General features: G+C 48.3%; 3 protein-coding genes across 3 annotated transcripts; 2 read left to right on the plus strand and 1 right to left on the minus strand.

Moving 5' to 3' along the window:
• Positions 1–17,416: 17,416 nt before the first annotated feature.
• Positions 17,417–43,492, plus strand: LOC141174183 (transmembrane protein 178B-like). Its single transcript, XM_073658957.1, has 4 exons — positions 17,417–17,947; positions 39,064–39,177; positions 39,902–40,039; positions 42,384–43,492. Exons 1-4 carry the CDS (start codon positions 17,533–17,535, stop codon positions 42,626–42,628), a joined length of 912 nt encoding a protein of 303 aa, XP_073515058.1. The 5' UTR covers positions 17,417–17,532; the 3' UTR covers positions 42,629–43,492.
• Positions 43,493–57,361: 13,869 nt separating this feature from the next.
• Positions 57,362–68,402, minus strand: PSMC3 (proteasome 26S subunit, ATPase 3). The gene is made up of 12 exons (XM_073659557.1): positions 68,215–68,402; positions 67,337–67,420; positions 66,733–66,858; positions 66,548–66,652; positions 64,169–64,231; positions 58,972–59,109; positions 58,748–58,891; positions 58,520–58,668; positions 58,248–58,344; positions 57,943–58,088; positions 57,727–57,808; positions 57,362–57,566 (listed from the first exon to the last, which is right to left on the minus strand). Exons 1-12 carry the CDS (start codon positions 68,239–68,241, stop codon positions 57,456–57,458), a joined length of 1,272 nt encoding a protein of 423 aa, XP_073515658.1. The 5' UTR covers positions 68,242–68,402; the 3' UTR covers positions 57,362–57,455.
• Positions 68,403–74,232: 5,830 nt separating this feature from the next.
• On the plus strand, positions 74,233–92,363 carry LOC141174624 (embryonic protein UVS.2-like). The gene is made up of 11 exons (XM_073659558.1): positions 74,233–74,286; positions 74,380–74,520; positions 74,596–74,713; positions 82,527–82,705; positions 83,568–83,649; positions 84,141–84,268; positions 85,274–85,383; positions 85,481–85,700; positions 86,292–86,410; positions 87,220–87,427; positions 92,317–92,363. The coding sequence occupies exons 2-11, from the start codon at positions 74,394–74,396 to the stop codon at positions 92,352–92,354; spliced, it is 1,329 nt and encodes a 442-aa protein (XP_073515659.1). The 5' UTR covers positions 74,233–74,286; positions 74,380–74,393; the 3' UTR covers positions 92,355–92,363.
• The last annotated feature ends 51,816 nt before the right edge of the window (positions 92,364–144,179 follow it).

Consider the following 144,179-nt stretch of genomic DNA (forward strand, 5'->3'; position numbering starts at 1 on the left):
TGGGTGGTAATAGTATAGTGGTCATGGTAGGGCGGTATTATTGGGTGGTAATAGTATAGTGGTCATGGTAGGGCGGTATTATTGGGTGTAATAGTATAGTGGTCATGGTATGGCGGTATTATTGGGTGGTAATAGCATATTGGTCATGGTAGGGCGGTATTATTGGGTGGTAATAGTATAGTGGTCATGGTAGGGCGGTATTATTGGGTGTAATAGTATAGTGGTCATGGTATGGCGGTATTATTGGGTGGTAATAGTATAGTGGTCATGGTAGGGCGGTATTATTGGGTGTAATAGTATATTGGTCATGGTGGGGTGGTATTATTGGGTGTAATAGTATATTGGTCATGGTGGGGTGGTATTATTGGGTGTAATAGTATAGTGGTCATGGTATGGCGGTATTATTGGGTGTAATAGTATAGTGGTCATGGTAGGGCGGTATTATTGGGTGTAATAGTATAGTGGTCATGGTATGGCGGTATTATTGGGTGTAATAGTATATTGGTCATGGTGGGGTGGTATTATTGGGTGTAATAGTATAGTGGTCATGGGATGGCGGTATTATTGGGTGTAATAGTATAGTGGTCATGGTAGGGCGGTATTATTGGGTGTAATAGTATAGTGGTCATGGTAGGGCGGTATTATTGGGTGTAATAGTATAGTGGTCATGGCAGGGCGGTATTATTGGGTGTAATAGTATAGTGGTCATGGTAGGGCGGTATTATTGGGTGTAATAGTATAGTGGTCATGGTAGGGCGGTATTATTGGGTGTAATAGCATATTGGTCATTGTGGGGCGGTATTATTGGGTGTAATAGTATAGTGGTCATGGTAGGGTGGTATTATTGGGTGTAATAGTATAGTGGTCATGGTATGGCGGTATTATTGGGTGTAATAGTATAGTGGTCATGGTAGGGCGGTATTATTGGGTGTAATAGTATAGTGGTCATGGTATGGCGGTATTATTGGGTGTAATAGTATATTGGTCATGGTGGGGTGGTATTATTGGGTGTAATAGTATAGTGGTCATGGTAGGGCGGTATTATTGGGTGTAATAGCATATTGGTCATGGTAGGGCGGTATTATTGGGTGTAATAGTATAGTGGTCATGGTAGGGCGGTATTATTGGGTGTAATAGTATAGTGGTCATGGTAGGGCGGTATTATTGGGTGTAATAGTATATTGGTCATGGTAGGGCGGTATTATTGGGTGGTAATAGTATAATGGTCATGGTAGGGCGGTATTATTGGGTGTAATAGTATAGTGGTCATGGTATGGCGGTATTATTGGGTGGTAATAGTATAGTGGTCATGGTATGGCGGTATTATTGGGTGTAATAGTATAGTGGTCATGGTAGGGCGGTATTATTGGGTGTAATAGTATAGTGGTCATGGTAGGGCGGTATTATTGGGTGTAATAGTATAGTGGTCATGGTAGGGCGGTATTATTGGGTGTAATAGCATATTGGTCATTGTGGGGCGGTATTATTGGGTGTAATAGTATAGTGGTCATGGTAGGGCGGTATTGTTCAGTATAATAGTATAGTGGTAATGGTAGGGTGGTATTATTGGGTGTAATAGTATACTGGTCATGGTAGGGCGGTATTATTGGGTGTAATAGCATATTGGTCATGGTAGGACGGTATTATTGGGTGTAATAGTATAGTGGTTATGGTATGGCGGTATTATTGGGTGTAACAGTATAGTGGTCATGGTAGGGCGGTATTATTGGGTGTAATAGCATATTGGTCATGCTAGGGCGGTATTATTGGGTGTAATAGCATATTGGTCATTGTGGGGCGGTATTATTGGGTGTAATAGTATAGTGGTCATGGTAGGGCGGTATTGTTGAGTATAATAGTATAGTGGTAATGGTAGGGTGGTATTGTTGGGTGGTAATATTATAGTGGTCATGGTGGGGCGGTATTGTTGGATGAAATAGTATAGTGGTCATGGTATGGCGGTATTATTGGGTGTAATAGTATAGTGGTCATGGTAGGGCGGTATTGTTGAGTATAATAGTATAGTGGTCATGGTAGGGCGGTATTGTTGGGTGGTAATATTATAGTGGTCATGGTAGGGCGGTATTGTTGGGTGGTAATATTATAGTGGTCATGGTAGGGTGCAATTGTTGAGTATAATAGTATAGTGGTCATGGTAGGATGATATTATTGGGCCTCATATAATGCTATCCGTGGTAATGTTGGTCTTGATAAACTCCATTTTGGTCAGTAACAGTATGGAGGTTACATTTAATGACTGTATTTGTAGTAAAATTATGAGTTACTCTAGTAGCCATGGTATGGCGGTATTATTTAGGCCTTGTATACAGGTTTCAGTATCGGTATGGAAGGAATAGTTAGTCATTGTATGGAGTTACTATGTAGTGGTCATGGTGTGGGGGAATTACTTGGGCCTTGTATAGCGGTATCATTGGTAGTATTAGTTTTGTATAGTGCTTTATGTTCAGTAACAGTATGGCGGTGATTCGCTATCACTGTAAGGTGATAATATTTAGTCCCGTCATAGTGGAAATATTCAATAACTATATATTTGTGTACAGAATATGGCAGTATTATTTGTGGACATCATATAGCACAATTATTTATGTGCGGTATATGTTTATATATGATGTATACACAGCTGTATACAGGAAGGGATTCTTGTTTGGGAGGGGGGCAGCTCCACGCCTCCGTAACACACAAAGCACCATACAATGGCGGTAGGGGTAGAGTCGGGCTCCCATAGATGTCTATGGATCCATATTACGGCTCAGCCCTACATGGCGGTTGTACTACGCTGTAGCAGGCTCGTATCAAGGCATGGTGCCGCAGTCCGCTGCGTGAAGATAACGGAAGACACGGCGCATCCTCTCCTAAAGCGACATGTTATATCGCGGTGACCTGGGCCTACATAATGGACTGAGGACCCGCGTCCATCTCAGGCGGCATTATGGCATGAAATCGGTAATGAGCGCGGTACTGGGCCTAATCTAGTACGCTGGAATCCATTACACCGCCGCCTCGGTCCTGGCTCTTTACATTATGATCCACATAATGATATTTTCTATGCAAAAAGCGAGTGCGTAATTATTAATCCGGCGACACAAAGGGACGACGACGTCCCGAATTCCTCCATTCACGAAGCAGCCCGCGGCGTCCTTATCCCTTCATCGCTTTATATTCCTCTATCTCAGGCTCAGTTTCCACAGCGACCAAAGCAACCTGAATATCTGGCACGAAAAGAGAAAAATGAGAAAAACATAAATAAACCCGCAGGTCGGTGCCCGCTGCCGCCCCCTGATTCGGGTAATACATGGCGCACGCTGGACCCTCCGTCTTTCTCGGCCCCTTTGTGTCATGTACGCCGTGTGTGCCAGCATTACGTCACCCGTAACTTGGCACAGAAAGCCGTCATCTCCGCAGACGCTCGCACCGCACGCCCGGCCGGGCAGGGACTGAAGTGGTTAAATAAAGGGAACCTCCGAATAGACTGGAGGCCTGTCACAACGTGACAATCCATAGACACAACACCCAGAGCACATCTCCATGACTGACAGGCAGCTGAAAAACACCGCCATGCGCTGTCATTGTGTCACCAACCGGCTCCCCTCCCCCACGTTCCTGGGCTCAGTTATGGGGACAGATGGCACTCTCGCATCTCCTCCGCCTCTATGTGGGGACTAATGCACCGCATGATGGGGGTGGTGGTGGGACGGATGCAGACTGACCCCCTCCCCCAGACATTTTCCTGTTTAATCATAAATCTGAATTATTTTTTGGGGAGGGGAGGAGAAAACAGGAAAGAAAAGAACGTGTGAATTGTGAGCAAAAGCGCAGGCACTACAGGGTTAATATAGGTCTGTATAGCCACCATAGATCAGGGGAGGCCGGGACATGTATACATATACACATATATATATATATATATATATATATATATACAAACACACACACATCAGTACTGTCCGGCCCACAGGCATATATATATATATATATATATATATATATATATATATATATATATATATATATATGCCTGTGGGCCGGACAGTACTGATGTGTGTGTGTGTGTGTGTATATATATATATATATATATATATATATATATATATAGACACTGTATATATATATATATAGCACACGGACTGTATACAGCCATATGCATGGTCGTATAACTCATCTGTCAGGTGTTATGTCAGTAAATATTTACTATAGATGAGATTTATTTATAAATATTATATTTGTTATTATTATATCTATATATATAATGGGCGAATACAGCGACGAGCCTCCCCCAGTACAGTATATATGTATATACAGTATACATATATAGTGTGTGCCTGTATCACTCTGTAATCACATATACAGCGTATAAAGGATAATATACAGTATATATATATATATATATATATATATATATATATATATATAATATATACACTGGATAGAGATTATATATATATATATATATATATATATATATATATATATATATATAATCTCCAATGTATACACAGAACAGTATATACAACATTTCATACAGGTGTGGGGAAAAAAAAAGTAAAATGATTTTCGGATGGGTAAATATTTGGTTACTTGCATTTTTCTCACTTTTTACGCCGCGGTTTTTCTCTCTTTTTGGTGTCAGACTTTAAATTAAGTCGCTTTACTTTTAATACTTCCTAGAATTTGGCTTTGATAAAACTTTATTAATAATACAGTCATATGTGGATTACATGCGATTTTCTACCCCTTAGGCTACGTTCACACAGTGAGTTTTTGGTGCATTTTTTTATGCTGTGTGTTTTTGCTGCTTCTTTTTTTACACAGCACAAACTGAGCTGCGGTGCAGGTTTCAAATCCGCAACTTGTCAAATTTCTCTTGCGGGTGCTGAGTTTTCTGTGCAGAATTTTTCCATAGACTTGCATTAGGTGTGGAAATTCCACAGGTAAAAAACGCACGTGTGTTTTTAGTGCGTTTCTGTGACAAAAGCGTATGTAGTCCGGAATTAAGTATGTCAATAAAGTTTTGTCAAAGCCAAATACCAGGAATTATAAAAAAAAAAAAAAAAAAAGGAACTTTATTTAAAGCATGAAACACCAAAAAGAGGCAAAAACTGCAGCGCAAAAATCACGATAGAAATATATGTACAAAAACGCAAGTCGCCGAATATTAATAATAGGCGCAGAAATGGTCCAGAAATTCTGCAGCGTCAAAAACTCACCAAAAGGTCATCGTGGGAACAAAGCCTTAGCTAAATTAGATTACTTGCGTTTTTAGAGCGTTTTTTTAGTGCGTTTTTTAGTGCGTTTTTTAGTGCATTTTTTACCTGCATATCTAATGGAAAAAATCTGCACATAAAACTCAGCGTACCAGCAACAGAAATTGACATCTTGTAGATTTACGTCACGCACCGCAGCTCAGTTTATGCTGCGTAAAAAAAAAAACAACGCCCAGTTTCCACGAGAGCTCTGTAAACCCAACCACTTTGCTGTGCGCACGTTATTTGGTGCAGAAATTTCTGCATCATTTCTGCATCTCTTGGCAGGAAAAACACAGTGTATAATACGTGCATTTTTGCTGTGTTTTTTACTGCAGAGTTTTTGGTGCAGATTTTTCCCCACTCATTTAGGCCATATTCACACGTTGCGTTTTTGCAGCGTTTTTTTTTTTATGCAAATTTTCAGCTGTGTTTTACAGCATCAGCAAAGTGTCTGATGAAGTTGAATCGGGTGATTTTTTTCATTCACTAAACTTTATCAGCATGCACAAGAGACAAATGTACATGACGAAAACGCACCAAAAACTCATCAAAACCTGCTTTTTTGACGTTGCTTCTTTACTGCCAAGAGAGCAGGTTTTACCAGCCGAAAAAAAAAAAAATCAGCAAAAACGCAACGTGTGAACATAGCCTTATGGGTGAAATATACAGCAAAAACGCTGAAAAAAATTCACGCTGTAGATTTAAATCTGCACCAAATCTGCAAGTCACAAATTAGCAAAGTGTGAACGAGACCTCAGGATTCTCATTCACTTGGCATCAGGAAACCATTCAGGTTTTGTGATAAATCTGCAACGTGTGCACAGGCCCTAAGACGTTGTGTATTTACGCACAGTGAAAATCTGCAGCCTCAAAACTTCACCAAAAACTCATTGTGGGAACTTTATTATTTCTGTCTCTCTATATACCGGTATATATAGTGTATCCACATAGTGCAGTACACACAGTATATAGATATAATATATTCATGTGTCAGGGCTGTGAGTTGTACACAGCACACTATACATAAATGAGTACACCCCCCGACAGATTTGTCAGAAAACCTATAGCTTCCCCTCAGAATCCACATTCTCCTTGGGAGACAATACTCCTGAAAACCATTGATTGCAAGCAAGATTTGTTATTTTGCACCAAAAATAGTAATTTTCCTAACAAATTAACCCCATAGTGACCTGACCATTTTTTTTTAAATCTGACCCATGTCACTTTATGTAGTAATAATTCAGCAACGCTTCAACATATTTGATTTTGAGACAGTTTTTTTGTGACACACGATACTTTATAAAAACGGCAAATTTAGGTTGATAAGTTTTGCGTTTGTTTATAAAAAAAATCTCATTTAATCCCAATATTCAGACCACACAAAACCATTAATGAATAACACTTCTCTCGTGTCGGCTTTACATCAGAGCCATTTGTAAAGTGTTCTTTTATTTTGTTGGCATTTTAGAAGGTTTTAAAAATGTAGCAGTCATTTCTCATTTTTTTTTCAAGGAAATTTACAAAACTTATTTTTATAGGGACCTGTTCAGTTTTGAAGTGACTTTGGAGGTCCTATATGTTGGAAACCACCCAAAAGTCATACCATATTAAAAACTGCACCCCTCAACGTATATAAAATTGCTTTCGGGTGGTTCATTAACCCTTCTGGTTCTTTTCAGGAAGTAATGGAAAGTGGCGTGACAAGAAGGAAAAAAGTTTATTTTTACCACCTAAATTTTGATAACTTCTGTACAGGTCGCTATAGCCGGAAGACTCTACATCAGGACCACACAATCAAGATCTCAGGGTGCCGATGAGGTTAAAGAGGAAGACCCCACACTCTGTTAACTATTTAGATTCTGTAGTCACTATTGACGGCAGAATCTAATGGGTTAAACATCCATGGTCGGTGCCAACACTGAGCTATAATGTACAGGTGACAGTTACAGGATTGTCACCTGTCGGGGAACGCTAGTCTCTTATATGGCAGCTCAGTAAAAAGACGTCTATTGGTCACTAAGGGGATAATTCAAGAAGATGTTGCAAAAATGAGTACACCCCAAGGAAAGTCTAAGGCTGCGTGCCCACTATGCGTTTTTCAAGCGTTTTTGCCTCTGAATTTCCGCAGTGAAAACGCTTAAAAAACGCTTGGTAATATGTGCCCCATGGTCCCCAATGATAATCTGCAGGTGCTGTGCACATGCTGCGGAAATTTCCGCTGCGGATTATCATTGCGGAAAAATACGCAGCATGTCCATTAATTTTGCGGACACGCAGCGTAATCGCCGCCATTGACTTGCATTGAAACGCTTAATATCCGCATCACTACATCTGCACACACGGATATGAAGCGATTCAATGTGCGGATGGTACACGAGTCTGGAGAAGAGGAGACTCATCCAGACCCGGGTACCATAGAAACTGTAAAAAAAAAAGAAAAAAAGAATTTAAAATAAAAAATGAGTGATGCGTCCGGTGTGTTGGGCGGCTCGCGATGGTCTAAAAGGACCTGCCATGACGTCATTTAGTCACATGACCGCTGACGCCGGCAATCGTGTGACCTGTCACATGACTAAATGACATCATGAAAGGTCCTTTCACGCCACCGCGAGCCGTACAAGAGACCGGACGCAGAGGAGAAAAGACCGGGGGCCATCGGAAGGTGAGAATAATCTTAATATTTTATTTTTTTACCACTTTCATTCTTTTTTTTAACTATTACTTGGTCACACTATATATGCCGGTTGCTGTTTGCATGGATTTATATAGTGTGACCAAGTTGTCAAGCACTTTCCAAGTGATGCTAAAATCTCTTGTCAACCCACATGCGGAAATGCAAGTGAAGAACGCTTCACATCCGCTTGTCCCTGGCAGGAAAAACGCATGGACAATCCGCATGTACAATCCGCATGCACAATCCACATGTACAATCCACAGGTACAATCCGCAGGTACAATCCACATGTACAATCCGCATGCACAATCCGCATGTACAATCCACATGTACAATCCACATGTACAATCCGCATGTACAATCCGCATGTACAATCCGCATGTACAATCCACATGTACAATCCGCATGTACAATCCACATGTACAATCCACATGCACAATCCGCATGTACAATCCGCATGCACAATCCACATGTACAATCCGCATGTACAATCCACATGCACAATCCGCATGTACAATCCACATGCACAATCCACATGTACAATCCGCATGTACAATCCGCATGTACAATCCGCATGCACAATCCGCATGTACAATCCGCATGTACAATCCGCATGTACAATCCACATGCACAATCCACATGTACAATCCGCATGTACAATCCGCATGTACAATCCGCATGTACAATCCGCATGCACAATCCGCATGTACAATCCACATGTACAATCCACATGTACAATCCGCAGGTACAATCCGCATGTACAATCCGCATGTACAATCCGCATGCACAATTCACATGTACAATCCGCATGTACAATCCGCATGTACAATAAGCATGTACAATCCGCATGCACAATCCGCATGTACAATCCACAGGTACAATCCGCAGGTACAATCCGCATGTACAATCCGCATGTACAATCCGCATGTACAATCCGCATGCACAATCCGCATGTACAATCCACATGCACAATCCACATGCACAATCCGCATGTACAATCCACATGCACAATTCACATGTACAATCCGCATGTACAATCCGCATGTACAATCCGCATGCACAATCCGCATGTACAATCCACATGTACAATCCACATGTACAATCCGCATGTACAATCCACATGTACAATCCGCATGTCCCTAGCAGGAAAACACATGTACAATCCGCATGTACAATCCGCATGTACAATCCGCATGCACAATCCGCATGTACAATCCACATGTACAATCCACATGTACAATCCGCATGTACAATCCGCATGTACAATCCACATGTACAATCCGCATGTACAATCCACATGTACAATCCACATGCACAATCCGCATGTACAATCCGCATGCACAATCCACATGTACAATCCGCATGTACAATCCGCATGTACAATCCACATGTACAATCCGCATGTACAATCCGCATGTACAATCCGCATGCACAATCCGCATGTACAATCCACATGTACAATCCACATGTACAATCCACATGTACAATCCGCAGGTACAATCCGCATGTACAATCCGCATGTACAATCCACATGCACAATTCACATGTACAATCCGCATGTACAATCCGCATGTACAATAAGCATGTACAATCCGCATGCACAATCCGCATGTACAATCCACAGGTACAATCCGCATGTACAATACGCATGTACAATCCGCATGTACAATCCGCATGCACAATCCGCATGTACAATCCACATGCACAATCCACATGCACAATCCGCATGTACAATCCACATGCACAATTCACATGTACAATCCGCATGTACAATCCACATGCACAATCCGCATGTACAATCCACATGTACAATCCACATGTACAATCCGCATGTACAATCCACATGTACAATCCGCATGTCCCTAGCAGGAAAACACATGTACAATCCGCATGTACAATCCGCATGTACAATCCGCATGTACAGTCCGCATGTACAATCCACATGTACAATCCGCATGCACAATCCGCATGCACAATCCGCATGTACAGTCCGCATGTACAATCGGCATGTACAGTCCACATGTACAATCCGCATGCACAATCCGCATGTACAGTCCGCATGTACAATCCGCATGCACAATCCGCATGCACAATCCGCATGTACAATCTACATGTACAATCCGCATGTACAATCCGCATGCACAATCCGCATGCACAATCCGCATGTACAATCTACATGTACAATCCGCATGTACAATCCGCATGTACAATCCGCAGCATTTCTGCATTGTGGGCACTTAGCCTTAGAAACAAAAGCTAAAGTTTAGTCTTCAAAACTCTAAGAAACAAGAATTCACCTTACAAATACTGATGTAAAATACTGACCAAATACTGAACGTGTGAACGTGGCCTATCAGTCACATACTGGAGCAAAAGTGATAGAAAATGTAAGAAAGATGGAAGTGCAGCAATTCAGAGACATCCAACTATGGAGGTTTATACTGAACACTGAATGATGTATCCATGTGTCGGGGTGCAGGTGTATACGGCTCGGATGCATGCGGTATCCAGGGTTCGGGGCTGCAGGTGTACACGGCTCGGTGTATGCGGTATCCAGGGTTCGGGGCTGCAGGTGTACATGGCTCGGTGTATGCGGTATCCATGGTTCGGGGTGCAGGTGTACACGGCTCGGTGTATGCGGTATCCAGGGTTCGGGGTGCAGGTGTACACTGATCGGTGTATGCGGTATCCAGGGTTCGGGGCTGCAGGTGTACACGGCTCGGTGTATGCGGTATCCAGGGTTCGGGGCTGCAGGTGTACACGGCTCGGTGTACGCGTTATCCATGGTTCGGGGCTGCAGGTGTACACGGCTCGGTGTATGCGGTATCCAGGGTTCGGGGCTGCAGGTGTACACGGCTCGGTGTATGCGGTATCCAGGGTTCGGGGCTGCAGGTGTACACGGCTCGGTGTATGCGGTATCCATGTGTCGGGGCTGCAGGTGTACACGGCTCGGTGTATGCGGTATACAGGGTTCGGGGCTGCAGGTGTATACGGCTCGGTGTACGCGGTATCCAGGGTTCGGGGCTGCAGGTGTACACGGCTCGGTGTACGCGTTATCCAGGGTTCGGGGCTGCAGGTGTACACGGCTCAGTGTATGCGGTATCCAGGGTTCGGGGCTGCAGGTGTACACGGCTCGGTGTATGCGGTATACAGGGTTCGGGGCTGCAGGTGTATACGGCTCGGTGTACGCGGTATCCAGGGTTCGGGGCTGCAGGTGTACACGGCTCGGTGTATGCGGTATCCAGGGTTCGGGGCTGCAGGTGTACACGGCTCAGTGTATGCGGTATCCAGGGTTCGGGGCTGCAGGTGTACACGGCTCGGTGTATGCGGTATCCAGGGTTCGGGGCTGCAGGTGTACACGGCTTGGTGTATGCGGTATCCAGGGTTCGAGGCTGCAGGTGTACACGGCTCGGTGTATGCGGTATCCAGGGTTCGGGCTGCAGGTGTACACGGGTCGGTGTATGCGATATCCAGGGTTCGGGGTGCAGGTGTACACGGGTCGGTGTGTGCGGTATCCAGGGTTCGGGGCTGCAGGTGTACACGGCTCGGTGTATGCGGTATCCAGGGTTCGGGGCTGCAGGTGTACACGGCTCGGTGTATGCGGTATCCAGGGTTCGGGGCTGCAGGTGTACACGGCTCGGTGTATGCGGTATCCAGGGTTCGGGGCTGCAGGTGTATACAGCTCGGTGTATGCGATATCCAGGGTTCGGGGTGCAGGTGTACACGGGTCGGTGTGTGCGGTATCCAGGGTTCGGGGCTGCAGGTGTACACGGCTCGGTGTATGCGGTATCCAGGGTTCAGGGCTGCAGGTGTACATGGCTCGGTGTATGCGGTATCCATGTGTCGGGGTGCAGGTGTACACTGATCGGTGTATGCGGTATCCAGGGTTCGGAGCTGCAGGTGTACACGGGTCGGTGTATGCGGTATCCATGGTTCGGGGCTGCAGGTGTACACGGCTCGGTGTATGCGGTATCCAGGGTTCGGGTCTGTAGCTGTACACGGCTCGGTGTATGCGGTATCCAGGGTTCGGGGCTGCAGGTGTATATGGCTCGGTGTATGCGGTATCCAGGGTTCAGGGTGCAGGTGTATACGGCTCGGTGTATGCGGTATCCAGGGTTCGTGGCTGCAGGTGTATATGGCTCGGTGTATGCGGTATCCAGGGTTCGGGGCTGCAGGTGTACACGGCTCGGTGTATGCGGTATCCAGGGTTCGGGGCTGCAGGTGTATACGGCTCGGTGTATGCGGTATCCAGGGTTCGGGGCTGCAGGTGTACACGGCTCGGTGTATGCGGTATCCATGTGTCGGGGTGCAGGTGTACACTGCTCGGTGTATGCGGTATCCAGGGTTCGGGGCTGCAGGTGTATACGGCTCGGTGTATGCGGTATCCAGGGTTCGGGGCTGCAGGTGTACACGGCTCGGTGTATGCGGTATCCATGGTTCGGGGCTGCAGGTGTAAACAGCTCGGTGTATGCGGTATCCAGGGTTCGGGGCTGCAGGTGTACACGGCTCGGTGTATACGGTATCCAGGGTTCGGGGCTGCAGGTGTACACGGCTCGGTGTATGCGGTATCCATGGCTCGGGGCTGCAGGTGTACACGGCTCGGTGTATGCGGTATCCAGGGTTGGGGCTGCAGGTGTACACAGGTCGGTGTATGCGGTATCCAGGGTTCGGGGCTGCAGGTGTACACGGCTCGGTGTATGCGGTATCCAGGGTTCGGGGCTGCAGGTGTATACGGCTCGGTGTATGCGGTATCCAGGGTTCGGGGCTGCAGGTGTACACGGCTCGGTGTATGCGGTATCCATGGTTCGGGGTGCAGGTGTACACTGCTCGGTGTATGCGGTAGCCAGGGTTCGGGGCTGCAGGTGTATACGGCTCGGTGTATGCGGTATCCTGGGTTCGGGGCTGCAGGTGTACACGGCTCGGTGTATGCGGTATCCATGTGTCGGGGTGCAGGTGTACACTGCTCGGTGTATGCGGCATCCAGGGTTCGGGGCTGCAGGTGTACACGGGTCGGTGTATGTGGTATCCATGGTTCGGGGCTGCAGGTGTACACGGCTCGGTGTATGCGGTATCCAGGGTTCGGGGCTGCAGGTGTACACGGCTCGGTGTATGCGGTATCCAGGGTTCGGGGTGCAGGTGTATACGGCTCGGTGTATGCAGTATCCATGGTTCGGGGTGCAGGTGTACACGGCTCGGTGTATGCGGTATCCAGGGTTCGGGGTGCAGGTGTATTCGGCTCGGTGTATGCGGTATCCAGGGTTCGGGGTGCAGGTGTATTCGGCTCGGTGTATGCGGTATCCAGGGTTCGGGGTGCAGGTGTATACGGCTCGGTGTATACGGTATCCAGGGTTCGGGGTGCAGGTGTATTCGGCTCGGTGTATGCGCTATCCAGGGTTCGGGGTGCAGATGTACATGGTTCGGGGTGCAGGTGTTCACGGCTCAGTGTATGCGGTATCCAGGGTTCGGGGCTGCAGGTGTACACGGCTCGGTGTATGCGGTATCCATGGTTCGGGGTGCAGGTGTACACTGCTCGGTGTATGCGGCATCCAGGGTTCGGGGCTGCAGGTGTACACGGCTCGGTGTATGCGGTATCCTGGGTTCGGGGCTGCAGGTGTACACGGCTCGGTGTATGCGGTATCCAGGGTTCGGGGCTGCAGGTGTACACGGCTCGGTGTATGCGGTATCCATGTGTCGGGGGTGCAGGTGTACATGGCTCGGTGTATGCGGTATCCATGGTTCGGGGCTGCAGGTGTACACGGCTCGGTGTACGCGGTATCCATGGTTCGGGGTGCAGGTGTGCACGGCTCGGTGTACGCGGTATCCATGGTTCGGGGCTGCAGGTGTACATGGCGCGGTGTATGCGGTATCCATGGTTCGGGTTGCAGGTGTTCACGGCTCGGTGTATGCGGTATCCATGGTTCGGGGTGCAGGTGTATACGGCTCGGTGTATGCGGTATCCAGGGTTCGGGGCTGCAGGTGTACACGGCTCGGTGTATGCGGTATCCAGGGTTCGGGCTGCAGGTGTACACGGCTCGGTGTATGCGGTATCCAGGGTTCGGGGCTGCAGGTGTATAAGGCCCGGTGTATGCGGTATCCAGGGATCGGGGCTGCAGGTGTACACGGCTCGGTGTATGCGGTATCCATGGTTCGGGGTGCAGGTGTACACTGCTCGGTGTATGCGGTATGCAGGGATCGGGGCTGCAGGTGTACACGGCTCGGTGTATGCGGTATCCATGGTTCGGGGTGCAGGTGTACACAGCTCGGTGTATGCGGTATGCAGGGTTCGGGGCTGCAGGTGTACACAGCTCGGTGTATGCGGTATCCAGGGTTCGGGGCTGCAGGTGTACACGGCTCGGTGTATGCTGTACCCATGGTTCGGGGCTGCAGGTGTACACGGCTCGGTGTATGCGGTATCCATGGTTCGGGGTGCAGGTGTACACGGCTCGGTGTATGCGGTATCCAGGGTTCGGGGCTGCAGGTGTACACGGCTCGGTGTATGCGGTATCCAGGGTTCGGGGCTGCAGGTGTACACGGCTCGGTGTATGCGGTATCCAGGGTTCGGGGCTGCAGGTGTACACGGTTCGGTGTATGCGGTATCCAGGGTTCGGGGCTGCAGGTGTACACGGCTCGGTGTATGCGGTATCCATGTGTCGGGGTGCAGGTGTACACTGCTCGGGTGTATGCGGCATCCAGGGTTCGGGGCTGCAGGTGTACACGGGTCGGTGTATGCGGTATCCATGGTTCGGGGCTGCAGGTGTACACGGCTCGGTGTATGCGGTATCCAGGGTTCGGGGCTGCAGGTGTACACGGCTCGGTGTATGCTGTATCCAGGGTTCGGGGCTGCAGGTGTATATGGCTCGGTGTATGCGATATCCAGGGTTCGGGGTGCAGGTGTATACGGCTCGGTGTATGCGGTATCCAGGGTTCGGGGCTGCAGGTGTACACGGCTCGGTGTATACGGTATCCAGGGTTCGGGGCTGCAGGTGTACACGGCTCGGTGTATGCGGTATCCAGGGTTCGGGGCTGCAGGTGTACACGGCTCGGTGTATGCGTTATCCATAGTTCGGAGTGCAGGTGTACACGGCTCGGTGTATGCGGTATCCATGGTTCGGGGTGCAGGTGTACACAGCTCGGTGTATGCGGTATCCAGGGTTCGGGGTGCAGAGGTACACGGTTGGGGGTGCAGGTGTACACGGCTCGGTGTATGCGGTATCCAGGGTTCGGGCTGCAGGTGTACACGGCTCGGTGTATGCAGTATCCATGGTTCGGGGTGCAGGTGTACACAGCTCGGTGTATGCGGTATCCAGGGTTCGGGGTGCAGAGGTACACGGTTCGGGGTGCAGGTGTACACGGCTCGGTGTATGCGGTATCCAGGGTTCGGGCTGCAGGTGTACACGGCTCGGTGTATGCGGTATCCAGGGTTCGGGCTGCAGGTGTATACGGCTCGGTGTATGCGGTATCCAGGGTTCGGGGCTGCAGGTGTACACGGCTCGGTGTATGCGGTATCCAGGGTTCGGGCTGCAGGTGTACACGGCTCGGTGTGCGGTATCCAGGGTTCGGGGCTGCAGGTGTATAAGGCTCGGTGTATGCGGTATCCAGGGATCGGGGCTGCAGGTGTACACGGCTCGGTGTATGCGGTATCCATGGTTCGGGGTGCAGGTGTACACTGCTCGGTGTATGCGGTATCCAGGGTTCGGGCTGCAGGTGTACACGGCTCGGTGTATGCGGTATCCATGGTTCGGGGTGCAGGTGTACACAGCTCGGTGTATGCGGTATGCAGGGTTCGGGGCTGCAGGTGTACACAGCTCGGTGTATGCGGTATCCAGGGTTCGGGGCTGCAGGTGTACACGGCTCGGTGTATACGGTATCCAGGGTTCGGGGCTGCAGGTGTACACGGCTCGGTGTATGCGGTATCCATGGCTCGGGGCTGCAGGTGTATACGGCTCGGTGTATGCTGTACCCATGGTTCGGGGCTGCAGGTGTACACGGCTCGGTGTATGCGGTATCCATGGTTCGGGGCTGCAGGTGTACACGGCTCGGTGTATACGGTATCCAGGGTTCGGGGCTGCAGGTGTACACAGCTCGGTGTATGCGGTATCCAGGGTTCGGGGCTGCAGGTGTACACGGCTCGGTGTATGCTGTACCCATGGTTCGGGGCTGCAGGTGTACACGGCTCGGTGTATGCGGTATCCATGGTTCGGGGTGCAGGTGTACACGGCTCGGTGTATGCGGTATCCATGGTTCGGGGTGCAGGTGTACACGGCTCGGTGTATGCGGTATCCATGGTTCGGGGTGCAGGTGTACACGGCTCGGTGTATGCGGTATCCAGGGTGCGGGGCTGCAGGTGTACACGGCTCGGTGTATGCGGTATCCAGGGTTCGGGGCTGCAGGTGTACACGGCTCGGTGTATGCGGTATCCAGGGTTCGGGGCTGCAGGTGTACACGGCTCGGTGTATGCGGTATCCATGGTTCGGGGCTGCAGGTGTACACGGCTCGGTGTATGCGGTATCCAGGGTTCGGGGCTGCAGGTGTACACGGCTCGGTGTATGCGGTATCCAGGGTTCGGGGCTGCAGGTGTATATGGCTCGGTGTATGCGGTATCCAGGGTTTGGGGCTGCAGGTGTACACGGCTCGGTGTATGCGGTATCCAGGGTTCGGGGCTGCAGGTGTACACGGCTCGGTGTATGCGGTATCCAGGGTGCGGGGCTGCAGGTGTACACGGCTCGGTGTATGCGGTATCCAGGGTTCGGGGCTGCAGGTGTACACGACTCGGTGTATGCGGTATCCAGGGTGCGGGGCTGCAGGTGTACACGGCTCGGTGTATGCGGTATCCAGGGTTCGGGGCTGCAGGTGTACACGGCTCGGTGTATGCGGTATCCAGGGTTCGGGGCTGCAGGTGTACACGGCTCGGTGTATGCGGTATCCAGGGTTCGGGGCTGCAGGTGTACACGGCTCGGTGTATGCGGTATCCAGGGTTCGGGGCTGCAGGTGTACACGGCTCGGTGTATGCGGTATCCAGGGTTCGGGGCTGCAGGTGTACACGGCTCGGTGTATGCGGTATCCAGTGTTCGGGGCTGCAGGTGTACACGGCTCGGTGTATGCGGTATCCAGGGTTCGGGGCTGCAGGTGTATATGGCTCGGTGTATGCGGTATCCAGGGTTCGGGGCTGCAGGTGTACACGGCTCGGTGTATGCGGTATCCAGTGTTCGGGGCTGCAGGTGTACACGGCTCGGTGTATGCGGTATCCAGTGTTCGGGGCTGCAGGTGTACACGGCTCGGTGTATGCGGTATCCAGGGTTCGGGGCTGCAGGTGTACACGGCTCGGTGTATGCGGTATCCAGGGTTCGGGGCTGCAGGTGTACACGGCTCGGTGTATGCGGTATCCAGGGTTCGGGGCTGCAGGTGTACACGGCTAGGTGTATGCGGTATCCAGGGTTCGGGGCTGCAGGTGTACACGGCTCGGTGTATGCGGTATCCAGTGTTCGGGGCTGCTGGCTCCTCCCCGGCCTCCTCTCTCTCCCTCCACTCTCGGAGCAGTGTCGGTGGCGGGGCTGATGCTGGGGCCGGTGCCCGGGGTGTGATCCCCGGTGTCGCTATGAGGCTGCTGGCCGGTGCCGGGCTGTGTCTCGCCCTGGCCGCTCTGGCTCTTCTGGCCGTGGCTCTGTGCACCGATCACTGGTACGAGACCGACGCCCGGAGACACCGGGACCGCTGCAGGAAACCGGGGGGAAAGCGGAACGACCCGGGCTACATGTACACCCCCGGGCAGCAGCTGCCGCTGCGGGGAGGCGGACAGTCCCGGAGCCGGGGAGAGCTGCTGCAGAGGGGGCTGCGGGTCATCTCCAGAGCGGGGGAGCCGGGGCCGAGCAGCCGGGAGGTGGCCGCTCCCCGACACTACCTGGCCGGGGACTCGCACTGCACCCGCCGCTTCAACTCCACCGTGTCCGGGCTGTGGAGGAAATGTCACCGGGAGGGGTTCGACAAGGACACGGAGGAGCTGATCCTGAAAGGTAGGGAGCGTCATTACCGGGACCCCCTGTATTATGACCGGGAGCATCAGTCGCTGGGACCCCCCTGTATTATGACCGGGAGCATCAGTCGCTGGGACCCCCCTGTATTATGACCGGGAGCATCAGTCGCTGGGACCCCCCTGTATTATGACCGGGAGCATCAGTCGCTGGGACCCCCCTGTATTATGACCGGGAGCATCAGTCGCTGGGACCCCCCTGTATTATGACCGGGAGCATCAGTCGCTGGGACCCCCCTGTATTATGACCGGGAGCATCAGTCGCTGGGACCCCCCTGTATTATGACCGGGAGCATCAGTCGCTGGGACCCCCCTGTATTATGACCGGGAGCATCAGTCGCTGGGACCCCCCTGTATTATGACCGGGAGCATCAGTCGCTGGGACCCCCCTGTATTATGACCGGGAGCATCAGTCGCTGGGACCCCCCTGTATTATGATCGGGAGCATCAGTCGCTGTGACCCCCTTGTATTATCACTGGGACCCCCTGTATTATGACCGGGAGCATCAGTCGCTGGGACCCCCCTGTATTATGACCGGGAGCATCAGTCGCTGGGACCCCCCTGTATTATGACCGGGAGCATCAGTCGCTGGGACCCCCCTGTATTATGACCGGGAGCATCAGTCGCTGGGACCCCCCTGTATTATGACCGGGAGCATCAGTCGCTGGGACCCCCCTGTATTATGACCGGGAGCATCAGTCGCTGGGACCCCCCTGTATTATGACCGGGAGCATCAGTCGCTGGGACCCCCCTGTATTATGACCGGGAGCATCAGTCGCTGGGACCCCCCTGTATTATGACCGGGAGCATCAGTCGCTGGGACCCCCCTGTATTATCACTGGGACCCCCCTGTATTATGACCGGGAGCATCAGTCGCTGGGTCCTCCCTGTATTATGACCGGGAGCATCAGTCGCCGGGACCCCCCTGTATTATGACCGGGAGCATCAGTCGCTGGGACCCCCTGTATTATGACCGGGAGCATCAGTCGCTGGGACCCCCCTGTATTATGACCGGGAGCATCAGTCGCTGGGACCCCCCTGTATTATGACCGGGAGCATCAGTCGCTGGGACCCCCCTGTATTATGACCGGGAGCATCAGTCGCTGGGACCCCCCTGTATTATGATCGGGAGAATCAGTCGCTGGGACCCCCCTGTATTATGATCGGGAGCATCAGTCGCTGGGACCCCCCTGTATTATCACTGGGACCCCCTGTATTATGACCGGGAGCATCAGTCGCTGGGACCCCCCTGTATTATGATCGGGAGCATCAGTTGCCGGGACCCCCCTGTATTATCACCGGGACCCCCCTGTATTATGACCGGGAGCATCAGTCGCTGGGTCCTCCCTGTATTATGACCGGGAGCATCAGTCGCTGGGACCCCCCTGTATTATCACCAGGACCCCCTGTATTATGACCGGGAGCATCAGTCGCTGGGACCTCCCTGTATTATGACCGGGAGCATCAGTCGCTGGGACCCCCCTGTATTATCACCAGGACCCCCTGTATTATGACCGGGAGCATCAGTCGCTGGGACCTCCCTGTATTATCACCGGGAGCATCTGTCGCTGGGACCCCCCTGTATTATCACCAGGACCCCCTGTATTATGACCGGGAGCATCAGTCGCTGGGACCCCCCCTGTATTATGACCGGGAGCATCAGTCACTGGGACCCCCCTGTATTATCACCGGGACCTCCTGTATTATTACTGGGAGCATCAGTCGCTGGGACCCCCCTGTATTATCACCGGGACCCCCTTGTATTATTACTGGGAGCATCAGTCGCTGGGACCCCCCTGTATTATCACCGGGACCCCCTTGTATTATTACCGGGAGCGTCAGTCACCGGGACCCCCCTTCTGTCATTACCGGTAGCGTCAATTTCCGGAAACCCCCTCTATTCTTAATGGCGCCACCCCAGTGTCATCACTGGGACCCCCCTCTATTATTATTGGAGCATCAAATATCTAGACCCCCCTGTGTTATTATTGAGATCCCCCACCCCCCTGTAGTAATTATAGGGACCCCTTCTGTCATTACAGAAACCCCTCAATTACCGGGACCCCCTCTATTATTACAAGGTGTGTTCATTACTGGAAGCGTCATATATCGGAGGACCCCTCTCTATCATTACCGGGGTCTACATGACAATAGTCGGGGGCTTCTTGTAATCTATCCCCCCCACACTCCCCATTTCACCTGATGATCGCAGTCATCCATGCAGGGTCAGAGGATGATGGGTGGCCCCTCCTACACTTATGACCTGAGCAAAGGGGTCCTGGGATAGGACCCTCACCTAGTGCTGTGAACCAAGGGGTCCTGGTGTGCTGAGGGGACCCTGCCAGTGCGGAGCCCCCGGAACATGTGGTCGTCATGTCATTGAAGTTAGTGGTGTTTGTGCTGCACCAAAGTGCCGGGGTCAGAGGGTCCAGATGTCGCCCCTGGTGCCGGGATCAGAGGGTCCAGATGTCGCCCCTGGTGGCGGGATCAGAGGGTCCAGATGTCTCCCGGTGTCGGGACCCCTCTGATATCCAGATGATAGGACCCTTTATTCACCGTATGAAGGGGCCCCTCTGATTGGAGTAACCCCTTTAATGACCATATTGGGGCCCTTTTATTGACTAAGACCCCTGTGGTGAGTGCACTGTGGGACCCCTTTATGTGCTGTATGTCAAGGCTGGGGGTCCATGTGGTCGGGGTCCTTTTATATTATCCAGGCCGCCAGGACCCCTCACTTTGCCAAGAGCTCCACAATCCACAGTGACCCCCCCCCGGCTGTTACCTGGAGTTTACTGAATCCCACTGACCCCTTATTCAGAGCTGAAGTACCCGGACCCCCCATGTTCAGAGCCCACCTCCACGTCTACATCCCATTTGGTGCCGGGCAGCCCCCAGAGATCCAGGTAATAATACACCTTTAGGACCAGTGACTTTCCCGGTGTCTCATCTCCGACCTCCTGCGTGGGCGCTAATATAAATGCACGGCCCCTCTGCTCGTAATATCAATGTCTACGAAGGGGGTCTGCTGTGTCTGTGTACAGGGGGAGGCGTTGACTGTAGAGGGCCATAAATGAGGATTTAATGGGCAGGGAGACGGATGGACGACTTTATACCCTACAGCCTCGTAATAAGATGCTGGAGATTATAGATCGTAGCCGGGGGCCACCAGGGGCGACGTCGGGACAGCCAGTATAATGATGGTAGAACTACAATACCCAGCACAGCCTGATGGTACACTGACTGTCATGGCATGCTGGGAGTATAAGTTCCCCAAGTACAGGAGAGTAGATTGACATACAGTGCCTTGAAAGTCTTCACACCCTGTGAACTTTTCCACATTGTTTCATGTTACACCCACAAATTTACATGTATTTTATTGGGATTTTATGAGACACCAACACTAAGTAACAAGTATTTGTGACTTGTAAAGGAAATTATACAGGGTTTTCTAATTGTTGTAAAAATATAAATCTGATAATTGTGCCGTGCGTTTGTATGCAGCCCCCGGAGTCTGAAGACCCCACATAAAATCCTGAGTGGCCAATCACCCCCAGAAGTCACATCATTAGTACATTGCGTCCACCGGGGTGTGATTTCTTCTCAGTATAACTACAACTGTTCTGTGAAGGCCTCAGAGGTTTGTGGGAGAACATTAGGGATCAAACGGAATCATGAAAACCAAGGAGCTCACCAGAAAGGTCAGGGATAAAGTTGAAAACCAAGGAGCCCACCAAGACAGGTCAGGGATAAAGCTGAAAACCAAGGAGCCCACCAAGACAGGTCAGGGATAAAGCTGAAAACCAAGGAGCCCACCAAGACAGGTCAGGGATAAAGCTGAAAACCAAGGAGCCCACCAGACAGGTCAGGGATAAAGCTGAAAACCAAGGAACCCACCAGACAGGTCAGGGATAAAGCTGAAAACCAAGGAGATCACCAGACAGGTCAGGGATAAAGCTGAAAACCAAGGAGATCACCAGACAGGTCAGGGATAAAGCTGAAAACCAAGGAGATCACCAGACAGGTCAGGGATAAAGCTGAAAACCAAGGAGCTCACCAGACAGGTCAGGGATAAAGCTGAAAACCAAGGAGCCCACCAAGACAGGTCAGGGATAAAGCTGAAAACCAAGGAGCCCACCAGACAGGTCAGGGATAAAGCTGAAAACCAAGGAGCCCACCAGACAGGTCAGGGATAAAGCTGAAAACCAAGGAGATCACCAGACAGGTCAGCGATAAAGCTGAAAACCAAGGAGCTCACCAGACAGGTCAGGGATAAAGCTGAAAACAAAGGAGCTCACCAGACAGGTCATGGATAAATCTGAAAACCAAGGAGCCCACCAGACAGGTCAGGGATAAAGCTGAAAACCAAGGAGCCCACCAGACAGGTCAGTGATAAAGTTATGGAGAAGAGTAAAGCAGGGTTAGGTTATTTAAAAAAAAAAAACAAGCTCTGAACATCTCACAGAGCACTGTGCAATCCATCATCCAAAAATGGAAGGAGAATGGCACAACTGCAAACCTACCAAGACATGACCATCCACCCATGACATCCCAAGCAAGGAGAGCACTAATGAGAGAACCTGCCAAGAGGCCCATGGTCACTCGGGGCGGTCTGTCCACGGGACAATTAGTCGTATTCTCTACATATCTGGCCTTTATGGAAGGGTGGCAAGTAGAAAGACATTTGTGACAGCCATAAAAATTCCCATGTTAAGGACACAGCGAGCATGTGGAAGAAGGGGCTCTGCTCAGATGAGACCAAAGGAAATCTTTTTGGCCTAAATGTAAAATGCTATGTGTGGTGGAAAACTAACACTGCACATCACCCTGAAAACACCATCCCCACCGTCACACATAGTGGTAGCATCCTGCTGTGGGGAGGCTTTTCTCCAGCAGCGGCAGGGAAGCAGGTCAGAGGTGATGGGAAGATGGATGGAGCTAAATACCGGGCAGTCCTGGAGGAAAACCTGTTAGAGGCTGCAGGAGACTTGAGACCGGGGCGTAGGTTCACCTTCCAGAAGGACAACGACCCTCAACATCCTGCCAGAGCTACAATGGAGGATTTAGATCAGAACATATTCCTGTGTGTGAACGGCGCAGTCACAGTCCAGACCCAAATCCCAGAGAATCTGTGACAAGACATGAAAATTACTGATCACAGATGTCTCCGTCCAATCACTGAGCGAGAGCGAGTGTGCAAAGAAGGGGCAAAATGTCACCTCTAGATGTGCAAAGCTGTAGAGACAGCCCCCAAAAGACTGCAGCGAAAGGTGGGAGAGACAGCCCCCAAAAGACTGCAGCAGAGAAAGGTGGGAGAGACAGACCCCAAAAGACTGCAGCAGGGAAAGGTGGGAGAGACAGACCCCAAAAGACTGCAGCAGGGAAAGGTGGGAGAGACAGACCCCAAAAGACTGCAGCAGGGAAAGGTGGGAGAGACAGACCCCAAAAGACTGCAGCAGGGAAAGGTGGGAGAGACAGCCCCCAAAAGACTGCAGCGAAAGGTGGGAGAGACAGCCCCCAAAAGACTGCAGCAGAGAAAGGTGGGAGAGACAGACCCCAAAAGACTGCAGCAGGGAAAGGTGGGAGAGACAGACCCCAAAAGACTGCAGCAGAGAAAGGTGGGAGAGACAGACCCCAAAAGACTGCAGCAGAGAAAGGTGGGAGAGACAGACCCCAAAAGACTGCAGCAGAGAAAGGTGGGAGAGACAGACCCCAAAAGACTGCAGCAGAGAAAGGTGGGAGAGACAGACCCCAAAAGACTGCAGCAGAGAAAGGTGGAGAGACATACCCCAAAAGACTGCAGCAGAGAAAGGTGGGAGAGACATACCCCAAAAGACTGCAGCAGAGAAAGGTGGGAGAGACAGACCCCAAAAGACTGCAGCAGAGAAAGGTGGGAGAGACAGACCCCAAAAGACTGCAGCAGAGAAAGGTGGGAGAGACAGACCCCAAAAGACTGCAGCAGAGAAAGGTGGGAGAGACAGACCCCAAAAGACTGCAGCAGAGAAAGGTGGGAGAGACAGACCCCAAAAGACTGCAGCAGAGAAAGGTGGGAGAGACAGACCCCAAAAGACTGCAGCAGAGAAAGGTGGGAGAGACAGACCCCAAAAGACTGCAGCAGAGAAAGGTGGGAGAGACAGACCCCAAAAGACTGCAGCAGAGAAAGGTGGGAGAGACAGACCCCAAAAGACTGCAGCAGAGAAAGGTGGGAGAGACAGACCCCAAAAGACTGCAGCAGAGAAAGGTGGGAGAGACAGACCCCAAAAGACTGCAGCAGAGAAAGGTGGGAGAGACAGACCCCAAAAGACTGCAGCAGAGAAAGGTGGGAGAGACAGACCCCAAAAGACTGCAGCAGAGAAAGGTGGTCTTACAAAGTACTGACTCAGGGGGCTGAAGACTAATGAACCCACAATTGTCCTATTTATATTTGTAGTGTACTTGGTTACCTCGTATCATTTCCTTTACTTGTTACTTTGTATCACAGAAAATCCCAATATTGCACATCTACATTTGTGGGTGTAATGTGAAAAAATGTGGAAAAGTCCACAGGGTATCAAGACTTCTTCAAAGCACTGTATGTATTACAAATATACACCCGATCTATCACCCGCATCCTGGATATTGTAAGACCCTCCAAATATCAATGAGAAAACGGTGCGGCCAGCGATCACGCTGAGGAGGTCTCACCCACCAATATCACTGATCACACAGCGGCTTGCACTGCAGCGCGCGGGATCGGTGATTGCACTGCAGCGCGCGGGATCGGTGATTGCACCGCAGCGCTCGGGATCGTTGATTGCACCGCAGCGCGCGGGATCGGTGATTGCACCGCAGCGCTCGGGATCGTTGATTGCAGCGCGCACAGCACTCGGGATCGGTGATTGCACCGCAGCGCTCGGGATCAGTGAGCAAAGTGCTGGCAGGAAGCCTGGAGTGTAGGCCATGAGGCTCTGGCTGAATGGCAACGCTGCAGCTAATGATTGATAACACCCCTCTTTGCGTTTTGGGGGTCGCGCTCCCTGGCCGCTATAGACCGCCACAATGTACCGTGACTGCGGTTTGGTTGTAACATCACAAAGTGTATGAATTTTCCGGGGGGGCCATCACGTGACCTCAGTCGCCCCGAGTCTGAATCCTACAATCTCTGATTGCGGCAAATTTTGTCACTTTTTCTGCCAGATTGTGAGTAATATTGGTGGGATGTGATGTAAAGGGGACCTCCAGAAATATCAAGATAAAGGATAAAGGGGACCTCAAGAAATATCAGGATAAAGGGGACCTCCAGAAATATCAGGATAAAGGATAAAGGGGACCTCCAGAAATATCAGGATAAAGGGGACCTCCAGAAATCTCAGGATAAAGGATAAAGGGGACCTCAAGAAATATCAGGATAAAGGGGACCTCCAGAAATATCAGGATAAAGGATAAAGGGGACCTCCAGAAATATCAGGATAAAGGGGGCCTCCAGAAATATCAGGATAAAGGATAAAGGGGGCCTCCAGAAATGTCAGGATAAAGGGGACCTCCAGAAATATCAGGATAAAGGATAAAGGGGACCTCCAGAAATATCAGAATAAAGGGGGCCTCCAGAAATATCAGGATAAAGGATAAAGGGGACCTCCAGAAATATCAGGATAAAGGGGGCCTCCAGAAATATCAGGATAAAGGATAAAGGGGGCCTCCAGAAATGTCAGGATAAAGGGGACCTCCAGAAATATCAGGATAAAGGATAAAGGGGACCTCCAGAAATATCAGAATAAAGGGGGCCTCCAGAAATATCAGGATAAAGGATAAAGGGGGCCTCCAGAAATCTGTAGGCTAAAACTTATCACCAAAGTGTGCTGCATTATCTTAGAGATACTACACTTTATAATAACTCTGTTCTGTAGGTGAAGCTCCTGCACAGCAGCGCTGCGTGGCTGCAGACTAGAGCCAAGTAGGATGGAGCTGTAATAGGGCTGCCATAGTGATCTATGGGACCCTCACTGCCGTACTGTGGACCCCTGGGACTCCGCCGTTACATCCTCCATGCACATGTGGCTCGTCTTGCTCTAGGTCAGTGTTTCCCAAACCCCATCCTCGCGGCCCCCCACAGGTCATGTTTTCAGAATCTCCTTAGTATTACACAGGTGATTGAAGTATTATCAGGAATTCTCTCACCTGTGCAATACTAAGGAGGTCCTGAAAACATGACCTGTGGGGGGCCGTGAGGATGGGGTTTGGGAAACACTGCTCTAGGTGTTCGACTGGAGATGGCCGCACCCAGTACCCATCTCTGCCCACAGAGCGGCACTTTATACTAACTGCACCCGTAGATTATACCTCAATATGGGCAGCATGGTGGCTCAGTGGTTAGCACTGTACTATATATAGGGCAGCACGGTGGCTCAGTGGTTAGCACTGTACTATGTATAGGGCATCACGTGGCTCAGTGGTTAGCACTGTACTATATATAGGGCAGCACGGTGGCTCAGTGGTTAGCTCTGTACTATATAAAGGGCAGCACGGTGGCTCAGTGGTTAGCTCTGTACTATATAAAGGGCAGCACGGTGGCTCAGTGGTTAGCACTGTACTATATATAGGGCAGCACGGTGGCTCAGTGGTTAGCACTGTACTATATATAGGGAAGCACGGTGGCTCAGTGGTTAGCACTGTCCTATATATAGGGCAGCACGGTGGCTCAGTGGTTAGCACTGTCCTATATATAGGGCAGCACGGTGGCTCAGTAGTTAGCACTGTACTATATATAGGGCAGCACGGTGGCTCAGTGGTTAGCACTGTACTATATATAGGGCAGCATGGTGGCTCAGTGGTTAGCACTGTACTATATATAGGGCAGCACGGTGGCTCAGTGGTTAGCACTGTACTATATATAGTGCAACATGGTGGCTCAGTGGTTAGCACTATTATACATACATATAATATATATACATATAATATATATATATATATATATATATTAGTACAGCACGGTGGCTCAGTGGTTAGCACTGTTGCTTTGCAGCGCTGGGGGCCTGGGTTCAAATACCACCAAGGACAACATCTGCCAGGAGTCTGTATGTTCTCCCCATATTTCGTGGGTTTCCTCTCACACACCAAAGACTGATTGGGAATGTAGATTGTGAGCCCCAATAGGGACAGCGATGTCTGTAAAGCGCTGCGGAATATGATGGCGCTGTATAAAGTGAATAAAATAAGTAAATAAAAAATATAATGCCGCACAAAGAGTTAAAAGTTTAAGTCAGAATATATACTGTATGTCTGGTTTGTGGTAAAACTACAACTCCCAGCATGCTCTGACAGCCTTGCGCTGTATAAATGTGTATAGTATATTTCTGTTCTACAGCTGCTGCAGAACCTCGATTTCCAGAGTAATGATGGCAGACTGTGGCTGTGTGTGATATAGATATATATATATATATACAGTACAGACCAAAAGTTTGGACACACCTTCTCATTTAAAGATTTTTCTGTATTTTCATGACTATGAAAATTGTACATTCACACTGAAGGCATCAAAACTATGAATTACCACATGTGGAATTATATACTTAACAAAAAGGTGTGAAACCACTGAAAATATGTCTTATATTCTAGGTTCTTCACAGTAGCCACCTTTTGCTTTGATGACTGCTTTGCACACTCTTGGCATTCTCTTGATGAGCTTCAAGAGGTAGTCACCGGAAATGGTCTTCCAACAATCTTGAAGGAGTTCCCAGAGATGCTTAGCACTTGTTGGCCCTTTTGCCTTCACTCTGCGGTCCAGCTCACCCCAAACCATCTCGATTGGGTTCAGGTCTGGTGACTGTGGAGGCCAGGTCATCTGGCGTAGCCCCCCATCACTCTCCTTCTTGGTCTAATAGCCCTTACACAGCCTGGAGGTGTTTGGGGTCATTGTCCTGTTGAAAAATAAATGATGGTCCAACTAAACGCAAACCGGATGGAATAGCATGCCGCTGCAAGATGCTGTGGTAGCCATGCTGGTTCAGTATGCCTTCAATTTTGAATAAATCCCCAACAGTGTCACCAGCAAAGCCCCCCCACACCATCACACCTCCTCCTCCATGCTTCACGGTGGGAGCCAGGCATGTAGAGTCCATCCGTTCACCTTTTCTGCGTCGCACAAAGACACGGTGGTTGGAACCAAAGATCTCAAATTTGGACTCATCAGACCAAAGCACAGATTTCCACTGGTCTAATGTCCATTCCTTGTGTTCTTTAGCCCAAACAAGTCTCTTCTGCTTGTTGCCTGTCCTTAGCAGTGGTTTCCTAGCAGCTATTTTACCATGAAGGCCTGCTGCACAAAGTCTCCTCTTAACAGTTGTTGTAGAGATGTGTCTGCTGCTAGAACTCTGTGTGGCATTGACCTGGTCTCTAATCTGAGCTGCTGTTAACCTGCGATTTCTGAGGCTGGTGACTCGGATAAACTTATCCTCAGAAGCAGAGGTGACTCTTGGTCTTCCTTTCCTGGGGCGGTCCTCATGTGAGCCAGTTTCTTTGTAGCGCTTGATGGTTTTTACAACTGCACTTGGGGACACTTTCAAAGTTTGCCCAATTTTTCGCACTGACTGACTTTCATTTCTTAAAGTAATGATGGCCACTCGTTTTTCTTTACTTAGCTGCTTTTTTCTTGCCATAATACAAATTCTAACAGTCTATTTAGTAGGACTATCAGCTGTGTATCCACCAGACTTCTGCACAACACAACTGATGGCCCCAACCCCATTTATAAAGCAAGAAATCCCACTTATTAAACCTGACAGGGCACACCTGTGAAGTGAAAACCATTTCCGGTGACTACCTCTTGAAGCTCATCAAGAGAATGCCAAGAGTGTGCAAAGCAGTCATCAAAGCAAAAGGTGGCTACTGTGAAGAACCTAGAATATAAGACATATTTTCAGTTGTTTCAGACTTTTTTGTTAAGTATATAATTCCACATGTGTTAATTCATAGTTTTGATGCCTTCAGTGTGAATGTACAATTTTCATAGTCAAGAAAATACAGAAAAATATTTAAATGAGAAGGTGTGTCCAAACTTTTGGTCTGTACTGTGTGTGTGTGTGTGTGTGTGTGTGTGTGTGTGTGTGTGTGTGTGTATATATATATATATATTACACAAATAATGCGCTGCTCATAGTAACAGACGGAGGTGCTGCCCGCCGCTGTCCATGGTGCTGAATGTGAAGTGCGCAGAGACCTGAGGACTGGTGAGGGGTTATGGATTTGTCGGCTCAGTGCTGGTGGTGCATGCTGGGGTTTGTAGTTTGGCAGCAGTTGGGGAACATTGCAGCACTGTGCAAAAGTCTTAGGCAGGTGAGAAATAATGCAGCAGAAGCTTCAGCCATAGAAGGGTTAATGGTTAATTTCTATCAAGTAATAAACTATAGAGAATGAAGAAAAGAGAAATGTAAATCCAATCAGCATCCGGTGGCCGCCCGTCGCCCCCAGTCATCAGCATCCGGTGGCCGCCCGTCGCCCCCAGTCATCAGCATCCGGTGGCCGCCCGTCGCCCCCAGTCATCAGCATCCGGTGGCCGCCCGTCGCCCCCAGTCATCAGCATCCGGTGGCCGCCCGTCGCCCCCGTCATCAGTATCCGGTGGCCGCCCGTCGCCCCCAGTCATCAGCATCCGGTGGCCGCCCGTCGCCCCCAGTCATCAGCATCCGGTGGCCGCCCGTCGCCCCCGTCATCAGTATCCGGTGGCTGCCCGTCGCTCACATCACCAGATACAGATGGGCGGTTTCCAGATACTGATGACGGGGGCGACGGGCGGCCACCGGATACTGATGACGGGGGCGACGGGCGGCCACCGGATACTGATGACGGGGGCGACGGGCGGCCACCGGATACTGTTGACGGGGACGACGGGCGGCCACCGGATACTGTTGACGGGGACGACGGGCGGCCACCGGATACTGATGACGGGGACGACGGGCTGCCACCGGATACTGATGGCGGGGGCGACGGGCTGCCACCGGATACTGATGACGGGGGCGACGGGCTGCCACCGGATACAGATGACGGGGGGCGACGGGCTGCCACCGGATACTGATGACGGAGGGCGACGGGCTGCCACCGGATACAGATGACGGGGGCGGCCACCGGATACTGATGAGATTCACATTTCTGTTCAGTTACTTTGTATTGGGATAATTGATAACAATGCATTAACCCTTCTGTTCCTGGAAGCTTCTGACTGCAGCATTCCCCCCCGCCTAACACTTTTGCACGGCCCTGTACACACACGTGCGGCCTGCAGCGACTGCCGGGGCCGGGTGCTGCCGCCGCTGTCCATGGTGCTGAATGTGAACCTGAGCTCAGAGCCGCTGGCACCGGTGAGGGGTGACGGATGTGCGGCCCATAATCGAGCCCCTCGTATCCATCACACGCCATTTCTCCGGAGCTGATTAACCCCTCGCGCCCCGCACAGCGCAGCGACGCCACTTCCTTCATGCTAATAATGTGATTCACACACACGTGCTATATTTATTTCTGTGGAAAATTGTGTGCGGTGCTGAGAAGTCACATTGCTTAGCAGGGGGGCTGCGCGCAAAATCTAATGGCTGAGACGACTCGAGGTGTGAAATGCGGGATTGACTCTTTCGGTGCCGGAGGGGACGAGGAGCCCGTGGGCTGCTGGAATATAGTTCACAAGGTTAAGATTAGATCAGCAGAGGGATGTATCGCCATATTACTAGGACGGGGGGGGGGGTGACAGCAGCCATATTGGTTGTCACTTGAAGGGGTGTCAGATGTGTAAACCTCATTGATTAGGAGTTATTCACTATGTATACAGCTGCTGGGACCCCTATAGATCAGTGGGTGAACCCTCCAGCATTTTCCCTGCAGCGCTCCCGCTGGTGTCACAAGGTATTGCACCATTTACATCCAAATCAATGGACCCTCTATGTAATGTATGGACATACTGGGTCCTCCAGACATGACTTTATCACAGTGCCCCATATATTTACTTTCCTTTGATGTGTCAGAAATCCTAGTCCTGTCTCATCACAGGCTCCGATTACTGGTTTGATCCTCCACCATGCTTTACACTGCAGTTGGCTTTGTTCAGACTGGCTGCTGTATATTAGCCCACCACTAGGTCATTGCTCAGGAGGGATAGAGTGGTTATAAACCCCCACAAGACTGAGGCAAATGAGCCATGGCAAGAGGGGGCTCCTGGGGGTCTGCAGTGATGTCTATAGCGGTGGGGGAGGGGAGGTGGAGCAGATGCAGCCCACTCCACTGCTGCACTCATCATTAGGGGGACGCTCCTGTTACATGGAGACCGGATGATGCAGACTGGTACCGGAGGCGCTAAATGGACCATTGAGCTGCACAATAAGGAGATAAGCGGCATCAGACGCCCGGGCACTGCTGCTCTCCGAAGAATGAAGAGTGAATATCCACCCTGAGGTCCTGGGAGGACGGCCGTCCCCAGGGTCCATTCATTTCTAAGCTGAAATCTGCAGCATTTCTGCCTCCAAACTGCACCGATGTGCGGCCGAAGCAGCGGAAAAGTCGTCGCGCCGATGGAGGAGGCCGGTGCTCATCCGGCTGTGTGGACGCCCCCTGATTATTGCTCCTGTACAAGGGCCCTGAGCTACAACTCATCCACTTTCATGGGATTGTAAAATATTGGGGATTTTACATAACAAAAAAAAAAAAGCCCTGAATTCAGTGCTGATTTTTGTCATTTTTGTTGCCTTTTTTTCCAGCAGAAAATCACCGTTGGCCGAAAACAAATAGGTGACATGACCGGCCGTGCAATGTGTTTTTGTTTTTGTGACTTTTTTGTGTGTTTTCTGACTTCATATATGGTCTGGTTTTTATTTCATGCATTTTCTGTAGGAAAAAAAAGGCCACAAAATACTTGTAAAAATGCAAGAAAAGCCTAGAAGTCAGAAACTGCAAAAAGAAATGGCAACATGGAAAGAGAAGGTTTTTATATGTGAAGTGGTTGATTTCCGATCTGTTTGTCGTGCAGATATCAGTGCGATTGTTCCCAATCCCACCTGCCCCCCTTATCCCTGCGCCCCCTATAACCCGCTGCCTCACCTGACGGGTACTGTGTATCGGGAGGCAATGGACCTATGAGGACACTATTATCAGCGCTCCCCCCTCTGGGGCCTAAATATTACTGGTCCATAAAATAGAGCAGGAATGTTTAATCTGTAGGGGTCCGACCTCCGGGACCCCCTGCTGTCAGCACAATTACGTGCCCACCTCGGCTGTGGTTGGATCTGGGGGCTCTGCCCTCCTGACTGCAGTAATTGCTATATTCCCTGTGAAGTAACAATTTGTCTCTTAGAACTCTGCATTGTATCGTTCCTCATTAGTTCTTCCTGGAAATGTCTGAATAAATTAACAGCTGGACCAAGGTGATTAGGATGTATCCCTTCACCATCTGACACCATCAGCCTTATTTGGAGATGTCTTCTCGAGGAGGAATGGGAACACCGGCTTATCTATTAATTTATACATTTACAGGAGGAATAACAGAGGACCGACACAGCAGAGTTCTGAAAAAGAAAAGAGATTTAGCAGATTTTTTTGGGTGGGAGGGACGAGTATCAGACAAGTCAGGAGGGCGGACAGACCCTATATATCGCACTCGGGTATCGAAGATGGCACCGAACGCTGGCGGACTGGTGTAGTTCTCCTGGTGACCCTGACAGTCCATCAAACAGCCTCTTGTATCTCCGCTCCCAGCAGTTGTGACATCGCTGCCGGGAAATTCCAGGACGGTCTGTAAAAGTAAAGCACTTAATGACCGGTCCATAAGAGAATGTAAGAAGCTTCTGCAGAATATTCTCCCTCTGAGGCCTCGCTCACATCTGCGGATAAAAAATTGGACGCGCGTCGGGCGTGTGTAATCTGTTTTTAACGTAATCTTTTACATACTGTAATTCTCTATGTAATTTTAAAGCGAGATTACAATTAATAAAGCAATGTTATATACAGAGAGATAGATGATAGAAAGATATTAGATACATAATAGATATTAGATAGATATCCTGCAGACATATTATTTCACCCCCCCCCCCTACATGTTATAAACTTTCACCCTTTATTGCCTTTCGTGTGGAGTTCAGTGTTGAGCTTTTTATGCTTTGTTTAACCTAATAAATAAATTAAACACATGACAAGGAGTTCTCCCTATTTTTGGTAACCAGCAAAGGTAAAGCAGACAGGTGCCATATTATCAAACTGGGAAGGTCCCTGGTTATTGGGTCCTTCCCAGCCTAAAAATACCAGCCCTCCGCCGCCCCAGAAGTGGAGCATCACATGAGATGTGGCAATTGGGGTAATGGGGCTTGGGGTTGATGTCAGCTGTTAATTGTCAAAAATCACCGGTGGCATCAAGTCCTGGGGTTAGTAATGGAGAGGGGTCTGTCAGACAACCCCCATTACTAACCCGGTAATAAAAACACACACAAAGAAAAAATACTTTGCCCTTTGTGAGACTCAGCGACTGATGAGCGGTGTAGTTACTGACGTCACCACTGTCCAGAGTCGCTGGGTCCCATGGAGCGCAGCAGGAGCCGGAGCGGCTGCTTCATTCACTGAACGAGGCTCCATAGCCTTTGAACGTTGGATTCCAGGATCGTCGTGGGACCGCCAAGGACTACGTCGAACCTGCGTGGGAACTTTTTGTTTTCTAATAAATTGGTGAACGAGGGAAAGTGGTTTGTCTTTATATCTCTCTCTTCATATTTTTCAGGTTTCCATTTGTGGACTATGTCAAACCTGCATGGTGATTTTTTTTTTTTATTTTTATTTTTTTTAATAAATTGGTGAACCAGGAAAGTGTCGGAGTGTTTATTCAAATAAAAGATTTTTTGTGTATTAATGGAGAGGGGTCTATCAGACACCCCCATTACTAACCCCATAAGAAAAAGTAAAAACTTTTTCTTATGGGGTTAGTAATGGGGGTGTCTGATAGACCCCTCTCCATTGATAACCCCAGGGGTTGATGGCAGATGTGATTTTTGGCAATCCACAGCTGACATCAACCCCAACCACCATTACCCCAATTGTCCTGGTGTGATGAGGCGTCCAGAAAAAGTAAAAAGTCAAGTCGGCAACTCTGAAGCCAGCAGAAGTTTCCTCTTGAGATCAGGGATGGCAGGGCCTTCCTGGTGGGGATGGCAGGGCCTTCCTGGTGGGGATGGCAGGGCCTTCCTGACGGGGGTGGCAGGGCCCTCCTGGCGGGGGTGGCAGGGCCTTCCTGGCTGGGATGGCAGGGCCCTCCTGGTGGGGATGGCAGCGCCTCCTGGCAGTGAGGGACGGTTGCTGGGAAGGTGGCGCTTTTACATAGTCTCTGCAGCAAAATCTGAAGCTGCAAAAAACTGGCTGAAGATTTTGGGGGTGAAATGCTGTAGATTTGGGGCACATTTCTCCCATGCGCTATGAAGGGTGCAGTCCTCATGTGCACCATCACGATTTAACCCCTGTTAGTTTCCAATAATGGAGATGTATTAATTAATCGTTTAAATTCCTGATTGTGTACGGCGCAGCCATGAACTGTCTCCCGCACAGATCTCCTCCCTGCGCAGAGCCTTTAATCCCCCCTAATCCACTAACCGCTATCCCCTTACCCTGGATGCCGGATGACGATGGTGTGTGCGGCTGCCAGCCTCTCGTTGCCTCTCGTCTCCCCTCGTTGCCTCTCGTCTCCCCTCGTTGCCTCTCGTCTCCCCTCGTTGCCTCTCGTCTCCCCTCGTTGCCTCTCGTCTCCCCTCGTTGCCTCTCGTCTCCCCTCGTTGCCTCTCGTCTCCCCTCGTTGCCTCTCGTCTCCCCTCGTTGCCTCTCGTCTCCCCTCGCCGCCTCTCGTCTCCCCTCGCCGCCTCTCGTCTCCCCTCGCCGCCTCTCGTCTCCCCTCGTTGCCTCTCGTCTCCCCTCGCCGCCTCTCGTCTCCCCTCGCCGCCTCTCGTCTCCCCTCGCCGCCTCTCGTCTCCCCTCGCCGCCTCTCGTCTCCCCTCGCCGCCTCTCGTCTCCCCTCGCCGCCTCTCGTCTCCCCTCGCCGCCTCTCGTCTCCCCTCGCCGCCTCTCGTCTCCCCTCGCCGCCTCTCGTCTCCCCTCGTTGCCTCTCGTCTCCCCTCGTTGCCTCTCGTCTCCCCTCGCCGCCTCTCGTCTCCCCTCGTCGCCTCTCGTCTCCCCTCGCCGCCTCTCGTCTCCCCTCGCCGCCTCTCGTCTCCCCTCGCCGCCTCTCGTCTCCCCTCGCCGCCTCTCGTCTCCCCTCGCCGCCTCTCGTCTCCCCTCGCCGCCTCTCGTCTCCCCTCGTTGCCTCTCGTCTCCCCTCGTTGCCTCTCGTCTCCCCTCGTTGCCTCTCGTCTCCCCTCGTTGCCTCTCGTCTCCCCTCGTTGCCTCTCGTCTCCCCTCGTTGCCTCTCGTCTCCCCTCGCCGCCTCTCGTCTCCCCTCGTTGCCTCTCGTCTCCCCTCGTTGCCTCTCGTCTCCCCTCGCCGCCTCTCGTCTCCCCTCGCCGCCACATTCTGCACCGGGGCGTCTGATCCAGGATAGAAACGGATTCATTCTTATACGCGGAGAATACGTTTCAGCATTTGCTGCTTACAGAAACCTGCTGTACCGTTTATTGTCCTCTGTTATCAGCCATTTCATTATGTCTGTGGTGGATTGTAATGCAGAAGGTCCAGATAAATGGCTGCGCTCAGTCACTACTGGGCTGGGGCCACGTGAGCGTTCATTATGGGCTGGGTTTAGGGCCGTGCACTGGGATGTATGGCGCACTGTGGGGCCCCGGAGCCTTCTATGGGCCCACAATGGCACTTGTAGAAAGTTGGTATTACATAACATGGCATATTGCCACCCTCCTAAATGGTGACTCTACAGGGTCCGGACATGCAGCAATGTTGTGTTCATGGACTCGACCGTGTAATGCCGCCATGTGAGGCCATAGAAGTCAATGCTCCAACGTCAGCCGAGCCCCAAATGTTTTTGCTATGGGGCTCGTCCACTTTATCCATTTGCCCTCACTCCTCTGTTATCGGGGTCTGTCCTTGGATTTGGTTTTCTGAGTTTGATTAGTTGGGGGTCCGACCTTTGAGACCCCAACAAACATTGAATAACCCTTTGTGTGCAGGACAGTAGATATGGGAGAGGGGTCGATGTCCGCTCCTGTATGTCGGGCCGGAGGGGGGATAATGTATCGCACAGATGACGGTGACCCGGGCATTCGGGGGCACGTCGCTGCTTTTCTGGTGAATCCCACCTGTTTCGCCATATGCTGTCACTAAAGAGGCGAGGGGCTGCGGAGGATGGGGGTCGTGCACGGCTGGCCATATACGTAGATTTATGCCTGGGCTCATGAGACCACCCAGCCAATGTACGTGACCACTAGTCCAAACCAGAAAGCTGCTACTGCTGGACGGCCCTGGTCTGTCTAACCCTTGAGCCCCACAAATCTGCGGGTAGACGGAGGTATCGGCCGCCTCGTACCTGCCGGCAGCACTATGGTGTCCGGACCCGTTCGCTGAAGTTTTGTTTTTCACTCTTTGCCCCCTATCACCTCCATGCTGCTCTGTGTACTGCTGGCTGCAGAAAGAGTTAACTGAGCATCTGTCAGTGAGCTCATTTGGAGGTGAGAATGTATTATTGCTCTCATCCTCGCTGCTGATTTATGACCACACAGCAGCTGAACTGAACTTTTATGTAGTCAAAAAAATCAGCAGAGAGAAAATAAGTCATAAACTCTCCTGTCAGAGGAGCTCACTAACACATTTTCAGTTAACTCCTTCTGCAGATAACAGTACCCAGAGCAGCACAGAGGCGATAGGAGGCAAATGTGCAATATTTTCACTGAAACTCAATTGCAATTTTTTTTATTTGCAAAAAATATATATATTTAATATAAAAAACCAAGTCCCCGGGGAGTTTGTGCCCTTTATACTCCGGCCTCGGCCTTCCTGACGCTTTATCCACCACTTTACTACAGGACGCTATGGATCTACGTATGTGATGACTTGTACTTGGTGCATTAGAGTGCGGCCGTCTCCGGAGCTGCATTTATAATGCTGACCGTTTCTGCGCTCACATGTGCTGGTCGTTCCTGCTCATCCTCCACATCCTGAGCTGTATACGAGCTGCCGATAAGATAAGGGGGACCCTAGCTCTCTCGCCGCGTCCGCTGTCTCCCGCCGTGCCGCGTCCGCTGTCTCCCGCCGTGCCGCGTCCGCTGTCTCCCGCCGTGCCGCGTCCGCTGTCTCCCGCCGTGCCGCGTCCGCTGTCTCCCGCCGTGCCGCGTCCGCTGTCTCCCGCCGTGCCGCGTCCGCTGTCTCCCGCCGTGCCGCGTCCGCTGTCTCCCGCCGTGCCGCGTCCGCTGTCTCCCGCCGTGCCGCGTCCGCTGTCTCCCGCCGTGCCGCGTCCGCTGTCTCCCGCCGTGCCGCGTCCGCTGTCTCCCGCCGTGCCGCGTCCGCTCTCCCCCCGCCGTGCCGCGTCCGCTCTCCCCCGCCGTGCCGCGTCCGCTCTCCTGCTGCGTCCGCTTTACTAAATACTAGTATTTCCCATGAATAAATCTGGAGCATGTTTTTCTTATAACGGTGCTTTAGCTGTTCCTCTGTTGTTCCTACTGGAAATAATATGAATACTTTGCCAACTAGGCGTTACAAGTTAGTGCTCTGTCCCTCCTTGGTCTGACATTGGCGCCTCTGATTGGACAGTGATTGAGCAGGGACACGCCCCCATCTAATACTTGCCAACTGTCTGTGTATTTCCAGGCAGAACCACAGAGGAACACAATGAAGAGTTCTGGGGGAGGATTCAGTACAAGTAACTCTGGGGACTTATCGTTCCCTCTGCAGACGGAAACTGACACCAATAAGCAGCGACATTTGCTACAAGTTCTACTTTGCAGCTTTTTTCCCTTTTGCAGCTTTTATTATAAGTGACCGGACTCGGTAAGGAGGGTCTGGCCTAGGAGGGCATGACCCATGATGTGCCATGCAGCTGGCGCTCGTTGTGGCTGCCGCCCGCGCCGCTCCTGGATGTTTAATTTTCTGGGGCACAAACTGCAAACGTTTGATCCCTTCCGCCGTGTGCGTTTTTGCAGTGCGCTTCCCCTTTAAGACTGCACACCCTTGGCTGACGAGCGCTGGACGCGTCCAGGACATAACGCCGTGTTATTGTCTTTCTTTCCGTGGACTCATTAAATATTAACCCCGCGGTTACAGGATGATGTCAGCATTTTACAAGCGGAGACTTCGGGGAAGTATTTCCTATAGATCAGTGGATTAATTAGGTGGCATCAGTCATTCATGTGAACGCGGGCAAACGACAGGCCCAGACCCGCCGCGGTCCAGACAGCGTCTAATGGGGGGAACTATGCCAGACATTGGGGGACGATGGATGAGGGGGACGGATCCAGCATTTAAAGGGACAGTACACCTATAATAGGTCGGATCTCGTAGATGGCGATATGTTGGCGAGAATCACAGTCCCTTTAAATGGCAAGTGGGATGGGGCCAACCAGGTAAAGGTGTGGAGTAACTCTGTCATCACAGCGCACCCCTCTAAATTCCGGTCCACCCCAATGTCCGCCCCTGGGGTCCACTCCAATGTCCGCCCCTGGGGTCCGCCCCTGGGTGTCCCTTCCCTGTACCCTGTGCACATCCGGCCACCGCCGGAGCTGCTGATTGCTGGAGACCCCCGGTGTCACATCTGATGTGTGTGACCCGTCCTGAAGATAAGACTTCAAGATCTAAACCCCTTTTAAGGAGACAAATTATTTATAGTCTTATTGGCAATGCTCCATGGGAAAAACATGCAAATTAGCAAGAAAAGCCCTCGCTGGTGCCACCTATTGGTAGAAATTACCTGTATGTTAGTTTTGTATCTGAGCAGTAACTTACCTCCCACCACTAGGTGGCACCAGCGAGGGCTATTTTTCCAGGTGAAAACTAATTTGCATGTTTTTCCCATGGAGCATTGCTAGTAAGCCGCCATACTCCTCAAGGGGAACCAGAGGATCGAAGCAGATGCAGAAGCAGCCCTGATTGTCTGAAATATCCCAGCCCCCCGCTCCCCCATCAGGGGCCGTGTGCCCTGAATTTGGCTTCTTCTCACGTTGTCGTCTTCCTTCTCTTGCAGGAATCGTTCAGCGCTGCGCTCCCGTCCGGTATCATTACACCTCCTCCTCGCTGCCGACCAACCTGCCAATCAACGTCACCAAGACCATCCGCCAGGACGAGTGGCACGCTCTGCGTAAGTGCAGGAACCCTGGGAGGCCAGAGGGGGCGCCGTGGGAGATGTTCGGCCTGTTACAGTCCTTCACCCCCCCCCCCCCTCTCCATATCAGCATGCATATCCTGTTCTTATAAAGGCATGGGTGGTCAGTGTATGATCAGTGGGGTCCCACCGATCCCAAGAAGCGAGTCCTGTGTGAATGGATGGGTAATGTGTGACCACTGCTGTGGAAGCAGTGGTCTCACAGGCGCCACCATAGAAGTGAATGGACTCTACGGTTCCATGGACAGGTGGGGGTCAGACCTTCCCGGATCACCTTCCTTTGCCCCCAGAGAGAACCCATGAATGCTCGGCAAAGTGAGTGTGCATGGCGGAGGGGGTCAGGAGGAACCCAGCATATTGCTGACTGCTGTCTAAAAGTGTATGTCCAGCTTTATGGTGGTCTCACAGGGACGCTCCTAAAACTGCATTCACAGACTTCTGAGCTGTAATCTCCCAGCATCCCCTGCTTCTTCACTCTCTGCTGTGCCGACATCATTTGCACTTTTCCCTTATCTAATACAGAAAAATCTAACTTCTTGCTGCATTCCTGGAAGCTGATTGACGCCGGGGCTGTGGGCACGCCTGCTGACTGTTTCCAGTAGTCTCAGCTGTGACTGACAGCTGCCGGCCCTTTCTCCACTTTTTCTGCAGTCTTATTGTCCGGTGCCTGAGATCTGATCTGTTATGCTTCCCTCCCCAGATCTGCGGCGGATGACGGCCGGCTTTGTCGGGATGGCGGTCTCCATCATCTTGTTCGGGTGGCTGATCGGCGTGCTGGGCTGCTGTAAGGAGCACGACCTGATGCAGTACGTGGCCGGCCTGCTGTTCCTCATGGGAGGTGAGACGACTTTTCTCTCCCCTTTCGGGTCGTGGATTGAGCTAATTATCGGCTATTGACTTGTCTCCGCGCGGAGAGACTGGAGATTGATGACGGCTACGCCAGCTGAGGACGCGGGAGGGGCGGCCCTAGATCCATTTCTAAGAGGTCTTATGGGACCCTCACAGACGACCTTGTCTCGCGGGTGCAGGCTGATTTATTATAGATGGAGATGCACGTCCCGTCCTAAACGCATGACGATCAGGGGTAAAATAAAGTGAGGGGACTGCATCTGTAGGAGCTGGAGTGGCGGCCATATGGATTGCTGCAGCGCGATGTGAACAGGGCCTAAGGGCGTGTGCACACGGTGCATTTCTGCTGCGAACCTCGCACAGTGCAAATAACGATGCGGTACGCATCACTGCCAGGCCGCCGCAGACGTGCACATTCTGTAAATCTGCTGCGGCTAGTAAGTAAGATTTCCTAAAATCCAGAGCAGAGCACACAGCGAATCCCCCAGCCACCAATCTGAGAATGATATATGGTCACACTGACTCCAATGGCGCTTGTAGAAATCCCTGCGGAGCTTCTGACGCGTGAGGAGGGAGAGAACCACAAAGTGCAGCAAAACTTGTACGTGGTCATGAATGAGCCGAGAGGAGCTTGGAAGAAGGAAGATAAGAGTCAGAAAGAGCTCACTGATGGATCCTCAGCTAACTCATTCTGCAGCCAGCCAGAGAAGGCATAGGACAGGTGATAGAAGGCGAACGGTGCAAAATGTTTCACGACATCCAAGGTTTTTAGACAAAAATGTATGGTTTATGTAAAGATAATTGCCCCCGAAGGTCCTCTGAGTCCGGCTCCAAGCCTCCGGGGGGCTGATATCTGCACATCGTGGGTCAGTCGTCATTCACACTGTTATACGCCCGCAGGAAGCGGCTGAACCTCTGCCGTTATTCAGAGATTAACCCTTTATGACTAATCTAAGAGAAAAAAAAATGATATGGATGATTATAGTTCATCATCATTCTTCATCCATGAGATTCAGGTCGTCGGCCATTGACTCTTTGGCTTTAACTTGTATGCATATCTGTCAATCTGAGTGTAGCTGCAGTGTAGAGCATAGGGGAGATTCAGGGGAGCTGCGGCCTGAGGCTTTCACGAGAAAGGAGGTGGATGTCCTTTTACCTGAGACTAATACAGTGCCAGTAAGATACAGATACGGGTCATAGTTCTGCCCTCAATACTGGAGAAAACCCATAAGGTCTCTGCTTCAGAGGATCTGTTATTAGAAGCCTTTCAGCAATAGGATCATAAGTTGTTCCTTTCCTGAGATCCCAGGGATCCACTGTAATTTGCGGCAGAACCTTGCAACCGTGTTCCGTTTCCTGCAGTGCCCCCACAGGGCAAATGAAGCATTACACTTTCTCATTAAAACCAATAGACTGTGTAATGCGTTGACACTCGGGGTCCTCCGCAGCCCGAGAGGCTTTCAGAGCTGCTGTCTGCCCTAATGATGATCGATGAGGATCCTGACAACTTCTCCATTAACTCAGGACAAAGAAGTGAAACCTGGGCGCCCGTGATCACTGGAATCCAACCCCACGTGCGGAAAGTATTTGCAGCCCCCATCGTTAGTGCATGTTGATGGGATCTGCAGACAGATATTGATGGTACAGGAAGCTGACCATTGGGACCCTGCACTGCGCTGCTTGGTGGAGCGGCGGCCGGAACCGCACCATTCATTACTGGGAGATTGAGTGCAGCGTTCAGCAATCTCCAGCCGTCCCATAGACAGTAAGTGGAGTGGTGGCAGCCATCACTATTCAGACAGGGCACTGTAGAGCCGTCCTCCTGCACATGGGCAATGGCGGAACTTTAAGCTCGGGGACTCCAATGCAGAAGCTCCATTGGGCCCCCGAGTTATTCTTAAGTCTTTAATAGTAATGGTCTTTTCATATGGGCCAAAGGGACCTCCTGGGCCCGGGTGTGATCGCAACCCCTGCACCTATATAGTTATGCCCCGGCACGTGGGAAATGTACGGTGAGGGCCGATTGGCCACCAGAAGCCTGATGGTAGGATCCATTGTGTGCCACCAGGAATGGGACAGCAGTGGGGAAAGGTCACATCATAGAGTGAGGTATTGGGGAGCAACAGCAGAGGGGTCACAGGGATAAAGGGGCCACTAGCACCTCCAAAGCTGGTGCACTTGTGCATTGTAAGGAGCTATTGGACGTGCATTGTTCTGTGTCCGCTCCTTTATGGAGCATTCACAGCATTTGGAGCAATGTCCTCCATATTTGACAGATTTCTTTCATCACCACGCTCTGATTTTGCAATGATCTATTGATCCTTTCTTTTTAGGAACGTGCTGTATCATCTCCCTCTGCACCTGCGTAGCCGGCATCAATTTTGAGCTGTCCCGGTATCCACGCTCCGTGTACGGTTTACCAGAAGACATCAGCCACGGGTATGGCTGGTCGATGTTCTGTGCCTGGGGCGGGCTGGGACTCACCCTCCTCTCCGGATTTCTCTGCACTTTGGCTCCATCGCTTAGTGCTTCCCAATCCGCCGTCCACAAGCCACGGCAGGAGAACGGGGCAGTGTGACCGAATATTCACAGGAGCGGATATGAATACCCCCTCGAAAAAAAATATATATCCCCCAAAAAAAAAAGGACATGCCACCAGACCGAGGTGCTCGTATCCGGCTCCGGAAAGTTGTTCTGTTCAACTTGTGTGTCTGACCATGTGATTGCTTGTGAAACTAACAAACGGGAATTCTGGGGACGGTGTGGTGGGGGGACATGGCCAGAAGGGACTTGTGGGGTCTCGCTCCTGGGAAACACCACAGATGAAGGTCGACCTTTAGGTGCCGTCATGGGAAAGTGACTTTAATGGCCGGAGTCTAAAGGTTTCACGTGGTTCTACGGGATCCATCCCAGACCAGATCCTCTCCCCCGTGTACAGACTTTCATCAGTTCGGTGCAGCTAATTGACCATTGCCTAAGGGTTCAGTGTTTTGGGGGATTTTCTACACACGCAGATCTAGAATATACAACAGCTAACTGGTTTTTACATGTTTTAATACGGTCCACAAAAAACAACAACAATCACCCGCCTTACACGTCCATAACCGGCCCCCCGCAAATACTATTCCGGACCGCGCCCGGACGAGGGCACAAGAGAAAACATCCGGCCGTGCCTTCATAGTCGGTCTCCATCGGAAAAAGGGAACAAATCAACAGTACGATGTCGCTGCCCCCCGACCATCCGGTCCCACGCGATCGGCGTCTCCAGCGGATGGGAAGGACGGAAAACCTCGTGCGGGAGAAGGGAATACACGGATCTGGAGGTCTTCTGGAGGTGACGGAATAATGTACATGTGGTCCCAGCACCAGTTATAAGAAATCGGATTATTGTATTTTGCTTTTCTTTTTTAACCTAATTTATTGAATAAATAGATTAAACCGGTATCTGCCGATGATCGCGCCATTCATCCCCGCACAGAAAACAGGACCGGATTGTAATTATGTCTTTATGGGGGGAGGGTTCATAGCAACGATAAAAGTGAGGAGTCTTTCAGGAGCTGATTGACACCAGCACACTGCTGACGACGCGGGAGATGACGAAATCTAGAGGTGGGGAACAGACGGCCGGAGCGGCCGAAATACATGCACACATACATACATAGATAGATAGATATACAGCCCTGGCAAAAATGAAGAGACCAATGCAATTTTCATTTTCTCTGATTTTTCTCTTTATAGGTACAGTTCAGACCAAAAGTTTGGACACACCTTCTCATTTAAAGATTTTTCTGTATTTTCATGACTATGAAAATTGTACATTCACACTGAAGGCATCAAAACTATGAATTACCACATGTGGAATTATATACTTAACAAAAAAGTGTGAAACAACTGAAAATATGTCTTATATTCTAGGTTCTTCACAGTAGCCACCTTTTGCTTTGATGACTGCTTTGCACACTCTTGGCATTCTCTTGATGAGCTTCAAGAGGTAGTCACCGGAAATGGTCTTCCAACCATCTTGAAGGAGTTCCCAGAGATGCTTAGCACTTGTTGGCCCTTTTGCCTTCACTCTGCGGTCCAGCTCACCCCAAACCATCTCGATTGGGTTCAGGTCTGGTGACTGTGGAGGCCAGGTCATCTGACATAGCCCCCCATCACTCTCCTTCTTGGTCAAATAGCCCTTACACAGCCTGGAGGTGTTTGGGGTCATTGTCCTGTTGAAAAATAAATGATGGTCCAACTAAACGCAAACCGGGTGGAATAGCATGCCACTGCAAGATGCTGTGGTAGCCATGCTGGTTCAGTATGCCTTCAATTTTGAATAAATCCCCAACAGTGTCACCAGCAAAGCCCCCCCACACCATCACACCTCCTCCTCCATGCTTCACGGTGGGAACCAGGCATGTAGAGTCCATCCGTTCACCTTTTCTGCGTCGCACAAAGACACGGTGGTTGGAACCAAAGATCTCACATCTGGACTCATCAGACCAAAGCACAGATTTCCACTGGTCTAATGTCCATTCCTTGTGTTCTTTAGCCCAAACAAGTCTCTTCTGCTTGTTGCCTGTCCTTAGCAGTGGTTTCCTAGCAGCTATTTTACCATGAAGGCCTGCTGCACAAAGTCTCCTCTTAACAGTTGTTGTAGAGATGTGTCTGCTGCTAGAACTCTGTGTGGCATTGACCTGGTCTCTAATCTGAGCTGCTGTTAACCTGCGATTTCTGAGGCTGGTGACTCAGATAAACTTATCCTCAGAAGCAGAGGTGACTCTTGGTCTTCCTTTCCTGGGGCGGTCCTCATGTGAGCCAGTTTCTTTGTAGCGATTGATGGTTTTTGCAACTGTACTTGGGGACACTTTCAAAGTTTGCCCAATTTTTCGCACTGACTGACCTTCATTTCTTAAAGTAATGATGGCCACTCGTTTTTCTTTACTTAGCTGCTTTTTTCTTGCCATAATACAAATTCTAACAGTCTATTTAGTAGGACTATCAGCTGTGTATCCACCAGACTTCTGCACAACACAACTGATGGTCCCAACCCGATTTATAAGGCAAGAAATCCCACTTATTAAACCTGACAAGGGCACACCTGTGAAGCTCATCAAGAGAATGCCAAGAGTGTGCAAAGCAGTCATCAAAGCAAAAGGGGGCTACTCTGAAGAACCTAGAATATAAGACATATTTTCAGTTGTTTCACACTTTTTTGTTAAGTATATAATTCCACATGTGGTAATTCATAGTTTTGATGCCTTCAGTGTGAATGTACAATTTTCATAGTCAAGAAAATACAGAAACATCTTTAAATGAGAAGGTGTGTCCAAACTTTTGGTCTGTACTGTATATTTTTGAGTAAAATGTACATTGTTGTTTTATTCTATAAACTTCTGACAACTTGTCTCCGAAATTCAAAGCTAAAAATTTTGTATTTATTTGCAGCAAATGATAAAGCGTCAAAATAATAAAGAAGCGGAGAAGCCGTGCTATCAGACCTCAAATTACTCGGGAAGAATTCAGAAATCAATATTTGGTGGAATAACCATGATTGTTAATCCTGGCTTTCATGTGTCATGGCTGCTTTCCACCAATCTTTCCAATAGAAAACTGTTCAGTGGTCTTTTGCCAGAGCTGTCTCTAGAGAGATAGAGATATATATATATCCGTGTGTGTATATACACACGTCTCTATCTATACATAAATCTGTATGTATGTATTATGTATCACTCATGTCTGTCGCACACACACGTGTCTATGTAATACCTTTATTATGTCTCCACTTGTTGCTATGGGCCACTGTCTTCATGCCCTTAGCAACCAATCACAGCTTGGCTTTCATATCACCAAAGCTGTTTGGAAAATGAAAGCTGCGCTGTGATTGGTTGTTAATGCAACAAGCTCGCCATCATGAATCTCACTGGTCTGCCCTGACTGGTTTTGTGGGCGCTTTACCAGTGGCCCCAACAACACTGAGCCAGTATAGTACACGAGGGATCACAGGGCCCCACCAGGTTCCATTATGACATGCGAGGGTCTTGTTACATGGTGGAGCCATACTGCCAACATTTTGCGGGTCCAGTCTGTCGCTCCCGGCTGGCGAGTTCCCGGGGGGATTATTAATAAAGACAGAAGTGTGAACTGGTGGCGCAGCTTTTCTGCTTAGGTGTAGACAGCGGGTGAGCGACTCATTAAATTCACTGATCCACGGCTCATCAATTTATAGTGTCGTACCTTGGGTGAACACCGGCTCCTCCGCACGGGGGGCGTCTGCTCCAACTCTAAATAGGTGTCGATGAACGACCATTACTAAGCAATCTCATTTATAGACCCCCGTGAGAACTCCCGCACGCTTCCCAAAAAGTGCTGGTGACTCTCACTGAGACCCCTCTTTGTCCCTGTGCACACTGCTCTGCATAATGCACAGGATCGGGGTCACATCCAATCACGGCTGTTTAACCCCCTTAGACGCCGCAGGCAATAGCGACCGCATGATCGAAGGGGTTTTACCAAAATGGCCGACACCCCTCCCTCAATGTAATCACAGGGAGTCAATCGGTCACCACAGCACCTGCCCCCGCCTGACATCTTTGTACCCCCCATTAATCCCAGCTGTCAGCATCAGGCATAATACCCTACAGGCCAGTAGTGTTACAGTGCATTATATTAGAAATATGGTCTAGTCCTCCAAACGCAAAAGAAAATGTGAACAATTAAAATAAAATTGTAATAAATGTTTAAAGATAAAACAAGAACTCTAATTTTTAATAAATAAAAAAAAAAATAGTTCAAATAAATTTTTTTTTTTAGAAAAATTTATCACGGCCGTGACCCCCAACTATTAGGGAAGCACAGGCCTCATTTACGATAATAAGCGCCACAGACACCGCGGCCTATGGGACTTTCAGCACCAGCTCCAGGGGCGGGGGCCCCTGACGGGGGTCCCAGGAGACTGCAGCATTCAGGTCTGATTAGCTGCAGGCGACATTTCCAATTCAGAGAACAGATTGATTTTCCTATTTGGTAATGGTGACAACTTGTCATAAAAAAAAAAAAGTAAAGTCAGGAAAGGCACGAAGGGCGGGAATCAAGGGTAATAAGGCGCGTGTCAGGAAGGAACGGGGGGGCAGACGAGCGCCCGTATAGATCCATATAGAACCAGCCAGTGATTGACACTTCATTCCTCACTTCGTTAATGATGTCAATTTACACCAATCTGCTGATATAGAGCAGGGTCTTAAAGGGGATGTATTTCTACAGCTCAGTGGCATTAAAGTGAAAGGCACGAGCTGCGGCGCCAGGGACAGCCACGTACGGGGAGAAGCGCCAGGGACGGCCGCGTACGGGGAGAAGCGCTGCGGCGCCAGGGACAGCCACGTACGGGGAGAAGCGCCAGGGACGGCCGCGTACGGGGAGAAGCGCCAGGGACGGCTGGGTATGGGGAGAAGCGCCGCGGCGCCAGGAATGGCTGCATACGGGGAGAAGCGCCAGGGATGGCTGCGTACAGGGAGAAGCGCCAGGAACAGCCGCGTATGGGGAGAAGCGCCAGGGACAGCCGCGTACGGGGAGAAGCGCTGCGGCGCCAGGGACAGCCACGTACGGGGAGAAGCGCCAGGGACTGCCGCGTACGGGGAGAAGCGCCGCGGCGCCAGGAATGGCTGCATACGGGGAGAAGCGCCAGGGATGGCTGCGTACGGGGAGAAGCGCCAGGAACAGCCGCGTATGGGGAGAAGCACCGCGGCGCCAGGGACAGCTGCGTATGGGGAGAAGCGCTGCGGCGCCAGGGACAGCCGCGTATGGGGAGAAGCACCGCGGCACCAGGGGCAGCCGCGTACGGGGAGAAGTGCCTGGGACGGCCGCGTACGGGGAGAAGCGCCAGGGACAGCCGCATACGGGGAGAAGCGCCAGGGACAGCCGCATACGGGGAGAAGCGCCAGGGACAGCCGCATACGGGGAGAAGTGCCAGGGACGGCCGCGTGCGGGGAGAAGCGCCAGGAACAGCCGCGTACGGGGTGAAGCACCGCAGCGCCAGGGACAGCTGCTTATGGGGAGAAGCGCTGCGGCGCCAGGGACAGCCGCGTTTGGGGAGAAGCACCGCGGCAGCTTGATTGTGCTTGTTTGGGGGGATACAAGGGGCACTTGAAAGGAGCAGAATACCACGGATGAGAGTCGCAACATTTCTGGAAAGAAGCCGCTTAATATTGCCTTACCCCGGAAAGACATCTTTCATTTCCCTTGACCCGTCACGATCGCTAGGCGACAAAGTTATACGGAACACTACTAGCAATTGCAGTTTCCGTTTCTCTACTTGGGGTGAAAATAAAAAGTAATTTAAGATTCTATTAAACAAAAAAGATCAAATTATTCCCTTTTAAAAAAAAAAAAAAAAAAAGCCATTTTCCACATTTCTCACGGTACAACTGCAATAAAAAGCGACCAAAATTTTGTCAAAAAATACTACAGCTCGCTATATATAAAAAAAAAAAAAAGCTACGGGTCTTGGAAGGAAGGGAAAGAAAAAAACAGAAGTGCAAAAATGAGAAGTGTCATGAAGAGGTTAACGCCTTCAGACGCCTTTTCCTATTGTGTGTGATAACTAAGGGAAGAGATTAGGAATCTGCTCCAGTTGTGGGGCTGCAGGTTTAGTAATCCACCCTAAATCCGCAGGAATTACAGCGCCAGGTAGGGAGTAATGAGCCGCCTGCGTCCGCTGGGGCCACGTCAGGGCCGCACATGTAGATCAGCACAATGAGATTTACCGCAGATGAGAATTTGGAGAAACAGACAAATAACTCCGACGTCCTTTATAGGAACAGGCTGGGAATAGACAGGATAACCTTTTACATTGTGCCAAGCGCCCGTCCGTCCAGCTGCACGCGCCGGTATGAATGCTGACATTTCTGCAGCTCACAGGGGACGGCGCGGACCGGCGGGGTCTTCTCTGCGGAGCTGGAAGACCTCGTTCACACAAATGCTGACTATGGCTAATACACACAGACTGGTGGGGTCCAGCGATGGCTGAGCCCAACATGGGGGCAGGCGGAGACTCCTCATCGTTTTTCTATACATACATTTTCCTACTTGCAAATACGCAGTTTTTTCTGCAAATTGCACAATACTAATCAGCGCTGATTTTTGGCGCAAATTTAAAGCATTTTTTTTTAAATAGTTTTCCTGCAGAAACGCTGGGATTCTGCACCTGGTAACACAACTGCGTTTTTTACATGTGATTTTTTTCAGGTTCCCCATAGATGCCTATGGGGACAAAAAAAAAAAAGAACACAGTTCACCAGCGTCTGACATTAGTTTTCATGAAATCTTATCCGCTTTGCTTGAACTTTAAATCCAGCAGATTGTCGGCACAGAAAATATGCACGCTGCTATATAATGCGGCTGATGCCTATATACCATCATCACCCAAATGGAAGTCACAGTCAGCATCAGCTGCAGCATTGTCCAACGCTGCCCCCAACATCTTACATAACTTCTACCAAACGGCCGATGGGTGGAGGAACCGTTTATATGAAGGATTCTGCTGCAGAAAATCTCATGTCATTGGTTCAGGCAGACTAAGCCCCTGGACGGGCGACCCAGCGCCTCTCACTAAGGTGGATTCAGTCGCTCGTCTCCGGAACAAAACTCAACCTCATAGACATAAGAGGATGCAGAATACAGATAGAGAAAGACAGAAAGGCTTCAAAATGACTGAATGGAGGCTGTCCCATCAAGACAGAGTCAGGCAGGGACCATTCCTGTCCTGTTTGCAGGTATCTTGGTGGCCATCTGAAGCTCAGCTACACGGGTCCATATACAACATGTCATACACATGGGCACAGAATATTTCACTATAAGCGAGGGTCTTATATCGCTCACTGACACGGCTGCACAGTAGTCCCCATCACATCACCACCCCCCGTCCATCCTCCACTGTCCCCATCACGTCACCACCTCCTGTCCATCCTCCGCAGTCCCCATCACGTCACCACCTCCCGTCCATCCTCCGCAGTCCCCATCACATCACCACCACCCCATCCATCCTCCGCTGTCTCCATCACGTCACCACCCCCCGTCCATCCTCCGCTGTCTCCATCACGTCACCACCCCCCATCCATCCTCCGCTGTCTCCATCACGTCACCACCTCCGGTCCATCCTCCGCAGTCCCCATCACGTCACCACCTCCTGTCCATCCTCCACTGTCCTCATCACGTCACCACCTCCTGTCCATCCTCCACTGTCCTCATCACATCACCACCTCCCGTCCATCCTCCGTAGTCACCATCACGTCACCACCTCCGGTCCATCCTCCGCAGTCCCCATCACGTCACCACCTCCTGTCCATCCTCCACTGTCCCCATCATGTCACCACCTCCTGTCCATCCTCCACTGTTCTCATCACGTCACCTACTCCCGTCCATCCTCCGTAGTCTCCATCACGTCCCCACCTCCGGTCCATCCTCCGCAGTCCCCATCACGTCACCACCTCCCGTCCATCCTCCGCAGTCCCCATCACGTCACCACCTCCCGTCCACCTCTGCAGTCCCCATCAACCTCTGTCCCATCACGTCACCACCTCCCGTCCACCTCTGCAGTCCCCATCACGTCACCACCTCCTGTCCATCCGCCGCAGTCCCCATCACGTCACCACCTCCCGTCCATCCTCCGCAGTCCCCATCACGTCACCACCTCCTGTCCATCCTCCACTGTCCTCATCACGTCACCACCTCCCGTCCATCCTCCGTAGTCTCCATCACGTCACCACCTCCGGTCCATCCTCCGCAGTCCCCATCACGTCACCACCTCCTGTCCATCCTCCACTGTCCCCATCACGTCACCACCTCCTGTCCATCCTCCACTGTCCTCATCACGTCACCACCTCCCGTCCATCCTCCGTAGTCTCCATCACGTCACCACCTCCCGTCCATCCTCCGTAGTCTCCATCACGTCCCCACCTCCGGTCCATCCTCCGCAGTCCCCATCACGTCACCACCTCCCATCCATCCTCCGCAGTCCCCATCACGTCACCACCTCCCGTCCACCTCTGCAGTCCCCATCACGTCACCACCTCCCGTCCATCCGCCGCAGTCCCCATCACGTCACCACCTCCCGTCCATCCTCCGCAGTCCCCATCACGTCACCACCTCCTGTCCATCCTCCACTGTCCTCATCACGTCACCACCTCCCGTCCATCCTCCGTAGTCTCCATCACGTCACCACCTCCGGTCCATCCTCCGCAGTCCCCATCACGTCACCACCTCCCGTCCATCCTCCGCAGTCCCCATCACGTCACCACCTCCTGTCCATCCTCCACTGTCCTCATCACGTCACCACCTCCCGTCCATCCTCCGTAGTCTCCATCACGTCACCACCTCCGGTCCATCCTCCGCAGTCCCCATCACGTCACCACCTCCCATCCATCCTCCGCAGTCCCCATCACGTCACCACCTCCCGTCCACCTCTGCAGTCCCCATCAACCTCTGTCCAATCACGTCACCACCTCCCGTCCACCTCTGCAGTCCCATCACGTCACCACCTCCCATCCATCCTCCGCAGTCCCCATCACGTCACCACCTCCCGTCCATCCTCCGCAGTCCCCATCATGTCACCACCTCCTGTCCACCTCCGCAGTCCCCATGACGTCACCACCTCCCGTCCACCTCTGCAGTCCCCATCAACCTCTGTCCCATCACGTCACCACCTCCCGTCCACCTCTGCAGTCCCATCACGTCACCACCTCCCATCCATCCTCCGCAGTCCCCATCATGTCACCACCTCCTGTCCACCTCCGCAGTCCCCATGACGTCACCACCTCCCGTCCACCTCTGCAGTCCCATCACGTCACCACCTCCCATCCATCCTCCGCAGTCCCCATCACGTCACCACCTCCCGTCCACCCCATCATGTCACCACCTCCCGTCCACCTCATCATGTCACCACCTCCCGTCCACCTCCGCAGTCCCCATGACGTCACCACCTCCCGTCCACCTCCGCAGTCCCCATCATGTCACCACCTCCCGTCCACCTCCGCAGTCCCCATCACGTCACCACCTCCAGTCCAAATCCAGTCCACATCACCACCTCCGTCCATCCTCCGCTCTCCCCATCACGTCACCACCTCCGCAGTCCCAATCACGTCACCATCCCCCGTCCACCTCCGCAGTACCCATCACGTCACCACCCCCCATCCACCTCCGCAGTACCCATCACGTCATCACCCCCCATCCACCTCCGCAGTACCCATCACGTGATCACCCCCCATCCACCTCTGCCCCATCACGTCACCACATTCCGTCCACCTCCGCAGTCCCCATCACGTCACCACCCCCCCATCCACCTCTGTCCCATCACGTCACCACCTCCCGTCCACCTCCGCAGTCCCCATCACGTCACCACCCCCCCATCCACCTCTGTAGTCTCCATCACGTCACCACCTCCCGTCCACCTCCACAGTCATCATCACGTCACCACCTCCCGTCCACCTCCGCAGTCCCCATCACGTCACCACCTCCCGTCCATCCTCCGCAGTCCCCATCACGTCGCCATCTCCCGTCCACCTCCGCAATCCCCATCACGTCGCCACCTCCCGTCCACCTCCGCAGTCCCCATCACGTCGCCACCTCCCGTCCACCTCCGCAATCCCCATCACGTCGCCACCTCCCGTCCACCTCCGCAGTCCCCATCACGTCGCCACCTCCTGTCCACCTCCGCAGTCCCCATCACGTCGCCACCTCCCATCCACCTCCGCAGTCCCCATCACGTCGCCACCTCCCGTCCACCTCCGCAATCCCCATCATGTCACCACCTCCCGTCCACCTCCGCAGTCCCCATCACGTCACCACCTCCAGTCCAAATCCAGTCCACATCACCACCTCCGTCCATCCTCCGCTCTCCCCATCACGTCACCACCTCCGCAGTCCCAATCACGTCACCACCTCCGCAGTCCCAATCACGTCACCATCCCCCGTCCACCTCCGCAGTACCCATCACGTCACCACCCCCCATCCACCTCCGCAGTACCCATCACGTCACCACCCCCCATCCACCTCCGCAGTACCCATCACGTGATCACCCCCCATCCACCTCTGCCCCATCACGTCACCACATCCCGTCCACCTCCGCAGTCCCCATCACGTCACCACCCCCCCATCCACCTCTGTCCCATCATGTCACCACCTCCCGTCCACCTCCGCAGTCCCCATCACGTCACCACCCCCCCATCCACCTCTGTAGTCTCCATCACGTCACCACCTCCCGTCCACCTCCACAGTCATCATCACGTCACCACCTCCCGTCCACCTCCGCAGTCCCCATCACGTCACCACCTCCCGTCCATCCTCCGCAGTCCCCATCACGTCGCCATCTCCCGTCCACCTCCGCAGTCCCCATCACGTCGCCACCTCCCGTCCACCTCCGCAGTCCCCATCACGTCGCCACCTCCCGTCCACCTCCGCAATCCCCATCACGTCGCCACCTCCCGTCCACCTCCGCAGTCCCCATCACGTCGCCACATCCCGTCCACCTCCGCAGTCCCCATCACGTCGCCACCTCCCATCCACCTCCGCAGTCCCCATCACGTCGCCACCTCCCGTCCACCTCCGCAATCCCCATCATGTCACCACCTCCCGTCCACCTCCGCAGTCCCCATCACGTCACCACCTCCAGTCCAAATCCAGTCCACATCACCACCTCCGTCCATCCTCCGCTCTCCCCATCACGTCACCACCTCCGCAGTCCCAATCACGTCACCATCCCCCGTCCACCTCCGCAGTACCCATCACGTCACCACCCCCCATCCACCTCCGCAGTACCCATCACGTCACCACCCCCCATCCACCTCCGCAGTACCCATCACGTGATCACCCCCCATCCACCTCTGCCCCATCACGTCACCACATCCCGTCCACCTCCGCAGTCCCCATCACGTCACCACCCCCCCATCCACCTCTGTCCCATCATGTCACCACCTCCCGTCCACCTCCGCAGTCCCCATCACGTCACCACCCCCCCATCCACCTCTGTAGTCTCCATCACGTCACCACCTCCCGTCCACCTCCACAGTCATCATCACGTCACCACCTCCCGTCCACCTCCGCAGTCCCCATCACGTCACCACCTCCCGTCCATCCTCCGCAGTCCCCATCACGTCGCCATCTCCCGTCCACCTCCGCAATCCCCATCACGTCGCCACCTCCCGTCCACCTCCGCAGTCCCCATCACGTCGCCACCTCCCGTCCACCTCCGCAGTCCCCATCACGTCGCCACCTCCCGTCCACCTCCGCAATCCCCATCACGTCGCCACCTCCCGTCCACCTCCGCAGTCCCCATCACGTCGCCACATCCCGTCCACCTCCGCGATCCCCATCACGTCGCCACCTCCCGTCCACCTCCGCAGTCCCCATCACGTCGCCACCTCCCGTCCACCTCCGCAATCCCCATCACGTCGCCACCTCCCGTCCACCTCCGCAATCCCCATCACGTCGCCACCTCCCGTCAGCCTCCGCTGTCCCCATCACGTCACCACCCCCCATCCACCCTTCATAGGAGAGCGTCTGCCCCATACAAAGGGCTGTAACGCGGCATCTCTGATCCTATAATTACCCTATGTAACACGGTGTGTAATCACCTCCGCGGGTAACACTTCATTTCAGAACGGTGTGAAGACGATAATCTGCGATGTGGTCTATATAGAGCTGCTGCTATAATGGTGTCTGGGAGCAGAAATGTTTTTTCAGAATTGATGATAATTTAGGACAGGTAAGAAACGCAGCAGACGATGACCAGACTTACCCGCTGCCTCCCTACTGCACTCAGGGGCCGACGGCCAGCAGCCCCCACTAGATCCGACACCACCCCCACGTCTCTATACTCTGAACCTTCAGTAATTGTGACCCATGACGTTCATTGCTCCTTCCCGTGTAGATGGAGAAGCTGCATTTACAGGAGAAACCATAAATATCTGACAGTCTCCGATCTCAGACCTGAAACCTGCATCCATATCAGGAATACGGGGTCCTGTGTCTGTGAATGGAGGGGTGGAAGCACATGGCGGCTCTGCCTTCACTTTAACGGCAGCCTGGAATATATCGCTTGACTGTTATCAGAACGGTCATAAAAGAGACGGCTCTAAATGTGCAGCCATTACCCCAATGACGAGGACCCCGGATCTGGAGGCGGGCGCAGAGCCCGGTACCCCGCATCTGGAGGCGGGCGCAGAGCCTGGTGCCCCACATCAGGTGGCAGACGCAGAGCCCGGTACCCCACATCTTGAGGCGGGTGTAGAGCCCAGTGCCCCACTCACGAGGACCCCAGATCTGAAGGCAAGCGCAGAGCCCAATGCCCCACTGACGAGGACCCCAGATCTGGAGGCGGATGCAGAGCCTGATGCCCCACTGGCGAGGACCCCAGATCTGGAGGCGGGCACAGAGCCCGGTACCCCACAGCTGGAGGCGGGCGCAGAGCCCAGTACCCCACAGCTGGAGGCAAGCGCAGAGCCTGGTGCCCCACTGACTGGTACCCCGGATCAGGTGGCGGCGCAGAGCCTCATGCCCCACTGACGAGGACCCCAGATCTGCAGGAGGGCGCAGAGCCCGGTACCCCACATCTGCAGGCGGGCACAGAGCCCGGTCCCCACTGCTGGGACCCCGGATCTGGAGGCAGGCGCAGAGCCCTGTACCCCATTGACGGGATCCCGCCACAACTGGCGGCAGGCGCAGAGCCCGTGACCCCGGGTATGGAGGCAGGCACAGAGCCCGGTGCCCCACATCTGGAGGCGGGCGCAGAGCCCAATGCCCCACTGACGAGGACCCCAGATCTGGAGGTGTGCGCAGAGCCCGGCACCACACAACTGCAGGTGGGCGCAGAGCCTGGTACCCCACTGCTGGGACCCTGGATCTGGAGGCAGGCGCAGAGCCCTGTACCCCATTGACGGGATCCTGGCACAACTGGCGGAAGGCGCAGAGCCCGGGACTCCGGATCTGGAGGCAGGCGCAGAGCCCGGTGCCCCACATCTGGAGGCAGGCGCAGAGCACTGTACTCCATTGACGGGATCCTGGCACAACTGGCGGCAGGCGCAGAGCCCGGGACCCCGGATCTGGAGGCAGGCGCAGAGCACTGTACTCCATTGACGGGATCCTGGCACAACTGGCGGCAGGCGCAGAGCCCGGGACCCCGGATCTGGAGGCAGGCGCAGAGGCCGGTGCCCCATATCTGGAGGCAGGCGCAGAGCCCGGCACCCCACATCTGCAGGCGGGTGCAGAGCCTGGTACCCCACTGCTGGGACCCTGGATCTGGAGGCAGGCGCAGAGCCCTGTACCCCATTGACGGGATCCTGGCACAACTGGCGGCAGGCGCAGAGCCCGGGACCCCGGATCTGGAGGCAGGCGCAGAGCCCGGTGCCCCACATCTGGAGGCAGGCGCAGAGCACTGTACTCCATTGACGGGATCCTGGCACAACTGGCGGCAGGCGCAGAGCCCGGGAACCCGGATCTGGAGGCAGGCACAGAGCCCGGTGCCCCACATCTGGAGGCAGGCGCAGAGCACTGTACTCCATTGACGGGATCCTGGCACAACTGGCGGCAGGCGCAGAGCCCGGGACCCCGGATCTGGAGGCAGGCACAGAGGCCGGTGCCCCATATCTGGAGGCAGGCGCAGAGCCCGGCACCCCACATCTGCAGGCGGGTGCAGAGCCTGGTACCCCACTGCTGGGACCCTGGATCTGGAGGCAGGCGCAGAGCCCTGTACCCCATTGACGGGATCCTGGCACAACTGGCGGCAGGCGCAGAGCCCGGGACCCCGGATCTGGAGGCAGGCGCAGAGCCCGGTGCCCCACATCTGGAGGCAGGCGCAGAGCACTGTACCCCATTGACGGGATCCTGGCACAACTGGCGGCAGGCGTAGAGCCCGGGACCCCGGATCTGGAGGCAGGCGCAGAGACTGGTGCCCCACATCTGGCGGCAGGTGCAGAGCCCGGGACCCCGGATCTGGAGGCAGGCGCAGAGCTCGGTGACTATCAGTCATGTATGGCACATGTGTGTGATGAGATTCGCCTCTGCACCAGTACCGAGCTCCCTGATCTACCAGGTCCAGTGCGGATGATCAGGGAGTAATAATCGGGATAATCGACAGGACACAACATTGCAGACATATCAGCCGTGGAGCTTAGAAAGGCAGCGCTGCCTAATGGAGGATTTTTTAACCTGAATCCTATAGAAACACCCGCAGGAGCCAGTGATCAGACCGATCAGGAGTAATGACAGGAGGACATGACCCGGAGCGGTACAGGGAATGAATGATGAAGCGGCACAGACGGCAGCACCAGGGCGGTTTGTAGTTAGAGGTCGGGTTTATTTCTTCCTGTAACATTAACAGTCCTGACATCACTCGGTGGGCTTGCCACCGATCTCCCCATATGGGGGGTCTACGCATAGTACTGCAAATTGGCCTTTTTCTTAGCTTGGACTTCCAAGATCCCCTCCATGTAATCTTCATGTGTCAGCTCGGTGGCCCCTCTGCGCAGAGCGATCATACCCTGCAAGAAGAAAGTAATAAAAGGTCAGATGGGAGCATAGACAGACCCTCGAAAGCTAAAGCTTCATCCATGCCAAGTGGTCAGTGCCCTCGACTGCAGAGCAAATGTTGGTAAGAAAGATAAGTACGCCGCTCCTTCTGGGCGGTGGCACCGTACTCACCGCCTCCACACACACCGCTTTACACTGGGCTCCGTTGAAGTCATCGGTGCAGCGCGCCAGCTCCTCATAATTCACATCGGGGCTGCGGAGGTAAAAGCTTTCATTACAATCTGTAGATACACAAAGTACATAGACTACAGCGCCACCACCAGGGCCAAAATGTCAAGCCTCCCAAACTCATCGCTGCTCAGCGCCCACTGCGATACGGACACGCACCTGACGTTCATCTTGCGGGAATGAATCTGCATGATTCGGGCTCGGGCCTCTTCATTCGGCATTGGAAATTCGATTTTCCTGTCGAGACGTCCTGAACGAAGGAGAGCGGGATCCAAGATGTCTACACGGTTTGTAGCAGCAATCACCTGTGCAGCAGATAAGGAACAATTAAAGGGTCCCACTCGAGAGATGACAGGGACAGTGACGTCACCTCTACCTGACTCCTCCCGGCAGGTAGGGTGCACCTGTCCCATAGGTTAGAGATGTCATACAGGTGGGCACGAACACAGGGGATGGTTCTGTACCTTTACTTGGGTGTTGGGTTGAAATCCATCCAGCTGGTTCAGAAGCTCCAACATGGTTCTCTGCACTTCTCGGTCTCCGGCCTTCTCACTGTCAAACCTGCATCACAAAGCGTCAGAAACCTGGTTTATCCCATTGCAACCCCAGCGGGCAGCATGTAATTCTACATTTCCCTTAGAGAAAGGGCTGAAGTGTGAGGTGTGGGCACAGCGGACCCCCGGACAAGGCCAGTGATCAGTTCCCAGGAGGATGAGTCCACGGTGGAAAAACTAACCTCTTTGTTCCGATAGCGTCCAGCTCATCGATGAAAATGATAGACGGAGCCTTTTCCTTGGCCAGAGCGAAGGCATCCCGGACCAGCTTGGCTCCATCTCCAATAAACATCTGGACCAACTGAGGGCCGGCGAGCTTCAAGAACGTGGCCTGAAAAGACGGCAAAAGTTACACAGAGTGCCCACTTGTATCAGGAAGCTCCTCCGGGTCCCGAGCAGTCACTGCCTACCTTAGTCTGTGCGGCACATGCTCTCGCCAGGAGGGTCTTTCCTGTCCCAGGGGGGCCGTACATGAGAACTCCTTTAGGGGGCTGAATTCCCAAATTCTCAAACTTCTCCTTGTGATTCATGGGTAAAACGATGGCTTCTACCAGCTGTTTGAGAAGCGTTTAGTGGTCAGTATGGTATATGCCAACCAGAAGCATCAGCACAGTCGTGTCCCACCCATCCATACCTCCTGGATCTGCTTATCCAGACCCCCAATGTCGCTGTACTGCTCGGTCGGCCGCTCATCCACCTCCATAGCCTTCACTCGGGAGTCATATTCTGTAGGTAAAGTCTCCAGGATAAGATAAGAATCCTTATTCACCCCCTGAAAAGAAAAAAAAGCAAATTAACACCAGAGAACATAGATCTTAAAGGGGTATTCCCACCTTAGTAAGAGACGCCCATCGCTGGGATAGTTGCCATTAGCTGATCGGTCAAGGGGGTCCCAGAAGTAAAACCCCACTGACCATGAAGTGATGGCATATTATCACTTACTGAGAAAGGAGAACCCTGCAAACGCCGTCCTTCCACCTTACACCTAAGAGATGTGGCCGAGGCAAGGTGAGAGGCTCCTGCTGCCACCAGGTGATACAGGCTGAGGCAAGGTGAGAGGCTCCTGCTGCCACCAGGTGATACAGGCTGAGGCAAGGTGAGAGGCTCCTGCTGCCACCAGGTGATACAGGCTGAGGCAAGGTGAGAGGCTCCTGCTGCCGCCAGGTGATACAGGCTGAGGCAAGGTGAGAGGCTCCTGCTGCCACCAGGTGATACAGGCTGAGGCAAGGTGAGAGGCTCCTGCTGCCACCAGGTGATACAGGCTGAGGCAAGGTGAGAGGCTCCTGCTGCCACCAGGTGATACAGGCTGAGGCAAGGTGAGAGGCTCCTGCTGCCACCAGGTGATACAGGCTGAGGCAAGGTGAGAGGCTCCTGCTGCCGCCAGGTGATACAGGCTGAGGCAAGGTGAGAGGCTCCTGCTGCCACCAGGTGATACAGGCTGAGGCAAGGTGAGAGGCTCCTGCTGCCGCCAGGTGATACAGGCTGAGGCAAGGTGAGAGGCTCCTGCTGCCACCAGGTGATACAGGCTGAGGCAAGGTGAGAGGCTCCTGCTGCCACCAGGTGATACAGGCTGAGGCAAGGTGAGAGGCTCCTGCTGCCACCAGGTGATACAGGCTGAGGCAAGGTGAGAGGCTCCTGCTGCCACCAGGTGATACAGGCTGAGGCAAGGTGAGAGGCTCCTGCTGCCACCAGGTGATACAGGCTGAGGCAAGGTGAGAGGCTCCTGCTGCCACCAGGTGATACAGGCTGAGGCAAGGTGAGAGGCTCCTGCTGCCGCCAGGTGATACAGGCTGAGGCAAGGTGAGAGGCTCCTGCTGCCGCCAGGTGATACAGGCTGAGGCAAGGTGAGAGGCTCCTGCTGCCACCAGGTGATACAGGCTGAGGCAAGGTGAGAGGCTCCTGCTGCCACCAGGTGATACAGGCTGAGGCAAGGTGAGAGGCTCCTGCTGCCGCCAGGTGATACAGGCCGAGGCAAGGTGAGAGGCTCCTGCTGCCGCCAGGTGATACAGGCCGAGGAAAGGGACAGGCACATAGAAACCTTCTTTATACACCACTTAGCTCGGATTGTAACAGACTGAACAAAACCCAAGGAGAGGAGGAAACTAATGAGGAAAATAAGCAAAAATTCCTTTGTTTAGTGTTTCTTTAACCCCTTCCCGCATTAGGATGTGAATTAAAGTCTTGGAAAGGGGGTCTTCATGTGTGGAGTGGGCTCAGGAGCTGAGCTTCTTCTACCCGCGTCTGACGCCATCTGTGTTACACAGCCGGAATCGGTATCTAGCAGCCGCGGCCGGAGCGCACTGCATAGAAGTATATAAAAATACAACAGAATGTAAAAAAATATACTGCTCAAAAATATAACGGGAACACTGAAATCCCCCATCCTAGATCTGAAGGAATGAAATCTTCTCATTGAATACTTTGTTCTGTACAAAGCTGAATGTGCTGACAACAAAATCACACAAAAATCATCAATGGAGCCTGGGCATGCTCCTGATGAGGCTGAGTATGTGTGTGGCCTCCACGTGCCTGTATGACCTCCCTACAACGCCTGGGCATGCTCCTGATGAGGCTGAGTATGTGTGTGGCCTCCACGTGCCTGTATGACCTCCCTACAACGCCTGGGCATGCTCCTGATGAGGCTGAGTATTGTGTGTGGCCTCCACATGCCTGTATGACCTCCCTACAACGCCTGGGCATGCTCCTGATGAGGCTGAGTATGTGTGTGGCCTCCACGTGCCTGTATGACCTCCCTACAACGCCTGGGCATGCTCCTGATGAGGCTGAGTATTGTGTGTGGCCTCCACATGCCTGTATGACCTCCCTACAACGCCTGGGCATGCTCCTGATGAGGCTGAGTATTGTGTGTGGCCTCCACGTGCCTGTATGACCTCCCTACAACGCCTGGGCATGCTCCTGATGAGGCTGAGTATTGTGTGTGGCCTCCACGTGCCTGTATGACCTCCCTACAACGCCTGGGCATGCTCCTGATGAGGCTGAGTATTGTGTGTGGCCTCCACGTGCCTGTATGACCTCCCTACAACGCCTGGGCATGCTCCTGATGAGGCTGAGTATTGTGTGTGGCCTCCACGTGCCTGTATGACCTCCCTACAACGCCTGAGCATGCTCCTGATGAGGCTGAGTATTGTGTGTGGCCTCCACGTGCCTGTATGACCTCCCTACAACGCCTGGGCATGCTCCTGATGAGGCTGAGTATTGTGTGTGGCCTCCACATGCCTGTATGACATCCCTACAACGCCTGGGCATGCTCCTGATGAGGCTGAGTATTGTGTGTGGCCTCCACGTGCCTGTATGACCTCCCTACAACGCCTGAGCATGCTCCTGATGAGGCTGAGTATTGTGTGTGGCCTCCACATGCCTGTATGACATCCCTACAACGCCTGGGCATGCTCCTGATGAGGCTGAGTATTGTGTGTGGCCTCCACGTGCCTGTATGACCTCCCTACAACGCCTGGGCATGCTCCTGATGAGGCTGAGTATTGTGTGTGGCCTCCACGTGCCTGTATGACCTCCCTACAACGCCTGGGCATGCTCCTGATGAGGCTGAGTATTGTGTGTGGCCTCCACGTGCCTGTATGACCTCCCTACAACGCCTGGGCATGCTCCTGATGAGGCTGAGTATTGTGTGTAGCGTCCACGTGCCTGTATGACCTCCCTACAATGCCTGGGCATGCTCCTGATGAGGCTGAGTATTGTGTGTGGCCTCCACATGCCTGTATGACCTCCCTACAACGCCTGGGCATGCTCCTGATGAGGCTGAGTATTGTGTGTGGCCTCCACGTGCCTGTATGACCTCCCTACAACGCCTGGGCATGCTCCTGATGAGGCTGAGTATTGTGTGTGGCCTCCACGTGCCTGTATGACCTCCCTACAACGCCTGGGCATGCTCCTGATGAGGCTGAGTATTGTGTGTGGCCTCCACGTGCCTGTATGACCTCCCTACAACGCCTGGGCATGCTCCTGATGAGGTTGCGGATGGTCTCCTGTGGGATCTCCTCCCAGACCTGGACTAAAGCATCCACCAATTCCTGGACAGTCTGTGGTGCAACGTGACGTTGGTGGATGGAGCGAGACATGATGTCCCAGATGTGCTCAATCGGATTCAGGTCTGGGGAACGGGCGGCCAGTCCATAGCTTCAATGCCTTCATCCTGCAGGAACTGCTGACACACTCCAGCCACATAAGGTCTGGCATTGTCCTGCATTAGGAGGAACCCAGGGCCAACCGCACCAGCATATGGTCTCACAAGGGGTCTGAGGATCTCATCTCGGTACCTAATGGCAGTCAGGCTACCTCTGGCGAGCACATGGAGGGCTGTGCTGCCCTCCAAAGAAATGCCACCCCACACCATTACTGACCCACTGCCAAACCGGTCATGCTGAAGGATGTTGCAGGCAGCAGATCGCTCTCCACGGCGTCTCCAGACTCTGTCACGTCTGTCACATGTGCTCAGTGTGAACCTGCTTTCATCTGTGAAGAGCACGGGGCGCCAGTAGCGACTTTGCCAATCCTGGTGTTCTGTGGCAAATGCCAAGCGTCCTGCATGGTGTTGGACTGTGAGCACAACCCCCATCTGTGGACGTCGGGCCCTCATACCACCCTCATGGAGTCGGTATCTAACCGTTTGTGCAGACACATGCACATTTGTGGCCTGCTGGAGGTCATTTTGCAGGGCTCTGGCAGTGTCCTCCTGTTCCTCCTTGCACAAAGGCGGAGGTAGCGGTCCTGCTGCTGGGTTGTTGTCCTCCTACGGCCCCCTCCACGTCTCCTGGTGTACTGGCCTGTCTCCCGGTATCTGCTCCATGCTCTGGACACTGTGCTGACAGACACAGCTTCCTTTCTTGCCACTGCTCACATTGATGTGCCATCCTGGATGAACTGCACTACCTGAGCAACTTCTGTGGGTTGTACTGTAGACACCGCCTCATGCTACTGTACCCCTAGGGGTGAGAGCAATGGCAAAATGAAAAAGTGATCAAAACAACAGCCAAAAAGGATGAGAGCAGAGAAATGATCTGTGGTCACCACCTGCTGAACCACTCCTTTATAGGGGGTGTCTTGCTGATTACCGATCATTTCTACCAGTTGTCTGTTCCATTTGCACAACAGCAGGAGAAATGGATTCACAATCAGGTTTGCTTCATAACTGGACGGGTAGATTTCACAGAAGTGTTATTGACTTGGAGTTATAGTCTGTTAAGTGTTCCCTTTATTTTTTTGAGCAGTGTATACAAAAATTCAAGTCGCCCCTTTCCCCTGGTTACAAATGAACGTATTTGGGATTGCCGAGTGCGTAAAAGTCCCGAGCGTCTGCTCTTGTTTTATTCTTTATTTTTTTCCACCTTACGGTTCTTGAGATGTGGACCTTTCATTTACAAGAGAATTTATATCGCCTGTCACGTGTCGTGGTTCACAGGGTAATGATGCAGGCAGGCATAAAGACGCCCCCTGATAATCCTGTGAGCCCCCCCCCCTTGTAGAGGCCATAAGAACTAGTGATAAATAAAGAGGCCGATATCTCGACCGCAACCGCATGGCGAATACCAGACAAAAAAAAGCAAAAACTCAGGAGGGCAGCGAGAATAAAATCAGAGCAAAAACTGCTCAGTATTGTCCTGGTGAGACAGCGGGCACGGTGGGAGAGATAGGGGGCGCGCCGGGGGGTGGGGTGGGGAAGACAGAGGGCACGCCGGCGGGTGGGGTGGGGAGAAACAGCACCCAGCTGGCACCTGACGTGTATGGTGGCAGCTTTACTTTGCATCCTATTGCCACCTTTTATGTACAGACGTCCATTTCATCCCATTACTCACCACGAGATCTCCCGGTTTCAGCTTTTCGGCATCAACCAAACCAATCACTGGCAAGAAGTACGTCTGGTGGAAGAGAGAAGAACAAGTGAGCGGTCACAGCCACCACCCATGATACTGTCCTCACCTCACCAGTGGAGCAGGCACACCACCACCTCGTTTACTGGCGGGAGCCCCAGTGACTGGGTGATAAATGGGAGTTTACAGAAGCAACAGAGAAAGTGTCACCAGATAATGACCCATTAAGAAAATCAGGATTTTGTGTTAATTTTTATGGCAATATTTTTTTTCCCATATAAAGATCTCTATTAAAACTAAAAATTACCTATTTTGCAAATCTCACGCTGAACACTGGAGCTTTTCAAACGCTGACCACAATAACCTGGATATGTTGTATTAAAGTATCTAATGGGTATGAGCAAAGGTCATTGAGAAGAGAGTGGGAGGAGGTGAGCTGTGACATCACCTATTGTGAATGGTGGATCCTATGTTATCTACTGTATATAGAGGTGTTATCAGTCATTGTACAGGAGGAGGAGGTGAGCTGTGACATCATTTATTGTAAATGGTGGATCCTGTGTTATCCTGTCACAAATTATCCTGTCTCTGCTGGTTAGCAGTCTGCTGAAAACTCTTCCTGAAAGAGCAGGAAATAGGAGCCTAAAACCCCCCAGTAGAGACTGTGATAGATACTGTGAGACTTGAAGAGACTGGATTGAATTCCAGGAATCCGATGTCTAGCGCCATTCATCAGACTGATGTGACGCACCCTCTTCTCTTTACTGATTGGTCCGCGCCTGGCTGCACCATGTATGGTTTCCATTGGATTTTAGTAACCTCATAATTGGAATACTGATGGCTTAAAATGTTCCCTTCCCTCCCTTTTCTTCCTATCAGGGTACGTGCCCACGATGAGGAGCCGCTGTGGCAGAATAGCCGCGCGGCTTCCGCCCTCGTTAAGCAAATGAGCAGCTGCGATTTTTTTTTTTTTCACATGCGGATTTTCCTCATTGATGCAAGTCTAAGGGAAAAAGTCTGCATGCAGACCAGCAAGAGAAATTGACATGCTGCAGGTCTGAAACATACGCTGCATGTCAGTTTCCACAGGTGATCCACAGGTGCACAGAGACGCATAGTGGACATGGGATTTCTAGAAATCCATCCACTATGCTGTAATATCTGGACGCTGTGGGTTTGACGCTGCATAAATAGGGAGCATTTCCTGATCTTGGGCACGTACCCCGACTTGATGGGGGGGGTTTTGGATGCTATACTTATATTCTATGATATATTGATGCTGATATTGTCCTGTTTATTCTTTTGATTGTATCTTTGTAATTGAAAATTATATAATCTTAGGGTATGTGCACACGATGCAGAAATGAAGCAGAAAATTTCTGCATCATTTCTGCATCTCCCTGGCAGAAAAAACGCATGCAGATTGTGCATGCGTTTTTCCTGCAGAATACATGCGGATCCACATGCAGATTGACATGCGTTTCCGCATGCAGATTGACAAGCGCTTTCCAGGCGATTTTAGCATCACCTGGAAAGTGCTTGACAACTAGGTCACACTATATAAATCCATGCAAACAGCATGGATTTATATAGTGTGACCCGAGAGAGTGTATATACTTACCTCTGATGGCCCGCGCTGTCCTGCTTTACAAAGTTCCCGGCTGCCGGCAACTTTGAATTGAAAGACCTGCCGACGTCAGCGTCACGTGACCCGTCACGTGACTCTGACGTCACCGCAGGTCCTACAACTCACTGCAAGTGCCGGGAACCAAGCGGGAGCGCTGCGCGGGCCGACAGAAGGTAAGAATACATTTATTTTTTATTTTATTCTTTTTTTACAGCTTTTTTAATGGTACCTGGGTGTGGATGAGACTCTCCTCTCCTCCACACCCGGGTACCATCCGCATATTAGAACGCGCCAATAACGCAAGTACAAATGCTGTCTTGCGGAATTGGCGCGTTCTAATGCAAGTCAATGGCGGCGAAATCGCCGCGTTTCCGCAAAATTAATTGACATGCTGCGGATTTTTGACCGCAGCGTTAACGCTGCGGAAAAATCCGCATCATGGGCACAGCACATGCGGATTTCCATTGGGGAACATTGCTGCCCTTCTACCATGCGTTTTTCATGCGTTTCCGCGGCGTTTACGCAACTGCAAAAACGCCGCGGAAACGCATGAAATACGCATCGTGTGAACTCAGCCTTACAATAAAAATTAAATTTTGGAAAAAAACAAACAAACAGTGACCAGTGTGAAAATTACGAAAAACATAAAAACAAAATTAAAAAGAAATCTGTCAGCAGCACAATGTAGGGACAGAGCCCCAGAACTGGCGAAACTCATCCATCAAGCATCCAGTTACCTGTCGGGTCGAGGTTTTGATTACTGCACACTTTCCCTTCCTCTGTGAATCCAGATCAATGTTGGCGCCATCTTCCTCCTGGTCGTTGGGGTCCACATCCAGCAGCTGAGAAGAGACGGATCGGTCAGATTTACACAGAACCAGAACACTGCGCCTCAGTGAACCGGGAGACGCCGTCATCGTACCTCAATCACGTTGGACACCAGGTACGGGAGCGTCTTATTCACTTTGATTTTCTCACTGTTTTCTTTGATTTTGTCTTTCATGGCCTGTAACTCGTGTGTCACACGGAGAACCTCGCTCTTCATGATCTGAAACACATAAAGGGTTAATCGTGGACGATGTCTGCATGCAACAAGTGCACATTAAAAAAAATCTCACTTTGTATGCAACTCAAATGCAGAAATACATGTCTCCATGGTTACAGACCACCAAAAATTCTTGTAAACCTGCAACAGCTGAACTGCTCGATACCAATTATGTGTGTGCCACTAATAGATGATGCAGGGGGTGGCGCTCTATGCATGCAGCGCTGGGTCCTAGAGTATATATCTACGTCTGGTGATTGATGCTGGAGCCACACGTGGCATCAAACAACTCCCGAGCCACAGATATACAATATTCTACGGTATATACTTATAGCTGATAGTAAGCAATATCAGATCAGAAGTCTATATCCAACATATACCGCACATATATACCACTACGTGTATCCCCCATGTACCGCAATTATACATCATAGTCTATATATCTCCACACACATTGGTGTCTGACAAAAGCAGGACTCACCTTGATCTCACTGTCCAGGAGTCGGGTTCTCTGGATTATCTCCTCTGTTGACATCTTGAGGACTTCTTGTCCCACCCCATCCTGCTGCAAGAGACGAAGACAAACCGGCATAACTCCTAAATATCATCTCTACACCTCCCCACACCACAAGAAAAATGTCAGCTCCTATAAGACAACGGGCAGGAACCATACACAATATATAAGGGATCGCTCTGCAGATCATTGCATTTATAGGAGGTATTTGAGGGAACCTTATATAGCCTAAGAGCAGCTGCCACCCAGATACATTATACCAGTGCCAAGACAAGTGGCACAGATGCCCACAGAAGCCGATCACCGGAAAAATACCGGCAGCCGACTGCACCACGGTGTGCGCTGGAGCCGGGATCATCACAAATGCTCCATAGCCCAGTACAGGAAGCCGCCATGCGGTACCCAGGTTACAGGCGTCACCGCTGCCCGGGTTACAGGCGACACCGCTGCCCGGGTTACAGGCGACACCGCTGCCCGGGTTACAGGCGACACCGCCGCCCTGCACTCGCGAGCCCGATGGGCACGGTTGACGGTTGTAGCCGCGGACGGTGACGCTGCCCAATGAGAGCGGGATGGAGTCAGCGCCTCAATGTTTCCATTCAATGATTCCTTCGTGGTGATCCTGTGTCGCTGCAGGTGACACCTGACTGACAGAGGATCCAAGAAATCATCTTCTTCCTCCCTCAGACAAAAATACTGGAGATCCCCTCTAAGCCCTGAACTAGGCTGAGACCGATCAGTACAGGGAGAACCACAAGTCCCAGCTGCGCTGCCTCTATCAGGCTGGTGTCATGGCTGCTCCCCTCTCTCCTGAGCGGCCATGGCGGGACGGTATTCCCTCTTACCTCGGTTTCATCCCACACAGACGCCATGTTTACTTCCTTTCACAGGCCGGGTGAGTTCGCACTATCACCGTCGGAAGTAGAGGGACGAGACAAGCGCAGAACACCCGACTTCCGGTGTGCCCGGACAAATGCTTCCCCCTCCAGGCGCCGCCGTTGCTTCTGACGCGATGTACGCTCAGTTCGCGCCGGAAGTCACGTGACCGAGCAGAACGCTGTTGTCTGCTGTGTCGCCATTTTATGTACTGGCAAGAAAGCCAATACTGAGATGTAATGATGGTTGCCAGGACGACGAGGGCCCCTGTTTCCAGACACAATATAAATAACACAGTATAGTAAAAACATGAATACATGTATAGTTTTTTTTTAAAATAAAACAGCGCCTCTTGTGTCTTCAGTCTGGGTGTGATATTACAGCTCTGACTAAAATGAAGCTGCGATTCCAGACACGGCCTGTGCACAACAGCGGCGCTGTATAAGAAATACCCGCATCATCATTCACTCCCAGATCATTTTCCTTTTTTTCAGTCTCCATAGACGGATGAGGGCTCGTTCTTTGCCGGACGGGTTGTAGCTCTGATCGAGACCATTCATTTTCCTGTATAATGGACTGAAAAACAAAAGAAATGCTGCAAAACGATGAAGAAAAAGCAATTCCAGCAGTGTTTTTTTGTTTTTAGGGCGTTCAGCGTGCGGTATGAACGGCCGGTGATGCCATTCCTCCAGGCGGTGCCGTGATGCCATTCCTCCAGGCGGTGCCGTGATGCCATTCCTCCAGGCGGTGCCGTGATGCCATTCCTCCAGGCGGTGCCGGTGATGTCATTCCTCCAGGCGGTGCCGTGATGCCATTCCTCCAGGCGGTGCCGGTGATATCATTCCTCCAGGCGGTGCCGTGATGCCATTCCTCCAGGCGGTGCCGGTGATGCCATTCCTCCAGGCGGTGCCGTGATGCCATTCCTCCAGGCGGTGCCGTGATGTCATTCCTCCAGGCGGTGCCGTGATGCCATTCCTCCAGGCGGTGCCGTGATGCCATTCCTCCAGGCGGTGCCGTGATGCCATTCCTCCAGGCGGTGCCATGATGCCATTCCTCCAGGCGGTGCCGGTGATGTCATTCCTCCAGGCGGTGCCGTGATGTCATTCCTCCAGGCGGTGCCGTGATGCCATTCCTCCAGGCGGTGCCGTGATGTCATTCCTCCAGGCGGTGCCGTGATGCCATTCCTCCAGGCGGTGCCGGTGATGTCATTCCTCCAGGAGGTGCCGTGATGCCATTCCTCCAGGCGGTGCCGGTGATGTCATTCCTCCAGGCGGTGCCGTGATGCCATTCCTCCAGGCGGTGCCGGTGATGCCATTCCTCCAGGCGGTGCCGTGATGCCATTCCTCCAGGCGGTGCCGGTGATGCCATTCCTCCAGGCGGTGCCGTGATGCCATTCCTCCAGGCGGTGCCGTGATGCCATTCCTCCAGGCGGTGCCGGTGATGCCATTCCTCCAGGCGGTGCCGTGATGCCATTCCTCCAGGCGGTGCCGTGATGCCATTCCTCCAGGTGGTGCCGTGATGCCATTAATCCAGGCGGTACCGTGATGTCATTCCTCCAGGCGGTGCCATGATGCCATTCCTCCAGGCGGTGCCGGTGATGTCATTCCTCCAGGCGGTGCCGTGATGCCATTCCTCCAGGCGGTGCCGTGATGCCATTAATCCAGGCGGTGCCGGTGATGTCATTCCTCCAGGCGGTGCCGTGATGCCATTCCTCCAGGCAGTGCCGTGATGCCATTCCTCCAGGCGGTGCCATGATGCCATTCCTCCAGGCGGTGCCGGTGATGTCATTCCTCCAGGCGGTGCCGTGATGTCATTCCTCCAGGCGGTGCCGTGATGCCATTCCTCCAGGCGGTGCCGTGATGTCATTCCTCCAGGCGGTGCCGTGATGCCATTCCTCCAGGCGGTGCCGGTGATGTCATTCCTCCAGGAGGTGCCGTGATGCCATTCCTCCAGGCGGTGCCGGTGATGTCATTCCTCCAGGCGGTGCCGTGATGCCATTCCTCCAGGCGGTGCCGGTGATGCCATTCCTCCAGGCGGTGCCGTGATGCCATTCCTCCAGGCGGTGCCGTGATGCCATTCCTCCAGGCGGTGCCGTGATGCCATTCCTCCAGGCAGTGCCGTGATGCCATTCCTCCAGGCGGTGCCGTGATGCCATTAATCCAGGCGGTGCCGTGATGTCATTCCTCCAGGCGGTGCCGTGATGTCATTTCTCCAGGCGGTGCCGTGATGCCATTCCTCCAGGCGGTGCCGTGATGTCATTCCTCCAGGCGGTGCCGTGATGCCATTCCTCCAGGCGGTGCCGGTGATGTCATTCCTCCAGGCGGTGCCGTGATGCCATTCCTCCAGGCGGTGCCGGTGATATCATTCCTCCAGGCGGTGCCGTGATGCCATTCCTCCAGGCGGTGCCGGTGATGCCATTCCTCCAGGCGGTGCCGTGATGCCATTCCTCCAGGCGGTGCCGGTGATGCCATTCCTCCAGGCGGTGCCGTGATGCCATTCCTCCAGGCGGTGTCGTGATGCCATTCCTCCAGGCGGTGCCGGTGATGCCATTCCTCCAGGTGGTGCCGTGATGCCATTCCTCCAGGCGGTGCCGTGATGCCATTCCTCCAGGTGGTGCCGTGATGCCATTAATCCAGGCGGTGCCGTGATGCCATTCCTCCAGGTGGTGCCGTGATGCCATTCCTCCAGGCGGTGCCGGTGATGCCATTCCTCCAGGTGGTGCCGTGATGCCATTCCTCCAGGCGGTGCCGTGATGCCATTCCTCCAGGTGGTGCCGTGATGCCATTAATCCAGGCGGTGCCGTGATGCCATTCCTCCAGGCGGTGCCGTGATGCCATTCCTCCAGGCGGTGCCGTGATGCCATTCCTCCAGGTGGTGTCGTGATGCCATTCCTCCAGGTGGTGCCGTGATGCCATTCCTCCAGGCGGTGCCGGTGATGCCATTCCTCCAGGTGGTGCCGTGATGCCATTCCTCCAGGCGGTGCCGTGATGCCATTCCTCCAGGTGGTGCCGTGATGCCATTCCTCCAGGTGGTGCCGTGATGTCATTAATCCAGGCGGTGCCGTGATGCCATTCCTCCAGGCGGTGCCGTGATGCCATTCCTCCAGGCGGTGCCGTGATGCCGACACCAAAACTGTAGAATTTTTTTCTTTATTTGCTTTGTGTCGCCATTTTCTGAGACCCCTTGTATGTCACATTGGACGGTCTCGGGTGGGGGCTTGTTTTTGCGTGGCGCTGATGTGGGTTTTTGCACCATTTTGGTGCTTTATTTTACATCTTTTTTATAGAGATTCTGCGCCTGAAAAACGGCAACTTTGGTGTTTTAGTTTTTTCCTCTTTACAGCGTTTTCTAATCGCGTAAAGTCATTTTCTCTTTTCGTAGTTTGGGCTCTAATGGCGAATTGACGACGTCCCGAATATTTTTTTTTTCCGGATAAGGGACGTGATTGGAATTTTTGTGCTTTTTTTATTTTTACACTTTTTATTACACTTGACGTCTTTAACCCTTGATGTCCGGTGGTTCATTTTATTCATTGCAGTACCGCGGTATTACTGTATATCGGGTCTGAGATGAATGGCCGCCAAATACCAAAGGGCAGAAGTCTTCAGAAGACCCCCAGCTCCATTGTTACCCACCAGTACCACTTGATTGTGCTCCAGGGGCTGCTGGACACCCGTGAACATGTGGAGCGTTTATATGCTGCGGTCAGTGATCGTCAGCAGCAGTAGAACTGCGATCACTCATACAACTCACTGCAGTAAGCGATGGGTTAACAGACCGGCTCCCTCCCTCTAACTGCTTAGATTCTATGGTCAATGCTGACCCTGGCGTTTAAGGGGTTAGACGGCTGCGCCAACGTCTGGCGGGCACCATTGTCACCAGATATCAAATGTTACTCACTTCACCTGTTTCATGAATGGAGATGAGCTGCAATTCCAGACACAGCCTATGAACATGGGTGGCGCTGTCTCTGGAGGAAAAAAAAAAAAAGCACTAATGTGTTTATACGCTCCTACAGTCCATTTAAGAATGGTCCGGACCGCTAGTATATAATTTTAATCCCCATGTAAAAAAAAAAGACAACTCTGGAGCATCTTCCTTTAGAACTGCACATTGTGATATCCCTCTGTTATCCCTCTTGGAAATATACAGTGGGTGTCACAGGTTGTGCTCTGTCTTTACACTGACATCGTCCAATCAGTGCTGACAGTTCAGTCTGTGGACGCCATCACCCATCCTGGACAACCCCTTTAAGTCTGGTCCAAACTTTACAGGAGGTGACTGATCACCCTTGGGTTAACGCTGCCACCTGTCCCAGTAGAGCTGTCCCTCCCCTATCATCTCTGCTTGTCCTCACCCCTCTCCCTCCCTGCTCCTCATATATAGACCCAGCGAGGTGTTCTCGGCACATCTCGCCCGGACACCACGATGCCGCCCTCTCTCCTCCTTATAGGCACCGTCATGGGCTTGTGCGCAGGGAACCCCCCGCAGGTACGTGTGATGCCCATTACCCTGCATTATTCTGCCACGTCTGCCAGTCCTGGTAAATGGCTCTGTGGCTAGATTGTAAGCTCTTGTGTATTTGTTCTGCTGTGTGCGCGCTGTTCTTGCTTTTTTGTTTGCGCAATTTTTTTTCACATTAACTTTACTTACCTGTAATGATCCAGATGATTCAGCCTAATTTGCAATTTGCATCATTTTTGCGCAATTGCCCAAAATCTGTCTTTTTGTAGAGAAGTTGGGGGCTAATCTGCAAACTTTTTACACTAAAAATTTGCAAAAGAAAATTCCGCCAGCGAAAAGAACAACAGAAAAGACACAAATGGCATAAAAAAAAAAAATACGCACACGGCCCCTTAAGATTTTTTTTTTTCATGCCGCTGATTTCAGGGCCGAGTTATTATTTGTGTTATTTTTTTGTGTTTAGTCTTGTACTTTTTGTTGGCGCAAATGGCTCCAAATTCTTCAAAATAGGGCATTGATTTGATTATTTTTGTGCAGATCCTTATAGAGCAAAAAGTTGCCGCCTATTAGTCTGCGGGGGGTTTCCACTGTTTAGGCACATCTGGGGCTCTCCAAACGTGACCTGCACTAATTATTCAAGCAAATTTTACATTCAAAAAGTCAAATGGCGCTCCTTCTCTTCTGAGCCTTGCTGTGCGCCCAAACAGTGGTTTTCCCCCCACATATGGGGTATCGGCATGCTCAGGAGAAATTGCACAACAAATTTTGTGGCCCATTTTCTTTTGTTACCTTGAGGGGTGCAGTTTTTAGAATGGTGTCACTTTTGGGTATATTCTGTCATGTAGACCCCTCAAAGTCACGTCAAATGTGATGTGGTCCTTACAAACAAAAAATGGTTTTGTAAATTTCATTGGAAAATGTAGAAATCGCTGGTCAACTTTTAACCCTTATAACTTCCTAACGCAAAAAAAAAAAAAATTGTGCAAAAATTGTGCTGATGTAAAGTAGACATGTGGGAAATGTTATTTATTAACTATTTTGTGTGACATATCTCTCTGATTTAAGGGCATAAAAATACAAAGTTTGAAAATTGGAAAATTTTCTACATTTTCGCCTAATTTCCGTTTTTTTTTCACAAATAAACGTTAGTCATATCGAAGAAATTTTACCACTATCGTGAAGTACAATATGTCTCGAGAAAACATTCTCAGAATCAGGGGGGATCCGTTGAAACGTTTTACAGTTATTAAGCCATAAAGTGACAGTGGTCAGAATTGTAAAATTTGGCTTGGTCATTAAGGACACTAGCACTGGATGGCGGTATTATTTATTTACATACCAGGACATTGCTGTAGGAAAATCTTTTTATTTGTTCTAAATTCGTTTTTTTTTTCTCTCCCTTTTTACTCCAGAGTCCGCAGTTCGGATCCAGCGGCTCAGGTCAGTGATCCCTTCTTAGTAACTTCCCGGGATTGTCACGATGATATTTCCTAACTTTCCGCCATGTTTAATTTCTACAGATCGGACATCTCCTCCCAGCGACGACATCTTCACCGACATTTTATCTTCCAACCAAGGTAAGTAACACTGAGCGATGTTGGGGTCCCCGATGTGGCGGCACGCCTGTACCGGGGATCAGTATTCAGCGGCATGTCGTCCCCTCCGTCCAGGAAGCTCACGGTTTATGCTACAAGGAGACATCGCTGTCGGAAGGAACAGGAACGCTCTGACCTGTCGAGGAAAGTCCTGTCTATGGCCGAAAGCAGCAAACGGTTGGGTCCAGGTGCCGTATACCCTGTCCAACAACTACGGTGCGTATGTACGTATGTCTGTGAGGGGCTACATGTGAGCGATCCATGTAAGTCATAGAGATGTCTGGATTACAGCTCCGGAGGAGAAGACGCTCATCCAAGCCGCCATGGAGGAGGTAGCCATTCTCACATGTGTGCGCTTCATTCCACGTCAGGGAGAGTCCAGTTACCTGAGGATCCAGCCCAGCGACGGGTGAGTGCGCTCCATCTCCACAATTCACCACCGAAAGGTATCACTACTGGAAGCTGACCAATATGGCCGCCTGGCACCAACTCCTTCATAAGCTCCGACCGGGGGATGAAAAAGCTGCACATTCTCTGTGCATGGAATATCTGCCGAGCAATTCAGCCCCGGCCATGTGGATGTGTTCACATGCTCCAACATTTCCCTGCAGGGATGTAAACCCGCCGTGCAGATTTTTACATCCCACGTCACTTTCTGTTGCAGGTTTCACTTCCTTTAGCATACAGATAGATAACAAAAAGCATACGGATAGATAACGGAGAGCATACGGATAGATAACGGAAAGCATACGGATAGATAACGGAGAGCATACGGATAGATAATGGAGAGCATACGGATAGATAACGGAAAGCATACGGATAGATAACGGAGAGCATACGGATAGATAACGGAAAGCATACGGATAGATAACGGAAAGCATACGGATAGATATTGTAGAGCATACAGATAGATAACAGAAAGCATACGGATAGATAATGGATATCATACGGATAGATAACGCATAGATAATGGATAGCATACGGAGAGATAATGGATAGCATACGGATAGATAACGGATAGATAATGGATAGCATACGGATAGATAACGGATAGATAATGGATAGCATACGGATAGATAACGGATAGATAATGGATAGCATACGGATAGATAATAGATAGCAAACGGATAGATAATGGATAGCATACGGATAGATACCGGATAGATAATGGAGAGCATACGGATAGATGACAGATAGATAATGGAGAGCATACAAATAGCATACGGATAGCATGCAGATAGATATCGGATAGATAATGGAGAGCATACGGATAGATAACAGAAAGCATACGGATAGATAACGGATAGCATACGGATAGATAACGGAAAGCATATGGATAGATAACGGAGAGCATACGGATAGATAACGGAGAGCATACGGATAGATAACGGAAAGCATACGGATAGATAACGGATAGCATACGGATAGATAACGGAGAGAATATGGATAGATAATGGATAGCATATGGATAGATAATGGATAGCATATGGATAGATAACGGTTAGCATATGGATAGATAGCAGATAGATAATGGATAGCATACGGATAGATAACAGAGAGCATATGGATAGATAACAGATAGATAACGGAGAGCACACGGATAGATAACAAATAGATAATGGACAGCATACGGATTTATAACGGATAGCATACGGATAGATAATGGATAGCATGCGGATAGATAACGGATAGATAACGGAGAGCATACGGATAGATAACGGAGAGCATACGGATAGATAACAAATAGATAATGGACAGCATACGGATAGATAACGGATAGATAACGGAGAGCATATGGATAGATAACGGATAGCATACGGATAGATAACGGATAGATAATGGAGAGCATACGGATAGCATACGGATAGATAACGGGTAGATAATGGAGAGCATACGGATAGATAATGGAGAGCATACGGATAGATAACGGAGAGCATACGGATAGATAATGGATAGCATACGGATAGATAACGGAGAGCATACGGATAGATAACGGATAGATAATGGACAGCATACGGATAGATAACGGGTAGATAATGGAGAGCATATCGATAGATAATGGAGAGCATACGGATAGATAATGGATAGCATACGGATAGATAACGGAGAGCATACGGATAGATAACGGATAGATAATGGACAGCATACGGATAGATAATGGAGAGCATACAGATAGCATAACGATAGATAACGGGTAGATAATGGAGAGCATACGGATAGATAACGGATAGCATACGGATAGATAACGAATAGATAATAGATAGCATATGGATAGATAACGGAGAGCATACGGATAGCTAACAAATAGATAATGGACAGCATACGGATTTATAACGGATAGCATACGGATAGATAACGGAGAGTATACGGATAGATAATGGATAGATAATGAATAGATAATGGATAGCATATGGATAGATAATGGATAGATAACGGAAAGCATACGGATAGATAACAAATAGATAACGGAGAGCATACGCATAGATAACGGAGAGCATACGGATAAATAACTGATAGCATACGGATAGATAACGGATAGATAATGGAGAGCATACGGATTTATAACGGAGAGCATACGGATAGATAACAAATAGATAATGTACAGCATACGGATTTATAACGGATAGCATACGGATAGATAACGGAGAGTATACGGATAGATAATGGATAGATAATGAATAGATAATGGATAGCATATGGATAGATAATGGATAGATAACGGAAAGCATACGGATAGATAGCAAATAGATAACGGAGAGCATACGCATAGATAACGGAGAGCATACGGATAAATAACTGATAGCATACGGATAGATAACGGATAGATAATGGAGAGCATACGGATTTATAACGGAGAGCATACGGATAGATAACGGAGAGGATACGGAGAAATAACGGAGAGCATACGGAGAGATAACGGAGTGCATACGGATAAATAACTGATAGCATACGGATAGATAACGGAGAGCATACGGATAAATGACTGATAACATACGGATAGATAACGGAGAGCATACGGATAAATAACTGATAGCATACGGATAGATAACAAATAGATAACGGAGAGCATACGGATTTATAATGGAGAGCATATGGATAGATAACGGAGAGGATACGGAGAGATAACAGAGAGCATACGGAGAGATAACGGAGTGCATACGGATAAATAACTGATAGCATACGGATAGATAATGGATAGATAACGGATAACATATGGATTTATAATGGATAGCATACGGATAGATAATGGAGGGTATATGGATAGATAACGGAGAGCATACGGATAGATAACTGATAGCATACGGATAGATAATGGATAGATAACGGAGAGCATACGGATAGAGAATGGAGAGCATACGGATAGAGAACGGAGAGCATACGGATAGATAATGGATAGATAACGGAGAGCATACGGATAGATAACGGATAGATAACGGAGAGCATACGGATAGATAACGGAGAGCATACGGATAGAGAATGGAGAGCATACTGATAGATAACGGAGAGCATACTGATAGATAACGGAGAGCGTACAGATAGATAATGGAGTGCATACGGATAGATAATGGAGAGCATACGGATAGATAACGGAGAGCATACTGATAGAGAACGGATAGATAACGGAGAGCATACGGATAGAGAACGGAGAGCATACGGATAGAGAATGGAGAGCATACGGATAGAGAACGGATAGATAACGGAGAGCATACGGATAGAGAACGGAGAGCATACGGATAGAGAACGGAGAGCATACGGATAGAGAACGGATAGATAACGGAGAGCATACGGATAGAGAACGGAGAGCATACGGATAGAGAACGGATAGATAACGGAGAGCATACGGATAGAGAACGGAGAGCATACGGATAGATAACGGAGAGCATACGGATAGATAACGGAGAGCATACGGATAGATAACGGAGAGCATACTGATAGATAACGGAGAGCATATGGACACATTATAGTCTACGTCTTTTTCCCTTTTTCTATCCTCAGTAGGTCCAGAATTTCAGGGTTTTTTTTTTTGAAGGAAAATGATTTTATTTGTAGAATAAATCTATGAATTATTTTAGCAGGAAATTCCCGTAATGAGATCTTCTGCCAGATACGAGCTGTGCCGCTGCATGGAAGACGTTCGGGTGGGAGGGTTGTGACAGCTCCATGTCAGCGCAATCAGGAGAATCACTCCTTGAGCCGCCATAGAGTGAGTGGCAGCCCCATGTAAGCTAATTAAGCAATTAGCACATAAGAGAAACACAAAAGTGGTGTATTTTATATCCTTGGATGAGCATTTTGTCTGTAGATGGAGAAACCCTCACAGCCACATTAGTGCGGGCCGGGGAATGAGCTCGGGGCTCCTCGTGGGCGGTGACCGGCACAGGTCTATGTCATCCCAGAGCAGAGAGGACAGAACGGCCACGTCCGCCCTGCGAGAGACCCACATGGGGTCAGATTGGCCCTGGGGGGCTGGGCCTCCAATGCAATAATTGATCCAGCAGTAGATGGCCCCTGACTTTGGAGCCATTCACATCTTTAGCTTTTAATCGCACCAATCTTTCATCTTTAGCTTAAAAAAAAAACGGGGTGACAGGTAGGGACTCAGGAACCCCATGCATTGACCCTTCAGTCGGCATCTGCCGAGGCCAGAATAAAGGTTTTCCAATTAACAGCCCCCAACCATATACACATAGGGAAAGGGATTAAAGGGAGTCAATGAACACCTCATTAACATATATGAATATGGATTTGGACACTAAGGCTCTGTGCCCACGATGCAGAAATGCTCCGGATTTTTTCCTGAGCGTTCCTGCATCTCCCTGGCAGAAAAAACGCATGCGGATTGTGCGCGCGGATTGTGCGTGCGGATTGTGCGTGCGGATTGTACATGCGGATTGTACATGCGGATTGTGCATGCGGATTGTACGTGCGGATTGTGCGTGCGGATTGTGCGTGCGGATTGTACATGCGGATTGTGCATGCGGATTGTGCATGCGGATTGTGCGTGCGGATTGTGCATGCGGATTGTACATGCGGATTGTGCGTGCGGATTGTACATGCGGATTGTGCATGCGGATTGTGCGTGCGGATTGTACATGCGGATTGTACATGCGGATTGTGCGTGCGGATTGTGCATGCGGATTGTACATGCGGATTGTGCGTGCGGATTGTACATGCGGATTGTGCATGCGGATTGTGCGTGCGGATTGTACATGCGGATTGTACATGCGGATTGTGCGTGCGGATTGTGCATGCGGATTGTACATGCGGATTGTGCGTGCGGATTGTACATGCGGATTGTGCGTGCGGATTGTGCGTGCGGATTGTACATGCGGATTGTACATGCGGATTGTGCATGCGGATTGTGCATGCGGATTGTACGTGCGGATTGTGCGTGCGGATTGTGCGTGCGGATTGTACATGCGGATTGTGCATGCGGATTGTGCATGCGGATTGTGCGTGCGGATTGTGCGTGCGGATTGTACATGCGGATTGTGCGTGCGGATTGTACATGCGGATTGTGCATGCGGATTGTGCATGCGGATTGTGCGTGCGGATTGTGCGTGCGGATTGTGCGTGCGGATTGTGCGTGCGGATTGTGCGTGCGGATTGTACGTGCGGATTGTGCGTGCGGATTGTACATGCGGATTGTGCATGCGGATTGTACATGCGGATTGTGCGTGCGGATTGTGCATGCGGATTGTACATGCGGATTGTGCATGCGGATTGTACATGCGGATTGTGCGTGCGGATTGTACATGCGGATTGTACATGCGGATTGTGCATGCGGATTGTGCATGCGGATTGTGCATGCGGATTGTACATGCGGATTGTGCATGCGGATTGTGCATGCGGATTGTACATGCGTTTTTCCTGCCAGGGACATGCGGATATGAAGCGTTGTTCACATGCATTTCCGCATGCGGGTTGTGAAGCGATTTTAGCATCACTTGGAAAGTGCTTGTCAAGCTTAGGTACAATTTCTATTAGGGCTACGCATCTAAAAAGGTGGTGGGCTTGGTTTGAGCAGTCATTTTGTGCTGACAAACTCCTTTAAAAGGAATTGCCCAGGATTAGGATTAGAAAAATACGATGGCTTTCTTCAAATAATAGTGCCACCCTTGTCTAAAGGCAGCTTGTGGTACTGCACCTACACTTCACTGTAGCAATGTTGCAATACCAGACACCACCTTTCAGCAGGTGTGGTGCTGTTTTTGAAACCATGTTTTTCTAATTCTGGGCAACCCCCTTAAGGCTTTGTGGATCCCTTCCTGCTGCCCGTGCCGCCGCTGGTGCATTTAGCTGCTGCACAGTTCATATATTATGGGAGTACGGTCGTCTTTACAGGTGAAGGTTTCGGGATCCTTTCTTTATGGTGCCGGAGCGGCGGCTGCGTCAAAAGATGATCTTTTCTAGGGTGGATTTATTTTTTCGTGCAAATCACAGCAAAATGTCACAAAGTCATCGCGGGTGAATTCACAGTAAGCAGGTGGACGGGCGAGAGGCGGCTCGTTACCTGTCTGGATATTGATGACTTGGATGAGACTACAAAGCCTCTTTCTCCCCGTGGTCGGGGTCCACCGCAGCGTCGCGCCTTATTAACCACCAATCCACCATCATAACAGTAAATTGGAGGCAATGAACGGCGGCCGCCATGTTCTCATCAAAGAGATGAAATGCTGCCAATGTGGTCGCCCCCGGATTTTATTACGATGATCTATACGGGGGGCAGCTGGGCATGTGCCAGGGTCTGGATACCCTGGGGGTTACCAACGGAGAAGGAACTCATCATTTACTGAATGATGGCATATTACTAGGATTTGATTGCCGGGGGTCTGACCTCTGAGACTGAGGGGTTGCAGTGCTGCTCCAGGTCCTCCCCTGTGCCGCGGGGCTCCCACCGCTCGTCTGTGCAGTGCTGCTTCAGGTCCTCCCCTGTGCCGTGGCGCTCCTACCGCTTGTCTATGCAGTGCTGCTTCAGGTCCTCCCCTGTGCTGCGGCGCTCTCACCGCTCGTCTGTGCAGTGCTGCTCCAGGTCCTCCCCTGTGCCGTGGCGCTCCCACCGCTCATCTCTGCAGTGCTGCTCCAGGTCCTCCCCTGTGCTGCGGCGCTCTCACCGCTCGTCTGTGCATAGCTGCTCCAGGTCCTCCCCTGTGCCGTGGCGCTCCCACCGCTCGTCTGTGCAGTGCTGCTCCAGGTCCTCCCCTGTGCTGCGGCGCTCTCACCGCTCGTCTGTGCATAGCTGCTCCAGGTCCTCCCCTGTGCCGTGGCGCTCCCACCGCTCGTCTGTGCAGTGCTGCTCCAGGTCCTCCCCTGTGCTGCGGCGCTCTCACCGCTCGTCTGTGCAGTACTGCTCCAGGTCTTCCCCTGTGCCGTGGCGCTCCCACCGCTCGTCTGTGCAGTGCTGCTCCAGGTCTTCCCCTGTGCCGTGGCGCTCCCACCGCTCGTCTATGCAGTGCTGCTTCAGGTCCTCCCCTGTGCTGTTGTGCTGCGGCGCTCCCACCGCTCGTCTGTGCAGTGCTGCTCCAGGTCCTCCTTGGTGACGCAGCGCTCCCACCGCTCGTCTGTGCAGTGCTGCTCCAGGTCCTCCCCTGTGCTGCGGCGCTCCCACCACTCGTCTGTGCAGTGCTGCTCCGGGTCCTCCCCTGTGCTGCAGCGCTCCCACCGCTCGTCTGTGCAGTGCTGCTCCTGGTCTTCCCCTGTGCCGTGGCGCTCCTACCGCTCGTCTGTGCAGTGCTGCTTCAGGTCCTCCCCTGTGCCGTGGCGCTCTCAACGCTTGTCTATGCAGTGCTGCTTCAGGTCCTCCCCTGTGCCGCGGCGCTCTCACTGCTTGTCTGTGCAGTGCAGCTCCAGGTCTTCCCCTGTGCCGTGGCGCTCCCACCGCTCGTCTGTGCAGTGCTGCTCCAGGTCTTCCCCTGTGCCGTGGCGCTCCCACCGCTCGTCTGTGCAGTGCTGCTCCAGGTCCTCCCCTGTGCTGTGGCGCTCTCACCGCTTGTCTATGCAGTGCTGCTTCAGGTCCTCCCCTGTGCCGCGGCACTCCCACCGCTCATCTGTGCAGTGCTGCTCCAGGTCTTCCCCTGTGCTGTGGCGCTCCCACCGCTCGTCTGTGCAGTGCTGCTCTAGGTGCTCCCCAGGGCCGCGGCGCTCGTCTGTACTGGGGGCCGCAGCCGCTCACAATCACATAAAATACATTACTTTATCTCTGACATTTTGTTTTGCTGAAGGTGCTGGTCCTACGTGGGGCGTTTAGGGGGCGCACAGGACCTGTCCCTCATGAAGTCGGGGTGTCTGCACTGGGGTGTAATACAGCACGAGCTGCTGCACTCTCTGGGATTCCAGCACGAGCAATGCCGCAGCGACCGAGACAAGTACATCCGCATTAACTGGGGAAACATCAGCCAAGGTACGTCCGGGCCGAGCATGGCAGACAGACGGCCGTGGAATGGATGGCGGTCCATCTGTCCGGGAGCAGGAATGGATAGCCGTCCATCCGTCCGGGAGCAGGAATGGATAGCCGTCCATGAGCAGGAATGGATAGTCGTCCATCCGTCCGGGAGCAGGAATGGATGGCCGTCCATCAGTCCGGGAGCAGGAATGGATGGCCGTCCATCTGTCCATGAGCAGGAATGGATGGCCGTCCATCTGTCCGGGAGCAGGAATGGATGGCCGTCCATCTGTCCGGGAGCAGGAATGGATGGCCGTCCATCTGTCCGGGAGCAGGAATGGATGGCCGTCCATCTGTCCGGGAGCAGGAATGGATGGCCGTCCATCTGTCCGGGAGCAGGAATGGATGGCCGTCCATCTGTCCGGGAGCAGGAATGGATGGCCGTCCATCTGTCCGGGAGCAGGAATGGATGGCCATCCATCTGTCCGGGAGCAGGAATGGATGGCCGTCCATCTGTCCGGGAGCAGGAATGGATGGCTGTCCATCTGTCCGGGAGCAGGAATGGATGGCCGTCCATCTGTCCAGGAGCAGGAATGGATGGCCGTCCATCTGTCCGGGAGCAGGAATGGATGGCCATCCATCTGTCCGGGAGCAGGAATGGATGGCCATCCATCTGTCCGGGAGCAGGAATGGATGGCCGTCCATCTGTCCGGGAGCAGGAATGGATGGCCGTCCATCTGTCCGGGAGCAGGAATGGATGGCTGTCCATCTGTCCGGGAGCAGGAATGGATGGCTGTCCATCTGTCCGTGGCCGTCTAAGCCCGGTCTCCACGTTGCTTGCCGTTGTGTCCGTCATTCATTGCGTCTTATCTCCTTCTAGACAAAGAGCGGAATTTCTACAAAATGAGCACCCAGAACCTCGGCGTGCCGTATGATTACCTCTCTGTGCTACACTACGGCAAGTAAGTACGGCGGATGTAATGACGATGGCGGAGAAATGAGAACTGTAACGGAATGGGGACCTGGGGGGCTTATGAAAAGGTGGGGTGCCACCTGCGGAGAGGATATCAGAAAAGATGGCAAACGTGACCGGACTTTGCAGCCAGAATAAACACATATAGGACGGCCATGTTTTTCTCATACAGAACTCAAAAACTCTGGCGCTGATCCCATTCCATACCGGGCAGGCGCCGGCTGTGTTATACAGCCAGCATCTTCCTCTGATGGCGTCATATGTACCACAAAATTATACACATGAAAACATCAGCGCTCTGCGCAAAAAAGCAGGGTCTCCCCTGGCTCCTCGGACGGGGGGGATAACAAAGTTAAAGGGATGCAGAGCTTTTGTAGCGTTGACTCGTATATCTCAGCTCGTCATGTACGATGTTGCACGGTAAATTATACTTGCTGTTACTTTACTGTCTCCACCGGGTCTTTTCTCTCGTTGCTGTAGGTTTGCTTTTGCCAGTGCTACAGGGAAGCCCACCCTAGAGCCAACCGGAGACCCCCATGCCCTGATCGGTCAGCGCGTTGGGTTAAGTTCTTTGGATGTTGCCAAGATTAAAAAGCTCTACGAATGCAGTTAAGTTGGAGATGAGTAAGATGTGTAAGAGAAGGCTGGGAGTTGTAGTTCCACAGCAGCCGGCAGGTGACTGATCCCGGCTGTAGGATGGAGAGATTGGATAAATAGTGAATAGGGCCGACATGAGAACCCAGGGCCAGAGGTGTGCGGACGGCCACTAGATATCTGGTGAAGGTGCCCTCCGTACCCCCAGACTCTGAGAGGCAGGATAAAGGGCACAGCCCTAACACCGCCCAGGCCTTTATTATACCCACATAGAAATAGTGCCCCTTTGTGAAGCCCCCGAACAGTGTGACCAGACCACAATGCCCCTCTACGCAGTGTGATACCCCAATAAATTCATGCCCCCACAGTGCCACTGCTACACATCTTCCACGGTGTATCCCCAGACAGTATGAAGCCCGCGCAGCCTCCCTTATACATTACCAAGCCTCTACAGTGCCCCTACAGTATTCTACCCCCGCAGTTTCCCTACACCGTGTGATACTCACACTATAATGCCCGCTCCATGCCCCCCACTTATTATGCCTCCACAGCCTTTCCCCCGCCAAATGATGCTCATATATGATACCCCAAAGTGCCCTCAAGCTACCCATTGTGGTGCCCTCTGCTCCTCCATTCCCATGATGAGGAGAGGCAGAGTATGGCCCGGCACGATCTGGTGACGTCATGACGCCTCCTACGCCGACATTCAGATGGCACGGGGGGTATATTGACGCTCCTCGCACCACCATTATGTTCATTTGTATCTGCGTCCTAAAGTAAGTAGGACAAACTCTGACTTCCCCAAATCCAGGACTGTCCCGCTGTATCCGGGGGTAGGAGGCATCAGGCTGCTCCCAGGTCTACTGCTCAGCCTACAGCCTGTGTGACTACATCCTGCTCCAGAGAAGCCCCCGCAGTGTGTGTGAGCAGACACATAGTCTGAGTGCTCCCTCTATAATCAGTGCTGTGCAGATGGAAGGCCCTGGCAGGGCACTACATGCTCCTCTCTGATGTTTTAGATGTCTGCAGTCACCTGCTGCCAGACGCACATGGGAAATTTTCATGGGAGTCCAAGAAGAATCCGAACCTTACGTCTTGTGTGTGGCTGATCCGCGTCCCAGAGGACAAGGTACCGCTACAGTTATGTGACGGCTGAGCCTTGTAGTACGTCAGCGTGCTACCTGACTAGATGATGGCCATTTCTACCTTTACGTCCTTCTCTTTAGGTTTTCTTGCAGTTTGAGTCCTTCAGCATCCAGCCCTCCCCGGACTGCGCCCAGGGCTCCGTCACCGCCTACGATGGAGTCGGCACAGAGTCCCCCATTCTTATCCACAAGAGCTGTGGGACCATCGCTCCGCTCGCTCAGATCTCCTCTGGAAGATTCCTGAAAGTAGAGTTTACCGGCTCGGGGATTGGAAGCAGCTTTAAGGCCATGTACAGTTCAAGTGAGTGCATAGAGGTGGCCAAACATGCGGTGCACGACGCAGGCGGCCACATAGAGCACACCGCGGCCACTAAGAGCACGCCGCGGCCACTAAGAGCACGCCGCGGCCACTAAGAGCACACCGTGGCCACTAAGAGCATGCCGCCGCCACTAAGAGCACACCGTGGCCACTTAGAGCACGCCACGGCCACTTAGAGCACGCCACGGCCACTTAGAGCACGCCGCGGCCACTTAGAGCACGCTGCGGCCACAAAGAGCACGCTGCGGCCACAAAGAGCATGTCTCGCCCTGGAGGACCGCCCACATCCCTATGTTACTTGGACAGACCATGGTTTCTAGTTACCACTGTGTAATGTTGCATTTCCCCCTCTGGTGGCGCTGCAGAGAGGTTAAAGGCTTGTCAGGATCCCTGCAGATCACAACTGATTAAAGGGACATCAGAACAAGTCAATGATCCCCAGGGGGCGCCACTGGCCGTGCCCCATACACAGTGTCTTTGCTATCCAGAATAATAGGGATGACTCCATGTTTTTTCGGTCTGGCTTATATTTTATGGACGCATCTGTCTAATGGCGCCTTTCTTATATTTCAGTAAAGTGTGGGGGATCCTTAAGCAACACAACCGGAAACTTTTCGACGCCAGATTTTCCCTCTAAGTACCCCAACTCCTTGAACTGTGTGTGGGTCCTGTCCGCTCCTGCCGGAAATAAGGTAAGTGACAGTGACCAGGGCTAGTGACCATCTGTGGATGTGACCAGGGCTAGGGTGAAGGGTTAACATTTACCCCACCAGGGCTAGGGTGAAGGGTTAACAATTACCCCACCAGGGCTAGGGTGAAGGGTTAACATTTACCCCACCAGGGCTAGGGTGAAGGGTTAACATTTACCTCACCAGGGCTAGGGTGAAGGGTTAACATTTACCCCACCAGGGCTAGGGTGAAGGGTTAACATTTACCCCACCAGGGCTAGGGTGAAGGGTTAACATTTACCCCACCAGGGCTAGGGTGAAGGGTTAACATTTCCCCCACCAGGGCTAGGGTGAAGGGTTAACATTTCCCCCACCAGGGCTAGGGTGAAGGGTTAACATTTACCCCACCAGGGCTAGGGTGAAGGGTTAACATTTACCCCACCAGGGCTAGGGTGAAGGGTTAACATTTCCCCCACCAGGGCTAGGGTGAAGGGTTAACATTTCCACCACCAGGGCTAGGGTGAAGGGTTAACATTTACCCCACCAGGGCTAGGGTGAAGGGTTAACATTTACCCCACCAGGGCTAGGGTGAAGGGTTAACATTTCCCCCACCAGGGCTAGGGTGAAGGGTTAACATTTCCACCACCAGGGCTAGGGTGAAGGGTTAACATTTACCCCACCAGGGCTAGGGTGAAGGGTTAACATTTACCCCACCAGGGCTAGGGTGAAGGGTTAACATTTACACCCCCTCTCCATTGACTTCTATGGTGAATGTGACAAGTGTGAAACTTGCTGTGTCCACAAGGGGTTAAGTGACCTTTCTGACTTTGCAGATCGCGCTCCACGTTGCTCCGTTTAGTTTGGAGCCGTCACCCGGCTGCTCCTATGACTATTTCCTCCTCCGCGATGGTCGGAGACAAACCAAGAAATGCGGACAGCTGCCCAAGATGGACTTCATGTCTTCCACCCATTCTCTCATGGTGCATTTCCACAGCGACTCCTCTGTCCAGGCAAACGGCTTCATGGCCACGTACTCGTTCTGTAAGTAGATATATGAGTATCTGACGGAGACACTGCAGCTCTAAGTGCATGCAGCAAATTGTGCAGTACCGTTCATGGCCACTATTACTGGGTGGCACTGTGCCACTTCTGATGCACGAGCTGATGGGTGGAGGTGCTGGGTATCAGACTCTAATAATCTGATATTGATGATCAGTACTGACAACATTAACGCCCCAAGACGGAGCCCAATTTTTACATCACCTCTGCAACTCCGGTAACTCTGCCACTAATGTCTCTGCACCCCAGAACCGGCTCAGCTCCATGCATAGTGACCATGAATGAAACTGCAGCCCCTCTCATCCATAGCAGAATGGAAGCAAGCGACAGCACCATTCACAGCCGCAGCTTCTTCCAGTGCATCTCAATCATCTGATCCGTGGGGGTGCCAAGAGTCCAAACTGATACAGCAGAGCTGGAACAATGACGTAGCAGAGTTGTAGCAACGGAGGCTGAGTAACTGAGCCGGAACAATGATGTAGCAGAGTTGACGCATTGGAGGCTGAGTAACTGAGCCGGAACAATGATGTAGCTGAGTTGTAGCAGTAGAGGCTGAGTAACAGAGCTGGAACAATGATGTAGCAGAGTTGTAGCAGCAGATGCTGAGTAACAGCTGGAACAATGATGTAGCAGAGCTGTAGCAGCGGAGGCCGAGTAACAGAGCTGGAACAATGATGCAACAGAGTTGTAGCAGCAGAGGCTGAGTAACTGAGCCGGAACAATGATGTAGCAGAGTTGTAGCAGCGGAGGCTGAGTAGCAGAGCTGGAACAATGATGTAGCAGAGTTGACACATTGGAGGCTGAGTAACAGAGCTGGAACAATGATGTAGCAGAGTTGTAGCAGCGGAGGCCGAGTAACAGAGCTGGAACAATGATGTATTAGAGTTGTAGCAATGGAGGCTGAGCAACAGAGCTGGAACAATGATGTAGCAGAGTTGTAGCAGCAGATGCTGAGTAACAGAGCTCGAACAATGATGTAGCAGAGCTGTAGCATCGGAGGCCGAGTAACAGAGCTGGAACAATGATGTATTAGAGTTGTAGCAATGGAGGCTGAGCAACAGAGCTGGAACAACGATGTAGCAGAGTTATAGCAGCGGAGGCTGAGTAGCAGAGCTGGAAAAATGATGTAGCAGAGTTGCCGCATTGGAGGCTGAGTAACAGAGCTGGAACAATGATGTAGCAGAGTTGACGCATTGGAGGCTGAGTAACAGAGCTGGAACAATGATGTAGCAGAGTTGACGCATTGGAGGCTGAGTAACAGAGCTGGAACAATGATGTAGTAGAGTTGTTGCATTGGAGGCTGAGTAACGGAGCTGGAACAATTATGTATCAGACTTGACGCATTGGAGGCTGAGTAACAGAGCTGGAGCAATGTTGTAGCAGTGGAGGCTGAGTAACAGAGCTGGAACAACGATGTAGCAGAGTTGTAGCAGCGGAGGCTGAGTAACAGAGCTGGAACAACGATGTAGCTGAGTTGTAGCAGCAGAGGCTGAGTAACGGAGCTGGAACAATGATGTAGCAGAGTTGACGCATTGGAGGCTGAGTAACAGAGCTGGAACAATGATGTAGCAGAGTTGACGCATTGGAGGCTGAGTAACAGAGCTGGAACAATGATGCAGCAGAGTTGTAGCAGCGGAGGCTGAGTAACAGAGCTGGGACAATGATGTAGCAGAGTGTTAGCAGCGGAGGCTGAGTAACAGCTGGGAAAAGGATGTAGCTGAGTTTTAGCAGCGGAGGCTCAGTAACAGATCTGGAACAATGATGTAGCAGAGTTTTAGCAGCGGAGGCTGAGTAACAGAGCTGGGACAATGATGTAGCAGAGTTGTAGCAGCGGAGGCTGAGTAACAGAGCTGGAACAACGATGTAGCTGAGTTGTAGCAGCAGAGGCTGAGTAACGGAGCTGGAACAATGATGTAGCAGAGTTGACGCATTGGAGGCTGAGTAACAGAGCTGGAACAATGATGCAGCAGAGTTGTAGCAGCGGAGGCTGAGTAACAGAGCTGGGACAATGATGTAGCAGAGTTTTAGCAGCGGAGGCTGAGTAACAGAGCTGGGACAATGATGTAGCAGAGTGTTAGCAGCGGAGGCTGAGTAACAGAGCTGGTAAAAGGATGTAGCTGAGTTTTAGCAGCGGAGGCTCAGTAACAGATCTGGAACAATGATGTAGCAGAGTTTTAGCAGCGGAGGCTGAGTAACAGAGCTGGGACAATGATGTAGCAGAGTTTTAGCAGCGGAGGCTGAGTAACAGAGCTGGGACAATGATGTAGCATAGTTGTAGCAGCGGAGGCTGAGTAACAGAGCTGGGACAATGATGTAGCAGAATTGACGCATTGGAGGCTGAGTAACAGAGCTGGAACAATGATGCAGCAGAGTTGTAGCAGCGGAGGCTGAGTAACAGAGCTGGGACAATGATGTAGCAGAGTTTTAGCAGCGGAGGCTGAGTAACAGAGCTGGGACAATGATGTAGCAGAGTTGTAGCAGCGGAGGCTGAGTAACAGAGCTGGAACAACGATGTAGCTGAGTTGTAGCAGCAGAGGCTGAGTAACGGAGCTGGAACAATGATGTAGCAGAGTTGACGCATTGGAGGCTGAGTAACAGAGCTGGAACAATGATGCAGCAGAGTTGTAGCAGCGGAGGCTGAGTAACAGAGCTGGGACAATGATGTAGCAGAGTTTTAGCAGCGGAGGCTGAGTAACAGAGCTGGGACAATGATGTAGCAGAGTGTTAGCAGCGGAGGCTGAGTAACAGAGCTGGTAAAAGGATGTAGCTGAGTTTTAGCAGCGGAGGCTGAGTAACAGAGCTGGGACAATGATGTAGCAGAGTTTTAGCAGCGGAGGCTGAGTAACAGAGCTGGGACAATGATGTAGCAGAGTTGTAGCAGCGGAGGCTGAGTAACAGAGCTGGAACAACGATGTAGCTGAGTTGTAGCAGCAGAGGCTGAGTAACGGAGCTGGAACAATGATGTAGCAGAATTGACGCATTGGAGGCTGAGTAACAGAGCTGGAACAATGATGCAGCAGAGTTGTAGCAGCGGAGGCTGAGTAACAGAGCTGGGACAATGATGTAGCAGAGTTTTAGCAGCGGAGGCTGAGTAACAGAGCTGGGACAATGATGTAGCAGAGTTGTAGCAGCGGAGGCTGAGTAACAGAGCTGGAACAACGATGTAGCTGAGTTGTAGCAGCAGAGGCTGAGTAACGGAGCTGGAACAATGATGTAGCAGAGTTGACGCATTGGAGGCTGAGTAACAGAGCTGGAACAATGATGCAGCAGAGTTGTAGCAGCGGAGGCTGAGTAACAGAGCTGGGACAATGATGTAGCAGAGTTTTAGCAGCGGAGGCTGAGTAACAGAGCTGGGACAATGATGTAGCAGAGTGTTAGCAGCGGAGGCTGAGTAACAGAGCTGGTAAAAGGATGTAGCTGAGTTTTAGCAGCGGAGGCTCAGTAACAGATCTGGAACAATGATGTAGCAGAGTTTTAGCAGCGGAGGCTGAGTAACAGAGCTGGGACAATGATGTAGCAGAGTTTTAGCAGCGGAGGCTGAGTAACAGAGCTGGGACAATGATGTAGCAGAGTGTTAGCAGCGGAGGCTGAGTAACAGAGCTGGGACAATGATGTAGCAGAGTGTTAGCAGCGGAGGCTGAGTAACAGAGCTGGGAAAAGGATGTAGCTGAGTTTTAGCAGCGGAGGCTCATTAACAGATCTGGAACAATGATGTAGCAGAGTTTTAGCAGCGGAGGCTGAGTAACAGAGCTGGAACAATGATGCAGTAGAGTTTTAGCAGCGGAGGCTGAGTAACAGAGCTGGGACAATGATGTAACAGTGTTGACGCATTGGAGGCTGAGTAACAGAGCTGGAACAATGATGCAGTAGAGTTTTAGCAGCGGAGGCTGAGTAACAGAGCTGGAACAATGATGTAGCAGAGTTGTAGCAGCGGAGGTGGAGTGATAGTGGCATTACAGAACTAACTAGTGTGACGAAAGTCAGTTTATGGCCCAAGGGGTGACGTTTTAAAGAGCACATTGAGACCCCACAGCTGCCTTATAACCAAAAGATCAAATGAGGGCGGAGGATGGAAAGAGGGGGCGCAGCGCCCGGGCCTGGACCCAGGAGAGGTGAGTAACAGAATAAGAGCTGTGTGCACAGAATGGTGGGATAGGATATAAAGGACGGGTTGTCAGGACCCCGATGCTGCCCCGTATGTGAGCGCTGCACGTGCGGGGGAGACGTCCGGAGAATGTTCCCCTTTTCTATGTCACCTGGATACGAGCCCCGTCATGGCTTATTGCTGATGCCGCACTCATAATTACGGTGTAATTTCCTCCTTTGATCAGAAAAGAACATTAATCTCCTGCCGGTAAATGATCTGTAATGACAGATGATTGTATGTGGAATATCGCCAGTCTGACCATCCTGACCCTATAATGGACCGGTCACCTGCTCGGCGGAGGGATCAGACGTTAATTACAGCAGCCGGGGGGGCATCGTACCATAGCAGGGCCATAGGGGGGGCTCTGCGCAGATCAGTGACGTCTCCATCCTGGGACTTCAGCGACTTTTCCTTCTTGATGTTGTAATTTCATTGCTGAAAAGAGTAGACTCAGAAATGCTGTCTGCACAGGCGCTGAGTGCGGACCACTCCTGGGCCTTGTGGTGCCGTCCTATATGTTCTGTTCATGTTTATTTCAGCTTTCAGTACTACATTATAAGTACGCTATAATAGTCGGGGACCACTGGGCATCTACCGGGCATCTAGCGGGCACTCCGTCTGTAGGGCTGGGACACTCCCGTGTCTTTACTCTGTGGATGTGCAATCTCCATGTCTGCGCAATACTATTTCATGTATTCTTCATTTCTGCACTTATGAATTTCAGCTTCTTCATCACCAAGACCCAAGAATGAGCGATCATAATCAGCTGCAAAATTCGAAAACCAGCTGTGATTCCTTTGTTGGACAGCAGGTGGCGAAATGGAAACACACAGCAAAATACTGTAAATTTCCAAGGACAATCCTCGCGGTGTGCACGGAAATGTAAGGAAACAGATGGTATAAATGGTCTTATCTGCACAGAACATCACCCATAGCTGAATAAATCTGCTTAGAAAAACACGTGTGTGACTAGTAATATATAATAACGATAGATTACGTATCCTGAATTACATCCTGTATTATACTCCAGAGCTGCACTCACTATTCTGCTGGTGCAGTCACTGTGTACATACATTACATTACTGATCCTGAGTTACATCCTGTATTATACTCCAGTGCTGCACTCACTATTCTGCTGGTGCAGTCACTGTGTACATACATTACACTACTGATCCTGAGTTACCTCCTGTATTATACCCCAGAGCTGCACTCACTATTCTGCTGGTGGAGTCACTGTGTACATACATTACTGATCCTGAGTTACATCCTGTATTATACTCCAGAGCTGCACTCACTATTCTGCTGGTGCAGTCACTGTGTACATACATTACATTACTGATCCTGAGTTACATCCTGTATTATACTCCAGAGCTGCACTCACTATTCTGCTGGTGCAGTCACTGTGTACATACATTAGATTACTGATCCTGAGTTACCTCCTGTATTATACTCCAGAGCTGCACTCACTATTCTGCTGGTGCAGTCACTGTGTACATACATTACACTACTGATCCTGAGTTATATCCTGTATTATACTCCAGAGCTGCACTCACTATTCTGCTGGTGCAGTCACTGTGTACATACATTACATTACTGATCCAGAGTTACATCCTGTATTATACTCCAGAGCTGCACTCACTATTCTGCTGGTGCAGTCACTGTGTACATACATTAGATTACTGATCCTGAGTTACCTCCTGTGTTATACTCCAGAGCTGCACTCACTATTCTGCTGGTGCAGTCACTGTGTACATACATTACATTACTGATCCAGAGTTATATCCTGTATTATACTCCAGAGCTGCACTCACTATTCTGCTGGTGCAGTCACTGTGTACATACATTAGATTACTGATCCTGAGTTACCTCCTGTATTATACTCCAGAGCTGCACTCACTATTCTGCTGGTGCAGTCACTGTGTACATACATTACACTACTGATCCTGAGTTACCTACTGTGTTATACTCCAGAGCTGCACTCACTATTCTGCTGTGCAGTCACTGTGTACATACATTACATTACTGATCCTGAGTTACCTCCTATATTATACTCCAGAGCTGCACTCACTATTCTGCTGGTGCAGTCACTGTGTACATACATTACATTACTGATCCTGAGTTACATCCTGTATTATACTCCAGAGCTGCACTCACTATTCTGCTGGTGCAGTCACTGTGTACATACATTAGATTACTGATCCTGAGTTACCTCCTGTATTATACTCCAGAGCTGCACTCACTATTGTGCTGGTGCAGTCACTGTGTACATACATTACACTACTGATCCTGAGTTACCTCCTGTGTTATACTCCAGAGCTGCACTCACTATTCTGCTGGTGCAGTCACTGTGTACATACATTACATTACTGATCCTGAGTTACAGCCTGTATTATACTCCAGAGCTGCAGTCACTATTCTGCTGGTGCAGTCACTGTGTACATACATTACATTACTGATCCTGAGTTATATCCTGTATTATACTCCAGAGCTGCACTCATTATTCTGCTGGTGCAGTCACTGTGTACATACATTACATTACTGATCCTGAGTTACCTCCTGTATTATACTCCAGAGCTGCACTCACTATTCTGCTGGTGGAGTCACTGTGTACATACATTACACTACTGATCCTGAGTTACCTCCTGTATTATACTCCAGAGCTGCACTCACTATTCTACTGGTGCAGTTACTGTGTACATACATTACATTACTGATCCTGAGTTACCTCCTGTATTATACCCCAGAGCTGCACTCACTATTCTGCTGGTGCAGTTACTGTGTACATACATTACATTACTGATCCTGAGTTACCTCCTGTATTATACTCCAGAGCTGCACTCACTATTCTGCTGGAGCAGTCACTGTGTACATACATTACATTACTGATCCTGAGTTACATCCTGTATTATACTCCAGAGCTGCACTCACTATTCTACTGGTGCAGTCACTGTGTACATACATTACTGATCCTGAGTTACATCCTGTATTATACTCCAGAGCTGCACTCACTATTCTGCTGGTGCAGTCACTGTGTACATACATTACATTACTGATACTGAGTTACATCCTGTATTATACTCCAGAGGTGCACTCACTATTCTGCTGGTGCAGTCACTGTGTACATACATTACATTACTGATCCTGAGTTACATCCTGTATTATACTCCAGAGCTGCACTCACTATTATGCTGGTGCAGTCACTGTGTACATACATTACATTACTGATCCTGAGTTACTTCCTGTATTATACTCCAGAGCTGCGCTCACTATTCTGCTGGTGCAGTCACTGTTTACATACATTACATTACTGATCCTGAGTTACATCCTGCATCATACCCCAGAGCTGCACTCACTATTCTGCTGGTGCAGTCACTGTGTACATACATTACATTACTGATCCTGAGTTACATCCTGTATTATACTCCAGAGCTGCACTCACTATTCTGCTGGTGCAGTCACTGTGTACATACATTACATTACTGATCCTGAGTTACATGCTGCATTATACCCCAGAGCTGCACTCACTATTCTGCTGGTGCAGTCACTGTGTACATACATTACATTACTGATCCTGAGTTACATCCTGCATCATACCCCAGAGCTGCACTCACTATTCTGCTGGTGCAGTCACTGTGTGCATACATTACATTACTGATCCTGAGTTACATCCTGTATTAAACTCCAGAGCTGCACTCACTATTCTGCTGGTGCAGTCACTGTGTACATACATTACATTACTGATCCTGAGTCACCACCTGTATTATACCCCAGAGCTGCACTCACTATTCTGCTGGTGCAGTCACTGTGTACATACATTACATTACTGATCCTGAGTTACATCCTGTATTATACTCCAGTGCTGCGCTCACTATTCTGCTGGTGCAGTCACTGTGTACATACATTACATTACTGATCCTGAGTTACCTCCTGTATTATACTCCAGAGCTGCACTCACTATTCTGCTGGTGCAGTCACTGTGTACATACATTACATTACTGATCCTGAGTTACATCCTGCATTATACCCCAGAGCTGCACTCACTATTCTGCTGGTGTAGTCACTGTGTATATACATTACATTACTGATCCTGAGTTACATCCTGTATTATACTCCAGAGCTGCACTCACTATTCTGCTGGTGCAGTCACTGTGTACATACATTACATTACTGATCCTGAGTTACATCCTGTATTATACTCCAGAGCTGCACTCACTATTCTGCTGGTACAGTCACTGTGTACATACATTACATTACTGATCCTGAGTTACATCCTATATTATACTCCAGAGCTGCACTCACTATTCTGCTGGTGCAGTCACTGTGTACATACATTACATTACTGATCCTGAGTTACATCCTGTATTATACTCCAGAGCTGCACTCACTATTTTGCTGGTACAGTCACTGTGTACATACATTACATTACTGATCCTGAGTTACCTCCTGTATTCTACTCCAGAGCTGCACTCACTATTCTGCTGGTGCTGTCACTGTGTACATACATTACATTACTGATCCTGAGTTACATCCTGTATTATACTCCAGAGCTGCACTCACTATTCTGCTGGTGCAGTCACTGTGTACATACATTACATTACTGATCCTGAGTTACCTCCTGTATTATACTCCAGAGCTGCACTCACTATTCTGCTGGTGCAGTTGCTGTGTACATACATTACATTACTGATCCTGAGTCACCACCTGTATTATACTCCAGAGCAGCGCTCACTATTCTGCTGGTGCAGTCACTGTGTACATACATTACATTACTGATCCTGAGTTACATCCTGTATTATACTCCAGAGCTGCACTCACTATTCTGCTGGTGAAGTCACTGTGTACATACATTACTGATCCTGAGTTACATCCTGTATTATACTCCAGAGCTGCACTCACTATTCTGCTGGTGCAGTCACTGTGTACATACATTACATTACTGATCCTGAGTTACATCCTGTATTATACTCCAGAGCTGAACTCACTATTCTGCTGGTGCAGTCACTGTGTACATACAGTACATTACTGATCCTGAGTTACCTCCTGTACTATCCTCCAGAGCTGCACTCACTATTCTGTTGGTGCCATCACTGTGTACATACATTACATTACTGATCCTGAGTTACATCCTGTATTATACTCCAGAGCTGCACTCACTATTCTGCTGGTGCAGTCACTGTGTACATACATTACATTACTGATCCTGAGTTACATCCTGTATTATACCCCAGAGCTGCACTCACTATTCTGCTGGTGCAGTCACTGTGTACATACATTACATTACTGATCCTGAATTACTTCCTGTATTATACTCCAGAGCTGCACTCACTATTCTGCTGGTGCAGTCACTTTGTACATATATTACATTACTGATCCTGAGTTACCTCCTGTATTATACTCCAGAGCTGCACTCACTATTCTGCTGGTGCAGTCACTGTGTACATACATTACATTACTGATCCTGAGTTACCTCCTGTATTATACTCCAGAGCTGCACTCACTATTCTGCAGGTGCAGTCACTGTGTACATACATTACATTACTGATCCTGAGTTACATGTTGTATTATGAGCCAGAGCTGCACTCACTATTCTCCTGGTGCAGTCACTGTGTACATACATTACATTACTGATCCTGAGTTACATCCTGTATTATACTCCAGAGCTGCACTCACTATTCTGCTGGTGCAGTCACTGTGTACATACATTACATTACTGATCCTGAGTTACCTCCTGTATTATACTCCAGAACTGCACTCACTATTCTGCTGGTGCAGTCACTGTGTACATACATTACATTACTGATCCTGAGTTACATCCTGTATTATACTCCAGAGCTGCACTCACTATTCTGCTGGTGCAGTCACTGTGTACATACATTACATTACTGATCCTGAGTTACATCCTGTATTATACTCCAGAGCTGCACTCACTATTCTGCTGGTGCAGTCATTGTGTGCATACATTACATTACTGATCCTGAGTTACATCCTGTATTATACTCCAGAGCTGCACTCACTATTCTGCTGGTGCAGTCACTGTGTACATACATTAGATTACTGATCCTGAGTTACCTCCTGTATTATACTCCAGAGCTGCACTCACTATTCTGCTGGTGCAGTCACTGTGTACATACATTACACTACTGATCCTGAGTTACCTCCTGTGTTATACTCCAGAGCTGCACTCACTATTCTGCTGGTGCAGTCACTGTGTACATACATTACATTACTGATCCAGAGTTATATCCTGTATTATACTCCAGAGCTGCACTCACTATTCTGCTGGTGCAGTCACTGTGTACATACATTAGATTACTGATCCTGAGTTACCTCCTGTATTATACTCCAGAGCTGCACTCACTATTCTGCTGGTGCAGTCACTGTGTACATACATTACACTACTGATCCTGAGTTACCTACTGTGTTATACTCCAGAGCTGCACTCACTGTTCTGCTGTGCAGTCACTGTGTACATACATTACATTACTGATCCTGAGTTACCTCCTGTATTATACTCCAGAGCTGCACTCACTATTCTGCTGGTGCAGTCACTGTGTACATACATTACATTACTGATCCTAAATTACATCCTGTATTATACTCCAGAGCTGCACTCACTATTCTGCTGGTGCAGTCACTGTGTACATACATTACATTACTGATCCTGAGTTACATCCTGTATTATACTCCAGAGCTGCACTCACTATTCTGCTGGTGCAGTCACTGTGTACATACATTAGATTACTGATCCTGAGTTACCTCCTGTATTATACTCCAGAGCTGCACTCACTATTCTGCTGGTGCAGTCACTGTGTACATACATTACACTACTGATCCTGAGTTACCTCCTGTGTTATACTCCAGAGCTGCACTCACTATTCTGCTGGTGCAGTCACTGTGTACATACATTACATTACTGATCCTGAGTTACATCCTGTATTATACTCCAGAGCTGCACTCACTATTCTGCTGGTGCAGTCATTGTGTGCATACATTACATTACTGATCCTGAGTTACATCCTGTATTATACTCCAGAGCTGCACTCACTATTCTGCTGGTGCAGTCACTGTGTACATACATTAGATTACTGATCCTGAGTTACCTCCTGTATTATACTCCAGAGCTGCACTCACTATTCTGCTGGTGCAGTCACTGTGTACATACATTACACTACTGATCCTGAGTTACCTCCTGTGTTATACTCCAGAGCTGCACTCACTATTCTGCTGGTGCAGTCACTGTGTACATACATTACATTACTGATCCAGAGTTATATCCTGTATTATACTCCAGAGCTGCACTCACTATTCTGCTGGTGCAGTCACTGTGTACATACATTAGATTACTGATCCTGAGTTACCTCCTGTATTATACTCCAGAGCTGCACTCACTATTCTGCTGGTGCAGTCACTGTGTACATACATTACACTACTGATCCTGAGTTACCTACTGTGTTATACTCCAGAGCTGCACTCACTATTCTGCTGTGCAGTCACTGTGTACATACATTACATTACTGATCCTGAGTTACCTCCTGTATTATACTCCAGAGCTGCACTCACTATTCTGCTGGTGCAGTCACTGTGTACATACATTACATTACTGATCCTAAATTACATCCTGTATTATACTCCAGAGCTGCACTCACTATTCTGCTGGTGCAGTCACTGTGTACATACATTACATTACTGATCCTGAGTTACATCCTGTATTATACTCCAGAGCTGCACTCACTATTCTGCTGGTGCAGTCACTGTGTACATACATTAGATTACTGATCCTGAGTTACCTCCTGTATTATACTCCAGAGCTGCACTCACTATTCTGCTGGTGCAGTCACTGTGTACATACATTACACTACTGATCCTGAGTTACCTCCTGTGTTATACTCCAGAGCTGCACTCACTATTCTGCTGGTGCAGTCACTGTGTACATACATTACATTACTGATCCTGAGTTACAGCATGTATTATACTCCAGAGCTGCAGTCACTATTCTGCTGGTGCAGTCACTGTGTACATACATTACATTACTGATCCTGAGTTATATCCTGTATTATACTCCAGAGCTGCACTCACTATTCTGCTGGTGCAGTCACTGTGTACATACATTACATTACTGATCCTGAGTTACCTCCTGTATTATACTCCAGAGCTGCACTCACTATTCTGCTGGTGGAGTCACTGTGTACATACATTACACTACTGATCCTGAGTTACCTCCTGTATTATACTCCAGAGCTGCACTCACTATTCTGCTGGTGCAGTTACTGTGTACATACATTACATTACTGATCCTGAGTTACCTCCTGTATTATACCCCAGAGCTGCACTCACTATTCTGCTAGTGCAGTTACTGTGTACATACATTACATTACTGATCCTGAGTTACCTCCTGTATTATACTCCAGAGCTGCACTCACTATTCTGCTGGAGCAGTCACTGTGTACATACATTACTGATCCTGAGTTACATCCTGTATTATACTCCAGAGCTGCACTCACTATTCTGCTGGTGCAGTCACTGTGTACATACATTACATTACTGATCCTGAGTTACTTCCTGTATTATACTCCAGAGCTGCGCTCACTATTCTGCTGGTGCAGTCACTGTTTACATACATTACATTACTGATCCTGAGTTACATCCTGCATCATACCCCAGAGCTGCACTCACTATTCTGCTGGTGCAGTCACTGTGTACATACATTACATTACTGATCCTGAGTTACATCCTGTATTATACTCCAGAGCTGCACTCACTATTCTGCTGGTGCAGTCACTGTGTACATACATTACATTACTGATCCTGAGTTACATCCTGCATTATACCCCAGAGCTGCACTCACTATTCTGCTGGTGTAGTCACTGTGTACATACATTACATTACTGATCCTGAGTTACATCCTGTATTATACTCCAGAGCTGCACTCACTATTCTGCTGGTGCAGTCACTGTGTACATACATTACATTACTGATCCTGAGTTACATCCTGTATTATACTCCAGAGCTGCACTCACTATTCTGCTGGTGCAGTCACTGTGTACATACATTACATTACTGATCCTGAGTTACATCCTGTATTATACTCCAGAGCTGCACTCACTATTCTGCTGGTACAGTCACTGTGTACATACATTACACTACTGATCCTGAGTTACATCCTGTATTATACTCCAGAGCTGCACTCACTATTCTGCTGGTGCAGTCACTGTGTACATACATTACATTACTGATCCTGAGTTACCTCCTGTATTCTACTCCAGAGCTGCACTCACTATTCTGCTGGTGCTGTCACTGTGTACATACATTACATTACTGATCCTGAGTTACATCCTGTATTATACTCCAGAGCTGCACTCACTATTCTGCTGGTGCAGTCACTGTGTACATACATTACATTACTGATCCTGAGTTACATCCTGTATTATACTCCAGAGCTGCACTCACTATTCTGCTGGTGCAGTTACTGTGTACATACATTACATTACTGATCCTGAGTCACCACCTGTATTATACTCCAGAGCAGCGCTCACTATTCTGCTGGTGCAGTCACTGTGTACATACATTACATTACTGATCCTGAGTTACATCCTGTATTATACTCCAGAGCTGCACTCACTATTCTGCTGGTGAAGTCACTGTGTACATACATTGCTGATCCTGAGTTACATCCTGTATTATACCCCAGAGCTGCACTCACTATTCTGCTAGTGCAGTTACTGTGTACATACATTACATTACTGATCCTGAGTTACCTCCTGTATTATACTCCAGAGCTGCACTCACTATTCTGCTGGAGCAGTCACTGTGTACATACATTACTGATCCTGAGTTACATCCTGTATTATACTCCAGAGCTGCACTCACTATTCTGCTGGTGCAGTCACTGTGTACATACATTACATTACTGATCCTGAGTTACTTCCTGTATTATACTCCAGAGCTGCGCTCACTATTCTGCTGGTGCAGTCACTGTTTACATACATTACATTACTGATCCTGAGTTACATCCTGCATCATACCCCAGAGCTGCACTCACTATTCTGCTGGTGCAGTCACTGTGTACATACATTACATTACTGATCCTGAGTTACATCCTGTATTATACTCCAGAGCTGCACTCACTATTCTGCTGGTGCAGTCACTGTGTACATACATTACATTACTGATCCTGAGTTACATCCTGCATTATACCCCAGAGCTGCACTCACTATTCTGCTGGTGTAGTCACTGTGTACATACATTACATTACTGATCCTGAGTTACATCCTGTATTATACTCCAGAGCTGCACTCACTATTCTGCTGGTGCAGTCACTGTGTACATACATTACATTACTGATCCTGAGTTACATCCTGTATTATACTCCAGAGCTGCACTCACTATTCTGCTGGTGCAGTCACTGTGTACATACATTACATTACTGATCCTGAGTTACATCCTGTATTCTACTCCAGAGCTGCACTCACTATTCTGCTGGTGCTGTCACTGTGTACATACATTACATTACTGATCCTGAGTTACATCCTGTATTATACTCCAGAGCTGCACTCACTATTCTGCTGGTGCAGTCACTGTGTACATACATTACATTACTGATCCTGAGTTACATCCTGTATTATACTCCAGAGCTGCACTCACTATTCTGCTGGTGCAGTTACTGTGTACATACATTACATTACTGATCCTGAGTCACCACCTGTATTATACTCCAGAGCAGCGCTCACTATTCTGCTGGTGCAGTCACTGTGTACATACATTACATTACTGATCCTGAGTTACATCCTGTATTATACTCCAGAGCTGCACTCACTATTCTGCTGGTGAAGTCACTGTGTACATACATTACTGATCCTGAGTTACATCCTGTATTATACTCCAGAGCTGCACTCACTATTCTGCTGGTGCAGTTACTGTGTACATACATTAGATTACTGATCCTGAGTCACCACCTGTATTATACTCCAGAGCAGCGCTCACTGTTCTGCTGGTGCAGTCACTGTGTACATACATTACATTACTGATCCTGAGTTACATCCTGTATTATACTCCAGAGCTGCACTCACTATTCTGCTGGTGCAGTCACTGTGTACATATATTACATTACTGATCCTGAGATACATCCTGTATTATACTCCAGAGCTGCACTCACTATTCTGCTGGTGCAGTCACTGTGTACATACATTACATTACTGATCCTGAGTTACCTCCTGTACTATCCTCCAGAGCTGCACTCACTATTCTGTTGGTGCAGTCACTGTGTACATACATTACATTACTGATCCTGAGTTACATCCTGTATTATACTCCAGAGCTGCACTCACTATTCTGCTGGTGCAGTCACTGTGTACATACATTACATTACTGATCCTGAGTTACATCCTGTATTATACCCCAGAGCTGCACTCACTATTCTGCTGGTGCAGTCACTGTGTACATACATTACATTACTGATCCTGAATTACTTCCTGTATTATACTCCAGAGCTGCACTCACTATTCTGCTGGTGCAGTCACTTTGTACATATATTACATTACTGATCCTGAGTTACCTCCTGTATTATACTCCAGAGCTGCACTCACTATTCTGCTGGTGCAGTCACTGTATACATACATTACAATACTGATCCTGAGTTACATCCTGTATTATACTCCAGAGCTGCACTCACTATTCTGCTGGTGCAGTCACTGTGTACATACATTACATTACTGATCCTGAGTTACCTCCTGTATTATACTCCAGAGCTGCACTCACTATTCTGCTGGTGCAGTCAATGTGTACATACATTACATTACTGATCCTAAGTTACATCCTGTATTATACTCAAGAGCTGCACTCACTATTCTGCTGGTGCAGTCATTGTGTGCATACATTACATTACTGATCCTGAGTTACATTCTGTATTATACTCCAGAGCTGCACTCACTATTCTGCTGGTGCAGTCATTGTGTGCATACATTACATTACTGATCCTGAGTTACATCCTGTATTATACTCCAGAGCTGCACTCACTATTCTGCTGGTGCAGTCACTGTGTACATACATTACATTACTGATCCTGAGTTACCTCCTGTATTATACTCCAGAGCTGCACTCACTATTCTGCTGGTGCAGTCACTGTGTACATACATTAGATTACTGATCCTGAGTTACCTCCTGTATTATACTCCAGAGCTGCACTCACTATTCTGCTGGTGCAGTCACTGTGTACATACATTACATTACGGATCCTGAGTTACATCCTGTATTATACTCCAGAGCTGCACTCACTATTCTGCTGGTGCAGTCACTGTGTACATACATTACATTACTGATCCTGAGTTACATCCTGTATTATACCCCAGAGCTGCACTCACTATTCTGCTGGTGCAGTCACTGTGTACATACATTACATTACTGATCCTGAATTACTTCCTGTATTATACTCCAGAGCTGCACTCACTATTCTGCTGGTGCAGTCACTTTGTACATATATTACATTACTGATCCTGAGTTACCTCCTGTATTATACTCCAGAGCTGCACTCACTATTCTGCTGGTGCAGTCACTGTGTACATACATTACATTACTGATCCTGAGTTACCTCCTGTATTATACTCCAAAGCTGCACTCACTATTCTGCAGGTGCAGTCACTGTGTACATACATTACATTACTGATCCTGAGTTACATGTTGTATTATGAGCCAGAGCTGCACTCACTATTCTCCTGGTGCAGTCACTGTGTACATACATTACATTACTGATCCTGAGTTACATCCTGTATTATACTCCAGAGCTGCACTCACTATTCTGCTGGTGCAGTCACTTTGTACATACATTACATTACTGATCCTAAGTTACATCCTGTATTATACTCAAGAGCTGCACTCACTATTCTGCTGGTGCAGTCACTGTGTACATAGATTACATTACTGATCCTGAGTTACCTCCTGTATTATACTCCAGAGCTGCACTCACTATTCTGCTGGTGCAGTCACTGTGTACATACATTACATTACTGATCCTGAGTTACATCCTGTATTATACTCCAGAGCTGCACTCACTATTCTGCTGGTGCAGTCACTGTGTACATACATTACATTACTGATCCTGAGTTACATCCTGTATTATACTCCAGAACTGCACTCACTATTCTGCTGGTGCAGTCACTGTGTACATACATTACATTACTGATCCTGAGTTACATCCTGTATTATACTCCAGAGCTGCACTCACTATTCTGCTGGTGCAGTCACTGTGTACATACATTACATTACTGATCCTGAGTTACATCCTGTATTATACTCCAGAGCTGCACTCACTATTCTGCTGGTGCAGTCATTGTGTGCATACATTACATTACTGATCCTGAGTTACATCCTGTATTATACTCCAGAGCTGCACTCACTATTCTGCTGGTGCAGTCACTGTGTACATACATTAGATTACTGATCCTGAGTTACCTCCTGTATTATACTCCAGAGCTGCACTCACTATTCTGCTGGTGCAGTCACTGTGTACATACATTACACTACTGATCCTGAGTTACCTCCTGTGTTATACTCCAGAGCTGCACTCACTATTCTGCTGGTGCAGTCACTGTGTACATACATTACATTACTGATCCAGAGTTATATCCTGTATTATACTCCAGAGCTGCACTCACTATTCTGCTGGTGCAGTCACTGTGTACATACATTAGATTACTGATCCTGAGTTACCTCCTGTATTATACTCCAGAGCTGCACTCACTATTCTGCTGGTGCAGTCACTGTGTACATACATTACACTACTGATCCTGAGTTACCTACTGTGTTATACTCCAGAGCTTCACTCACTATTCTGCTGTGCAGTCACTGTGTACATACATTACATTACTGATCCTGAGTTACCTCCTGTATTATACTCCAGAGCTGCACTCACTATTCTGCTGGTGCAGTCACTGTGTACATACATTACATTACTGATCCTAAATTACATCCTGTATTATACTCCAGAGCTGCGCTCACTATTCTGCTGGTGCAGTCACTGTTTACATACATTACATTACTGATCCTGAGTTACATCCTGCATCATACCCCAGAGCTGCACTCACTATTCTGCTGGTGCAGTCACTGTGTACATACATTACATTACTGATCCTGAGTTACATCCTGTATTATACTCCAGAGCTGCACTCACTATTCTGCTGGTGCAGTCACTGTGTACATACCTTACATTACTGATCCTGAGTTACATCCTGCATTATACCCCAGAGCTGCACTCACTATTCTGCTGGTGTAGTCACTGTGTACATACATTACATTACTGATCCTGAGTTACATCCTGTATTATACTCCAGAGCTGCACTCACTATTCTGCTGGTGCAGTCACTGTGTACATACATTACATTACTGATCCTGAGTTACATCCTGTATTATACTCCAGAGCTGCACTCACTATTCTGCTGGTGCAGTCACTGTGTACATACATTACATTACTGATCCTGAGTTACATCCTGTATTCTACTCCAGAGCTGCACTCACTATTCTGCTGGTGCTGTCACTGTGTACATACATTACATTACTGATCCTGAGTTACATCCTGTATTATACTCCAGAGCTGCACTCACTATTCTGCTGGTGCAGTCACTGTGTACATACATTACATTACTGATCCTGAGTTACATCCTGTATTATACTCCAGAGCTGCACTCACTATTCTGCTGGTGCAGTTACTGTGTACATACATTACATTACTGATCCTGAGTCACCACCTGTATTATACTCCAGAGCAGCGCTCACTATTCTGCTGGTGCAGTCACTGTGTACATACATTACATTACTGATCCTGAGTTACATCCTGTATTATACTCCAGAGCTGCACTCACTATTCTGCTGGTGAAGTCACTGTGTACATACATTACTGATCCTGAGTTACATCCTGTATTATACTCCAGAGCTGCACTCACTATTCTGCTGGTGCAGTTACTGTGTACATACATTAGATTACTGATCCTGAGTCACCACCTGTATTATACTCCAGAGCAGCGCTCACTGTTCTGCTGGTGCAGTCACTGTGTACATACATTACATTACTGATCCTGAGTTACATCCTGTATTATACTCCAGAGCTGCACTCACTATTCTGCTGGTGCAGTCACTGTGTACATATATTACATTACTGATCCTGAGATACATCCTGTATTATACTCCAGAGCTGCACTCACTATTCTGCTGGTGCAGTCACTGTGTACATACATTACATTACTGATCCTGAGTTACCTCCTGTACTATCCTCCAGAGCTGCACTCACTATTCTGTTGGTGCAGTCACTGTGTACATACATTACATTACTGATCCTGAGTTACATCCTGTATTATACTCCAGAGCTGCACTCACTATTCTGCTGGTGCAGTCACTGTGTACATACATTACATTACTGATCCTGAGTTACATCCTGTATTATACCCCAGAGCTGCACTCACTATTCTGCTGGTGCAGTCACTGTGTACATACATTACATTACTGATCCTGAATTACTTCCTGTATTATACTCCAGAGCTGCACTCACTATTCTGCTGGTGCAGTCACTTTGTACATATATTACATTACTGATCCTGAGTTACCTCCTGTATTATACTCCAGAGCTGCACTCACTATTCTGCAGGTGCAGTCACTGTGTACATACATTACATTACTGATCCTGAGTTACATGTTGTATTATGAGCCAGAGCTGCACTCACTATTCTCCTGGTGCAGTCACTGTGTACATACATTACATTACTGATCCTGAGTTACATCCTGTATTATACTCCAGAGCTGCACTCACTATTCTGCTGGTGCAGTCACTTTGTACATACATTACATTACTGATCCTAAGTTACATCCTGTATTATACTCAAGAGCTGCACTCACTATTCTGCTGGTGCAGTCACTGTGTACATAGATTACATTACTGATCCTGAGTTACCTCCTGTATTATACTCCAGAGCTGCACTCACTATTCTGCTGGTGCAGTCACTGTGTACATACATTACATTACTGATCCTGAGTTACATCCTGTATTATACTCCAGAGCTGCACTCACTATTCTGCTGGTGCAGTCACTGTGTACATACATTACATTACTGATCCTGAGTTACATCCTGTATTATACTCCAGAACTGCACTCACTATTCTGCTGGTGCAGTCACTGTGTACATACATTACATTACTGATCCTGAGTTACATCCTGTATTATACTCCAGAGCTGCACTCACTATTCTGCTGGTGCAGTCACTGTGTACATACATTACATTACTGATCCTGAGTTACATCCTGTATTATACTCCAGAGCTGCACTCACTATTCTGCTGGTGCAGTCATTGTGTGCATACATTACATTACTGATCCTGAGTTACATCCTGTATTATACTCCAGAGCTGCACTCACTATTCTGCTGGTGCAGTCACTGTGTACATACATTAGATTACTGATCCTGAGTTACCTCCTGTATTATACTCCAGAGCTGCACTCACTATTCTGCTGGTGCAGTCACTGTGTACATACATTACACTACTGATCCTGAGTTACCTCCTGTGTTATACTCCAGAGCTGCACTCACTATTCTGCTGGTGCAGTCACTGTGTACATACATTACATTACTGATCCAGAGTTATATCCTGTATTATACTCCAGAGCTGCACTCACTATTCTGCTGGTGCAGTCACTGTGTACATACAGTAGATTACTGATCCTGAGTTACCTCCTGTATTATACTCCAGAGCTGCACTCACTATTCTGCTGGTGCAGTCACTGTGTACATACATTACACTACTGATCCTGAGTTACCTACTGTGTTATACTCCAGAGCTTCACTCACTATTCTGCTGTGCAGTCACTGTGTACATACATTACATTACTGATCCTGAGTTACCTCCTGTATTATACTCCAGAGCTGCACTCACTATTCTGCTGGTGCAGTCACTGTGTACATACATTACATTACTGATCCTAAATTACATCCTGTATTATACTCCAGAGCTGCACTCACTATTCTGCTGGTGCAGTCACTGTGTACATACATTACATTACTGATCCTGAGTTACATCCTGTATTATACTCCAGAGCTGCACTCACTATTCTGCTGGTGCAGTCACTGTGTACATACATTAGATTACTGATCCTGAGTTACCTCCTGTATTATACTCCAGAGCTGCACTCACTATTCTGCTGGTGCAGTCACTGTGTACATACATTACACTACTGATCCTGTGTTACCTCCTGTGTTATACTCCAGAGCTGCACTCACTATTCTGCTGGTGCAGTCACTGTGTACATACATTACATTACTGATCCTGAGTTACAGCATGTATTATACTCCAGAGCTGCAGTCACTATTCTGCTGGTGCAGTCACTGTGTACATACATTACATTACTGATCCTGAGTTATATCCTGTATTATACTCCAGAGCTGCACTCACTATTCTGCTGGTGCAGTCACTGTGTACATACATTACATTACTGATCCTGAGTTACCTCCTGTATTATACTCCAGAGCTGCACTCACTATTCTGCTGGTGGAGTCACTGTGTACATACATTACACTACTGATCCTGAGTTACCTCCTGTATTATACTCCAGAGCTGCACTCACTATTCTGCTGGTGCAGTTACTGTGTACATACATTACATTACTGATCCTGAGTTACCTCCTGTATTATACCCCAGAGCTGCACTCACTATTCTGCTGGTGCAGTTACTGTGTACATACATTACATTACTGATCCTGAGTTACCTCCTGTATTATACTCCAGAGCTGCACTCACTATTCTGCTGGAGCAGTCACTGTGTACATACATTACTTATCCTGAGTTACATCCTGTATTATACTCCAGAGCTGCACTCACTATTCTGCTGGTGCAGTCACTGTGTACATACATTACATTACTGATCCTGAGTTACTTCCTGTATTATACTCCAGAGCTGCGCTCACTATTCTGCTGGTGCAGTCACTGTTTACATACATTACATTACTGATCCTGAGTTACATCCTGCATCATACCCCAGAGCTGCACTCACTATTCTGCTGGTGCAGTCACTGTGTACATACATTACATTACTGATCCTGAGTTACATCCTGTATTATACTCCAGAGCTGCACTCACTATTCTGCTGGTGCAGTCACTGTGTACATACATTACATTACTGATCCTGAGTTACATCCTGAATTATACCCCAGAGCTGCACTCACTATTCTGCTGTTGTAGTCACTGTGTACATACATTACATTACTGATCCTGAGTTACATCCTGTATTATACTCCAGAGCTGCACTCACTATTCTGCTGGTGCAGTCACTGTGTACATACATTACATTACTGATCCTGAGTTACATCCTGTATTATACTCCAGAGCTGCACTCACTATTCTGCTGGTGCAGTCACTGTGTACATACATTACATTACTGATCCTGAGTTACATCCTGTATTATACTCCAGAGCTGCACTCACTATTCTGCTGGTACAGTCACTGTGTACATACATTACATTACTGATCCTGAGTTACATCCTGTATTATACTCCAGAGCTGCACTCACTATTCTGCTGGTGCAGTCACTGTGTACATACATTACATTACTGATCCTGAGTTACCTCCTGTATTCTACTCCAGAGCTGCACTCACTATTCTGCTGGTGCTGTCACTGTGTACATACATTACATTACTGATCCTGAGTTACATCCTGTATTATACTCCAGAGCTGCACTCACTATTCTGCTGGTGCAGTCACTGTGTACATACATTACATTACTGATCCTGAGTTACATCCTGTATTATACTCCAGAGCTGCACTCACTATTCTGCTGGTGCAGTTACTGTGTACATACATTACATTACTGATCCTGAGTCACCACCTGTATTATACTCCAGAGCAGCGCTCACTATTCTGCTGGTGCAGTCACTGTGTACATACATTACATTACTGATCCTGAGTTACATCCTGTATTATACTCCAGAGCTGCACTCACTATTCTGCTGGTGAAGTCACTGTGTACATACATTACTGATCCTGAGTTACATCCTGTATTATACTCCAGAGCTGCACTCACTATTCTGCTGGTGCAGTCACTGTGTACATACATTACATTACTGATCCTGAGTTACATCCTGTATTATACTCCAGAGCTGCACTCACTATTCTGCTGGTGCAGTCACTGTGTACATACATTACATTGCTGATCCTGAGATACATCCTGTATTATACTCCAGAGCTGCACTCACTATTCTGCTGGTGCAGTCACTGTGTACATACATTACATTACTGATCCTGAGTTACCTCCTGTACTATCCTCCAGAGCTGCACTCACTATTCTGTTGGTGCAGTCACTGTGTACATACATTACATTACTGATCCTGAGTTACATCCTGTATTATACTCCAGAGCTGCACTCACTATTCTGCTGGTGCAGTCACTGTGTACATACATTACATTACTGATCCTGAGTTACATCCTGTATTATACCCCAGAGCTGCACTCACTATTCTGCTGGTGCAGTCACTGTGTACATACATTACATTACTGATCCTGAATTACTTCCTGTATTATACTCCAGAGCTGCACTCACTATTCTGCTGGTGCAGTCACTTTGTACATATATTACATTACTGATCCTGAGTTACCTCCTGTATTATACTCCAGAGCTGCACTCACTATTCTGCTGGTGCAGTCACTGTATACATACATTACAATACTGATCCTGAGTTACATCCTGTATTATACTCCAGAGCTGCACTCACTATTCTGCTGGTGCAGTCACTGTGTACATACATTACATTACTGATCCTGAGTTACCTCCTGTATTATACTCCAGAGCTGCACTCACTATTCTGCAGGTGCAGTCACTGTGTACATACATTACATTACTGATCCTGAGTTACATGTTGTATTATGAGCCAGAGCTGCACTCACTATTCTCCTGGTGCAGTTACTGTGTCCATACATTACATTACTGATCCTGAGTTACATCCTGTATTATACTCCAGAGCTGCACTCACTATTCTGATGGTGCAGTCACTGTGTACATACATTACATTACTGATCCTAAGTTACATCCTGTATTATACTCAAGAGCTGCACTCACTATTCTGCTGGTGCAGTCATTGTGTGCATACATTACATTACTGATCCTGAGTTACATTCTGTATTATACTCCAGAGCTGCACTCACTATTCTGCTGGTGCAGTCATTGTGTGCATACATTACATTACTGATCCTGAGTTACATCCTGTATTATACTCCAGAGCTGCACTCACTATTCTGCTGGTGCAGTCACTGTGTACATACATTACATTACTGATCCTGAGTTACCTCCTGTATTATACTCCAGAGCTGCACTCACTATTCTGCTGGTGCAGTCACTGTGTACATACATTAGATTACTGATCCTGAGTTACCTCCTGTATTATACTCCAGAGCTGCACTCACTATTCTGCTGGTGCAGTCACTGTGTACATACATTACATTACGGATCCTGAGTTACATCCTGTATTATACTCCAGAGCTGCACTCACTATTCTGCTGGTGCAGTCATTGTGTGCATACATTACATTACTGATCCTGAGTTACATTCTGTATTATACTCCAGAGCTGCACTCACTATTCTGCTGGTGCAGTCACTGTGTACATACATTACATTACTGATCCTGAGTTACCTCCTGTATTATACTCCAGAGCTGCACTCACTATTCTGCTGGTGCAGTCACTGTGTACATACATTACATTACTGATCCTGAGATACATCCTGTATTACACTCCAGAGCTGCACTCACTATTCTGCTGGTGCAGTCACTGTGTACATACTTTACATTACTGTTCCTGCGTTCCATCTTGTATTATACTCCAGAGCTGCACTCACTATTCTGCTGGTGCAGTCACTGTGTACATACATTACATTACTGATCCTGCGTTCCATCCTGTATTATACTCCAGAGCTGCACTCACTATTCTGCTGGTGCAGTCACTGTGTACATACATTACATTACTGATCCTGAGTTACTTCCTGTATTATACTCCAGAGCTGCGCTCACTATTCTGCTGGTGCAGTCACTGTTTACATACATTACATTACTGATCCTGAGTTACATCCTGCATCATACCCCAGAGCTGCACTCACTATTCTGCTGGTGCAGTCACTGTGTACATACATTACATTACTGATCCTGAGTTACATCCTGTATTATACTCCAGAGCTGCACTCACTATTCTGCTGGTGCAGTCACTGTGTACATACATTACATTACTGATCCTGAGTTACATCCTGAATTATACCCCAGAGCTGCACTCACTATTCTGCTGGTGTAGTCACTGTGTACATACATTACATTACTGATCCTGAGTTACATCCTGTATTATACTCCAGAGCTGCACTCACTATTCTGCTGGTGCAGTCACTGTGTACATACATTACATTACTGATCCTGAGTTACATCCTGAATTATACCCCAGAGCTGCACTCACTATTCTGCTGGTGTAGTCACTGTGTACATACATTACATTACTGATCCTGAGTTACCTCCTGTATTATACTCCAGAGCTGCACTCACTATTCTGCTGGTGCAGTCACTGTGTACATACATTACATTACTGATCCTGAGTTACATCCTGTATTATACTCCAGAGCTGCACTCACTATTCTGCTGGTGCAGTCACTGTGTACATACATTACATTACTGATCCTGAGTTACATCCTGTATTATACTCCAGAGCTGCACTCACTATTCTGCTGGTACAGTCACTGTGTACATACATTACATTACTGATCCTGAGTTACATCCTGTATTATACTCCAGAGCTGCACTCACTATTCTGCTGGTGCAGTCACTGTGTACATACATTACATTACTGATCCTGAGTTACCTCCTGTATTCTACTCCAGAGCTGCACTCACTATTCTGCTGGTGCTGTCACTGTGTACATACATTACATTACTGATCCTGAGTTACATCCTGTATTATACTCCAGAGCTGCACTCACTATTCTGCTGGTGCAGTCACTGTGTACATACATTACATTACTGATCCTGAGTTACATCCTGTATTATACTCCAGAGCTGCACTCACTATTCTGCTGGTGCAGTTACTGTGTACATACATTACATTACTGATCCTGAGTCACCACCTGTATTATACTCCAGAGCAGCGCTCACTATTCTGCTGGTGCAGTCACTGTGTACATACATTACATTACTGATCCTGAGTTACATCCTGTATTATACTCCAGAGCTGCACTCACTATTCTGCTGGTGAAGTCACTGTGTACATACATTACTGATCCTGAGTTACATCCTGTATTATACTCCAGAGCTGCACTCACTATTCTGCTGGTGCAGTCACTGTGTACATACATTACATTACTGATCCTGAGTTACATCCTGTATTATACTCCAGAGCTGCACTCACTATTCTGCTGGTGCAGTCACTGTGTACATACATTACATTACTGATCCTGAGATACATCCTGTATTATACTCCAGAGCTGCACTCACTATTCTGCTGGTGCAGTCACTGTGTACATACATTACATTACTGATCCTGAGTTACCTCCTGTACTATCCTCCAGAGCTGCACTCACTATTCTGTTGGTGCAGTCACTGTGTACATACATTACATTACTGATCCTGAGTTACATCCTGTATTATACTCCAGAGCTGCACTCACTATTCTGCTGGTGCAGTCACTGTGTACATACATTACATTACTGATCCTGAGTTACATCCTGTATTATACCCCAGAGCTGCACTCACTATTCTGCTGGTGCAGTCACTGTGTACATACATTACATTACTGATCCTGAATTACTTCCTGTATTATACTCCAGAGCTGCACTCACTATTCTGCTGGTGCAGTCACTTTGTACATATATTACATTACTGATCCTGAGTTACCTCCTGTATTATACTCCAGAGCTGCACTCACTATTCTGCTGGTGCAGTCACTGTATACATACATTACAATACTGATCCTGAGTTACATCCTGTATTATACTCCAGAGCTGCACTCACTATTCTGCTGGTGCAGTCACTGTGTACATACATTACATTACTGATCCTGAGTTACCTCCTGTATTATACTCCAGAGCTGCACTCACTATTCTGCAGGTGCAGTCACTGTGTACATACATTACATTACTGATCCTGAGTTACATGTTGTATTATGAGCCAGAGCTGCACTCACTATTCTCCTGGTGCAGTTACTGTGTCCATACATTACATTACTGATCCTGAGTTACATCCTGTATTATACTCCAGAGCTGCACTCACTATTCTGATGGTGCAGTCACTGTGTACATACATTACATTACTGATCCTAAGTTACATCCTGTATTATACTCAAGAGCTGCACTCACTATTCTGCTGGTGCAGTCATTGTGTGCATACATTACATTACTGATCCTGAGTTACATTCTGTATTATACTCCAGAGCTGCACTCACTATTCTGCTGGTGCAGTCATTGTGTGCATACATTACATTACTGATCCTGAGTTACATCCTGTATTATACTCCAGAGCTGCACTCACTATTCTGCTGGTGCAGTCACTGTGTACATACATTACATTACTGATCCTGAGTTACCTCCTGTATTATACTCCAGAGCTGCACTCACTATTCTGCTGGTGCAGTCACTGTGTACATACATTAGATTACTGATCCTGAGTTACCTCCTGTATTATACTCCAGAGCTGCACTCACTATTCTGCTGGTGCAGTCACTGTGTACATACATTACATTACGGATCCTGAGTTACATCCTGTATTATACTCCAGAGCTGCACTCACTATTCTGCTGGTGCAGTCATTGTGTGCATACATTACATTACTGATCCTGAGTTACATTCTGTATTATACTCCAGAGCTGCACTCACTATTCTGCTGGTGCAGTCACTGTGTACATACATTACATTACTGATCCTGAGTTACCTCCTGTATTATACTCCAGAGCTGCACTCACTATTCTGCTGGTGCAGTCACTGTGTACATACATTAAATTACTGATCCTGAGTTACATCCTGTATTACACTCCAGAGCTGCACTCACTATTCTGCTGGTGCAGTCACTGTGTACATACTTTACATTACTGTTCCTGCGTTCCATCTTGTATTATACTCCAGAGCTGCACTCACTATTCTGCTGGTGCAGTCACTCTGTACATACATTACATTACTGATCCTGCGTTCCATCCTGTATTATACTCCAGAGCTGCACTCACTATTCTGCTGGTGCAGTCACTGTGTACATACATTACATTACTGATCCTGAGTTACATCCTGTATTATACTCCAGAGCTGCACTCACTATTCTGCTGGTGCATTCACTGTGTACATACATTACATTACTGATCCTGAGTTACATCCTGTATTATACTCCAGAGCTGCGCTCACTATTCTGCTGGTGCAGTCACTGTGTACATACATTACATTACTGATCCTGAGTTACCTCCTGTATTATACTCCAGAGCTGCACTCACTATGCTGCTGGTGCAGTCACTGTGTACATACATTACATTACTGATCCTGAGTTACATCCTGCATTATACCCCAGAGCTGCACTCACTATTCTGCTGGTGTAGTCACTGTGTACATACATTACATTACTGATCCTGAGTTACATCCTGTATTATACTCCAGAGCTGCACTCACTATTCTGCTGGTGCAGTCACTGTGTACATACATTACATTACTGATCCTGAGTTACATCCTGTATTATACTCCAGAGCTGCACTCACTATTCTGCTGGTACAGTCACTGTGTACATACATTACATTACTGATCCTGAGTTACATCCTGTATTATACTCCAGAGCTGCACTCACTATTCTGCTGGTGCAGTCACTGTGTACATACATTACATTACTGATCCTGAGTTACCTCCTGTATTCTACTCCAGAGCTGCACTCACTATTCTGCTGGTGCTGTCACTGTGTACATACATTACATTACTGATCCTGAGTTACATCCTGTATTATACTCCAGAGCTGCACTCACTATTCTGCTGGTGCAGTCACTGTGTACATACATTACATTACTGATCCTGAGTTACATCCTGCATTATACCCCAGAGCTGCACTCACTATTCTGCTGGTGTAGTCACTGTGTACATACATAACATTACTGATCCTGAGTTACATCCTGTATTATACTCCAGAGCTGCACTCACTATTCTGCTGGTGCAGTCACTGTGTACATACATTACATTACTGATCCTGAGTTACATCCTGTATTATACTCCAGAGCTGCACTCACTATTCTGCTGGTACAGTCACTGTGTACATACATTACATTACTGATCCTGAGTTACATCCTGTATTATACTCCAGAGCTGCACTCACTATTCTGCTGGTGCAGTCACTGTGTACATACATTACATTACTGATCCTGAGTTACCTCCTGTATTCTACTCCAGAGCTGCACTCACTATTCTGCTGGTGCTGTCACTGTGTACATACATTACATTACTGATCGTGAGTTACATCCTGTATTATACTCCAGAGCTGCACTCACTATTCTGCTGGTGCAGTCACTGTGTACATACATTACATTACTGATCCTGAGTTACATCCTGTATTATACTCCAGAGCTGCACTCACTATTCTGCTGGTGAAGTCACTGTGTACATACATTACTGATCCTGAGTTACATCCTGTATTATACTCCAGAGCTGCACTCACTATTCTGCTGGTGCAGTCACTGTGTACATACATTACATTACTGATCCTGAGTTACATCCTGTATTATACTCCAGAGCTGCACTCACTATTCTGCTGGTGCAGTCACTGTGTACATACATTACATTACTGATCCTGAGATACATCCTGTATTATACTCCAGAGCTGCACTCACTATTCTGCTGGTGCAGTCACTGTGTACATACATTACATTACTGATCCTGAGTTACCTCCTGTACTATCCTCCAGAGCTGCACTCACTATTCTGCTGGTGCAGTCACTGTGTACATACATTACATTACTGATCCTGAGTTACATCCTGTATTATACTCCAGAGCTGCACTCACTATTCTGCTGGTGCAGTCACTGTGTACATAAATTACATTACTGATCCTGAGTTACATCCTGTATTATACCCCAGAGCGACACTCACTATTCTGCTGGTGCAGTCACTGTGTACATATATTACATTACTGATCCTGAGTTACATCCTGTATTATACCCCAGAGCGACACTCACTATTCTGCTGGTGCAGTCACTGTGTACATACATTACATTACTGATCCTGAATTACTTCCTGTATTATACTCCAGAGCTGCACTCACTATTCTGCTGGTGCAGTCACTTTGTACATATATTACATTACTGATCCTGAGTTACCTCCTGTATTATACTCCAGAGCTGCACTCACTATTCTGCTGGTGCAGTCACTGTGTACATACATTACTGATCCTGAGTTACCTCCTGTATTATACTCCAGAGCTGCACTCACTATTCTGCTGGTGCAGTCACTGTGCACATACATTACAATACTGATCCTGAGTTACATCCTGTATTATACTCCAGAGCTGCACTCACTATTCTGCTGGTGCAGTCACTGTGTACATACATTACATTACTGATCCTGAGTTACATCCTGTATTATACTCCAGAGCTGCACTCACTATTCTGCTGGTGCAGTCACTGTGTACATACATTACATTACTGATCCTGAGTTACATCCTGTATTATACTCCAGAGCTGCACTCACTATTCTGCTGGTGCAGTCACTGTGTACATACATTACATTACTGATCCTGAGTTACATCCTGTATTATACTCCAGAGCTGCACTCACTATTCTGCTGGTGCAGTCATTGTGTGCATACATTACATTACTGATCCTGAGTTACATTCTGTATTATACTCCAGAGCTGCACTCACTATTCTGCTGGTGCAGTCACTGTGTACATACATTACATTACTGATCCTGAGTTACCTCCTGTATTATACTCCAGAGCTGCACTCACTATTCTGCTGGTGCAGTCACTGTGTACATACATTAGATTACTGATCCTGATTTACCTCCTGTATTATACTCCAGAGCTGCACTCACTATTCTGCTGGTGCAGTCACTGTGTACATACATTACATTACTGATCCTGAGTTACATCCTGTATTATACTCCAGAGCTGCACTCACTATTCTGCTGGTGCAGTCACTGTGTACATACTTTACATTACTGATCCTGCGTTCCATCCTGTATTATACTCCAGAGCTGCACTCACTATTCTGCTGGTGCAGTCACTCTGTACATACATTACATTACTGATCCTGAGTTACCTCCTGTATTATACTCCAGAGCTGCACTCACTATTCTCCTGGTGCAGTCACTGTGTACATACATTACATTACTGATCCTGAGTCACCACCTGTATTATACTCCAGAGCAGCGCTCACTATTCTGCTGGTGCAGTCACTGTGTACATACATTACATTACTGATCCTGAGTTACATCCTGTATTATTCTCCAGAGCTGCACACACTATTCTGCTGGTGAAGTCACTGTGTACATACATTACTGATCCTGAGTTGCATCCTGTATTATACTCCAGAGCTGCACTCACTATTCTGCTGGTGCAGTCACTGTGTACATACATTACATTACTGATCCTGAGTTACATCCTGTATTATACTCCAGAGCTGCACTCACTATTCTGCTGGTGCAGTCACTGTGTACATACATTACATTACTGATCCTGAGTTACATCCTGTATTATACCCCAGAGCTGCACTCACTATTCTGCTGGTGCAGTCACTGTGTACATACATTACTGATCCTGAGTTACCTCCTGTATTATACTCCAGAGCTGCACTCACTATTCTGCTGGTGTAGTCACTGTGTACATACATTACATTACTGATCCTGAGTTACATCCTGTATTATACTCCAGAGCTGCACTCACTATTCTGCTGGTGCAGTCACTGTGTACATATATTACATTACTGATCCTGAGTTACCTCCTGTATTATACTCCAGAGCTGCACTCACTATTCTGCTGGTGCAGTCACTGTGTACATACATTACTGATCCTGAGTTACCTCCTGTATTATACTCCAGAGCTGCACTCACTATTCTGCTGGTGCAGTCACTGTGCACATACATTACAATACTGATCCTGAGTTACATCCTGTATTATACTCCAGAGCTGCACTCACTATTCTGCTGGTGCAGTCACTGTGTACATACATTACATTACTGATCCTGAGTTACATCCTGTATTATACTCCAGAGCTGCACTCACTATTCTGCTGGTGCAGTCACTGTGTACATACATTACATTACTGATCCTGAGTTACATCCTGTATTATACTCCAGAGCTGCACTCACTATTCTGCTGGTGCAGTCACTGTGTACATACATTACATTACTGATCCTGAGTTACATCCTGTATTATACTCCAGAGCTGCACTCACTATTCTGCTGGTGCAGTCATTGTGTGCATACATTACATTACTGATCCTGAGTTACATTCTGTATTATACTCCAGAGCTGCACTCACTATTCTGCTGGTGCAGTCACTGTGTACATACATTACATTACTGATCCTGAGTTACCTCCTGTATTATACTCCAGAGCTGCACTCACTATTCTGCTGGTGCAGTCACTGTGTACATACATTAGATTACTGATCCTGAGTTACCTCCTGTATTATACTCCAGAGCTGCACTCACTATTCTGCTGGTGCAGTCACTGTGTACATACATTACATTACTGATCCTGAGTTACATCCTGTATTATACTCCAGAGCTGCACTCACTATTCTGCTGGTGCAGTCACTGTGTACATACTTTACATTACTGATCCTGCGTTCCATCCTGTATTATACTCCAGAGCTGCACTCACTATTCTGCTGGTGCAGTCACTCTGTACATACATTACATTACTGATCCTGAGTTACCTCCTGTATTATACTCCAGAGCTGCACTCACTATTCTCCTGGTGCAGTCACTGTGTACATACATTACATTACTGATCCTGAGTCACCACCTGTATTATACTCCAGAGCAGCGCTCACTATTCTGCTGGTGCAGTCACTGTGTACATACATTACATTACTGATCCTGAGTTACATCCTGTATTATACTCCAGAGCTGCACACACTATTCTGCTGGTGAAGTCACTGTGTACATACATTACTGATCCTGAGTTGCATCCTGTATTATACTCCAGAGCTGCACTCACTATTCTGCTGGTGCAGTCACTGTGTACATACATTACATTACTGATCCTGAGTTACATCCTGTATTATACTCCAGAGCTGCACTCACTATTCTGCTGGTGCAGTCACTGTGTACATACATTACATTACTGATCCTGAGTTACATCCTGTATTATACCCCAGAGCTACACTCACTATTCTGCTTGTGCAGTCACTGTATACATACATTACAATACTGATCCTGAGTTACCTCCTGTACTATCCTCCAGAGCTGCACTCACTGTTCTGCTGGTGCAGTCACTGTGTACATGCATTACATTACTGATCCTGAGTTACATCCTGTATTATACTCCAGAGCTGCACTCACTATTCTGCTGGTGCAGTCACTGTGTACATACATTACATTACTGATCCTGAGTTACATCCTGTATTATACCCCAGAGCTACACTCACTATTCTGCTGGTGCAGTCACTGTATACATACATTACAATACTGATCCTGAGTTACATCCTGTATTATACTCCAGAGCTGCACTCACTATTCTGCTGGTGCAGTCACTGTGTACATACATTACATTACTGATCCTGAATTACTTCCTGTATTATACTCCAGAGCTGCACTCACTATTCTGCTGGTGCAGTCACTTTGTACAAATATTACATTACTGATCCTGAGTTACTTCCTGTATTATACTCCAGAGCTACACTCACTATTCTGCTGGTGCACTCACTGTGTAAATACATTACATTACTGATCCTGAATTACTTCCTGTATTATACTCCAGAGCTGCACTCACTATTCTGCTGGTGCAGTCACTTTGTACATATATTACATTACTGATCCTGAGTTACCTCCTGTATTATACTCCAGAGCTGCACTCACTATTCTGCTGGTGCAGTCACTGTATACATACATTACAATACTGATCCTGAGTTACATCCTGTATTATACTCCAGAGCTGCACTCACTATTCTGCAGGTGCAGTCACTGTGTACATACATTACATTACTGATCCTGAGTTACATCCTGTATTATACTCCAGAGCTGCACTCACTATTCTGCTGGTGCAGTCACTGTGTACATACATTACATTACTGATCCTGAGTTACATCCTGTATTATACTCCAGAGCTGCACTCACTATTCTGCTGGTGCAGTCACTGTGTACATACATTACATTACTGATCCTGAGTTACATCCTGTATTATACTCCAGAGCTGCACTCACTATTCTACTGGTGCAGTCACTGTGTACATACATTACATTACTGATCCTGAGTTACATCCTGTATTATACTCCAGAGCTGCACTCACTATTCTGCTGGTGCAGTCATTGTGTGCATACATTACATTACTGATCCTGAGTTACATTCTGTATTATACTCCAGAGCTGCACTCACTATTCTGCTGGTGCAGTCACTGTGTACATACATTACATTACTGATCGTGAGTTACATCCTGTATTATACTCCAGAGCTGCACTCACTATTCTGCTGGTGCAGTCACTGTGTACATACATTACATTGCTGATCCTGAGTTACATCCTGTATTATACTCCAGAGCTGCACTCACTATTCTGCTGGTGCAGTCACTGTGTACATACATTACAATACTGATCCTGAGTTACATCCTGTATTATACTCCAGAGCTGCACTCACTATTCTGCTGGTGCAGTCACTGTGTACATACATTACATTACTGATCCTGAGTTACATCCTGTATTATACTCCAGAGCTGCACTCACTATTCTGCTGGTGCAGTCACTGTGTACATACATTACATTACTGATCCTGAGTTACATCCTGTATTATACTCCAGAGCTGCACTCACTATTCTGCTGGTGCAGTCACTGTGTACATACATTACATTGCTGATCCTGAGTTACATCCTGTATTATACTCCAGAGCTGCACTCACTATTCTGCTGGTGCAGTCACTGTGTACATACATTACATTACTGATCCTGAGTTACATCCTGTATTATACTCCAGAGCTGCACTCACTATTCTGCTGGTGCAGTCACTGTGTACATACATTACATTACTGATCCTGAGTTACATCCTGTATTATACTCCAGAGCTGCACTCACTATTCTGCTGGTGCAGTCATTGTGTGCATACATTACATTACTGATCCTGAGTTACATTCTGTATTATACTCCAGAGCTGCACTCACTATTCTGCTGGTGCAGTCACTGTGTACATACATTACATTACTGATCCTGAGTTACCTCCTGTATTATACTCCAGAGCTGCACTCACTATTCTGCTGGTGCAGTCACTGTGTACATACATTAGATTACTGATCCTGAGTTACCTCCTGTATTATACTCCAGAGCTGCACTCACTATTCTGCTGGTGCAGTCACTGTGTACATACATTACATTACTGATCCTGAGTTACATCCTGTATTATACTCCAGAGCTGCACTCACTATTCTGCTGGTGCAGTCACTGTGTACATACTTTACATTACTGATCCTGCGTTCCATCCTGTATTATACTCCAGAGCTGCACTCACTATTCTGCTGGTGCAGTCACTCTGTACATACATTACATTACTGATCCTGAGTTACCTCCTGTATTATACTCCAGAGCTGCACTCACTATTCTCCTGGTGCAGTCACTGTGTACATACATTACATTACTGATCCTGAGTCACCACCTGTATTATACTCCAGAGCAGCGCTCACTATTCTGCTGGTGCAGTCACTGTGTACATACATTACATTACTGATCCTGAGTTACATCCTGTATTATACTCCAGAGCTGCACACACTATTCTGCTGGTGAAGTCACTGTGTACATACATTACTGATCCTGAGTTGCATCCTGTATTATACTCCAGAGCTGCACTCACTATTCTGCTGGTGCAGTCACTGTGTACATACATTACATTACTGATCCTGAGTTACATCCTGTATTATACTCCAGAGCTGCACTCACTATTCTGCTGGTGCAGTCACTGTGTACATACATTACATTACTGATCCTGAGTTACATCCTGTATTATACCCCAGAGCTACACTCACTATTCTGCTTGTGCAGTCACTGTATACATACATTACAATACTGATCCTGAGTTACCTCCTGTACTATCCTCCAGAGCTGCACTCACTGTTCTGCTGGTGCAGTCACTGTGTACATGCATTACATTACTGATCCTGAGTTACATCCTGTATTATACTCCAGAGCTGCACTCACTATTCTGCTGGTGCAGTCACTGTGTACATACATTACATTACTGATCCTGAGTTACATCCTGTATTATACCCCAGAGCTACACTCACTATTCTGCTGGTGCAGTCACTGTATACATACATTACAATACTGATCCTGAGTTACATCCTGTATTATACTCCAGAGCTGCACTCACTATTCTGCTGGTGCAGTCACTGTGTACATACATTACATTACTGATCCTGAATTACTTCCTGTATTATACTCCAGAGCTGCACTCACTATTCTGCTGGTGCAGTCACTTTGTACAAATATTACATTACTGATCCTGAGTTACTTCCTGTATTATACTCCAGAGCTACACTCACTATTCTGCTGGTGCAGTCACTGTGTAAATACATTACATTACTGATCCTGAATTACTTCCTGTATTATACTCCAGAGCTGCACTCACTATTCTGCTGGTGCAGTCACTTTGTACATATATTACATTACTGATCCTGAGTTACCTCCTGTATTATACTCCAGAGCTGCACTCACTATTCTGCTGGTGCAGTCACTGTATACATACATTACAATACTGATCCTGAGTTACATCCTGTATTATACTCCAGAGCTGCACTCACTATTCTGCAGGTGCAGTCACTGTGTACATACATTACATTACTGATCCTGAGTTACATCCTGTATTATACTCCAGAGCTGCACTCACTATTCTGCTGGTGCAGTCACTGTGTACATACATTACATTACTGATCCTGAGTTACATCCTGTATTATACTCCAGAGCTGCACTCACTATTCTGCTGGTGCAGTCACTGTGTACATACATTACATTACTGATCCTGAGTTACATCCTGTATTATACTCCAGAGCTGCACTCACTATTCTACTGGTGCAGTCACTGTGTACATACATTACATTACTGATCCTGAGTTACATCCTGTATTATACTCCAGAGCTGCACTCACTATTCTGCTGGTGCAGTCATTGTGTGCATACATTACATTACTGATCCTGAGTTACATTCTGTATTATACTCCAGAGCTGCACTCACTATTCTGCTGGTGCAGTCACTGTGTACATACATTACATTACTGATCGTGAGTTACATCCTGTATTATACTCCAGAGCTGCACTCACTATTCTGCTGGTGCAGTCACTGTGTACATACATTACATTGCTGATCCTGAGTTACATCCTGTATTATACTCCAGAGCTGCACTCACTATTCTGCTGGTGCAGTCACTGTGTACATACTTTACATTACTGATCCTGCGTTCCATCCTGTATTATACTGCAGAGCTGCACTCACTATTCTGCTGGTGCATTCACTCTGTACATACATTACATTACTGATCCTGAGTTACCTCCTGTATTATACTCCAGAGCTGCACTCACTATTCTGCAGGTACAGTCACTGTGTATATACATTACATTACTGATCCTGAGTTACATCCTGTATTATACTCTAGAGCTGCACTCACTATTCTGCTGGTGCAGTCACTGTGTACATACATTACATTACTGATCCTGAGTTACATCCTGTATTATACCCAGGAGCTGCGCTCACTATTCTGCTGGTGCAGTCACTGTGTACATACATTACTGATCCTGAGTTACCTCCTGTATTATACTCCAGAGCTGCGCTCACTATTCTGCTGGTGCAGTCACTGTGTACATACATTACATTACTGATCCTGAGTTACATCCTGTATTATACTCCAGAGCTGCGCTCACTATTCTGCTGGTGCAGTCACTGTGTACATACATTACATTACTGATCCTGAGTAACATCCTGTATTATACTCCAGAGCTGCGCTCACTATTCTGCTGGTGCAGTCACTGTGTACATACATTACATTACTGATCCTGAGTTACCTCCTGTATTATACTCCAGAGCTGCACTCACTATTCTGCTGGTGCAGTCACTGTGTACATACATTACATTACTGATCCTGAGTTACATCCTGTATTATACTCCAGAGCTGCGCTCACTATTCTGCTGGTGCAGTCACTGTGTACATACATTACATTACTGATCCTGAGTTACATCCTGTATTATACTCCAGAGCTGCACTCACTATTCTGCTGGTGTAGTCACTGTGTACATACATTACTGATCCTGAGTTACATCCTGTATTATACTCCAGAGCTGCACTCACTATTCTGCTGGTGTAGTCACTGTGTACATACATTACATTACTGATCCTGAGTTACATCCTGTATTATACTCCAGAGCTGCACTCACTATTCTGCTGGTGCAGTCACTGTGTACATACATTACATTACTGATCCTGAGTTACATCCTGTATTATACTCCAGAGCTGCACTCACTATTCCGCTGGTGTAGTCACTGTGTACATACATTACTTTACTAATCCTGAGTTACGTCCTGTATTATACTCCAGAGCTGCACTCACTATTCTGCTGGTGCAGTCACTGTGTACATACATTACATTACTGATCCTGAGTTATCTCCTGTATTATACTCCAGAGCTGCGCTCACTATTCTGCTGGTGCAGTCACTGTGTACATACATTACTGATCCTGAGTTACCTCCTGTATTATACTCCAGAGCTGCGCTCACTATTCTGCTGGTGCAGTCACTGTGTACATACATTACATTACTGATCCTGAGATACATCCTGTATTATACCCCAGAGCTGCACTCACTATTCTGCTGGTGTAGTCTCTGTGTACATACATTACTGATCCTGAGTTACGTCCTGTATTATACTCCAGAGCTGCACTCACTATTCTGCTGGTGCAGTCACTGTGTACATACATTACATTACTGATCCTGAGATACATCCTGTATTATACTCCAGAGCTGCACTCACTATTCTGCTGGTGCAGTCACTGTGTACATACATTACATTACTGATCCTGAATTACATCCTGTATTATACTCCAGAGCTGCACTCACTATTCTGCTGGTGCAGTCACTGAACACATACATTACATTTCTGATCCTGAGTTACATCCTGTATTATACTCCAGAGCTGCACTCGCTATTCTGCTGGTGCAGTCACTGTGTACATACATTACATTACTGATCCTGAGTTACATCCTGTATTATACTCCAGAGCTGCACTCACTATTCTGCTGGTGCAGTCACTGTGTACATACATTACATTACTGATCCTGAGATACATCCTGTATTATACTCCAGAGCTGCACTCACTATTCTGCTGGTGCAGTCACTGTGTACATACATTACATTACTGATCCTGAGTTACATCCTGTATTATACTCCAGAGCTGCACTCACTATTCTGCTGATGCAGTCACTGTGTGCATACATTACATTACTGATCCTGAGTCACATCCTGTATTATACTCCAGAGCTGCACTCACTATTCTGCTGGTGTAGTCACTGTGTACATGCATTACATTACTGATTCTAAGATACATCCTGTATTATGCTCCAGAGCTGCATTCTCTATTCTGCTGGTGCAGTCACTGTGTACATACATTACATTACTGATCCTGAGTTACATTCTGTATTATACTCCAGAGCTGCACTCACTATTCTGCTGGTGCAGTCACTGTGTACATACATTACATTACTGATACTGAGTTACATCCTGTATTATACTCCAGAGCTGCACTCACTATGCTGCTGGTGCAGTCACTGTGTACATACATTACATTACTGATCCTGAGTTACATCCTGTATTATACTCCAGAGCTGCACTCACTATTCTGCTGGTGCAGTTACTATGTACATACATTACATTACTGATCCTGAGTTACCTCCTGTATTATACTCCAGAGCTGCACTCACTATTCTGCTGGTGCAGTCACTCTGTACATACATTACATTACTGATCCTGAGTTACCTCCTGTATTATACTCCAGAGCTGCACTCACTATTCTGCAGGTACAGTCACTGTGTATATACATTACATTACTGATCCTGAGTTACATCCTGTATTATACTCCAGAGCTGCACTCACTATTCTGCTGGTGCAGTCACTGTGTACATACATTACATTACTGGTCCTGAGTTACATTCTGTATTATACCCCAGAGCTGCGCTCACTATTCTGCTGGTGCAGTCACTGTGTACATACATTACTGATCCTGAGTTACCTCCTGTATTATACTCCAGAGCTGCGCTCACTATTCTGCTGGTGCAGTCACTGTGTACATACATTACATTACTGATCCTGAGTTACATCCTGTATTATACTCCAGAGCTGCGCTCACTATTCTGCTGGTGCAGTCACTGTGTACATACATTACATTACTGATCCTGAGTTACATCCTGTATTATACTCCAGAGCTGCACTCACTATTCTGCTGGTGAAGTCACTGTGTACATACATTACATTACTGATCCTGAGTTACCTCCTGTATTATACCAAAGAGCTGCACTCACTATTCTGCTGGTGCAGTCACCGTGTACATACATTACATTACTGATCCTGAGTTACCTCCTGTATTATACTCCAGAGCTGCACTCACTATTCTGCTGGTGCAGTCATTGTGTACATACATTACATTACTGATCCTGAGTTACATCCTGTATTATACTCCAGAGCTGCACTCACTATTCTGCTGGTGTAGTCACTGTGTACATACATTACATTACTGATCCTGAGATACATCCTGTATTATACCCCAGAGCTGCCCCAGAGCTGCACTCACTATTCTGCTGGTGCAGGCACTGTGTACATACATTACATTACTGATCCTGAGATACATCCTGTATTATACTCCAGAGCTGCACTCACTATTCTGCTGGTGCAGTCACTGTGTACATACATTACATTACTGATCCTGAATTACATCCTGTATTATACTCCAGAGCTGCACTCACTATTCTGCTGGTGCAGTCACTGAACACATACATTACATTTCTGATCCTGAGTTACATCCTGTATTATACTCCAGAGCTGCACTCGCTATTCTGCTGGTGCAGTCACTGTGTACATACATTACATTACTGATCCTGAGTTACATCCTGTATTATACTCCAGAGCTGCACTCACTATTCTGCTGGTGCAGTCACTGTGTACATACATTACATTACTGATCCTGAGATACATCCTGTATTATACTCCAGAGCTGCACTCACTATTCTGCTGGTGCAGTCACTGTGTACATACATTACATTACTGATCCTGAGTTACATCCTGTATTATACTCCAGAGCTGCACTCACTATTCTGCTGATGCAGTCACTGTGTGCATACATTACATTACTGATCCTGAGTCACATCCTGTATTATACTCCAGAGCTGCACTCACTATTCTGCTGGTGTAGTCACTGTGTACATGCATTACATTACTGATTCTAAGATACATCCTGTATTATGCTCCAGAGCTGCATTCACTATTCTGCTGGTGCAGTCACTGTGTACATACATTACATTACTGATCCTGAGATACATCCTGTATTATACTCCAGAGCTGCACTCACTATTCTGCTGGTGCAGTCACTGTGTACATACATTACATTACTGATACTGAGTTACATCCTGTATTATACTCCAGAGCTGCACTCACTATGCTGCTGGTGCAGTCACTGTGTACATACATTACATTACTGATCCTGAGTTACATCCTGTATTATACTCCAGAGCTGCACTCACTATTCTGCTGGTGCAGTCACTGTGTACATACATTACATTACTGATCCTGAGTTACCTCCTGTATTATACTCCAGAGCTGCACTCACTATTCTGCTGGTGCAGTTACTATGTACATACATTACATTACTGATCCTGAGTTACCTCCTGTATTATACTCCAGAGCTGCACTCACTATTCTGCTGGTGCAGTCACTCTGTACATACATTACATTACTGATCCTGAGTTACCTCCTGTATTATACTCCAGAGCTGCACTCACTATTCTGCAGGTACAGTCACTGTGTATATACATTACATTACTGATCCTGAGTTACATCCTGTATTATACTCCAGAGCTGCACTCACTATTCTGCTGGTGCAGTCACTGTGTACATACATTACATTACTGATCCTGAGTTACATTCTGTATTATACCCCAGAGCTGCGCTCACTATTCTGCTGGTGCAGTCACTGTGTACATACATTACTGATCCTGAGTTACCTCCTGTATTATACTCCAGAGCTGCGCTCACTATTCTGCTGGTGCAGTCACTGTGTACATACATTACATTACTGATCCTGAGTTACATCCTGTATTATACTCCAGAGCTGCGCTCACTATTCTGCTGGTGCAGTCACTGTGTACATACATTACATTACTGATCCTGAGTTACATCCTGTATTATACTCCAGAGCTGCACTCACTATTCTGCTGGTGAAGTCACTGTGTACATACATTACATTACTGATCCTGAGTTACCTCCTGTATTATACCAAAGAGCTGCACTCACTATTCTGCTGGTGCAGTCACCGTGTACATACATTACATTACTGATCCTGAGTTACCTCCTGTATTATACTCCAGAGCTGCACTCACTATTCTGCTGGTGCAGTCATTGTGTACATACATTACATTACTGATCCTGAGTTACATCCTGTATTATACTCCAGAGCTGCACTCACTATTCTGCTGGTGTAGTCACTGTGTACATACATTACATTACTGATCCTGAGATACATCCTGTATTATACCCCAGAGCTGCCCCAGAGCTGCACTCACTATTCTGCTGGTGCAGGCACTGTGTACATACATTACATTACTGATCCTGAGATACATCCTGTATTATACTCCAGAGCTGCACTCACTATTCTGCTGGTGCAGTCACTGTGTACATACATTACATTACTGATCCTGAATTACATCCTGTATTATACTCCAGAGCTGCACTCACTATTCTGCTGGTGCAGTCACTGAACACATACATTACATTTCTGATCCTGAGTTACATCCTGTATTATACTCCAGAGCTGCACTCGCTATTCTGCTGGTGCAGTCACTGTGTACATACATTACATTACTGATCCTGAGTTACATCCTGTATTATACTCCAGAGCTGCACTCACTATTCTGCTGGTGCAGTCACTGTGTACATACATTACATTACTGATCCTGAGATACATCCTGTATTATACTCCAGAGCTGCACTCACTATTCTGCTGGTGCAGTCACTGTGTACATACATTACATTACTGATCCTGAGTTACATCCTGTATTATACTCCAGAGCTGCACTCACTATTCTGCTGATGCAGTCACTGTGTGCATACATTACATTACTGATCCTGAGTCACATCCTGTATTATACTCCAGAGCTGCACTCACTATTCTGCTGGTGTAGTCACTGTGTACATGCATTACATTACTGATTCTAAGATACATCCTGTATTATGCTCCAGAGCTGCATTCACTATTCTGCTGGTGCAGTCACTGTGTACATACATTACATTACTGATCCTGAGATACATCCTGTATTATACTCCAGAGCTGCACTCACTATTCTGCTGGTGCAGTCACTGTGTACATACATTACATTACTGATACTGAGTTACATCCTGTATTATACTCCAGAGCTGCACTCACTATGCTGCTGGTGCAGTCACTGTGTACATACATTACATTACTGATCCTGAGTTACATCCTGTATTATACTCCAGAGCTGCACTCACTATTCTGCTGGTGCAGTCACTGTGTACATACATTACATTACTGATCCTGAGTTACCTCCTGTATTATACTCCAGAGCTGCACTCACTATTCTGCTGGTGCAGTTACTATGTACATACATTACATTACTGATCCTGAGTTACCTCCTGTATTATACTCCAGAGCTGCACTCACTATTCTGCTGGTGCAGTCACTCTGTACATACATTACATTACTGATCCTGAGTTACCTCCTGTATTATACTCCAGAGCTGCACTCACTATTCTGCAGGTACAGTCACTGTGTATATACATTACATTACTGATCCTGAGTTACATCCTGTATTATACTCCAGAGCTGCACTCACTATTCTGCTGGTGCAGTCACTGTGTACATACATTACATTACTGATCCTGAGTTACATTCTGTATTATACCCCAGAGCTGCGCTCACTATTCTGCTGGTGCAGTCACTGTGTACATACATTACTGATCCTGAGTTACCTCCTGTATTATACTCCAGAGCTGCGCTCACTATTCTGCTGGTGCAGTCACTGTGTACATACATTACATTACTGATCCTGAGTTACATCCTGTATTATACTCCAGAGCTGCACTCACTATTCTGCTGGTGCAGTCACTTTGTACAAATATTACATTACTGATCCTGAGTTACTTCCTGTATTATACTCCAGAGCTACACTCACTATTCTGCTGGTGCAGTCACTGTGTACATACATTACATTACTGATCCTGAATTACTTCCTGTATTATACTCCAGAGCTGCACTCACTATTCTGCTGGTGCAGTCACTTTGTACATATATTACATTACTGATCCTGAGTTACCTCCTGTATTATACTCCAGAGCTGCACTCACTATTCTGCTGGTGCAGTCACTGTATACATACATTACTATACTGATCCTGAGTTACATCCTGTATTATACTCCAGAGCTGCACTCACTATTCTGCTGATTCAGTCACTGTGTACATACATTACATTACTGATCCTGAGTTACATGTTGTATTATGAGCCAGAGCTGCACTCACTATTCTCCTGGTGCAGTCACTGTGTACATACATTACATTTCTGATCCTGAGTTACATCCTGTATTATACTCCAGAGCTGCACTCACTATTCTGCTGGTGCAGTCACTGTGTACATACATTACATTACTGATCCTGAGTTACATCCTGTATTATACTCCAGAGCTGCACTCACTATTCTGCTGGTGCAGTCACTGTGTACATACATTACATTACTGATCCTGAGTTACATCCTGTATTATACTCCAGAGCTGCACTCACTATTCTGCTGGTGCAGTCATTGTGTGCATACATTACATTACTGATCCTGAGTTACATTCTGTATTATACTCCAGAGCTGCACTCACTATTCTGCTGGTGCAGTCACTGTGTACATACATTACATTACTGATCGTGAGTTACCTCCTGTATTATACTCCAGAGCTGCACTCACTTTTCTGCTGGTGCAGTCACTGTGTACATACATTACATTACTGATCCTGAGTTACATCCTGTATTATACTCCAGAGCTGCACTCACTATTCTGCTGGTGCAGTCACTGTGTACATACTTTACATTACTGATCCTGCGTTCCATCCTGTATTATACTCCAGAGCTGCACTCACTTTTCTGCTGGTGCAGTCACTGTGTACATACATTACATTACTGATCCTGAGTTACCTCCTGTATTATACTCCAGAGCTGCACTCACTATTCTGCTGGTGCAGTCACTGTGTACATACATTACATTACTGATCCTGAGTTACATCCTGTATTATACTCCAGAGCTGCACTCACTATTCTGCTGGTGCAGTCACTGTGTACATACTTTACATTACTGATCCTGCGTTCCATCCTGTATTATACTCCAGAGCTGCACTCACTATTCTGCTGGTGCATTCACTCTGTACATACATTACATTACTGATCCTGAGTTACATCCTGTATTATACTCCAGAGCTGCACTCACTATTCTGCAGGTACAGTCACTGTGTATATACATTACATTACTGATCCTGAGTTACATCCTGTATTATACTCTAGAGCTGCACTCACTATTCTGCTGGTTCAGTCACTGTGTACATACATTACATTACTGATCCTGAGTTACATCCTGTATTATACCCAGGAGCTGCGCTCACTATTCTGCTGGTGCAGTCACTGTGTACATACATTACTGATCCTGAGTTACCTCCTGTATTATACTCCAGAGCTGCGCTCACTATTCTGCTGGTGCAGTCACTGTGTACATACATTACTGATCCTGAGTTACATCCTGTATTATACTCCAGAGCTGCGCTCACTATTCTGCTGGTGCAGTCACTGTGTACATACATTACATTATTGATCCTGAGTTACATCCTGTATTATACTCCAGAGCTGCACTCACTATTCTGCTGGTGCAGTCACTGTGTACATACATTACATTACTGATCCTGAGTTACCTCCTGTATTATACTCCAGAGCTGCGCTCACTATTCTGCTGGTGCAGTCACTGTGTACATAAATTACATTACTGATCCTGAGTTACATCCTGTATTATACTCCAGAGCTGCACTCACTATTCTCCTGGTGCAGTCACTGTGTACATACATTACATTACTGATCCTGAGTTACATCCTGTATTATACTCCAGAGCTGCACTCACTATTCTGCTGGTGTAGTCACTGTCTACATACATTACTGATCCTGAGTTACATCCTGTATTATACTCCAGAGCTGCACTCACTATTCTGCTGGTGTAGTCACTGTGTACATACATTACATTACTGATCCTGAGTTACATCCTGTATTATACTCCAGAGCTGCATTCACTATTCTGCTGGTGCAGTCACTGTGTACATACATTACATTACTGATCCTGAGTTACATCCTGTATTATACTCCAGAGCTGCACTCACTATTCCGCTGGTGTAGTCACTGTGTACATACATTACATTACTGATCCTGAGTTACGTCCTGTATTATACTCCAGAGCTGCACTCACTATTCTGCTGGTGCAGTCACTGTGTACATACATTACATTACTGATCCTGAGTTACCTCCTGTATTATACTCCAGAGCTGCGCTCACTATTCTGCTGGTGCAGTCACTGTGTACATACATTACTGATCCTGAGTTACCTCCTGTATTATACTCCACAGCTGCGCTCACTATTCTGCTGGTGCAGTCACTGTGTACATACATTACATTACTGATCCGGAGTTACATCCTGTATTATACTCCAGAGCTGCACTCACTATTCTGCTGGTGCAGTCACTGTGTACATACATTACATTACTGATCCTGAGTTACATCCTGTATTATACTCCAGAGCTGCACTCACTATTCTGCTGGTGCAGTCACTGTGTACATACATTACTGATCCTGAGTTACCTCCTGTATTATACTCCAGAGCTGCGCTCACTATTCTGCTGGTGCAGTCACTGTGTACATACATTACATTACTGATCCTTAGTTACATCCTGTATTATACTCCAGAGCTGCGCTCACTATTCTGCTGGTGCAGTCACTGTGTACATACATTACATTACTGATCCTGAGATACATCCTGTATTATACCCCAGAGCTGCACTCACTATTCTGCTGGTGCAGTCACTGTGTATATACATTACATTACTGATCCTGAGATACATCCTGTATTATACTCCAGAGCTGCACTCACTATTCTGCTGGTGCAGTCACTGTGTACATACATTACATTACTGATCCTAATTACATCCTGTATTATACTCCAGAGCTGCACTCACTATTCTGCTGGTGTAGTCACTGTGTACATACATTACATTACTGATACTGAGTTACATCCTGTATTATACTCCAGAGCTGCACTCACTATTCTGCTGGTGCAGTTACTGTGTACATACATTACATTACTGATCCTGAGTTACATCCTGTATTATACTCCAGAGCTGCACTCACTATTCTGCTGGTGCAGTCACTGTGTACATACATTACATTACTGATCCTGAGTTACATCCTGTATTATACTCCAGAGCTGCACTCACTATTCTGCTGGTGCAGTCACTGTGTACATACATTACATTACTGATCCTGAGTTACATCCTGTATTATACTCCAGAGATGCACTCACAATTCTGCTGGTGCAGTCACTGTGTACATACATTACATTACTGATCCTGAGTTACATCCTATATTATACCCCAGAGCTGCGCTCACTATTCTGCTGGTGCAGTCACTGTGTACATACATTACTGATCCTGAGTTACCTCCTGTATTATACTCCAGAGCTGCGCTCACTATTCTGCTGGTGCAGTCACTGTGTACATACATTACATTACTGATCCTGAGTTACATCCTGTATTATACTCCAGAGCTGCACTCACTATTCTGCTGGTGCAGTCACTGTGTACATACATTACATTACTGATCCTGAGTTACATCCTGTATTATACTTCAGAGCTGCGCTCACTATTCTGCTGGTGCAGTCACTGTGTACATACATTACATTACTGATCCTGAGTTACATCCTGTATTATACTCCAGAGCTGCACTCACTATTCTGCTGGTGCAGTCACTGTGTACATACATTACATTACTGATCCTGAGTTACATCCTGTATTATACTCCAGAGCTGCACTCACTATTCTGCTGGTGCAGTCACTGTGTACATACATTACTTATCCTGAGTTACCTCCTGTATTATACTCCAGAGTTGCGCTCACTATTCTGCTGGTGCAGTCACTGTGTACATACATTACATTACTGATCCTGAGTTACATCCTGTATTATACTCCAGAGCTGCGCTCACTATTCTGCTGGTGCAGTCACTGTGTACATACATTACATTACTGATCCTGAGTTACATCCTGTATTATACTCCAGAGCTGCACTCACTATTCTGCTGGTGTAGTCACTGTGTACATACATTACATTACTGATCCTGAGATACATCCTGTATTATACCCCAGAGCTGCACTCACTATTCTGCTGGTGCAGTCCCTGTGTACATACATTACATTACTGATCCTGAGTTACATCCTGTATTATACCCCAGAGCTGCACTCACTATTCTGCTGGTGCAGTCACTGTGTACATACATTACATTACTGATCCTGAGTTACATCCTGTATTATACTCCAGAGCTGCACTCACTATTCTGCTGGTGCAGTCACTGTGTACATACATTACATTACTGATCCTGAGTTACATCCTGCATTATACTCCAGAGCTGCACTCACTATTCTGCTGGTGTAGTCACTGTGTACATACATTACATTACTGTTCCTGAGATACATCCTGTATTATACCCCAGAGCTGCACTCACTATTCTGTTGGTGTAGTCACTGTGTACATACATTACTGATCCTGAGTTACGTCCTGTATTATACTCCAGAGCTACACTCACTATTCTGCTGGTGCAGTCACTGTGTACATACATTACATTACTGATCCTGAGATACATCCTGTATTATACTCCAGAGCTGCACTCACTATTCTGCTGGTGCAGTCACTGTGTACATACATTACATTACTGATCCTGAGTAACATCCTGTATTATACTCCAGAGCTGCACTCACTATTCTGCTGGTGCAGTCACTGTGTACATACATTACTGATCCTGAGTTACCTCCTGTATTATACTCCAGAGCTGCGCTCACTATTCTGCTGGTGCAGTCACTGTGTACATACATTACATTACTGATCCTGAGTTACATCCTGTATTATACTCCAGAGCTGCACTCACTATTCTGCTGGTGTAGTCACTGTGTACATACATTACATTACTGATCCTGAGATACATCCTGTATTATACCCCAGAGCTGCACTCACTATTCTGCTGGTGCAGTCACTGTGTACATACATTACATTACTGATCCTGAGATACATCCTGTATTATACTCCAGAGCTGCACTCACTATTCTGCTGGTGCAGTCACTGTGTACATACATTACATTACTGATCCTGAATTACATCCTGTATTATACTCCAGAGCTGCACTCACTATTCTGCTGGTGCAGTCACTGAACACATACATTATATTACTGATCCTGAGTTACATCCTGTATTATACTCCAGAGCTGCACTCACTATTCTGCTGGTGTAGTCACTGTGTACATACATTACATTACTGATTCTGAGATACATCCTGTATTATGCTCCAGAGCTGCATTCACTATTCTGCTGGTGCAGTCACTGTGTACATACATTACATTACTGATCCTGAGATACATCCTGTATTATACTCCAGAGCTGCACTCACTATTGTGCTGGTGCAGTCACTGTGTACATACATTACATTACTGATACTGAGATACATCCTGTATTATACTCCAGAGCTGCACTCACTATTCTGCTGGTGCAGTTACTGTGTACATACATTACATTACTGATCCTGAGTTACCTCCTGTATTATACCCCAGAGCTACACTCACTATTCTGCTGGTGCAGTCCCTGTGTACATACATTACATTACTGATCCTGAGTTACCTCCTGTATTATACTCCAGAGCTGCACTCACTATTCTGCTGGTGCAGTTACTGTGTACATACATTACATTACTGATCCTGAGTTACCTCCTGTATTATACTCCAGAGCTGCACTCACTATTCTGCTGGTGCAGTCACTCTGTACATACATTACATTACTGATCCTGAGTTACCTCCTGTATTATACTCCAGAGCTGCACTCACTATTCTGCAGGTACAGTCACTGTGTATATAGATTACATTACTGATCCTGAGTTACATCCTGTATTATACTCCAGAGCTGCACTCACAATTCTGCTGGTGCAGTCACTGTGTACATACATTACATTACTGATCCTGAGTTACATCCTGTATTATACCCCAGAGCTGCGCTCACTATTCTGCTGGTGCAGTCACTGTGTACATACATTACTGATCCTGAGTTACCTCCTGTATTCTACTCCAGAGCTGCGCTCACTATTCTGCTGGTGCAGTCACTGTGTACATACATTACATTACTGATCCTGAGTTACATCCTGTATTATACTTCAGAGCTGCGCTCACTATTCTGCTGGTGCAGTCACTGTGTACATACATTACATTACTGATCCTGAGTTACATCCTGTATTATACTCCAGAGCTGCACTCACTATTCTGCTGGTGCAGTCACTGTGTACATACATTACATTACTGATCCTGAGTTACATCCTGTATTATACTCCAGAGCTGCACTCACTATTCTGCTGGTGCAGTCACTGTGTACATACATTACTGATCCTGAGTTACCTCCTGTATTATACTCCAGAGCTGCGCTCACTATTCTGCTGGTGCAGTCACTGTGTACATACATTACATTACTGATCCTGAGTTACATCCTGTATTATACTCCAGAGCTGCGCTCACTATTCTGCTGGTGCAGTCACTGTGTACATACATTACATTACTGATCCTGAGTTACATCCTGTATTATACTCCAGAGCTGCACTCACTATTCTGCTGGTGTAGTCACTGTGTACATACATTACATTACTGATCCTGAGATACATCCTGTATTATACCCCAGAGCTGCACTCACTATTCTGCTGGTGCAGTCACTGTGTACATACATTACATTACTGATCCTGAGTTACATCCTGTATTATACTCCAGAGCTGCACTCACTATTCTGCTGGTGTAGTCACTGTGTACATACATTACATTACTGATTCTGAGATACATCCTGTATTATGCTCCAGAGCTGCATTCACTATTCTGCTGGTGCAGTCACTGTGTACATACATTACATTACTGATCCTGAGATACATTCTGTATTATACTCCAGAGCTGCACTCACTATTCTGCTGGTGCAGTCACTGTGTACATACATTACATTACTGATCCTGAGTTACCTCCTGTATTATACTCCAGAGCTGCACTCACTATTCTGCTGGTGTAGTCACTGTGTACATACATTACATTACTGATTCTGAGATACATCCTGTATTATGCTCCAGAGCTGCATTCACTATTCTGCTGGTGCAGTCACTGTGTACATACATTACATTACTGATCCTGAGATACATCCTGTATTATACTCCAGAGCTGCACTCACTATTCTGCTGGTGCAGTCACTGTGTACATACATTACATTACTGATACTGAGTTACATCCTGTATTATACTCCAGAGCTGCACTCACTATTCTGCTGGTGCAGTTACTGTGTACATACATTACATTACTGATCCTGAGTTACCTCCTGTATTATACTCCAGAGCTGCACTCACTATTCTGCTGGTGCAGTCACTCTGTACATACATTACATTACTGATCCTGAGTTACCTCCTGTTTTATACTCCAGAGCTGCACTCACTATTCTGCAGGTACAGTCACTGTGTATATACATTACATTACTGATCCTGAGTTACATCCTGTATTATACTCCAGAGCTGCACTCACTATTCTGCTGGTGCAGTCACTGTGTACATACATTACATTAGTAATCCTGAGTTACATCCTGTATTATACCCCAGAGCTGCGCTTACTATTCTGCTCGTGCAGTCACTGTGTACATACATTACTGATCCTGAGTTACCTCCTGTATTATACTCCAGAGCTGCGCTCACTATTCTGCTGGTGCAGTCACTGTGTACATACATTACATTACTGATCCTGAGTTACATCCTGTATTATACTCCAGAGCTGCGCTCACTATTCTGCTGGTGCAGTCACTGTGTACATACATTACATTACTGATCCTGAGTTACATCCTGTATTATACTCCAGAGCTGCACTCACTATTCTGCTGGTGTAGTCACTGTGTACATACATTACTGATCCTGAGTTACATCCTATATTATACTCCAGAGCTGCACTCACTATTCTGCTGGTGTAGTCACTGTGTACATACATTACTGATCCTGAGTTACGTCCTGTATTATACTCCAGAGCTGCACTCACTATTCTGCTGGTGCAGTCACTGTGTACATACATTACATTACTGATCCTGATTTACATCCTGTATTATACTCCAGAGCTGCACTCACTATTCTGCTGGTGCAGTCACTGTGTACATACATTACATTACTGATCCTGATTTACATCCTGTATTATACTCCAGAGATGCAGTCACTATTCTGCAGGTGCAATCACTGTGTACATACATTACATTACTGATCCTGATTTACCTCCTGTATTATACTCCAGAGCTGCACTCACTATTCTGCTGGTGCAGTCACTGTGTACATACATTACATTACTGATCCTGATTTACCTCCTGTATTATACTCCAGAGCTGCACTCACTATTCTGCTGGTGCAGTCACTGTGTACATACATTACTGATCCTGAGTTACCTCCTGTATTATACTCCAGAGCTGAACTCACTATTCTGCTGGTGCAGTCACTGTGTACATACATTACATTACTGATCCTGAGTTACATCCTGTATTATACTCCAGTGCTGCACTCACTATTCTGCTGGTGCAGTCACTGTGTACATACATTACTGATCCTGAGTTACCTCCTGTATTATACTCCAGAGCTGAGCTAACTATTCTGCTGGTGCAGTCACTGTGTACATACATTACATTACTGATCCTGAGTTACATCCTGTATTATACTCCAGTGCTGCACTCACTATTCTGCTGGTGCAGTCACTGTGTACATACATTACTGATCCTGAGTTACCTCCTGTATTATACTCCAGAGCTGCGCTCACTATTCTGCTGGTGCAGTCACTGTGTACATACATTACATTACTGATCCTGAGTTACATCCTGTATTATACACCAGAGCTGCGCTCATTATTCTGCTGGTGCAGTCACTGTGTACATACATTACATTACTGATCCTAAGTTACATCCTGTATTATACTCCAGAGCTGCACTCACTATTCTGCTGGTGCAGTCACTGTGTACATACATTACATTACTGATCCTGAGATACATCCTGTATTATACCCCAGAGCTGCACTCACTATTCTGCTGGTGCCGTCACTGTGTACATACATTACATTACTGATCCTGAGATACATCCTGTATTATACCCCAGAGCTGTACTCACTATTCTGCTGGTGTAGTCGCTGTGTACATACATTACATTACTGATCCTGAGTTACATCCTGTATTATACTCCAGAGCTGCGCTCACTATTCTGCTGGTGCAGTCACTGTGTACATACATTACATTACTGATCCTGAGTTACATCCTGTATTATACTCCAGAGCTGCATTCACTATTCTGCTGGTGCAGTCACTGTGTACATACATTACATTACTGATCCTGAGTTACATCCTGTATTATACTCCAGAGCTGCACTCACTATTCTGCTGGTGCAGTCACTGTGTACATACATTACATTACTGATCCTGAGTTACATCCTGTATTATACACCAGAGCTGCGCTCACTATTCTGCTGGTGCAGTCACTGTGTACATACATTACATTACTGATCCTGAGTTACATCCTGTATTATACTCCAGAGCTGCACTCACTATTCTGCTGGTGCAGTCACTGTGTACATACATTACATTACTGATCCTGAGATACATCCTGTATTATACCCCAGAGCTGCACTCACTATTCTGCTGGTGCCGTCACTGTGTACATACATTACATTACTGATCCTGAGATACATCCTTTATTATACCCCAGAGCTGTACTCACTATTCTGCTGGTGTAGTCGCTGTGTACATACATTACATTACTGATCCTGAGTTACATCCTGTATTATACTCCAGAGCTGCGCTCACTATTCTGCTGGTGCAGTCACTGTGTACATACATTACATTACTGATCCTGAGTTACATCCTGTATTATACTCCAGAGCTGCATTCACTATTCTGCTGGTGCAGTCACTGTGTACATACATTACATTACTGATCCTGAGTTACATCCTGTATTATACTCCAGAGCTGCACTCACTATTCTGCTGGTGCAGTCACTTTGTACATACATTACTGATCCTGAGTTACCTGCTGTATTATAGTCCAGAGCTGCGCTCACTATTCTGCTGGTGCAGTCACTGTGTACATACATTACTGATCCTGAGTTACCTCCTGTATTATACTCCAGAGCTGCGCTCACTATTCTGCTGGTGCAGTCACTGTGTACATACATTACATTACTGATCCTGAGTTACATCCTGTATTATACTCCAGAGCTGCGCTCACTATTCTGCTGGTGCAGTCACTGTGTACATACATTACATTACTGATCCTGAGTTACATCCTGTATTATACTCCAGAGCTGCGCTCACTATTCTGCTGGTGTAGTCACTGTGTACATACATTACATTACTGATCCTGAGATACATCCTGTATTATACCCCAGAGCTGCACTCACTATTCTGCTGGTGCAGTCACTGTGTACATACATTACATTACTGATCCTGAGATACATCGTGTATTATACCCCAGAGCTGCACTCAATATTCTGCTGGTGTAGTCACTGTGTACATACATTACTGATCCTGAGTTACGTCCTGTATTATACTCCAGAGCTGCGCTCACTATTCTGCTGGTGCAGTCACTGTGTACATACATTACATTACTGATCCTGAGTTACATCCTGTATTATACTCCAGAGCTGCGCTCACTATTCTGCTGGTGCAGTCACTGTGTACATACATTACATTACTGATCCTGAGTTACATCCTGTATTATACTCCAGAGCTGCGCTCACTATTCTGCTGGTGCAGTCACTGTGTACATACATTACATTACTGATCCTGAGATACATCTTGTATTATACTCCAGAGCTGCACTCACTATTCTGCTGGTGCAGTCACTGTGTACATACATTACTGATCCTGAGTTACCTCCTGTATTATACTCCAGAGCTGCGCTCACTATTCTGCTGGTGCAGTCACTGTGTACATACATTACATTACTGATCCTGAGTTACATCCTGTATTATACTCCAGAGCTGCGCTCACTATTCTGCTGGTGCAGTCACTGTGTACATACATTACATTACTGATCCTGAGAAACATCCTGTATTATACCCCAGAGCTGCACTCACTATTCTGCTGGTGCAGTCACTGTGTACATACATTACATTACTGATCCTGAGATACATCCTGTATTATACTCCAGAGCTGCACTCACTATTCTGCTGGTGCAGTCACTGAACACATACATTACATTACTGATCCTGAGTAACATCCTGTATTATACTCCAGAGCTGCACTCACTATTCTGCTGGTGTAGTCACTGTGTACATACATTACATTACTGATCCTGAGTTACATCCTGTATTATACTCCAGAGCTGCACTCACTATTCTGCTGGTGTAGTCACTGTGTACATACATTACATTACTGATTCTGAGATACATCCTGTATTATGCTCCAGAGCTGCATTCACTATTCTGCTGGTGCAGTCACTGTATACATACATTACATTACTGATCCTGAGATACATCCTGTATTGTACTCCAGAGCTGCACTCACTATTCTGCTGGTGCAGTCACTGTGTACATACATTACATTACTGATACTGAGTTACATCCTGTATTATACTCCAGAGCTGCACTCACTATTCTGCTGGTGTAGTCACTGTGTACATACATTACATTACTGATCCTGAGATACATCCTGTATTATACCCCAGAGCTGCACTCACTATTCTGCTGGTGCAGTCACTGTGTACATACATTACATTACTGATCCTGAGATACATCCTGTATTATACCCCAGAGCTGCACTCACTATTCTGCTGGTGTAGTCACTGTGTACATACTTTTTTGATCCTGAGTTACGTCCTGTATTATACTCCAGAGCT

This window comes from Phyllobates terribilis, unplaced genomic scaffold, assembly GCF_046119375.1.
Source record: "Phyllobates terribilis strain yellow unplaced genomic scaffold, ASM4611937v1 Scaffold_13__5_contigs__length_258822181, whole genome shotgun sequence".
In the NCBI taxonomy this organism is placed as follows: domain Eukaryota; kingdom Metazoa; phylum Chordata; class Amphibia; order Anura; family Dendrobatidae; genus Phyllobates; species Phyllobates terribilis.

Excerpts from the sequence above, each read along its gene's own strand:
- LOC141174183 (XM_073658957.1), top strand. The coding sequence starts at position 17,533 with ATGAGGCTGCTGGCCGGTGCCGGGCTGTGTCTCGCCCTGGCCGCTCTG. Across the intron at positions 17,948-39,063 it reads GGAGGAGCTGATCCTGAAAG|GAATCGTTCAGCGCTGCGCT; the intron begins GTAGGGAGCGTC and ends CTTCTCTTGCAG. Across the intron at positions 40,040-42,383 it reads CCTGCTGTTCCTCATGGGAG|GAACGTGCTGTATCATCTCC; the intron begins GTGAGACGACTT and ends CTTTCTTTTTAG.
- PSMC3 (XM_073659557.1), bottom strand. The coding sequence starts at position 68,241 with ATGGCGTCTGTGTGGGATGAAACCGAG. Across the intron at positions 66,653-66,732 it reads TGGTGTCCAACGTGATTGAG|CTGCTGGATGTGGACCCCAA; the intron begins GTACGATGACGG and ends GTCTCTTCTCAG. Across the intron at positions 58,669-58,747 it reads CATGTGCCGCACAGACTAAG|GCCACGTTCTTGAAGCTCGC; the intron begins GTAGGCAGTGAC and ends CCGTCTTTTCAG.
- LOC141174624 (XM_073659558.1), top strand. The coding sequence starts at position 74,394 with ATGCTACAAGGAGACATCGCTGTCGGAAGGAACAGGAACGCTCTGACC. Across the intron at positions 84,269-85,273 it reads TAAAAAGCTCTACGAATGCA|ATGTCTGCAGTCACCTGCTG; the intron begins GTTAAGTTGGAG and ends CTGATGTTTTAG. Across the intron at positions 85,384-85,480 it reads TCCGCGTCCCAGAGGACAAG|GTTTTCTTGCAGTTTGAGTC; the intron begins GTACCGCTACAG and ends CCTTCTCTTTAG.